This window comes from Rana temporaria, chromosome 12 (assembly GCF_905171775.1).
Source record: "Rana temporaria chromosome 12, aRanTem1.1, whole genome shotgun sequence".
NCBI lineage: Eukaryota > Metazoa > Chordata > Amphibia > Anura > Ranidae > Rana > Rana temporaria.
Window position 1 is genome coordinate 128,528,075 of NC_053500.1, and position 144,179 is coordinate 128,672,253.

Here is a 144,179-nt window from a genome sequence, read left to right on the forward strand (position 1 = left end):
CGACTTTACGTCAATGACGCACACGTCGGCGTCATTGACGTTTTCCGCCGAGAACTGGAGCATGCGCACTGGGCTTTTTGCAGCCCGGCGCATGCCCAGTTCTTTCGCATCCGGGGCGCGCTTCATTTGAATAGAAGACGCCCCCTTGGAGATCCGCCAGGCTACGCCGGGACACTTACACTCCGCTGTCCCAACTTATGGAGCAAGTGTTTGGGGAATACAACACCTGCTCCAGTAAGTTGGGACAGCGGAGTGTAAGTGCCCTAAGCGCAGCAGGCGGATATTTTTAGAGAATATGGCCCATTCTTCCCACTGATCACCAATGTAAAGGGCATTCTTCCCACTGATCACCAATGTAAGGAACTATGGGCCAGATTCACAGAAGAGATACGACGGCGTTTCTCTGAAGCGCCGTCGTATCTCTCAAAATATCTATGCGACTGATTCATAGAATCAGTTACGCATAGATAGCCCTTAGATCCGACAGGTGTAATTGTCTTACACTGTCGGATCTTAGGATGCAGTACCTCGGCCGCCGCTGGGTGGAGTTTGCGTCGTATTCCAGCGTCGGGTATGCAAATGAGGTTTTACGGCGATCCACGACGGTTTTTCGCGTTCGTTACGTCGTTGCTAGTCTAGTTTCCAGTCGCAAAGTTAGTCGTCGTTTTACCTGCCCTAACTTTACACAGCCCATGTTAAAGTATGGCCGTCGTTCCCGCGTCGAATTTCAAATTTTTTTATTTCTTGCGTAAGACGTCCGGTTATACGAAAGGGCGTAATCTACGATACGTTACGCCGCCGCGATTGTACGTGAATCTGGCCCTATCTTCCCAAAATAACCCCAGGAATGTGTTTGTTTTGGAGGGGGGATCTGTGCTTGTATTGATGATTGAAGGGTATTTGTGCTTGGAGGGGAAATTTGGGGGAGGGAATATTGGTGCTAGGTGCAGAGGGGGGATGAGAAGAGGAGTGGGGGGGGGAGAGGATGTGTACTCGGAGGGGAAATTGGAGGAGTAGCAGATTTGTGCTAGAAGGAGTTTTCTTATTTTTCTTGGGTGGGGGGGTGTTGTCTTGGGGTTGTTTGGGGATATAGAGGATTCAAGCTTGGAAAGGGAAAGGGGGATTGCAAAGATTTATGCTGGGAAGGGAGACGTCAGCAGGGGGGTGGATCCTGGGAGGAGGGGGAATAAATTCTTCGAGGGTAAGCATGCAGATTAGTGCTCAGGTTTTTTTGGGGGGGGGGGGGGGGGTTTTAACACATAATTCTCATACTTCTTGGCATGTGCGCCCTGGGCTCCAGATGACCTTGTCCCAACACTGCACCTGGGCATATTGGAATGGAAAGGAGCTGTCCTTGCCTAAATGCAGGCTTTGCTTGCATAGTGTGTTTACTACACAGGCAGAGAGCAGGGGGACCATCCATTAGGCTGGATTCACACCTTTGGCATTTTTAGTGCTTTTTGCATTTTGCAGATTTACACTACAGAACGTGTTCCATGTGAAACCACGTTCAATGGACTGTAGTGCAAATCTGAAAAATGCAAAAAACACAAAAAATGCATAGGTGTGAATCAGGCCTTAGGGGCGCATGGACACCGCCCCCCCATGCAGGATGCCGGATGCATGGATTCCAATGGGGGGGGGGGTGTGTTTTTTTGAAGCACATGATTAGAGCCGGAGGCTCTAATACGCTTCCAAATAGGGTGGGCTTGGGGCGCAGAGCACTGCAAACCGAGCCCATTCATGGTAATAGCGAATGAATTAATAAGTAGGGCAGAATTTTAAAATCAATATGGAAAAAACAGAGATATTAAACGTTGGTATCCCCCTTAAAGGAGAAGAGAGAACTCGGAACCCTCTTTCCCTTTGTTTGAAAAGAGAGGGGACTGAAGTACTTAGGAGTATTCCTCTCATCGATAACTGCAGATTTATACCAGGATAACTATATACCTCTTTTGAATAAAATCAAACAGGACCTGAAAGGATACCAAGTACATAGATTGTCATGGTTAGGAAAGATAAATGGAATTAAAATGATGACTCTTCCGAAAGCCCTGTATATTTTCCAGAGCCTCCCGATTTGTATTCCAGGGGCGTACTTTAGAACTATGAGAACTTTAATACAGAAGTTTATATGGAATGGGAGAGGAAGCCGTGTCTCCTATAATTAGTAATTAGTAGACCTAGAGACAATGGGGGGGTGTTTCTCCCAGATTTTCAGAAATACCATGAAGCAGCAGTTATAAAGAGAGTTATAGACTGGGTCCATAATGTAAGGGCCCCGGATGGCTACCCCCCTTTTTTATATATATATATATATATATATATATTTATATTTTTTTATTTATTCTTTTCTTTTTCTTGTAAAGGCCCCCCCCCCCGCGCTTCTCAATAACGCAGCCATTGGCTCGCGCTGCTGTCAATCACATCCAATGACGCGGCCGAGTGATACAATCGGTGGCTATAGCCGCTCCAAGGGTACCCACCCCCCCATGTTGAAGGCATCTGGCCTGGTAAAGTTCAGGAGGGGGGCACTCGCTCATCCCCACCCCCTTTCCTGACCTGCCGGGCTGCGTGCTCGGGTCTGGTATGGATTTTGGGGGGACCCCCACAGCATTTTATCAGCGTAGGGGTTCCCCTTAAAATTCATACCGGACCGAAGGGCTTTGCATGCTATTGGATGGGGAACCCACGCCTTTTTTTTTAAATGTAGCGTGGGGCTCCCCTGTAAGATCATCAGAGCACAAGTCGGATCAGGTAAAACGGCGATCCGACTTAGATCCGACTTCAGTGATATTCAATGGGCTAAAGTAGGATCAAAGTCGGACCAAAGTAGTGCAGGGAGCATTTTCAAGGTTGGACCAACTTGTGTCGGACCAGTTAAGACGGCTGCTCCCATAGGGAAACATTGACTTTCACCAGGGCCGGCCCTATGATGGGACCGGGTGGTACCATGGGTACCAGGCAGCACTTTTAGGGGGGCAGCATATTTTTGGTGCTATAAATATATATATTTTTTAACTTTTTGCTATAATAAATATCCCCAAAATTTAGAAAAATAAACTATTTTCTTCAGTTTAGGCCAATATGTATTCTTCTACATATTTTTGGTACAAAAAAAAAAAACACAATTAGCGTACATTGATTAGTTTGCGCAAAAGACATTGTGGCCACCGGCAATTCACAGGTCCCTTTTTACTCCTGGATACATGTATAGAGCCATGGCAGGTCCTTTTATACGCCTATATGCATGTATAGAGCCATGACAGGCCCTCTTTATACATCTATAGAGCCATGACAGGTCCTCTTTATACTCCTATATACATTTATAGAGCCATGACAGGTCCTCTTTATACTCCTATATACATTTATAGAGCCATGGCAGGTCCTCTTTATATTCCTTTACATGTAAAGAGTCTCGACAGGTCCTCTATATACATGTATAGAGCCATGACAGGTCCTCTTTATACATCTATAGAGCCATGACAGGCCCTTGTTATACTCCTTTATACATGTATAGAGCCATGTCAAGTACTCTTTATAGTCCTATATACATTTATAGAGCCATGACAGGTCCTCTTGATATTTCTTTACATGTAAAGAGTAATGACAGGTCCTCTTTATACTCCTTTATACATGTATAGAGCCATGACGGGTCCCCTTTAGTTATCATGATATAAAATAATGAATGTGGGGGCCTTTTGGTTGGCGTGATTTTTTTTCTGTGGGGGGGGGGGGGGGGGGGGCAGCATTTCATTCTTGGTCCCAGGCAGCACAATGTCTTGGGCCGGCATTGACTTTCACACATCATGCGACATGAGCTCCCAATGTCGGAGCGTTTGTCGCACCAGTGTGAACCCGGCCTTAGACATGCAGCTTGATGAAGGACGTGTGTTTGTCCGAAACTGTGCATATAAACTTTTATATGCATGAAGATTTGACAATAAAAGAAATTCAGCTGCAGCTGAGATTGCGTCTCCAATTTTTTTGAAATATATATATACATACTGTATATATATCCCTGGAGTGTAAATAGCTCATCTGTATACAGTAAACACTTTCTTTTCTTTACATCTGCTCTATATTCCATATACTGTGTCACATGATCGCAATGCAGACGATTGGGCCAAAGGTCTGGGTGTGATCAGGGTATGACAGGTAAAGGTGCACGGTGTACAGTGGGTGTGTCTATCTCTCATACAGCCTCAGACAGTCATCCTGGCTGCACTACACCTGCACCCAGCACAGGGACCATGAGGACCATCCGCTGCTCCTACGCTCCTCTGGTAGGTGACAGAAGGCTGCCGGTACATTGTGTGCTAACCTTCTGCTATGTGTGTATTGTCGCTTGTTATTGTCATGGGTGACTGTGGCGAGGAGCTGATTGTCAGAGACTCTTCTCACCTTTCAGTTGCATAGTTAGGAATGACAGTCTACTTATTGGCATATTTCTCTTTTTTGATATTACATTATGTGAATTTAGTGCAAAAGGTGACCCATCCGATTGTCCACTGCAACCACTAGAAGAGCTTCGACATTTCTGCCAGCCCCTTGCTATATAGACATAATTTGCAACATTGCTGGGCCAGATCCACATACATTTAGATAGGCGCAGCGTATGTGAGATACGCTACGCCGCTGTAACTTACTTTTGAATTCTTCGAATCCACAAAGAATTCGCGCTGTAAGTTACAGCGGCGTAGTGTATCTCTCGGCGCGTAATTCAAACCGGCGAGTAGGGGGCGTAATTCATTTAAATGAAGCGCGTCTCCGCGCCGAATGAACTGCGCATGCGCCGTCCCTAAATTTCCCGCTGTGCATTGCGCTAAATGACGTCATTTTTTTTACTTAGATGTGAATTACGTCCATCCCTATTCACGGACGACTTACGCAAAAAAAAAAAAAAATTCAAATTTCGGCGCGGGAACGACGGCCATGCTTAACATGGCAAGTCTAACTATACGCCGCAAAATAGCAGCTTTAACTATACGCCGGAAAAAGCCGACTAGAGACGACGTAAGAGAATGCGACGGCCGCTCGTACGTTCGTGGATCGTCGGAAAAAGCTAATTTGCATACCCGACGCTGAAAACGACGCAAACTCCACCCAGCGGACGCCGAAGTATTGCATCTACGATCCGAAGGCGTACGAAACCGTACGCCTGTCGGATCGAACCCAGATGCCGTCTTATCTTGGTTTGAGGATTCAAACTAAAGATACGACGCGGGTAATTTGAAAGTACGCCGGCGTATCAGTAGATACGCCGGCGTACTCTCTCTCTCTGGATCTGGCCCGCTGTCTTTTACATACTGTGGCCCGGATTCACAGACATTGGCGTATATTTATGCCGCCGTAGCGTATCTTTTTTACGCTACGCCGACGCAGCGCAGAGAGGCAAGCACTGAATTCACAAAGCACTCCCTCCCAAATCTGCGCTGGGTTTCTCAGGCGTAAGTCGGCGTAAGTGGAAGTGGGCGTGAGCCATGCTAATGAGGCGTGACCCCATGCAAATGATGGGCCGAGCGCCAGACAGATACGTATTGACAACTGCGCATGCGCCGTCCCGTGGGTGCATCTCAGTGCGCATACTCACAATCACGTCGGAACAACTGCCTAAGATACGTTGGATCACTGCCTACGGCATGAACGTAACCTACGCCCAGCCCTATTCACGTACAGCGTAAACTACGTAAAATATGCCGGCTTGTGTTCCCTGGTGCAGCCCTTTGCATGGATGCTGCTGAGTTACACCTCCTTTATGGGGCATAACTTTAACGCCGTACGTACAACTTACGCGCACCAGTCGTAGCCTGCGCCGGGCGCAAGTATGATCGTGAATCGCTGTATCTCCCTCATTTGCATATTTGAATAGAAAATCAATGGGAGCGCCACATGCGTCCAGCGTAAATATGCGCCCACGATACGCTGGCGTAGGCAAGTTACGTCGGTCGGATGAAGCCTATTTTTAGGCGTATCTTAGTTTGTGGGTCGGCGCACAGATACGACGGCGCACATTTGTACTTACGACGGCGTATCTTGAGATACGTCGGCGCAAGTGCTTTGTGAATCCGGGCCTGTATGTTTAATAGTGGCCATGCACATTTTGATTTTTTTTATCCAATTGGTATGCAATTCGATCAAAACTGCAACCAATTGACTAGTCACATCCAATCGGTATGCAATTTGATCAAAGCCACAATCAACTGACTAGTCATATATTCCCTTCCGATCAATTTCGATCAGATTCAATCAGTCAAGTGGAAATATATTGATCAGTGTGTATCAATCAGCAGCAGAGTACTTGAATCATGTTCAGGAATACGATCATATGTTGATAATATGATTGATTATTTCACAATATAATAAATTATGATTGTATCTTAACTTGCAATGAAACCGTACTTCCCTGTGTGTGGCATATCGAACAAATGGGTCTATAGATCGAATAATCCTATCAGAAGAGATTGATCAGAAAAATAATTGTAATTTATGGAAGCGTGTATGACCACCTTAGTCTGACAATCTGATTGTACAATCTCCTTTAGATCTACTATTCACTTTGTAGTGCCGATCCTGACCTCCCTGGGGCCCTAAGCAAAATGACATGTCCCATCAAAGTTGAGAAGCGGGGGGGGGGGGAGGCTTTGGGGGGGCTGTCGAGAAGTTGAGAAGCAGGTGGGGGATGTTCTGCTGTCCGAAATGACATCTTAGGGCCCTTTCACACTGGTGCGTTTTTGTCGCGTTTTTGCCGCGTTTTCACAGTAAAAATAGCGCTATTAAAACGCTCCCCATTGAAATGAATTAAAAACGCGGTAAAAACGCTGTGTTTTATCGCAATTTAAAACACTCCGTTTTTACCGCGTTTGGAGGGGGCATGGGGAGCGTTTTATGAGCGTTTTAATAGCGCTATTTTTACCACGAAAACGCGGCAAAAACGCATCAGTGTGAAAGGGCCCTTAAAGTGAGAAGCGGGGGGTGCTGACTTCTTACCTCTTCTCCCATGCAGCCAGCGAGTTGAGGAGCAGGGTGAGGGGCCAAAAATGACTTCTCACCAGACGGGGCCTCTAGTCATTTGGGGGGCCCTCCGCAGCTTTGCGGGGCCCTAAGTGGCTTGCATAGTGAGCCTATAGGGCGGATCGGCCCTGCTGCCAGATTTGATTGACTAATTGATTGGATTGTTAAGGTTTGTTGTTATATTACATAGATTTGGTAACTCTTATGCCGCGTACACACGACCGAACACTGAACGCTGAAACTGGTCCGCGGACATGTCCGACCGTGTGTAGGGCCGACCGGACAATTTTCCGGCCTAGCGGACAGGTTTCCAGCGGACAAAAGTTTCTTAGCATGCTAAGAAACATGTCGGCTGGAAGCCGGTCCGTCGGACATGTCCGATGGTTAGTACGACTCATTGGACATGTCCGCTGGGCCGAAATCCCCCGCATGCGTCAAAGTGATTCGATGCATGCGTGGAAGCATTGAACTTCCTGGGTCGCGCACGTCACCGCGTTTGCTGTCCGCGGGGATTTTGGTCTGATGGTGTGTACACGTTTGCTGTCCGCGGACCGTTTTCATCGGACATGTCCGGTCGTGCGTACGAGGCCTCAGAGTCTGCCAATTAATCTTGCAACTACCTAAGGGTGTCCTCTTTTGCATTCAAGAAGTGTCTGGCGCCCAATAACTTGAACTATCTTTCACCCACCGTGCCTCACGACCCACCATATACAGAAGGATGTCAGCTGTCTCTGGCCCTGGAGGTTCTCATTAGACCTGGGACCTTGCTACATTATCGACACCTCGAAATCGGTTTGCATAATCCACGCAATCCGATTCTGGTTGCGGATAAAAAAAGGGTGCGAATGTGGTGCGATTTAAGCCATGAAAATACATGGGTCAAATGGCACCCCAGGAATGTGCTGCGATTCCTGTGCGAATTACACGTGGGGTCTCATACCACAATAGTGTGAACCCGGGCTAAAGAGTGTGAAGGGATATGCATGAATGGAATGTGTGAAAAATAAATGAACAATGAATGTATAAGTGGAAAATGGATGTGTAAACCTTTGTTGTTACCATGCAATTGCAAACTCACTGGAATTTGAAAGGATCCCATTCAGGTGTCTTGGCATGGAACCGCAGGGCAACACCTCCAAGTATGTGAGTACGTGATCCATTGGAAGTCTTAGCTTTAGACATCACGTAGCATTTTGGCTTCATTGCAAGGTAACGTGGCCAGAATGTACAAGCCCTTACATAACCCTAAGACAATGCGTCTTCGAAAGCATCGCACGTGCAATTGAATCATAATGTACTGCTGGTCGGTTCTAAAAACCAGGGACTCTTTAACCCAGGGGTGTCCAACCTTTTGAAGAGCGAGGGCCACTTAAGCAACTTGGTAACCAGCCAAGGGCCACAATGAGCGGAGCGGGTGAATGACAGGTCACAGCTACTCTATAGGCCCTCCGATCCGCCCAGATGAAAGGGGACAAACTCCTTTCTGTTTTTTGGATTGGAGGTAGGCGGGCGTAAACAGACATCTGTCGCTCTATAGAGGCGAAATGAGGGTCCCATTTGGTCAGGTCGATCGTGTGAAAAGGGCCCAAGACTGCTTTCACACTGATGCGCTGTGGTTTACCCACACCGTGGGTGCACTTTGCCATAGACTCCACCTGTGGCAAAAGCCGGCGCTGTAGTGGAAGCATCGGCTTATGGGGCTCTGCTTCGCAGCCACTTTCTTCCTCTACCACCAGCTTCATTCACACCACTGATTCTGTGGTATGGCGGGGGTCAGAAACCTGCGATCTGGGCTTGCCAATCCACCATTCCAGAGCAGGAGGTCGCTGGCCACATCAGAGGGCTCTGCGGGCCACTGGTTGGCCACCCCTGCTTTAACCCCTTGCCAACCCGCCACAGTACATTTACTATGGCCGGTCGGCTGGTACAGGCACAATCACGTACATGTTTGTCCCTGTAGCACAAGCTGATCAACAGGTCCCGGCACCTGCTGATCGGATCAGGGAATGACAGAAGAGTGCCCTGTGTCTGTAAACAACACAGAGCTCTTTTCTGTCAGCGGAAAAGTGTAGTTTTGCATGTTGCGATTTATCATGCGATTTATCATGCGATTTAACCGTTACAAATCGCACCCCATTGTCGGCAATGGAACCATTTAAATTACTGTGACACATCGCAGCAACTTTAAAAAAGGCTCCTGCACTACTTCTTTACAATTTCATTGCAACTTGCATAGACCAAACCCAGCTCCCTCCTTTTTTTTTTAAAATGACGTGCCCCACCCCCTCCAAAATCCATACCAGACCCTTATGCGAGCATGCAGCCCGGCAGGTCAGAAAAAGAAGGGGGACGAGCGAGTGCCCCCCCCCCCTGCAGAACCATACCAGGCCGCATGCCCTCTACATGCATGTTGATGGGGACAAGGGCCTCTTCCCGGCAACCCTGGGCGGTGATTGTCGGGGTCTGCGGGCGGAAACCACGCAGCACGCAGACCCCGACAACCAACAGCCAGGGTTCTGGGGAAGAGGCTCTTGTCCTCATCAACATGGGGACAAGGTGCTTTGGGGTTGGGGGGCGCAGGGCTGCCACAAAGCACCCCCCCATGTTGAGGGCACGCTGTTTGACACAGTTCAGGAGGGGGGGTGCTCGCTTGTCCCCATCCCCTTTCCAGACCACGCTGCATGCTCGGATAAGGGTCTGGTATGGATTTTGGGGGGACCCCCACGCTGTTTTTTTGGCGTAGGCGGTTCCCCTTGAAATCTATACTAGACCGAAGGGCCTGATATGCTCTTAGGTGGGAAAACCCATGCCGTTTTTTTTTTTTATTTGGCGTGGAGTTCCCCTCAAAATTCATAACAGACACAGGGCCAGATTCACAGCAGAGATACGACGGAGTATCTCAGATACTCCGTCGTATCTCTCAGAGTATCTATGCGACTGATTCATAGAATCAGTTACACATAGATATCCCTAAGATCTGACAGGTGTAATTGTTTTACACTGTCGGATCTTAGGAAGCAATACCGCGCCCGCCGCTGGGGGGAGTTTGCGTCGTAAACCAGCGTCGGGTATGCAAATTAGTAGTTACGGCGATCCACGCCGTTTTTTTGCGTTCGCTACGTTGCCGCTAGTCTAGTTTCCCATCGCAAAGTTAGTCGTCGTTTTTGGTGCCCTAACTTTACACAGCACATGTATGTGCTGTATAAAGTATGGCCGTCGTTCCCGCGTCGAAATTTAAAAATGTTTCCTTCTTGCGTAAGACGTCCGGGAATACGGAAGTACGCTACGCACGTCGCCGTTCGAAAAAATGACGTCACTTCGCGCAAAGCACAGCGGGAAATTCAAAAGGGAGCATGCGCAGTAGGTCCGGCGCGGGAGCGCGCCTAATTTAAATGGCACACGCCCCTTTGAATTACGCGGGCTTACGCCGGAGGCCGCCAGCGTACGTTTTCATGCAAGTGCTTTGAGAATCAGGCACTTGCGATGAAAACTTGCGGCGGTGTAACGTATCTACGATACGTTACGCCGCCGCGATTCTACGTGAATCTGGGCCACAGTGCCTGGTATTGTCGGGGATCAAAGTCGTATCCCTGTTGTTTGTTGTTTGATTTCCTTTAGATTTGCCTTCAACTATGTAGTGCCTGCCTGATTGCATACAAATTGAAAGTGTTCAGGTTTGACCTCATATTATATGGTTTTGGTAAATCTAAAGGGAAAAAAAAAAAAAAAAATCGGAAGAAAATTGTACAGTGTGTATCCAGCTTTAGACTCAATCATAATACAGGTCCAGCATAAGCACAGCCGACACTTGTATGATTCTATACATGGATGCACAAAGTCCATTAGAACTCTTCTCAGAAGATATTCCTGACTACACGGAGTATGCTTTGATCCTAGAAGTCATTGACCTATTGTAAAACTTGCAGTATGTGACGTAAATCTTTATGTCCCTAGCTTACCTGGTGCAGGTGTTCTCTCTAATAATTATCTTTAATTATGTCGTCTCACAAAGCAGTTAGGGAAATGGACCACTGGGAAATGAGAACAGCCTCAGACATAAAGCACAGGTGTCAATATATAGTTTTATCTGCACACTGGCCATACTATATCAGCCTATTTCCGAAAGACAAAGGGGCAGATCCTCAAAGAAATTACGCCGGCGTATCACTTGATACGCCGCGTAATTTCAAATTTTGCGCGTCGTATCTTTGTTTTGGTATCCCAAAACAAGATACGACGGCATCTGTGTTAGATCCGACAGGTGTACGTCTTCGTACGCCGTCGGATCTTAGATGCAATTTTTCGGCGTCCGCTAGGTGGCGTTCCCGTCGTAATCCGCGTTGAGTATGCAAATTAGCTATTTCCGACAATCCACGAACGTACGAGCAGCCGTCGCATTTTTTTTACGTTGTTTCCGTTCGGCTTTTTCCGGCGTATAGTTAAAGCTGCTATATGGTGGCGTACTCAATGTTAAGTATGGCCGTCGTTCCTGCGGATAATTTTGAAAATTTTACGTCGTTTGCGTAAGTCGTCCGTGAATGGGGCTGGACGCCATTTACGTTCACGTCAAAACCAATGACGTCCTTGCGACGTCATTTAGCGCAATGCACGGCAGGAAATTTTAGGGACGGCGCATGGGCAGTTCGTTCGGCGCGGGGACGCGCTTCATTTAAATGAAACATGCCCCCTACCCGCCGCATTTGAATTCCGCGCCCTTACGCCGCGAGAGATACACTACGCCGCCGTAACTTACGGCGCAAATTCGTTGAGGATTCAAACTAAGCCAAAGTAAGTTACAGCGGCGTAGCGTATCTGACATACGCTGCGCCCGGCGCAGATCTATGTGGATCTGCCCCAAAATGTATGTAAATCACAAGACTTGCTGAACAGAGTTACATATATTGTTTGGCTAGTAAAACAGGTCACTTGTATCTATCTCTGCAGTTTTTCTAGAGTTCAATTTTAATAAAATACATTATAAATATATATTAGTATCATAAGATGACGTGGAAATGTATAAAATAAATGGAGTTTGATTTGTATCCTGTAATATTACAGTTCTACTTAATATTCTGTGTTCTGAGGATCCATTGGGATTTTACTGTGTTTTTTATTTTGTTTTTTTTATTTTTTGTGGTTGAACTGGATGGACTTGTGTCTTTTTTCAACCTGACTAACTATGTAACTATGTAACTATGTAACTATGTAATTGTTTAACAAAAAAAAAAAAAATACATTGCGTTGCTCAAAGAAAATTAACAAATAAATACATGTGAATTCAAACAAAAGTGATAAGCATATAAAAAATTATCTCAATTCATAAAAAGTGAATAAATAAATCATTGGAAATTTAAATATTATCAGCAACCAACTCTACAAAATAAATACATGTCCAAACGTTCATAAAGAAACATGCAGCTAAATGAAGCCCAAGAAAGTTCCATGGGAATAGGTTCTCTCAAGTGAATGAAACGCAACCAAAGTGTTCCTATGCTTAAAAACTCAGTTGCCTTAGGGCCGACGTCCGTTTAGACCAAACACGTAGGGCGGAGTTACAGACAGTTAGGTAGATTCAGGTACAATGGATTATGTTTAGGGCGGCGTAGCCTAGCCTGTTTAGGCTACACCGCCGTAAATTAGCTAGGCTAGCAGTGATTTTCAATCTCCTTACCTGCTAATCTACGGCGGCGTAGCCTCAAACGAGCGGGCGTAAGGGCGCCTAATTCAAATGACTTGGAGGGGGGCGTGTATCATGGTAATGAGGCTTGACCTCACGTTTGAAGTTTTTTGTCACTGCGCATGCGCCGGGCGACTACATTTCCCAGTGCGCATTGCGGCTAAGTACGCCGTACGGGCCTATTGATTTCGACGTGGACGTAAACGACGTAAATCCAGATTCGCGGACGACATACACAAATGACATAAAAATTTCGATTTTCACGGCGGCAACGACGGCCATACTTAACATTGTTATTCCACTAGAGCCTAGCACTAACTTTACGCCGCCTATCTCTTACGTAAACGGCGTAAAGGTACTGCGGCGGCCTTGCGTACGTTCGTGAACGTTCGTGAATCGGCGTACAAGCTAATTTACATAATCTACGCCGGCCGCAATGGAAGCGCCACCTAGCGGCCATCCGAAAAATTTCAATCTAAGATAGGACGGCGCAAGCCATCCTATCTTAGATATGTTTAAGCGTATTTCTGTTTGAGCATACGCTTAAACATACGGCGGCGTAGATTCTGAGTTAGGCCGGCTTATCTGTAGATAAGCCGGCCTAACTCTTTCTGAATCTACCTAAGTGACGTCATCAACTGTGGGTATAGAATTGGGTATATTGGATTGTACGATATTTTTTATTTATTTGTTTTATTTATGGTTGAACTGGATGGACTTGTGTCTTTTTTCAACCTGACTTACTATGTAACTATCACTCCTGCCAGGGGTGCTGGATTTTTAAGTTTCTTCCTATGGGAGTAGATTTCCCATTTTTAATAAATGTTTTTTTTAATTACTGCACTATGAGCGATTCCCTTCCTCTTGCATGCGATACCTTGATATGATTGTTCTATGGAGGGACACGTGCATGCTCCCCCCTGAGCCGTCTAGTCTGCATCTAGAGCGGGCAACTCGGCCCTGCCTCTGGCTCCCTCGTCACAGCATTTGATTGACAGCAGTGGAAGCCAATGGCTGCTGCTGCTGTTATCCTATCAATCTGCCCAATGAGGAGGGAGATAGTGGATCATATTGGGCTCAGGTAAGAATAAGGGGGTGGGGCTCCAGTAGAACCCACTTTAAGTATTACTTCTTATTCTGGCACCCATAGGCATAACAAGCAGTTATCCCTTGCAGAAGGGGGAGAAGCCCAATTGCAAGGCTATTTTGTTGCTGATTGTATCCTGCAGCCTGTTTGTGCCCACTTTCTGCTTACACACATTCCAGCGATGGCTGTATGGCATATCTTAGGGCGGGTTTCCTGACGGTGGCAACGGTGGACCATGCTTGCACGTTGTGTCTTTAGAATGGTCCCTTGTAGTCTCCATCCAAAGCCTACCGTGTTTCCCTGAAAATAAGACCTACCCCGAAAAAAAGACCTAGCGTTATTTTCCAGGAGGGCTGCAATATAAACCCTACTCTGAAAATAAGCCCTAGTTTAAAATGTTTGTAACATCCTATAATCCACTCTATTACAGTAGTATATAATGTACAATGTGTGCGTTTCTGTAATATAATTGCGGGGAAGAGAGCTCCGGCAGGTCACAGAAGCGCCGAATGGCGCTATAACTAAGGTATTTGGCACAATTATATTACAGAAACACACATTGTACATTATCTAATACTGTAATAGAGTGGATTATAGGATTTTACAAGCATTTTAACTCAGTTCACACTGCGGATTCCTGTCAGGCAGGGAGAGAGAGGGGGAGAGAAGACAGCACATTACATGGTAAGACCTACCCCAAAAATAAGCCCTACTGTGTCTTTTGTTGCCAAAATTAATATAAGACCCGGGCTTATTTTTGGGGAAACACGGTGGGGCAGATTCATCAAGGGGATACGACGGTGGATCTCCTGATCCGCCGTCGTATCTCTGAGATCCCACGGTCGGATCTATGCGACTGATTCATAAGAATCAGTTCCGCATATATCTCCCTTAGATCCGACTGGTGTAAGTGACTTACACCAGTCGGATCTTAGGCTGCAATCTACCGCCGGCCACTAGGTGTCGTCGCAGTTTTTTACGCGTCGGATATGCAAATGAGGAGAACCGCTGATTCAAGACCGAACGCCCGCCCGTTTTTTTTTTTTTTACGTCGTTTGCGTTCGGCTTTTTCCGGCGGATAGTTACCCCTGCTATATGAGGGGTAGCTAATGTTAAGTATGGCCGTTGTTCCCGCGCCGAGATTCAAATTTTTACGTCGTTTGCGTAAGTCGATCGGGAATACGGATGGCCGCAATTGACGTAGCCGCCGAAAACATTGACGTCCTAGCGACGTCATTTGGAGCATGCGCACTGGCAAATTTCGCCGGCGACGCATGCGCAGTTAAATCGGCGCGGGAACGCGCCTGATTTAAATTGTACACTCCCCCAAGCCGCAGAATTTGAATTCCGCCGGGGGGAGTTACGATCCGACGGTGCAATTTTCGAGGTAAGTGCTTGGTGAATCATGCACTAGCCTCACAAAATTGGACCGGCGGATCTAAAGATCCGCTAATCTATCTGAATCTGGCCCGGCATGTGACAAGCTGACAACGCAAGAGCACAATTGGAACAAAGGAACAGTGCGTTGTCACCCGAAAAGAGGAAGTACCTAAACAAGAATGTTGATGGCAGGATCACCAAGTACTATTTTATTAAAGCTGCAGATCTAAATATATTAAAATGTACTTATGAAACAACATTGGTAAAGCTTATATCATATTTTATCGATTTTTACATATGCTTTAAATAAACATCGACTTTATGCTACAAAAAAACGTTTTCAAACCATCTGACAGCAAAAAAGGTTTTCTGCCATTCAGCTCCAACCCCCCTTCCTTGTACCCATCCACATTGCCTGCCTGTAATTTTCCTGTTTAGTATTTATGACCCACTTGTCATTGAAGTGATGTCTGTTGTCCTGTAATTGGAAGCAAGGTTAATGTCCTATGTAACTATTATATACAATGTTGGGAAGGCGCAGTGTTTATACTACAAGCTTTTGCATGTTTAGCCAACACGGCATCATTTCCAACCGTGTTTACTCCAATACAGTGACTGGTCAGAGTGCCATGCTGGGAGGATTGGGAAACATGTTGTCTGTACCCTGCAGTGAGGAGGGGGAAGGAAGATCCCTGACCTGGGCAATCCCACGGATGGTTCATCCGGATTCATGGAGTGTGAAGACAACTATTGATAGACTCCCCTGAAGGGGATGTTATGGAGAAGATGTGAAATGAAGCATGTGAAATAACAAGTTCTCAGTTACAACACCTATTAGGACAGTGGTTCTCAACCTTCTAGTGCCGTGACCCCTTGATAACATTTCCCAAGTTGTGGGGACCCCTAACAGTAAAATTATTTTCGTAGCGTGGGTTGTCAGCACCCAAGGCAAGACAAGTAATTTGCGCCCCTAACCCACGGACATTTAGCGTCCTTTCCACTCGTACAGTATTAAAACCCCTTATGGTACATTTTAGGATGTACCACTCTTTCTCTTTGTTCTCCTTTCTTTCCCTTTTATCTCTCTCTATCCTAATTTCTTCCCCCCCCCCCCAATCCCTCTCTAGCCGTTTATCTTGTTCTTCCTCTCCCTTTTTCTTTGTTCCTTCCCCTCTTTTCCTGTCCCTTCCATGTATTCTCTATTTTTAGTCCTTCTTTTACTCCCTGGTGGGGGGAATGGGATGAGTGGCAGTGCTGGTGGGGAGTTGGGATGAGTGGCAGTGCTGGCAGGGAGTTGGGATGAGTGGCAGTGTTGGCAGGGAGTTGGGATGAGTGGCAGTGCTGGCAGGGAGTTGGAAGGAGTGGCAGTGTTGGCAGGGAGTTGGGATGAGTGGCAGTGCTGGCAGGGAGTTGGGATGAGTGGCAGTGCTGGCAGGGAGTTGGGATGAGTGGCAGTGCTGGTGGGGGAGTTGGAAGGAGTAGCAGTGCTGGCGGGGAGTTGGAAGGAGTAGCAGTGCTGGGGGGGAGTTGGAAGGAGTAGCAGTGCTGGCGGGGAGTTGGAAGGAGTAGCAGTGCTGGCGGGGAGTTGGAAGGAGTAGCAGTGCTGGCGGGGAGTTGGAAAGAGTAGCAGTGCTGGCAGGGAGTTGGAAGGAGTGGCAGTGCTGGCAGGGAGTTGGGATGAGTGGCAGTGCTGGCAGGGAGTTGGGATGAGTGGCAGTGCTGGCAGGGAGTTGGGATGAGTGGCAGTGCTGGCAGGGAGTTGGGATGAGTGGCAGTGCTGGCAGGGAGTTGGGATGAGTGGCAGTGCTGGCAGGGAGTTGGGATGAGTGGCAGTGCTGGCAGGGAGTTGGAAGGAGTGGCAGTGCTGGGGGGATTTGGGATGAGTGGTAATGTTCGGGGGAGTTCTGATCAGCCAACTTAGGTGCTCTGGATCAAGGTCATCTGCTGATCTGAGAACTGTAGTGGGGACTTTTAATGGCAACTATAATCACAGGTAGTGTTACTCACTGTGTCTCCGACTTTGTGGTGTCTCGTAGCAATGACACCTATGCCGAAATCAGGAGACAGGGTCTCCTCCAGCCCCTTCAACTTCACATTCCTCACCAATCAGCTGACTTCTAGTCTCTGCCCCCCAGCCATGCAGTGAACTGAATGGGCGGCTGCGGAGAGGCTGAGTGGGCAGTCGCGGGCTTAAGGAACTGCCCAGCTGGGCGACCACAGGCTTCAGGGACAGCCCTGCTGGGCGGTTGCAAAAAGGCTGGGAGAGTGGTGTTGGCTTTAGGAACAGCCCAGGATTGGGTGACCCCTGGCAAATAATCATTCGAACCCCCAGGTTGAGAACCACTGTATTAGGGGTGCCTAAAAATGTTTTCACAAGAAAAGGGGTGCCTAAATTTAACAGCCCTTTTACACCTATGCGTTGCTGGAAACTCAACTGCAACAAATGTTACATTCATTTTAAATGGAATCCCAATACATTAGAACAGAGCACCATTTTTCTTCATAGGGGAGTCAAGGTCCTTAATTCAGCTAATAAACCATGAAAAATGTACTGTTTTATGTAATAATCTGGATGTAATATGAGGTTCCTTCTTCTAGTGTAAAGTGTTGTGTCTCAATAAAGGGAACCAGTGATTTTAAATAAAGTGACCAATGCATACATAACAATAGTATAAAGGTGCTTATGAGAAAGATATCTAAAAATCTTTCAAAAATTAAATAAAAAATTTGTGTCTGTGTGACTATAAATACAAAAACAAAATTTGTGCTCATACATGTTATACAATGTATCAAATCTGTTCAGAATCTCCTATGTTGATATATATTGCTGAATGTTGCAATTTTCCAAGAAATCTTCTTGGTTTTGAGATATGAAGATCCATATAATAAAATTGGCCTCTTACCGAATGTGATGGATCCCTATGGCTGTGTGAATATAACCACTGACATAGATGTTACTCTCTCAGCATTCTCATATCCTTGTGCTTCAGAAAAGGCTCAGACTCAGGTAATTCAAAGACCACAGCTTTGGATTACTCCTGTGGGCTTTCAGCCTGTTTGTATTGGATTAATTATCGGCTTGGATGTTTCAGGTGTATCTATTCAAACAACTTTAAATCCGTTTTAAATGGAACTCCAATGGTTTGGAAATCATAAATAGATAAGGAAAGAAAGGCCTCATAGTGTAAAACCGCGAAAAAATTCATTACATTTTTTTTTAAAGTTACACTTACAACAAGGCTGACATTTCAAGTGTAAGAAGTATTTAATCTGACGACGATGTCACATGTCCAACCAGTTTGGTGGCGTTGCAAGGATACTCCGATCTGACGTTTCTAAAAAATGTCGTCTACTGGGAATGGAGGATCTCTGAACACATTTGAACACATTGCCTACAACAGCAAATCTTAACTTTTTAAATTCAGGTCAACTTTAAGGGCGGTCAATATACTGGACAGGGGGGAGCTGCTGGGTTTCATAGTGGTCAACTGGTGGTTCCCAGGGTAGTCATCTACTGGGTCTTAGAGTGGTCAGCTGGTTGGTCTCAGAATAATAAACTGGGTGATGTTAGAGTGATAAGTCGGTGAGTCTCAGAGTGGTCAGCTAGTGGGTCTCAAAGTGATAAACTGCTGGATCTCAGAGTGGCCCAGCTTCTGGATCTCAGAGTGGCCCAGCTTCTGGATCTCAGAGTGGCCCAGATTCTGGATCTCAGAGTGGCCCAGCTTTTGGGTCTCAGAGTGGCCCAGCTTCTGAGTCTCAGAGTGGCCAGCTTCTGGGTCTCAGAGCGGCCAGCTTCTGGGTTTTTAGAGCGACCAGCTTCTGGGTCTCAGAGTGGCCAGCTTCTGGGTCTCAGAGCGGCCAGCTTCTGGGTTTTTAGAGCGACCAGCTTCTGGGTCTCAGAGTGGCCAGCTTCTGGGTCTCAGAGCGGCCAGCTTCTGGGTTTTTAGAGCGACCAGCTTCTGGGTCTCAGAGTGGCCAGCTTCTGGGTCTCAGAGCGGCCAGCTTCTGGGTTTTTAGAGCGACCAGCTTCTGGGTCTCAGAGTGGCCAGCTTCTGGGTCTCAGATCGGCCAGCTTCTGGGTCTCAGAGCGGCCCAGCTTCTGGGTCTCAGAGCGGCCAGATTCTGGATCTCAGAGTGGCCCAGCTTCTGGATCTCAGAGTGGCCAGCTTCTGGGTCTCAGAGCGGCCAGCTTCTGGGTTTTTAGAGCGACCAGCTTCTGGGTCTCAGAGCGGCCAGCTTCTGGGTCTCAGAGCGGCCAGATTCTGGATCTCAGAGTGGCCCAGCTTCTGGATCTCAGAGCGGCCAGCTTCTGGATCTCAGAGCGGCCAGCTTCTGGATCTCAGAGCGGCCAGCTTCTGGGTTTTTAGAGCGACCAGCTTCTGGGTTTTTAGAGCGACCAGCTTCTGGGTCTCAGAGCGGCCAGCTTCTGGGTCTCAGATCGGCCAGCTTCTTGGTCTCAGAGCGGCCAGCTTCTGGATCTCAGAGTGGCCAGCTTCTGGGTCTCAGAGCGGCCATCTTCTGGGTCTCAGAGTGGCCCAGCTGCTGGGCTCTAAACTGCGCCTAATGCTGTAGGTCACAATATAAAAAAAAAATAACCTGATATCACGTATGGTTATAGATTATATTTTCATGACCTATGTGTAAGTCATACAAAGTAGAAGGTCCTGCTACCCGCAATACCTGGATATTATATTTGCTTAAATAAATGTGTGTATTCATGGCGGTTATTTTCTGGCATGAACATCAAATGAGCGGATACATCCTCTGCCAGCACCTGCCTCCATTGTTTGATGATCTCAATATACATCCTAGTACTTTCTTATGTTCTCTTTAGCCTTTGTTTACTGTTGATGTTGGTTTATGCATTAGCAAATAAAAAGATCTGTCTTCTCATAGAGAGCAATTAGTCGAGAGCTGTGTTGGTCAGCTGTGGACGCAACGTTTACATTCCCGATTCGCCCTCATATGGAGCAACTTTGCCTCTGTCCATCTTTCCCTCTCAATTATTCTTTTTTCTGGTCTGATGTATGGACCACCACAAAGAACCAAAACTGTTACACGGCACTAATCCAAACTATAAATTAGTGTATGGTGTATTTTGGAATTGGAAACCTAGGCCCAGGTTCACAAAGGAGTTACGACGGCGTATCTCCAGATACGCCCTCATAACTCTGAGTGTGAGGCGTTGCATCTCTGCGCCTGATTCATAGAATCAGATACGCCTCACTGTTGCCTAGATACGAGCAGCGTAAGTCTCCTACACCGTCGTATCTTGGAGTGCATATTTACGCTGGCCGCTAGGGGCGCTTCCGTAGATTTATGCGTATAATATGCAAATGAGCTAGATACGCCGATTCAGAAACGTACGTGCGCCTGGCGCATTGATTTACGTTGTTTACGTAAGGCTTTTTCCGGCGTTAAGTTACCCCTGCTATATGAGGCGTAGCCAATGTTAAGTATGGACGTCGGGACATCGACTAATTTTGCGTCGTTTACATCGTTTGCGTAAGTCGTACGCGAATAGGGCTGTGCATAAGTTACGTTCACGTCTAAAGCATTGACTATTTGCCGCGTAATTTGGAGCATGCGCACTGGGATACTTTCACGGACGGCGCATGCGCCGTTCATTAGGAGCGTCAATTACGTGGGGTCTCGATTAATTAGCATACAACACGCCCCCTACCAGCCTACTTTAAATTACACGCGCTTACGCCGGCCCATTAACGCTACGCCGCCGTAACTTAGGACACAAGTGGCCCAGATTCTCGAAGGCGTTACGACGGCGCAACACCATTAGCGCCGTCGTAACTCCTCATCTGGCCCCAGGTATCTATGCGACTGATTCTTAGAATCAGTTGCGCATAGGTACCCATTAGATCTGACAAGCGTAAGGCTGTTACGCTGTCAGATCTTAAAAGTAATTTTTTTTCCCGCCGCTAGGTGTCGCATCGTCGCTTTTCCCCGTCGTCTATGCAAATGAGGTAAGTACGGCGATTCCCGAACATACGCGAGGTCGACGCAGCGAATTAACGTCGTTTGCGTAGCATTCCCTGACGCGTAAGGTTGCCCCTGCTGATTAGCAGGGGCAACCAATGTTAACTATGGCCGTCGTTCCCGCGTCGAATTGAATCAAAATTACGTCGTTTGCGTAAGACGTCCGTGAATGGTGCTGGACGCCATTTACGTATACATCTAGGCAAATGACGTCGAGGCGACGTCATTTAGCGCAATGCACGTCGGGTAATTTACCCGACGGAGCATGCGCAGTACGCTCAGCGCGGGAGCGCGCCTAATTTAAATGGTGCCCGCCCCATCTGAATTGGGCGGGCTTGCGCCGAGCAATCTAACGATACACCGCCGCAAGTTTACAGGTAAGTGTTCTGAGAATCAGGATTTAAACCTGTAGACCTGCGGCGGTGAAACGTAGAACTCATACATTACGCTGCCCAGGAGCAGCGCTAATGTATGAGAATCTGGGCCAAGTGTGAATACTGCACTTGCCTATCTAAGTTGCGGCGGCGTAGCGTAAACAAGATACGCTACGCCCACACAAAGTTACGCCGCCCTACGTGAATCTGGGCCCTAATGTACAGGATTCATAGAGGTGGAAAAAAAAGTCTATACTTGGTCCCCACCATGGTCCTGATTTTGCAGTAGCGTCCAGGCTTACTAGCAGGAGGGGGGTGCAAGAAAGGGCAGGACCACCTGAAACCTATGCAGCTAAAGTAGCTCATAGGGTGGAGGATGCACTTTGGCCCTTTTACCTTGGGTGCTGAAGGACCTTCTCCCAGGACTGGTGGCGCCATGTTATTGATAAGAATTATTACTTTCAGTACCTGTCCCTCAAAGGAGCTCACCATCTAATAATTATACTACACTGCCAGCAATTCTGCTAATTCATTTACCAGAGGAAACTCACACAAAGACATACACTATATTACCAAAAGTATTGGGACGCCTGCCTTTACACACACATGAACTTCAGTGGCATCCCAGTCTTAGTCTGTAGGGTTCAATATTGAGTTGGCCCACCCTTTGCAGCTATAACACCTTCAACTCTTCTGGGAAGGCCGTCCACAAGGTTTAGGAGTGTGTCTATGGGAATGTTTGACCATTCTTCCAGAAGGGCATGTGTGAGGTCAGGCACTGATGATGGACGAGAAGGCCTGGCTCACAGTCTCCACTCCAATTCTTCCCAAAAACGTTGTATAGGGTTGAGGCATGGGCATCCGCAGAACTTTTTTTAGGGCGGGGGGGCATCCTTTTAAGGTCACCCATGTTCCGCCTCTTTTTGACAATGTCATGAAGGGGAGGGACTTAGTCATTATCACATAAAGCGCATGCAAAGGTTTGAGAAACCTGATGCAAACGCTTAATAGAAGGATCAGGCTGCCATTGTCTGATTAGCAATTTCTAATTTGTTTTTATGTTTACAGAGGTTTCCACTTCTGCAGCTCTTTAATTAGGCAAATTAGGCGGTCACCTGAGGCCTCACAGTCACAGGGGCCTCACGGCCACCTAACCTACCCAATGCATTACCCCAGTTTTGGGACCTTAAAGCTGCTTTGCTCAGGCAGAGTTAAGAGCCCCGACTCAGGAGCAGGGCCGCCAGCGTCCCTAACAACCAGTGAATATCGGTGACACCACCCCTTGTGATGTCAATGACCCAGCATGCCCTCAGTCAATGACGTCACAAGGGAGCAGGTTCACAGGTGACATTACCAGGTGGCCCCCGCCCCTTAGTTATTAAAGAGCAGGATCTGGGGGCTGCCTTGTTAAAGGGGACTTCCAGATTCCAATAAGCCCCCTACCCGCAGACCCCCACAACCACCAGCCAGGGCTGTTGGGAAGAGGCTCTTGTCCTTGAATTATTTTTCCCATCATGGGTGTGAGTGGGGGCCCATGTCAAGTTTTGCCTAAGGCCTCACAAAGCCTAGAGCCGCCTCTGCACTTCTGACTTTTCCTTCTGAAAATCTCAGCACCATGGCTCTGTTCCAATAATTAACAAACCCCACTTTTTTTGTCTAACAGAAAAACAATTTCCAAGACACACTTTCCAGCGATGATTCTGATTTCGAGATCATAGAAGAACCAGATGTGAAAACTCAGAAAAAAGTTGATGAGAAAAAGAAAGAGGAAGTAGAGGAACCCGTTTTGATTGGCTGCAGTCAGATTGTCGGGAAGGATGAAGTCAAGCAGGTGAGTGGTATTAGGGGCCCACTGTGGCTTTTGTATTTAGATACCCCAACAGCAGCCTCATCTGATTGGATGCAGCAACTTAATGGGCTAGATTCAGCAAGAATTTACGTTGGCGTATCTATTGATACGCCGCGTAAATTCAAAGCTGCGCCGGCGTATCTTCTTTCTGTATTCAGAAAGCAAGATACGCCGAAATTAAGCTAAGATCCGACTGGCATAAGTCTCAGTTGCATATTTACGCTGGCCGCTAGGTGGCGCTTCCGTCGATTTCAGTGTAGAATATGCAAATGAGCTGGATACGCCGATTCAGAAACGTACGTGCGCCCGGCAGAATTTTTTACGTTGTTTGCGTAAGGCTTTTTCCGGCGTAACGTTACTCCTGCTATATGAGGAGCAACCATATAAAAAGTCCCTGACCCCTTCCAAAAAACACACTGGCTCAAAACACCTCACAGATGTAAACAAGATCCATAGGAAACCATGTTAAATGGACTTTAGTGCGTTTCTGCAAAACGCACTAAAAAACGCATAGGCGTGAATCAGGTGTAAAGCAGAACTAAACTCACAAAATACTCACCTCCACCTTCCAGCGATGTGGTGGTTTGGTTCCTCTAGTGCTGGGTTTTCAGCCTCTTGATTGGCCGGTGGGTGACGTCATCCTGCGTATGCGCTGCTCAGTGTACATTTAATAGAAAACTGTGAGCAGGCAGGTAAGTGTAATATTGTGGAGGAGACTCTCTGTGCTGTGCTGATTGGCTCCCGCTGTGTCCAATCACAGCAGGAGCTGGACTCCGGTGGCACGTGCACATGCCCCAGACCCAGGAAGAGGAGATAATGTACAGGTACATTGTTTAGCGCAGCCGGGCCGCCCTGCCGCAGTATATGTGCGGTGGGCGGTACAGAAGCAGTTAAAATAATAAATATTCTTTTACATACCAGCTCTGTGCAATGGTATTGCACAGGGCAACCCCAAACCTCCTCTTTTGAGGTACCCCGCTGGCACTCTTGGCTCCTCCTCTTCTGTGTGTGCCTCCATAGCTTGCTAAGGGACACTCAGGGGGGCTCACTCTTGACATCAGGGGGAACTAATACAAAAATAAATGTATTTTTCCCCTTTTTCCGACAAACCGAGCGGGATCTGGGAAAGGTAGAGGTTTTAGGGTGGGGAGAATCACTAAGTGGAGATGCACTTATGCCGCGTACACACGATCAGTCCATCCGATGAGAACGGACCGATGGACCGTTTTCATCGGTTAACCGATGAAGCTGACTGATGGTCAGTCGCGCCTACACACCATCGGTTAAAAAAACGATCATGTCAGAACGCGGTGACGTAAAACACAACGACGTGCTGAAAAAAACAAAGTTCAATGCTTCCAAGCATGCGTCGACTTGATTCTGAGCATGCGCGGATTTTTAACCGATGGTCGTGCCTACTAACGATCGGTTTTGTCCTATCAGTTAGGAATCCAATCGGTTAAATTTAAAACAAGTTGTCTTTTTTTAAACCGATGGTTAAATAACCGATGGGGCCCACACACGATCGGTTTTGACCGATGAAAATGGTCCATCAGACCGCTGTCCTCTGTTTAACCTATCGTGTGTACGAGGCCTTAGGGTTAAAGTTCATAGGTCAAAGGTCAGTTAGGGTTAGGGTTGAGAGTAAAGCCCTGTACACACGATCGGTTTGTCGGATGAAAACGGACCGATGGACCGTCTTCATCGGACAAACTGATCGTATGTGGGCCCCATCGGTTTGTTTTCCATCGGTGAAAAAAAATAGAACCGGTTTTAAAATTTTTCTATGGGTAAAAAAAACGATAGAAAAAAAACGATCGTCTGTGTGGAACTCCATCGGTCAAAAATCCATGCATGCTCAGAATCAAGTCGACGCATGCTCAGAAGCATTGAACTTCATTTTTCTCAGCACGTCGTTGTGTTTTACGTCACCGCGTTTTGGCACGGTCAGATTTTTGACCGATGGTGTGTAGGCAAGACTGATGAAAGTCAGCTTCATCGGATATCCGACGAAAAAATCCATCGGATTAGACTCCATCAGATATCCGATCGTGTGTACAGGACCTTAGGGTTAGGGATAGGGTTAGGGTTCCCCATTGAAGAATAACGCTAGGACTCAGGAATTGGAACAGAGACCTGCAGAGATGCAGCCGAGCATTGGGACAATGTCTCCCTGGCTGTGATTAGCGCAGCGCCGTGCACACTTCCTGGCGGGCTCTGTCGGGGAAAGCGTCAATCAAGCTAGACACACACCCCGCTCTCTCCTTACAGGAGTTGATTGACAGCAGCAGGAGTCAATAGCTGCTGCCTCTGTGTCCTGTGAGGAGTGGTATGTAGACCAGCGCCGCTGCAAGCGGGCACAACGCTGGAGTGAGTGAGGATGTAGGTTAGTATTTAGGGAGGTGAGGGGGGAGCTACAACTAATGGGACATTTTCTTCTTTTGGAGGCGACAGGCATCCCGCCATTCTGCGTGCACGATTTTACAGCGATTCATCGGGCGACAATCATGGCATAATTGTGACGCGATTTGGGTGGCAGTTAAAGTAACGGGGATAACAAGCACAACTCGTGTTTTGCTGCGATCCGGTATTGTGGGCAGAATCGCAGCGATTCCACCCCTGCGATCTGGAACGCCATGGTGTGTACAAAGCCTAACGCACTAATTTTTATGCTTTTGATGTGGTTTTTGAGTTACATGACAAAACAAACCATATTAACCACTTCCTGTCGGCCGTACGACTTTATACGGCCGCAGGGTGGATGCCAATTTCCGGGAGGCCGTCTATATACGGCCTCCAGCCACTGGGGGGCGCGCACGTGCCCCGCCGCATCACTGAGATGCCGATGCGCGCGCCTGGCGGCCGCGATGTCCGCCAGGCACCCGCGATCGGCGGTTACAGAGACAAGGACGTAGATCTGTGTGTGTAAACACACAGATCCACGTCCTGTCAGGGAGAGAGGAGACCGATCTGTGTCCCTTGTACAATGGGGAAACAGATCGGTCACCTCCCCCAGTCACCCCCTCCCCACACAGTTAGAAACACTATGCAGGGTACACATTTAACCCCTTCCTCACCCCCTAGTGTTAACCCCTTCCCTGCCAGTCACATTTATACAGTAATTAGTGCATATTTATCGCACTGATCGCTGTAGAAATGTGAATGGTGCCAAAAATGTGTCAGAAGTGTCCGATTTGTCCGCCATAATGTCGCAGTCCCAATAAAAATCGCAGATCGCCGCCATTACTAGTAAAAAATAATAATAATAATAATAAATTCTGTCCACTATTTTGTAGGCGTTATAACTTTTGCGCAAACCAGTCGCTTATAGCGATTTTCTTTTTTTTTTTTTACCAAAAATATGTAGAAGAATACGTATCGGCCTAGAATGAGAAAAAAAAATGTTTTTGTTTTTTTTTTAATTGGGATATTTATTATAGCAACAATTAAAAAATATTGAATTTTTTTAAAAAATTTTCGCTCTTTTTTTGTTTATAGCGCAAAAAATAAAAACCACAGAGGTTATCAAATACCACTAAAAGAAAGCTCTACTTGTGGGGAAAAAAGGACGCCAATTTTGTTTGGGAGCCACGTCGCACGACCGCGCAATTGTCAGTTAAAGCGGCGCAGTGCCGGAAGCTGAAATTTCACCTGGGCAGGAGGGGGGTATATGTGCCCAGTAAGCAAGTGGTTAAGGTAACATCGGCATAAAATCGCTGTGCATTTGCTGCAAAATCGCGTACGTTTTCGGTGCCATTATCAGCACCCTTTTCTCTTATCGGCAGTAAATATAACGCTGACCTTTCTAGAAGGAAGTCCTGAAAAGTAACTTTTATGATCGTGATTTGATATCGTATAAATAATGTCATCGTTTTATTGATCCAGATTGCACAACAATTGCCACCAAAGGTCATCGGACAGAACTGGAGGCTGCTATACAGTACAGAGAAGAACGGCTTCAGCCTGAGGACAATGTACAGGACTATGAGTGCAATCAGCTCCCCAGCTTTACTGATTATCAAGGATGATGAAGGAAAGGTAATTACTAATGACCAGGCCACAGACATCAGATAAACATCTGCCAATCCTGCCGATAACAGAAGCAGTTGGCAAGTCTCCTAATGCGTATTTCCGCTTTTGCGGCCAAATTTTAATAACACCGACTTTATATTTGTTACATGTTCCCGTTCACATAGTAAAACTTAAAAAAAAAAAATGCTGCTTACCTTTATACTAGGCTAAAAATCTTACCTAACTTTCCCTATTTATTTATTATTTTTGTGGTTCTAAAGGCCGGAAGTTTTTTTTGATTTCTTAGTGAATTCTATGCATTAAGATAAAAAAAAACTAATACTTACCTGAGCCCCATCTCGATCCAGCGATGTGCACGAGAGCAACAGCTGTCCGGTACTCTCCCTCCTCATTGGCTGCGCCATTGGCTCCTGTCAATCAAAGTCAGTGAGCCAATGAGGAGAGCTGGGGCGGAGCCAAGCCGCGGCTCCATATCTAAATGGACACACAGAGCAATGGCTCGGCGCAGGTGTCCCCATGGCAAGCTGCTTGCTGTGTTGGCACTCGGTGGGAGGGAGGGGCCAAGAGAGCCAGCGGGGGGGACCTGAGAAGAGGAGGATCGGGGCTGCTCTGTGCAAAATCATTAGACAGAGCAGGTAAGTATAACACGTTTGTTATAAAAAAAACAGATACTTTAATATCACTTTAAGACCCCTTACACAACGAAGGCATTTTGTAAAGCGCCAGAAAAACGCCTTCAATGCCTCGCCAGTGTGTAACCCTAAGTGCTTTCATACTGGAGCGGTGCGCTTGCGGAACATTAGAAAAAGTCCTGCAAGCAGCACCTTTGGGGCGGTTTGGGTGCGCAACACGGGCGCTAATAACCCTTTATCCGGCCGCTAGCAGGGGTTTAAAGCGCCCTGCTAGCATCCAAAAAATGCAGCTAAAACAACGGTAAATCGCCGCTTAAAGAGTGTGAAAGGGGTCTAAAGCTGAAATTAGATAAAATCTACCCTTTCCGTGCCCCCCCCCCCCCCCCACAAGGCACGTGTTAAAGTATATGTGAAACCCTTACCTTGTAAAAAAAAAAAAACAATCAGTTTAAAATAGAAATGAAAGACAAATATAAACATATACATTATAAAATCCTTTTTTTCTTCTTTTCTTATAAGTGATCACATAATCTCTGGTCTTAGCTGCATATAGGGCTTGGAGAGCTGGGGTGAAGAAACACTAGCACACTGATCAGCCTAGTGAATGGCTATGCAGGGGGCATGTCAGCACAAGTCTGATCATTGGAGGACAAGCATGCTGTTCTCCCAGCACAGCCAGAAAGCTGACCACGCTGGGAAGGATATGCTTCTATGCCTAGCGTGGTTAGTTTGAAATAGGAGAGCAGGGGGACTGGCAGGATCACCACGTATTTCACACAAAGGAGCAAAATAAAGAGGACAGGATACTTGGTACATGTTGTAGATGGTACAACAGACACATTTCAGGATTATGAAAAGTTGAGGTAACATATTCTTTAGATACTTGTTTAGTTTAGGGGTGTCGGTGTCTTGTCGAGCTGGTTCCTCCATCGATATGGTTCCTGCCTTGACTGCGCAGGCGCAGTAGGAGGCCACGGAAATCTCCGAGCCTCAACAGCCGATTGTCAGCTTAGACGAGCTCGCTCCAGATGCCCGCTTATACACGGCGCTCTATAGTACACGCCGCTCTGCACAGCAAGGGGCGGATGCGATATTGAGCAGTGCTTTTTTGATCTGCTCCTTGCTGGTAGAGCGGCGTGTACTATAGAGTGTATAATCAGCCATCGGGAGCGAGCGCGTCTACAGCTGACGAACAGCTCTTTCCGCTCTGAGTTTTCCGTCGGCTCGGATTGCGCCTGCGCACTCTAGAGGGAAGGAACCATATGGATGGTAGGAACCAGCTTGTCAGAACACCGGGATAAGGTGCCATACCTACCTTATTCCTGCCCGCTGCAGACTTCCTCCATCCCTGTGATTAGTCCTTTGTTGTTTCCTCTCTATGGTGAACTGACCCTTTAATAAATCTCTTGCAGGTGTTTGGAGGCTTCTCTTCCAATGAGCTCAAGGTTAGCTCTAGTTTCTACGGAACCGGAGAGACTTTTCTGTTCAGCTTCACACCACAGCTAAAGGTATTAATAGAGACAACTAATAATCCGGCCATGCTAAGATCTTTATAAAAAAAATGGATGCATATTTAAATCATACGTACCCCAATGTGTCTGTGTATAGGGCCTCCTGTACTTCAGACTGTGAGAGGCCAGCAATCAGGCATTCCTGACTTGCTGATTGGAGGAGAAAATTTCAGTCAGCTGCTTAGCCAATCACAGATGTAATCAAGCTTTGACTGCAGTGGAGAGGAGTAAATGATCAGGGCTTGTAACCTTCCATTCACATTGTAACGCCGCGTACGCGGCGTATTTTGCCGAGATTAGGTTACTTTTTTTTTTCACAAAGAATTTACATTGATGTCTATGGCCGAACGCCAATGCCGCCTGAAAAAAAGGGTCCGGGACTTGTTTTCATGCGGCAGGCGTACAACGTTTATTTTTACGGACAGTCCATAAAAACAGGCACTTTTTTTCCCCGTTCGTAAATGTCCGTGGTTGCGGGAATGTGCCAGTAAAAATAGCCGGGATCGGTTTGGCTTGGAATTGCGCATGGAGATTGGAGGCAGGGGGTGATGGTGGCTGCGGTGGCACCGCAAAGGGGGATGGAGGCAAAGGGCAATGGAGGCAGGGGGTGATTGAAGGCAGGGGTTGTTGGTGGCACCGCAGAGGGGGATGGTGGCACGGCAGAGGGTGGGGGATGGAGACAGGGGTTGTTGGTGGCACCGCAGAGGGGGATGGAGGCAGGGGACGAGGGTGGCAGGGGGTGATTGGAGGAAGGGGGCCTGGGGGAGATTGGAGGCAGGGGAAGATTGTGGCACCGCAGAGGGGGTGAAGACAGGGGGTGCAGGTGGCAGAGGGGGATGGAGGCAGGGGGTGATGTGACTAAATAATTTGCCCTTATTATATCGAAAATAACAAAAATATGTTTTTTTACCTTAATATCTACCTTAAATCACATTGCTATTTGCCTAGCGTACTTGTTTGTAGCCTAAATACTGAAATTTGCACCAAAAAATGTAATTTAGTAGCTTTTGTGAAATGCCAGTAAAAACGTGGCTGCGCCAGTAAATTTCGGGTGTCGTGCCAGTGAATTTCAATCTGGTAGGTTGGCAACACTGGCCGTCGTATCTGTGCGCCGTGCCCACAGAACTAGATACGCCTGAAAATAGGCTTCCTCCGACCGACGTAACTTTCCTGCGCCGGCGTATCTTGGGCGCATATTTACGCTGGCCGCAAGGGGGCGCTCCCATTGATTTACGCGTCGAATAGGCAAATGGATGAGAAACGCCGATTCACGAACGTACTTGCGCCCGTCGCAGTAATATACGCCGTTTATGTAAGGCGTACGTTTGGCGTAAAGTTATTGCACATATAGGGAGGCGCAACCCATGCAAAGGTATGGACGACGGAACAGCCGCCGTATTTTACGTTGTTTACGTAGTACTACGTGAATAGGGCTGGGCGTAGGTTACGTTCAGTGATTCGACGTATCTTAGGCGTTCGGTCCGACGTGATTCTGAGCATGCGCAGTGGGAAGTGTCCACGGGACGGCGCATGCACCGTTCGTTCGGCCATTCATTTGCATGGGGTCACGGTTTATTTACATGTAGCACGCCCACCTTCCACCTACCGTATTTATCGGCGTATATCGCGCACTTTTTTGCCCTGAAAATCAGGGCAAAATCCTGGGTGCACGATATACGCCGATACCCGCTTTCCCGCGCCAAGTTTTGAATACTGCGCCGACATATACCGAGCGCAGTACACTCGGGTATAGTCGGCCAGTCTCGGCTTCTTCCGCGGTCACATCCTGGACGTACAGGACGTGAGCGCGACAGTTGCCGAGCCTGCCCGAGTGTACTGCGCTCGGTATATGCTGGCGCAGTATTCAAAACTCGGCGCGGGAAACGAGCAGGGAGGACGTGAGTACGCCGCGAGGACGCCGGACCCGCCGAAGAGGACACCGGACCCGCCGCAGGAGGACACCTGAACTCGCAGAAGGACACTCAAACCAGCAGAAGGATGCCGGACCCGCCGAAGAGGACACCCGAAGCCGCAGAAGGACGCCGGACCCGACGAGGCCGCCGATGGACCGATGGACGCCGCGCAAGACACCAAAACTATAAGTACAAAAATAACTTTTTTTCCACAGGATTGGGGGTCACTTTAGGGGTGCGCGGTATACGCGGGAGCGCGTTATACCGCGATAAATACGGTACTTTGAATTAGGTGAGCTTACGCCGACGGATTTACGTTACGCCGGCGCAACGTAGGGAGCGAGTGCTTTGTGAATACTGCTCTTGCCTCTCTGAGTTCGTCGGCGTAGCGCATATGAGATGCACTACGCCAGCCGAAATATGCGCCGCTCTACGAGAATCCGGGCCAGAGTGTGCCAGCTTGTGGATGCTCTGTATTTAGCTTCTGACAGGCTGCACAAGGAGCCCCGTATCTCCGGAACCATAGGTCACAGAAGCCCCAAGTGGTGGGGTAGGACTTAGGCTACTTACCCCCAAATTTGGGGTCTCTGTGACCCCAGGTCGCCGAGCTATAATCCTGGAAGCTCGATCTTTTTTATTTTTAATGTTCATTGCAGGTGAGGCCCTGCCTCTGACAGGAAAATAGCTCTTATACTGTATATGCATTTCACCTGTGTAATCAGACTTTTAACGGGAGTTCAGCTTTACTGTTTTAGAGTAAATAATAAATGTTACTTTTACTTTTATCCTATCTCTGTTTGGAAATGTGACTAATTAATCTGAACCCGGCTGTATCTGGTCTTTTTAAAGACGTTAACCAGATTGTAAATGTATACAGTACAAAGGTGTGTCTGGTATATTCAGGACTTTTTATGTGTCATTTATTGTAGCAGGGAATGAGGACTTTTCACCAGCAGTACCAGGGCTCAAGTCCTGCGGGAACGCGTGGGAACGGAGTTCCTGCACTTTTTTCACAGCAGGAACTCAGTTCCCTTTGCAGGACTAGAATTTGCTTCTTTCTAAATCCCGCGATAACTCGCGGCAGACCTCCGCAATGTCTCCTGGGAACAATGACAAAAGCTCCCAGGAGACATTGCGGCATCGAGGAAGTGACGGAATACCCGCACACTACCCGATGAATCCATATACAGGACGCGGCCAGTAACATAAAGGATTACTAAGGTACAGTGGATCGAAAAAAAAAAACATGCGGTTTAGTAATTATGCATATGAGCGTATAATTTTTATTTTTTTTGGTGGGGGAGTGGATCTTGGGTGGAAGTTTCCACACTTTTTTCCCCAGGACTTGACCCCTGAGCAGTATACAGCACAGGAAAGGCGGAAAGAGGGACATTGCTCCAAATCAGGCACAGTGCCTCAAAATCAGGGACAGTTGGGAGCCATGCAGTGGCACCTGGTGCTCAATATTTTGGGAGGAGGCGGAAAACCGACGTGGGAGACGGCCAGGAAGACGACGATCCCCCAACCCCCTCCCCTGCACAATCACCACCTGCAGGATATGGACGGACAGAGGCCTCCTTACCTTATGACAAGGACCAGGGCTAGGGCTGCTGCCCCTCGCTCTGCGGCCATTGCTTCTCCTCTGCCGAACAGAAAGTGGATCCTGGGACCCAATTGGCTGGGAGTCCTAAGAACCGCTTCCTGATTGACTGGGAGGAGAATCAGGAAGACAATAGCGCTATTGTCACACTACTAGGTAGGCTCAGGGCGCAGTGCTCTGTGTCCCAAGCCTACCCTTTTTTAAGCCAATTAGAACCTCAGGCTATAATCATGTGCTGCTGCAAAAAAAAAAAAACATTGAAATCCATGTGTCCGGCGCCCTCATGTAGATTAGGGTCTGGGTGCATGGATTAGGGGGGCGGCCTTATATAGATTGGCTGCCACTGTGCAATTATACCCCAGATACCCTCCAGTACTCTGACCCCTCTACACCCCAGATATCCTCCCAGTACTCTGACCCCTCTACACCCCAGATATTTCCCCAGCACTCTGACCCCTCTACACTCAAGCTATCCCCCCAGCACTGTTGCCCCCAGATATCCCCCCAGCACTCTGACCCCCTCTACACCCCAGATATCCCCCCAGCACTCTGACCCCTCTACACCCAAGATATCCCCCCAGTACTCTGACCCCTCTACACCCCAGATATGCCCCCCAGCACTCTGACTCCTCCACACCCCCAGATATCCCCCAGCACTCTGACCCCTCTACACCCCAGATATCCCCCCAGCACTGTAACCCCTCTACATCCCAGGTATCCCCCCCAGCACTCTGACCCCTCTACATCCCAGATATCCCCCCAGCACTCTGACACCTCTACACCCCAGATATCCCCCCAGCACTGTTACCCCCTCTACACCCCAGATATCCCCCCAGCACTGTAACCCCTCTACACCCCAGATATCCCCCAGCACTCTGACCCCTCTACACCCCAGATATCCCCCCAGCACTCTGACCCCTCTACACCCCAGATATCCCCCCAGCACTCTAACCCCTGTACAGCCCAGATATCCCCCAGCACTCTGACCCCTCTACACCCCAGATACCCCCCAGCACTCTGACCCCTCTACACACCAGATACCCCCAAGCACTAAGCACTTATCCCCCCAGCACATATCCAACGTTCCAAAAATTGAATAAAGTTAGATTTAACATCTATAATTAACCTGTATGTTCCATTAAAGGTCTTTCGGTGGACAGGAGACAACTACTTTTTTGTCAGAGGGGATGTCCAGTCCTTGACATTCGGAGGTGGCAAATAGTAAGTATGCCAAAGTGCTCATGGAAGACAAAAATGTTTATTTTTGACACATTTAACTTATTTTTTTACTTTACTTGCCTGTTATTTCCTTCGCAGTGGTCATTTTGGTCTGTGGCTGGATGAAGATTTGTATAACGGAAGAAGTCAGAGGTGTGAGACCTTCGACAACCTCATACTGTCCAGTAGGGAGCAATTCCGCATCCACAGCCTTGAAGCCTGGGCATTCACCTGAGTGCCCCTCGGGGTCCTCCATGTCCATCCTTTGGACAGACTCTTAAAAACGATTTGTTGGATGTAACAAATGTCCGGAGAATCGGGAAAAAGACAGATGGGGATTTGCTGGCAATTCGAATCGCTGACAAGCGGCTGCGTTTTTTTTTGGTGGCGATTCAGAACGCTGCTGACTGTTTCTGTGACATGGCCGGCTTCCAGGACTATTCAATTCGGGAAGTCCATGAACTAGATCTAAGCTTTTGGCCATTGGCTGATCCCCATATTGTTGTGTCACAGAAATTCAAGAAAAGAACATTTTTGACAGTGTTTTAAGTATATATGATTGTAAATTATCCTAAAAATTGTTTTTATTGTGAATATTTTGTGATTGAGGCCATAGCTGGCCATTGCCTGTTCAGGATCTGCTTTCTGTTTGTGTTTTCCATTATCACCATGTCCATGTTTTTTCCCTCTATGAGTGAAGTGTGATTAAAAACCGTAGAGTCTGTGTGCCGATGTATCCCTCCAAATCAGGGTCAGTCCCTCCAAATCAGGGTCAGTCCCTCCAAATCGGGGTCAACCCCTCCAAATCGGGGTCAGTCCTTCCAAATCGAGGTCAGTCCTTCCAAATCGGGGTCAGTCCCTCCAAATCGAGGTCAGTCCTTCCAAATCGGGGTCAGTCCCTCCAAATCGGGGTCAGTCCCTCCAAATCGGGGTCAGTCCCTCCAAATTAGGGTCAGTCCCTCCAAATCGGGGTCAGTCCCTCCAAATCAGGGTCAGTCCCTCCAAATCAGGGTCAGTCCCTCCAAATCAGGGTCAGTCCCTCCAAATCAGGATCAGTCCCTCCAAATCGGGATCAGTCCCTCCAAATCGGGGTCAGTCCCTCTAAATCGGGGTCAGTCCCTCTAAATCGGGGTCAGTCCCTCCAAATCGGGGTCAGTCCCTCCAAATCGGGGTCAGTCCCTCCAAATCAGGGTCAGTCCCTCCAAATAAATTACAGTCCCTCCAAATCAGGATCAGTCCCTCCAAATCGGGGTCAGTCTCTCCAAATCAGGGTCAGTCCCTCCAAATCGGGGTCAGTCCCTCCAAATCAGGATCAGTCCCTCCAAATCGGGGTCAGTCCCTCCAAATCAGGGCAGTCCCTCTAAATAAATGGCAGTCCCTCCAAAGCAGGGTAAGTCCCTCCAAATAAATGACAGTCCCTCCAAATCAATGACAGTCCCTCCAAATCAGGGGCAATCCCTCCAAATCAGGAACAGTCCCTCTAAATAAATGACAGTCCCTCCAAATCAGGGTCAGTCCCTCCAAATCAGGAACAGTCCCTCTAAATAAATGACAGTCCCTCCAAACCAGGGTCAGTCCCTCCAAATCGGGGTCAGTCCCTCCAAAGCAGGGTAAGTCCCTCCAAATCAGGGATAGTCCCTCCAAATCGGGGATAGTCCCTCCAAATTTGGGTCAGTTACTCCAAATGAGTGCCAGTTCCTCCAAATCAGGGTCAGTCCCTCCAAATCGGGGATAGTCCCTCCAAATTGGGGTCAGTTACTCCAAATCAGGGTCAGTCCCTCCAAATCAGGGATAGTCCCTCCAAATCGGGGTCAGTCCCTCCAAAGCAGGGATAGTCCCTCCAAATCAGGGATAGTCCCTCCAAATCGGGGATAGTCCCTCCAAATTTGGGTCAGTTACTCCAAATGAGTGCCAGTTCCTCCAAATCAGGGTCAGTCCCTCCAAATCGGGGATAGTCCCTCCAAATTGGGGTCAGTTACTCCAAATCAGGGTCAGTCCCTCCAAATCGGGGTCAACCCCTCCAAATCGGGGTCAGTCCTTCCAAATCGAGGTCAGTCCTTCCAAATCGGGGTCAGTCCCTCCAAATCGAGGTCAGTCCTTCCAAATCGGGGTCAGTCCCTCCAAATCGGGGTCAGTCCCTCCAAATTAGGGTCAGTCCCTCCAAATTAGGGTCAGTCCCTCCAAATCGGGGTCAGTCCCTCCAAATCAGGGTCAGTCCCTCCAAATCAGGGTCAGTCCCTCCAAATCAGGGTCAGTCCCTCCAAATCAGGATCAGTCCCTCCAAATCGGGGTCAGTCCCTCTAAATCGGGGTCAGTCCCTCTAAATCGGGGTCAGTCCCTCCAAATCGGGGTCAGTCCCTCCAAATCGGGGTCAGTCCCTCCAAATCAGGGTCAGTCCCTCCAAATAAATTACAGTCCCTCCAAATCAGGATCAGTCCCTCCAAATCGGGGTCAGTCTCTCCAAATCAGGGTCAGTCCCTCCAAATCGGGGTCAGTCCCTCCAAATCAGGATCAGTCCCTCCAAATCGGGGTCAGTCCCTCCAAATCAGGGCAGTCCCTCTAAATAAATGGCAGTCCCTCCAAAGCAGGGTAAGTCCCTCCAAATAAATGACAGTCCCTCCAAATCAATGACAGTCCCTCCAAATCAGGGGCAATCCCTCCAAATCAGGAACAGTCCCTCTAAATAAATGACAGTCCCTCCAAATCAGGGTCAGTCCCTCCAAATCAGGAACAGTCCCTCTAAATAAATGACAGTCCCTCCAAACCAGGGTCAGTCCCTCCAAATCGGGGTCAGTCCCTCCAAAGCAGGGTAAGTCCCTCCAAATCAGGGATAGTCCCTCCAAATCGGGGATAGTCCCTCCAAATTTGGGTCAGTTACTCCAAATGAGTGCCAGTTCCTCCAAATCAGGGTCAGTCCCTCCAAATCGGGGATAGTCCCTCCAAATTGGGGTCAGTTACTCCAAATCAGGGTCAGTCCCTCCAAATCGGGGATAGTCCCTCCAAATCGGGGATAGTCCCTCCAAATGGGGGTCAGTCTCTCCAAATCAGGAACAGTCCCTCCAAATAAACGACAGTCCCTCCAAATCGGGGTCAGTCCCTCCAAATCGGGGATAGTCCCTCCAAATCGGGGTCAGTCCTACCAAATCGGGGTCAGTCCCTCCAAATCGGGGTCAGTCCCTCCAAATCGGGGTCAGTCTCTCCAAATCAGGGTCAGTTCCTCCAAATCAGGACAGTCCCTCCTATTCAGGAACAGTCCATCCAAATAAAAGACAGTCCCTCCAAATCAGGGTCAGTCCCTCCAAATCAGGAACAGTCCCTCCAAATCAGGCATAGTCCCTCCAAATTGGGTTCAGTCCCTCCAAATCAGGGCAGTCCCTCCAAAACAGGGACAGTACCTCTAAATAAATGACAGTCCCTCCAAATCATGGTCAGTCCCTCCAAAGCAGCGTAAGTCCCTCTAAATCAGGGATAGTCCCTCCAAATTGGGGACAGTGGGGAGCTATGCTATTTCATCATTGGAGTGCAGTGAACAGTTTTACAGTTGTATTTAGACTTTCTTAGTCTCCTGCATCGACCCCATTTGACCACTAGAGGTCTCCGCAGCGAATCCCATAGGCTGCTTTTACTCCAGATGGAACTTTTACAGCTAAAATTAAATGGGCGGAGGTAGAAAGGCTGATCTCTCTTCTCTGATTGGCCCGCGATCTACACAGCGGCACCGTACTTGTAGTTTCTGAATGAAGTCCGGGAATGACTACGAGTCCCAGAATGCAGCGCGGCTCCAGATTCCTAATTGGCCTCTTCAATCGTCCTCTTACAAAGCGCATAAACAAAAGGCTTCCTGTGGATCAGGTAGGACGGGGACTGCAGGGGCGGACATTGGGGATGGGAGCCGCACTTCACTATCAGGAGGTCTGTGGGATCCTATGGGGGGGGGATACAGGAGGGATCACACTCTACAGATCAATCCCAATGTATAGGAGGAGGAGGAATACATTCTCTATCATCAGCAGGAGGACACATTATTATTATCATCATATATATATATCATTATTATATCATCATTATTATTATTATAGAGCTGTCACATTCTCTTCCAGACACAGTTTGGTGCTGAGCTCATCTTTCATCTTCAGAATTTTGAAATTTAAATATATTTTTATTTTTTTGAGGGGAGAATCTTGAAATGTTTCATTTTACTAGATTTACTAAAACTGGTGTGACTGTGCCCAGAGTAACCAATCAGCTTCTAGCTTTTATCGTCAAAACTTAAGCCCCCTTTTCCCACCGGCGCGACTCGTCATGTGATCTGACAATTCGCACCCTACAGGGCTTCGAAAAAAGTATTCACACCCCCCCTCCCTTTTACTCTGAAACCCCTAACTAAAATCTAGTGCCTTCGGAAGTCACCTAGTATATTACAGTGCCTTGAAAAAGTATTCATACCCCCGTACTTCTCCTTTTAACTACTTCAGATCTGCGCTATAGCCGAAAGGTGGCGACCCACTTTGCCGGGAGGGCGTCCATGGATGTCCTCCCGTGCTCGAGCGGCCTCTGCAGGGCGGCGCGCTCTGTGATCAGCGAGTCAATGAGACTCGGCTGATCACAGATCGGAGTAAGGGGTCGATCCTGACCGTTTACCACGTGATCATCTGTCAGCCAATGACAGCTGATCATGTGATGTAAACAAATACGGTAATCGGCTATTTTTTCAAGAAAAGCTACTATCTGTGCCAGTGCCCACCCGTTCTGCCTATCAGTGCCCACCCGTTCAGCCTATCAGTGCCCACCCGTTCAGCCTATCAGTGCCCACCTGTGCCACCCATCAGTGCCACCTATCAGTGCCATCTATCAGTGTCACCAATCAGTGCCTCATCAACAGTGCTGCCCATGAGTGTCACCTACCAGTGATCATCAGTGCCACCTACCAGTGATCATCAGTGTCACCTACCAGTGATCATCAGTGCCACCTACCAGTGATCATCAGTGCCACCTACCAGTGATCATCAGTGCCACCTACCAGTGATCATCAGTGCCACCTACCAGTGATCATCAGTGCCACCTACCAGTGATCATCAGTGCCACCTACCAGTGATCATCAGTGCCACCTACCAGTGATCATCAGTGCCACCTATCAGTGATCATCAGTGCCACCTATTCGTGATCATCAGTGCTACCTATCAGTGCCACCTATCAGTGCCATCAGTGCACAAAAATAAAAACCCCAGCTGTGATTAAATACTACCAAAACAAAGCTCTGTTTGTGTGAAAAAATGATAAAAGATTGGAAAACCCGATCGTGTGTACCAGGCTTAAGCCTGCCACCCAGCTGGCTCCAGTTCCAGCTACACCTGCTCCTTCTGCAGTCCTAGAGGGTCAGAGTGGAGAGCGGCGACTGACAGTCACCGCTCTCCACTCCGAGAAGGCATAGAACTGATTGATCAGCGGTCATATGATTGCTCAGTTCTTGGTTTTTAGAGCCGGAGGGGGACAGCTGCAGCATCGGGGTAAGTATGAAGTGTTTTTATACCCCAAACTTTAAGCTCAGGCTCAAAGTAACATATACAGCTGTGAGGAATCTCCCTTTTTCTAGTCTCCATTCATTGAAGATAATGGATTGAACCTGGTCATAGGTGGTCTTTAAAAAATCATAAGTGAAAAGATCAAATATTAACACACTGCCTAGCATTGTAGATCCTGGATGCAAGCAAGTTTCCCTTTTCTTGATCATACATCACGGGACACAGAGCCTTCATTACTTAATGGGTTATGTAGTCGCCACAGGTGATTGGACGCTGGTTAACCCAATTAAAATTGAGTTCCTCCCCTATATAGCCCCTCCCAAATGGAGAGTACCTCAGTTTTTTCGGCAGTGTTAAAGTGGTTGGTCACGTTCAACATGTGCTAAGAAGAAAAATGCTCTTTTAAAGGTCTTCCTGCGGAGACCTAGGAGCTATAACCGGATCCATTCCTCAGGCTGATATCAAAAGCCTAAGATGGTTGGTACCCGGGCCTCGTGTAAGAAGAAACAAGGTTTGCCTGTAATGTCTCTCTGCGGAGGTCTGGGATCCAGACTTTGCTGTACTAATACATCTGTAGCATGAAAAGTTTCTGGCAGAGTCTTCTACAGGTCCAGGTATGAGGTTTTTTTCTAATAAAACCCTTTGTAAACCTGAAGGTTGGCACAACTTGCCCGCCGTGATGGGTGAAAGCTGGAACTACTTTTGGTAGCTTTCCTGCAGCGTGGATCAGGTAAGAAGAAGATATTTTTTTATTTATTTCTGTATTATCTTCTTGGAGTAGAATGTCTTTCCTGGTTTTCACCACTGGAGGGAGTAAGTGCAACCTGGTGTTTTCTTACATAGCCTTCCAGGACATGCTCAGTGAAGTCGATCAAATGCAAACACCACTCACCACCTTCTGCTGCAGGCTCTGCTACGATACGCATACAGGGGTCCACAAAGATGCCCCCCAGCAATCTCTCTCCCCCCCCCCCCCCCCTTGTCTCCTGGGCGCCGCCATGACAGCGGCGCATGCGCGCGCCGGGAGCGCGTTTTTTTTCTGTCAAAACAGAGACATGGATGGGGGGAGGGCCAAAGTGGTTGCTAGTGCCCGTGCGCAATGCAGGACACCAAGAGGCTGGTTCAAAAGCCCAGCACAACAGAGCCTTCTGTAAGCGCGATGGCCACAGAGCAAATTTCCATTATCTTCTATTACAGTGTTGCAAAGAAAAAGTTTTCTTTTAGTGTCCTTTGCTGTGGTATGCAGTTTGGGCAGATCAGAGGTCTAACCTGGTAATTGCAGATTAGCTTCCTTACTGCTGTAATGTTGCAGTCACTGTCATTTTCAGGCACAATTAGCCTATGCAGTGCATTAAATGACACCGGTTTTATTAGGTAAATCTTGGATCAAAGAGACCCTGTCATCTTACTCATTCAGGGGAAGGTGACAGTGCGTGAAGTGCCCCCCTCCCCTCACCCCAGCAATACTCACACCTTACCAGCGCTCTCTCACAGTTTCTGCCTCTTCCGCAGCCGGCACATAAAAGAGCGGTGGAGTTATTCCCCCAGTAATCTAACACTACTTGGGCCTAGTGATTGGCTGCAAGACCTGAGACTTGTGGGAGGAGGTCACATGTCCCCCATACCCGGAAGTACTGTACTCCTGTAGTTAAGTAATACTAAGTCTAGTCCCTCCCCCCAGCCTGTTACTGGACAGAGAAGCAGAAGACTCACGCGCTCACCTCCCTGCCAAATCGCCCTCTCCTACTGTCAGCATGTTCCTCAAAAACATGAGGACTACAGCAGGGCTCGACAAAATCCGGGCGGCCGGTCGCAATTGTGACAAGAAATTGTGACCTGGCGTCCGGGGAAGCTTAGGCCTGCATAAGACCGCAAAGCCGTGGCCTCAATTACCGGCGATCGCGAGGTGGGGGCGCCGGTAATTGAGGCCGTGGCTTTGCGGCCTTCTGCAGGCCTAAGTTTCCTTTTGTGATATGGTGCCATCTTGTGGTGGCCGTTGGCATTACAAGTTTCACTGCCTTCTCCTTCCCTCTAATTAAAACCCCCAAACATTATATATATTTTTTATTCTAACACCCTAGAGAATAAAATGGCGGACGTTGCAATACTTTCTATCACACCGCATTTGCGCAGCGGTCTTACAAGCGCACTTTTTTTGGGGAAAAAATACACTTTTTTTTAATTAAAAAATAAGACAACAGTAAAGTCAGTCCAATTTCTTTATATTTTGTGAAAGATAATGTTACGCCGAGTAAATTGATACCCAACATGTCACGCTTCAAAATTGCGTCCGCTCGTGGAATGGCGACAAACTTTTACCCTTTAAAATCTCCATAGGCGACGTTTAAAAAAATTCTACAGGTTGCATGTTTTGAGTTACAGAGGAGGTCTAGGGCTAGAATTATTGCTCTCGCTCTACCAATCGCGGCGATACCTCACATGTGTGGTTTGAATACCGTTTACATATGCAGGCGCTACTCATATATGCGTTCGCGAGCGAGCTCGGCGGGACGGGCGCGTTTTCTGGCTCCTAACTTTTTTAGCTGGCTCCTAGATTCCAAGCAAATTTGTCAAACCCTGGACTACAAGACACCTGTTTGGCTCTTTGTGTTGCTCCTCTCTCTCTCTCACAGTCTGACTTCTGGGTCAGCCTGGGTAAGGGAGGTGCAGCACAAGTACACATAAGCATGCGCACACCCTAATCACCCCATGCAACAGAGAATCCCCTGCTGCTCAAAACCCCCTCCCTGCAGCGCAGCCGGTTACCCTTCTCTCCTTCCGGCTGCTGCAGGGAATGTTTCAGGATGGGGAGGGGGGAAGGAGCCAGTAAACGCACTATATTACCAAAAGTATTGGGACGCCTGCCTTTACACGCACATGAACGTTATTGGCATCCCAGGCTTAGTCTGTAGGGTTCAATATTGAGTTGCCCCAGCCTTTGCAGCTATAACAACTTCAACTCTTCTGGGAAGGCCGTCCACAAGGTTTAGGAGCTGTGCTGCTATCAATCCGTCCAGCCTAGCCAATCAACGGCCAGGCTGGGAACCGAAGAGGATCACGAGGACGCGCGCGGGACTTTCGAGGGTGAGGTAAGTAAAACGGGGGTTCGAGGGGGGGGCGGTACCATCGGATGCATTAAGGTGAAAAAACATTTACCTTTACAACCCCTTTAAGTGTGACCTAGGGAGTGTTTATAACTGTTAGGGGGCGTGGCTTGGCGTGACACATCATTGATCGCTGTTCCCAAAGACAGGGAAAAGACGATCACTGACAGTGTCACTGAGAAGAACGGGGAGATGTTTGTTTACACTTGCCTCTCCCCGTTCTTCAGCTCTGTGACCCGATGGCTATGGCAACGGCGGCATTCGGGTCCCGTGGGCACGCGCGATCGACCCGCGGCTTGCATCTTAAAGGGGACGTACCTGTACGTGCCTATGCCCAGCCGTGCTTCTCTGCTGACGTATATGTACAGGCGGCGGTCCTCAAGTGGTTAAGTTAAAATCTATGGGCCAGATCCTCAAAGAAGTTACGCTGGCATATCTATTGATACGCCGCGTAACTTCTAGTTTGCTCCGGCGTATCTTTGTTTTGTATCCACAAAACAAGATACGCCTGAAGCTGGGTTAGATCCGACTGGCGTACGTCTTAGTACGCCGTCGGATCTAAGGTGCATATTTACGCTGGCCGCTAGGTGGCGTTTCCGTAGATTTCCGCGTTGAGTATGCAAATTAGCTAGATACGGTGATCCACGAACGTACGTCCGGCTGGCGCATTTTTTTACGTCATTTCCGTAAGGCTTTTTTCGGCGTATAGTTACCCCTGCTATATGAGGCGTATCCTATGTTAAGTATGGACGTCGTTCCCGCGTCGAATTTTGAAAATTTTACGTCGTTTGCGTAAGTCGTTCGCGAATAGGGCTTTGCGTAGAATGACGTTCACGTCGTAAGCATTGGCTTGTTGCGGGTTAATTTTGAGCTTGCGCACTGGGATACCTCCATGGACTGCGCATGCACCGTTAAAAAAAAAACGTAATTTACGTCGGGTCAAGACGTATTAACATAAAACACGCCCCCATCTCATACATTTGAATTGCGTGCCCTTACGCAAAGTTACACTATGCCGCCGTAACTTACGGCGCAAATTCTTTCAGGATAAGGAAAATACGCTGTATGTTACGGCGGCGTAGTGTATCAGAGATACGCTACGCCGGACGCAACAATGCGCCACGCTACGTGGATATGGCCCTATATTTTTTGCTAGAAAATTACTTGGAACCCCCCAAACATTATGGGCCAGATTCACGTAGATCAGCGGATCTATAGATCCGCTCGATCTACGTGATTTAAGATCTGCTCCCGCAAGTTTGAGAGGCAAGTGGCTAATTCACAAACCACTTACCTCCAAACTTGCGGCGGCGGATCCTAAATCCCCCGGCGGAATTCAAATTCTGCGGCTAGGGGGAGTGTACTATTTAAATCAGGCGCGTTCCCGCGCCGATTTAAATGCGCATGCGCCGTCCGGGGAATTTCCCGGCGTGCATTGCTCCCACTGACGTCACTAGGACGTCAGTGGTTTCGACGTGAGCGTGACTTGCGACGCGCGTGTTTGTGAATCGGCGTACGCAAACGACGTTAGAAAATTCAAATTCAACGCGGGAACGCCGGCTATACTTAACATTGGCTGCGCCTGATAAAAGCAGGGGTAAGTATACGACGGGTACGCCGCTACGGAAACGTCGTAAGAAGACTGCGTCGGGTCCGCGTACGTTCGTGAATTTGCATATCTCGCTGATTTACATATTATTTATCGTAAATCAGCGGGAACGCCCCCGGCGCCATTTTTAAATTGAAAAAAAGATCCGACAGTGTAACACAGTGTAACACTGTCAGATCTTAGCCCTATCTATGCGTATCTGATTCTATGAATCAGGCGCATAGATAGGAGCAGTGTAAGTCAGAGATACGATGGTGTATCTGTAGATACACCATCGTATCTCTCTGTGAATCTGGCCCTATATATAATTTAGCAGAGACCCTAGGGAATAAAATGGCAATTTCTGCAATATTTTATGTCACACTATTTGGCCAACGGTCTTTCAAATGCAATTTTTTGCGAAAAATTACACTTCAATTAATAAAAAAATAAAAACGAAACGGTGAAGTTAGCCCAATTTTTTTTGGTTTGTTTGTTTTAATGTGAAAGATGATGTTGCGCCGCGAGAATCGTGATCTATCTTCTAAGCAAAAAAAACATTATTCTCATTTTAGCCAGAATCGTGCAGCTCTACGAAGACCGCAGGGTGTCCAAATACAATGCCGATCATATATACAATGTTAGGTCGTTTGCTGTTCTTACTGCAGTCTCTTACAATAATTTTCGCTTTGTTTTCAGCAGTTCATCACCTGGATGACCACAGATTTCGGATCAGATTGAGAAATGGAAGCATCACCTAAAATCTCACAAAAGAGGACTCAAGAGGACTTGAGTAAATTGAAAACCAAGAAGGACCAAGAGGCCAAACGCTCATCTAAAGGGACTAAATCCAACGAGGAGAAACGTCCAAAAGTGAAAAAGACAAAAGACCATAAGGCGGCACGAGATCCGTCATCTGGGGAAGAAAAAGCGAACGAAGATCGCCAGTGGTTACGAATCCAACTAAATATGCAAACTAAGTCATTACCGATGAAGGTCAAAGAAGAAAGGTCCAATGACCTTGAAGAGCATTCTCTTGCAAAGTCCAGGCCTTATGCCTGTGTGGTTTGCCAAAAGAGTTTTGCTCAAAAGTCGAACCTTGTCACCCACTTTCGAGTCCACACCGGCTCCCGGCCTTATATGTGCATGGAATGTGGAAAGACCTTCAGCACCAGCTCCAACGCCGTCACCCACCAGAGGGTTCATACCGGCGAGCGCCCCTACAGCTGTGGAGAGTGTGGAAAAAAGTTCAGCATCAGCTCCAACTTGGTGACCCACCAAAGGGTTCATACGGGGGAAAGACCTTACTCTTGCACAGATTGCGGCAAGAGTTTCACTCACCGCTCCAATCTAGTCATACACCAGAGAGCCCATTCTGGGGAGAAGCCCTACATGTGCCAAAACTGCGGCAAAAATTTTACACACAGCTCTCACCTTGTAGCCCATCAAAAAGTCCACACTTAAAGCCCTTCTTCACCAAGAGTGGTGGGTTTGGACGCATGGCCATATCGGCCTAATCCATTGCTTGACAAAACCGGACGGCACAAGGTCCTGTTTGTTGTCTTTCTGGGGGGAGAGAACTGTGGACCTGAAATGCATGTTCATATTAAATGGATTTCTCCCTACTGGGTGGAACGAGGCAAGACTTGACCTAGTGTTGGTTCTTTATTGCTGTCAGGATCTATGGCAGCAAGATCTACCCTGCCCTTGGCAGGTTGAAGATCAACCTTCTTAGTTACTGGCCTGTTTAGTTCTTTATATACTCCTAGAATACAGACCCAAAGATATACTGTAGGTATTATGCACTTTCTAGAACAGGGGTGCCCAACCTTTTGAAGCACGAAGGCCACTTAAGCGACTTGGTAACTGCTCGCAGGCCACAATGAGCGGAGCGGGCGGATGGCAGATCCGTGTCCGCTCTGTAGACACAGCTGGATCGGATTGGAGGTAGGACACAAGTCTGCCACTCCTTAGAGGTGAATGGAGGGTCCAGATGGGTCGGACTGACCGTGTAAAAGGGGCCCATGGCTGCTTTCACACTGATGCGCTGCGGTTTACCCGCACCGTAGGTGCAACGCAGTGTACGTTTTGGCTTTTCTGCACTTTCAGAGAGCTCACCAAACTTGCAGGTAATAACAGAAGTCTATGGCTCTGTGCAGGTAACCCGCAGGTGCACTGCTCTGCATCTGCGGATTCGTTTGAAAGCAGCCCAGTAACCACTGCATAGATATGCCCATATATACACTGGGATTTTAGTAATAAACTGACCTTTAACCACTTAAGGACCACCTCCTGCATATATATATACGTCAGCAGAATGGTACGGCTGGGCACATGTACGTACAGGTACGTCCTGTACATGTACCCAGTCGCGGGCGCGCGCCCACGGCGTGCTCCCGCGACCCGGTCCGAAGCTGCGGGACTCGCGGACCCGATCGCCGCTGGGGTCCCCGGAGCTGAAGAACGGGGAGAGCCGCGTGTAAACACGGCTTCCCCGTGCTTCACTGTGGCGGCTGCATCGATCGTGTCATCCCCTTTATAGGGAGACACAATCAATGACGTCACTCCTACAGCCACACCCCCCTACAGTTGTAAACACACACTAGGTGAAACATAACTCCTTCAGCGCCCCCTGTGGTTAACTCCCAAACTGCAACTGTCATTTCCACAATAAACAATGCAATTTAAATGCATTTTTTGCTGTGAAAATGACAATGGTCCCAAAAATGTGTCAAAATTGTCCGAAGTGTCCGCCATAATGTCGCAGTCACAAAAAAAATCGCTGATCGCCGCCATTAGTAGTAAAACATTTTTTTTTTATAAAAATGCAATAAAACTATCCCCAATTTTGTAAACTCTATACATTTTGCGCAAACCAACCGATAAAACGCTTATTGCAAATTTTTTTACCAAAAATATGTAGAAGAATACGTATCGGCCTAAACTGAGGAAAAAAACTTTTTTTATTTATTTTGGGGGGATATTTATTATAGCAAAAAGTAAAAAATATTGCATTTTTTTCAAAATTGTCGCTCTATTTTTGTTTATAGCGCAAAAAATAAAAAACGCAGAGGTGATCAAATACCACCAAAAGAAAGCTCAATTTGTGGGAAAAAAAAGGACGCCAATTTTGTTTGGGAGACACGTCGCACGACCGCGCAATTGTCAGTTAAAGCGACGCAGTGCCGAATCGCAAAAAGGGGCCTGGTCCTTTACCTACATTTTGGTCCAGGGATTAGGTGGTTAATAACAGTATTCTTTTCCACCCCAGAGCAGGAGGTCACGGGCCACATCAGAGGGCTGCGCGGGCCACATGTGGCCCCTGGGCCACTGGTTGGGCACCCCTGTTCTAGAATATACGGAGCACTGTTGGTGACAACAGTAGCATAGCCTTAAACGGATTTATGAAATGTTACTTCTAGGGACCCTGTTTTCCCCACCAGGGTTCCAGGCAGCAGTAAAGACCTACAATAGCTCAAGTCCTGACCCTTTCCATCCATTTTGAAACTCAATTATCTGCTGTTTATTATTTATATTACATGCTGGGTGATGTTTGACTACCGATTATGGTTGTCTTAAAAAAAAAATTCATGTTGGTCAATATGTGATGCTATAACCTTGTGACCAGCAATCCTTTTAATTTGTGAGATGTATGACAGACACTGCATGTAACAACAAAAGGAAACGAGATTAAAGTCTGGTACACACGATGAGAAAATCGCATGGGGTGAAAAAAAACAGAGTGATTGTTCGATAATCTGATCATTAGTACCCAGCTTTCAAGAGCCGATCATGACCGTTTTTATGAAATTATCCAAAGCAACAATCTCATAAGATAACAGAAGGAACGATTTTGGTGTAATTAGTATTATATTTGTACGTAAAAAGTCATGTGACCAAGACCATGCATGCTCGGAAAATAAAGAATACAATACATGACATCATCGCAGGAAGTTGTATTATGTCTTACATGAATTTTCGTCACCTATTAGTTTTCAATATGAGACTAGCATGCAAAAAAAAGAAAAACAGGCGATCATTCGTCCGATATTCTCATCATGTGTACTAGGAATTAGACCAGGTATCCACCCCCGAGATGAAAGAAAAACAGGTCATACTTCCACCGTCATTTATATAAGTATTTTTAGAAATGAAGGTGTAGCGCAAAAATTATAAATACAAAGGCCCGAAATTAACAGAGAACGGGCGCACATTACGCCGCCGTAGCGCATCTCAATGTAGGCTACGCCGACGCAGCGCAGAGAGGCAAGCATGGAATTCGCAAAGCCAATGCTGCCAAAAACTGCGCTGGGTTTTGAAGGCGTAAGTCGGCGTAGGTGGAAGTGGGCGTGAGCCATGCAAATGAGGCGTGACCCCATGCAAATGATGGTTTGAGAGCCAGACAAGTACGTTGAACGAACTGCGCATGCGTCGTGTCGTGGACGCATCCCCGTGTGCATGCTCATAACCACGTCTGAACAACTACCTAAGATACGCCGGATCACTGCCTACGCCATGAACGTAATCTACGCCCATCCAGACATATGTCCAACGTAAACTACGTAAAAACCGCCGGCTTCTGTTCCCTGATGCAGACCTTTTACATGTCTGCTGCTGAGTTACACCTCCTTTTATGGGGCTTAACTTTACGCCGGATGTACAACTTACGCGCACCTCTCGGGCACAGGTTCGTGAATCGCCGTATTTTCCTAATTTGCATATTTGAATGGCTAATCAATGGCAGCGCCACCATGTGGCCAGCGTAAATGTGCGCCCACCCTACGCCGGCGTAGGCTAGTTACGTTGGCTGGATGAAGCCTATTTTTAGGCGTATCTTAGTTTGTGGGCACGGCGCACAGATACGTCGGCGCATATTTGCACTTGTGAATCCGGGCCAAAAAGTTCATCAGTGTTGAACTATAAAAATCGTTGGATCAGACAGATCAAAGTCCATTAGAAAGATGTCCTTATGTACGAAAGGAAAGTATCACCATCACTCGAAATTACTGACTCTTACCGTCAGTGTTTAGGGTATAAACTTCAAAAATGAAGTAGACCATGGCAACACCAATCCTTCCTGCATGGAATGGATGTTTTTTCCGAAGGAATTCCGCTCAAACTTGGCTTGCATACACACTGTCAGGCCCCGTACACACGACGGGAGACGTATTCTGCCGAGAAAACCGGTCGTGTGTACACTTTTCGCCGAGGAAACCGACGACGATCTCGTCGGGCCAAAAAGAGAACATGTTCTCTATTTACTCGTTAGTCAATGGGAAAAGTTGGCTCGCCGAGATCCTCGGCGGCTTCACAAGGAACTCGACGAGCAAAACGATGTGTTTTGCCCGTCGAGTTTCTCGGACGTGTGTACGGGGCCTCACACAAAAGTTCTCTTAACTTTGGACCATCAAGAATGCGGTGACGTACAACACTACGACGAGCCATGAAAATGAAGTTCAATGCTTCCGAGCATGCGTTAAATTGTTTCCGAGCAAACTTCGGAATTGCTACAGACGAACGGAATTTCCAATAGGCATTTTTCCGTCTAAAAATTTGAGATCCAGCTCTCAATCTTTTGTTGGCGGAAATTCCGACAGTAAAAGTCCGATGGAGCCTACATCGGACTTTTCTTGACGGAATTTCCGATTGCGTGTACGCGGCATAGGTATTAAACAATGGTTAATGGAAACCTGTCAGAAACATAGAAGCTGCCATTGGTGAACTGTCCTTAAAGCCCGTCTCTATTTTTATAATTGGTCATATCTGGCAATCAAGAATCGGAACAGTATTATATTCCTACCACTAGCAAGTCCATCAACAAAAACAGATATAGAGCTATTTTTTCAGTACAGACCTTCTGGAATTTTGTACAAGCACACAAACCATTTCAAATTGGGTAGCGTGTAGGTAGGTCTTAGGACGTCCCATAACATTCGTTGTACTTGTTTTGTGTGCATCGTAGAGAATGAAATGAAAGTTAAGAATGCACAAAAATATGTATATATGTTCTATATGCTGCGTTTATCTCTGAGGCCACATTTGCATGCAGAGTACATTTGACAACATAAAGATGGGGCAGGCATAAATAATGGGGCTCTGATTTTTTTTTTAGGAAGATTTTGCCTGTTGTGGGAGGAGTCTACGATGTCATACTTTCACCCCCCATTTCAGCGTTTTTCAGATCTGGCTCCTTGACAATTTTGATGAGGCCAGCTCTATAAAGGATGACCTCCAGCCACCTACTGCTGGGGGCCAGCACTATACTCATAGCATGTGACATGCCGCCCTAAGAGCCGGTTGACACTACCGCGACCTGGGGGGCGACTTGTGTCGCCCCAAGTCGCGCGACATGAGTAATTCCATTGAAGTGAATGAGAGCCGTCTTAACGTACACTACTGAAGTCGCTCCGACTTCAGAAAAGGTTCCTGTACTGCTTCAAGGCGACTTGTACCCATTGATTTCAATGCAAGTCGCCTCCAAGTCGGATCCCCTGTCTTAACTGAAGAAACTTTCCAGGATGAGAAACTAGTTTTCTCAGGCAAACCCCTCCCTCCCACAGAGCCGATTACTGTTTGATTGGCCACTGGCAAAGTCGCCTGTCCTGGAGGTGACTTGAAGTCGCCTTGTAAGTCGTGCTGAAGTCGCCTCGCAAAGTCGCGCCCAGAGTCGTGTTGCCCTCTGTGTGAACCGGTGACTTGTTGGTAAGGTTCCCCTATCGAGATGGTTCCTGTAAGGACTGTGCAGGCGCAATCCTTGTCAACGGAAATCTCCGAACCTCCGCCGGCATCCAGGCTCATTCCTTAACATCCCCGTGGATTGGAGGATGTTAAAAAAGAGCCAGGAGGCCGAGCGAGCGTAGCGAGCCGTCCGATCGAAGTGAGGATGTACGGCCGACTGGCCACTTACCTCAAATTCCACGTCGCCCTGGAGGTTTGGTGATTTCCGTTGGCAAGGTTTGCGCCTGCGCAGTCCTTACAGGAACCATCTCGATAGCCGGAACCATATCGTCAGATCACCGGCTCTAAATCTCACTGGAAACAAACACAGAAGTCTGTAATTTTAATCGCTTTCCAGTTTATCTCATACAAATTTAGGCCCAGATTCTCAGTCCGAATGAGAGCCGTCGTATCTATGCGCCTGATTCTTAGAATCAGTTACGCATAGATTTGTATTACATCCGACCAGCGTAAGTCTCTTACGCTGTCGGATCGTAACTGCATATTTACGCTGGCCGCTAGGGGCGTGTACGCTGATTTACGCTTAGAAATATGTAAATCGGCTAGATACGCGAATTCACGAACGTACGCCCGGCCGACGCAGTACAGATACGCCGTTTACGTTAGGCTTTTCCCGGCGTAAAGTTGCCCCTGCTATATGAGGCGCAGCCAATGTTAAGTATGGCCGTCGTTCCCGCGACAAAATTTGAAAATTTTACGTTGTTTGCGTAAGTCGTCCATAAATGGGGCTGGACGTCATTTACGTTCACGTCGAAACCAATACGTCCTTACGGCGTATTTGGAGCAATGCACACTGGGATATGTCCACAGACGGCGCATGCGCCTTTCGTGAAAAATGTCAATCACGTTGTTTCACAAGTTATTTACATAAAAAACGCCCCCCTGTTCCACATTTGAATTAGGCGGGCTTACGCCGGCTGATTTACGCTACGCCGCCGCAACTTACGGAGCAAGTGCTTTGAGAATACTGCACTTGCCTGTCTAAGTTGCGGAGGCGTAACGTAAATCGGATACGTTACGCCCGACTATAGATACGCCGCTGTATGAGAATCTGGGCCTTAGATAACATCACCAACTATATATATATATATAATATATATATATATATATATATATATATATACACATATACATTTTTTATTTATTTATGTTTTATTTTATTTTTTGGGGAAAATTCTCTTTATTACTTTTCAATCACCAACGGTATTTTTATTCTGGAGATCCTTTTTCGAACTTTATTGAATACAAGGGTTTATTGAAAGGAGGCCCAGCCTGATCCATTTAACTGAAGGCTAATGTCCTGATTTTGGTCCAAAATGCGCCAGTGGTGGATTCTTTTCAATTGTGCCTTAAGTTCCAGCAAAACTGTAGCCAGATATAAAATGGCAAAATAAAAAACTTCCGTAAGTGTATTTTAAATAGTACTTCAATCTGTTCTGGGCAGGTTGATTGGAAGGGGTGATCCTTGACCTTGCTGTACCTCTCTATTTGCAATTGATAAACATTAGATCGGATCCTGGCCCGGGTGTCTGGATAAGAAAACTGCCAATTTTTTTCAGCAGGTAAGACTTTTCACGTTTTGAGCTGTTTACCTTAAAGGGGTTGTAAAGGTACAATTTTGTTCCCCTAAATAGCTTCCTTTACCTTAAAGGGGAGTTCCAGCCATTTTTATGTTTATTAAAAGTCAGCAGCAACAAAAAGTGTAGCTGCTGGCTTTTAATAAACAGGCACTTACCTGCTCCAGCGACGCGCCGGCCGGGGCTCCGCTCCTCTCCCCCCCTCCCCGGCCGGCGTCTTCATCTTCAGTGTGGGCACCCGGCCGTGACAGCTTTCGGCTTCACGGCCGGGCACCCACTGCGCATGCGCGAGCGGCGCGGCCCGGCGCCGCGCCGTGTAATTGGCCAGGAGATCGCCTAGGACCTGTGACGTGTCCTAGGCGATCGCCTACAGCAGCCACTTCCTGAAGGCGATTAAGCTTAGTCGCCTACAGGAAGGAGGAAGTGGGACAGGAAGTCCCACTCGTGCTGAAGCCCCCACTCCCCCCCCCAAAAAATTACATGCCAAATGTGGCATGTAAGGGGGAGAGGAGTGGGTTAAGAGGAAGTTCCAAATTTGGGTGGAACTCCTCTTTAAGTGAAGGAGGACTGCACTACCTCATCCTTCCATTTTGCTTTTAAATGTCCTTATTTCTTCTGAGAAATCCTCACTTCCTGTTCTTCTGTCTGTAACTCCACACAGTAATGCAAGGCTTTCTCCCTGGTGTGGAGTGTCGTGCTCCCCCCCTCCCTTGGACTACGGGAGAGTCAGGACGCCCACTAACACACATCTCCTTTCTCTATCTGCAATGTAGAGAGCGTCCTGACTCTCCTGTAGTCCAAGGGAGGGGGCGAGCACGACACTCCACACCAGGGAGAAAGCCTTGCATTACTGTGTGTAGTTACAGGCAGAAGAACAGGAAGTGAGGATTTCTCAGAAGAAATAAGGACATTTAAAAGCAAAATGGAAGGATGAGGTAAGTGAAGGAGGACTGCAGGTAGGTAGGGAGACCGCCGCTCCAGGTGAGCACAGGCAGGTAATCAATGTCCACTTAGGAATCACACGGGTGCTGGCAATGCATAGAATTAAGCAGGTGGGAGAATGGATGGACAGCCGCACTCCAAAAAGTCTTGTTGAAAAAAGACGTGCTCTTTATTGTAAAAAGGAAAAAATGCACAGCACACAACAGCATACAGTGGGATAGACAGCTGACGCGTTTCGCATTAACAACTAATGCTTATTCATAGCTGCTATGACTGAGCCTAGGTTCACACTGCTGCGAATTCAAAATCGCGGTAAAATGCACGATTTTACCGCGATTTCGCGGCCGCAATTTAATGTAAATCGCGGCCCGAAATCGCAAAAAGTAGTACAGGAACTACTTTTTTAAATCGCAGATGCGGCGTCGCACTGATTAGGACAGTGCCATTGCCGACAATTGCCGCCGATTTGAGATGCGATTTGACATGTCAAATCGCATCTCAAATTGTACCCAGTGTGAACCAGGGCTAAGCATTAGTTGTTAATGCGAAACGCATCAGCTGTCTATCCCACTGTATGCTGTTGTGTGCTGTGCATTTTTTCCTTTTTACAATAAAGAGCACGTCTTTTTTCAACAAGACTTTTTGGAGTGCGGCTGTCCATCCATTCTCCCACCTGCTTGAAGGAGGACTGCACTGAGGTAACGGAAGCTATTTAGGGGATTTTTTTTACCTTTACAACCCCTTTAATTTCCATTATCGGTACATTTTTTTTGAAGGGGATCTCCGGATGCTGGTCACTATTATCTGATCTGCTGCAGACCGTTCCACAATAAAAGGTTCTGTTCAAATGCCTTGCTCAACTCCTGGGAGTGCCATTGTTTGTCAGAATGTCAAGTACAGTTGTGTCCATCACTCGGAATGTTTTATATAGTTGTAGAACCAGTGTTATGTTAAAAGATCATGACTGTTTTCTGTACTGTTTATGTCCAATAAAATCCATTTACTACAATCCTTTATCTTAATGGGAATGTATAGTGTATTTGAGTGTTGTGTTACAGACATGCTTGTAAGGAGATCAACTTAAAGCAGAGGTCCACACAAAAATGGGACCTCCGCTTTTCGGAACCCTCCCCCCCTCCTTTTAGGGGGGAGCAGTCCAGAAACCTGACTAATACAGGTATTTGCACCCACTTCCGGGCATAGACCCCCGCCCTCACCCCTCCCCCCCCCCGCTGTCTTCTGGGAAACACACATGCCCCAGAAGACAGCGGGGACCAGTGAGGACGTACTGCGCGACTCGCGCATGCGCAGTAGGGAATCGGGAAGTGAAGCTGCAACGCTTCACTTCCTGATTCCCTCACCGAGGATGGCGGCGGTGGCAGCCGAGAGACGAGTGATTGATCGGCTGCCGGCATCACGGGCACACTGGCCAGGTAAGTGTCCATTTATTAAAAGCCAGCAGCTGCAGTAGTTGTAGTTGTAGCTGCTGGCTTTTAATAATTTTTATTTTTTTTAGGCGGACCTCCGCTTTAACCACTTAAGGACCGCCTCCTGCACATATACGTCGGCAGAATGGCACGGCTGGGCACAGGCACGTACAGGTGCTTCCTCTTTCAGTGCCCAGCTGTGGGTCGCGGGGGCGCGCGCCTGCGACACGGTCCGAAGCTCCGTGACTGCCGGACCCGCGTATCCGATCGCCGCTGGAGTCCCGCGATTGGTCCCCGGAGCTGAAGAACGGGGAGAGCTGTGTGTAAACATAACAGGGATATGAAACAGCCAGTCTGTAAAATCTGGAGATGGACTGAAATTGCTGACCTTTCCCTCTGAAAACACTAATTGCTCAGCAGCTGTGCTGATTGCTTTATCTCCAGCACTTTGAGTCACTGACCCATAACAAGTATGGAGATAATTGCATGCTTCTTCCAGGTCTGTGGCTCAGGACCTTAGATACCAGACACCAGGGCAGGACTTAGGGTGGTGGGGGCCCCTGGGCTTGAGTGTTGAAGGGGCCCCCTGGAGCCGAGAATTGGGGGGGATCGAAGTTGTTGAGCGGGGGGGGGGCGAATTGAAGTTGTTGAGCGGGGGGGAGCGCATTAAAGTTGTTGAGCGGGGGGGGATTTTGCAGTTGTTGAGGGGGGGAGTGCCTCTCACCAACAGCCGGGGCCACAGACTGTCATTAGCCCGGCTGTCGGCTTTCTTCCCTTCAGCAGCCACAGTCCTCCACACACCACTCCGGTTCCTCCTGCTTCCGTGCTGCCTCCTCTTGCAGTGCGGGAAAATTAACCCTTTTGCGGGACTGCGGGAAGAAGCTGTCTGTGCGGGAAAGTCCCACAGAATCCGTGCGTGTTGGGAGGTATGCGCAGGGCCGCCATCAGGAATTTTGGGGCCTCTTGCACAGCTTAAGGCATGGGCCCCCTGAAGCAGAGAACCTAGGGGGGGTGGGGGTGCTGCCGCCTGAAATTGAGAAGCGTGGGGGCTGCCGCAAATTGAGAAGCGGGGGGGCCTTTACAAAAAAAAGAAGAAATAAAGAAGAAAACAAATATATATAAATATATGTAGCCATCCGGGGCCCTGGGGACCTCTGGGCCTTTTAATAAAAAGAAAAAATAAACCTCTGGGCCCTTTAATAATAAAAAAAAAAACATTTATAAAAAATACATAAAAAAAGGGAGGCTGCCAAACCCGGGGGCCCTGGGGACCTCTGGGCCTTTTAATAAAAAAATAAAAAAATAAACAAAAATAAAAAAATAAACATTTATAAAAAAAATAAAAAAAGGGGGGGTTGCCACATGGGGCCCTGTGGACCCTTTAATAAAAATATATATATATATATATATAAAAAAAATGTAATTTTTTTTATAAAAAAATAAAAAAGGTGGGTTGCCATCTGGGGGCCCTGGAGACCCCTGGGCCCTTTAATAATAATATATATATATATATATATATATATATATATATATATATATATATATATATATATATATATATATATATAAAAAATATATATAAAAAAACATTTTTTTACAAAAAATAAATAAAAAAAAGGGGGGTTGCCGTCCGGGGGCCCTGGAGACCCCTGGGCCCTTTAATAATAATAATAATAATATATATATATATATATATATATATATATATATATATATATATATATATTATATATATAAAAATAAAAAATATATAAAAAAAAACATTTTTTTACAAAAAAATAAATAAAAAAAAGGGGGGTTGCCGTCCAGGGCCCTGGGGGCCTCCGGGCCCCTGGGGACCTCCGGACCCCTAAAAAAAAAAAAAAAAAAAAAAAACATTTTTTTTTTTTTTTTTTTTTTAAAGGGGGCCCCCTATTGGGTGGGGCCCCTGGGCTTGAGCCCAGTCAAGGCCAATGGTAAGTCCGGCCCTGCCAGACACAGCCAGACAACAGAGTATTTTCAGGAAGTCAGCAGTGACAGTTCCTCATTGAAGAAAATTGTTGTAAAAGAAATTTGTCATCGAATAGATAACACATATAGGTGAGCTGTCAGTGCCGCGCACCCCAATAAATTGTATTGAATGGAAGATCCCTCAGGGTTTTTTTTTTTTAACATCGAAATTATATTGAAAGAATTAGCAATCTACTTTCTATTTTTGCTAATCATCTTAACATGAACATTATTTTTATACTCATTTAAAAAAAAAAAAATTTTTGCTTTAACATGTATTTATAAACATATATGTTTATAAACATTTTTTTTTTTATTTATTTTATTTGTATAATTTATTTTTAGCAGTCATATATTTTTTTCTCGATATTTCATGATTATTACATGTATTTTCTGTGTTTATCACGTTTTTACAGCCCCCAGCCTCAACATCTGCATCACTTGATCTATATGCAGAAGCAGAGAGGATTCTGGGATTTGCAGTCTCCTTGAAAGAGATTTACATCTGCATGGAGGGTTCTTGAACTCCCAGAATCCTTTTCTGTGGACCCTTAGGGCCAGATCTACGAAGCGTGGCGCTTCTTTACGGCCGGCGTAGTGTATCTCAGATACACTACGCCGCCGTAACTTACATCGTATTTCCCGTATTCTCAAAGAATTTGCGCCGTAAGTTACGGCGGCGTAGTGTAACTGTGTCGGCGTAAGGGCGCGCAATTCAAATGGATGAGATGGGGGCGTGTTTTATGGTAATACGTCTTGACCCGACGTAAATTAAGTTTTTTCTGAACGGCGCAAGCGCCGTCCGTGGGGGTATCCCAGTGCGCATGCTCGAAATGAACCCGCAACAAGCCAATGCTTACGACGTGAACGTCATTCTACGCAAAGCCCTATTCGCGAACGACTTACGCAAACGACGTAAAATTTTCAAAATTCGACGCGGGAACGACGTCCATACTTAACATAGGATACGCCTCATATAGCAGGGGTAACTATACGCCGAAAAAAGCCTTACGGAAACGACGTAAAAAAAATGCGCCGGCCGGACGTACGTTCGTGGATCGCCGTATCTATCTAATTTGCATATTCGACGCGGAAATTGACGGATAAACGCCACCTAGCGGCCAGTGTAAATATGCACCTTAGATCGGACGGCGTACTAAGACGTACGCCAGACGGATCTAGCCCAGCTTCAGGCGTATCTTGTTTTGTGGATACAAAACAAAGATACGCCGGAGCAAACTGGAAGTTACGCGGCGTATCAATAGATACGCCAGCGTAACTTCTTTGTGGATCTGGTCCTTAGTCTACATTTTTTTTTTGTATTTTTGCTTTTCATTTAACATGTATTTTATACAATTTAAATTTTTTTGTAATATATTTTTTTAATCATTTTAACTTTTTTCTTTTCTAATCATTTAAATTTTTTTTTTTTTAGCCTTTATAAATTGTAACACATATTGTAAAACATTTTTTTTTATTATTATAATTTTTTTTCATTTTTGCTAATCATCTTAACATGAACATTATTTTTATACTCATTTAAATTTTATTTTCTATGTTTGCTAATCATTTTAACATGTATTTGTAAACATATATGTTTATAAACATTTTTTTTAAATTTAATTTATTTGTATAATTATTTTTAGCAGTCATAAAAAAAAAATTCTCGATATTTCATGATTATTACATGTATTTTCTGTGTCATCAAGTGATTACAGCCCCCAGCCTCAACATCTGCATCACTTGATTTATATGCAGAAGCAGAGGGGATTCTGGGATTTGCAGTCTCCTGGAAAGAGATTTACTACATCTGCATGGAGGGTTCCTGGACTCCCAGAATCCTTTTCTGTGGGATGCTAGGCATGTGCAGTGTGACACACAGGAGCAGCGTCTGCAGTCCTGAGCCCCCAGCCTGCGCCTGTGTGGGTGGTAGGTGACACCGCGCTCTCTCTCTCTCTCTCTCTCTCTCTCTCTCTCTCTCTAGGATGAGATGCAGAATAACATTGTATAGGATGTCACTGAGCCCCAGCTGGTGCTCCCAGCCCTGCAGAGATTGGATGCTGCGCTCGCTGCTGGAAGCTCATTAATTACGGGTCGCGGATTGTCCATAGAATTCCAGCACTGGGGCGCATTCTAATTTTGGGAAACATTAATTGGTGTCTTTGCTGCCAGCGTTCCGCATCAAGGAGCCCTCTCTGCTCAAGGTGGAGGCATTCCTATTGCTGGATGCACATTGGCTGAAGGAATTAGGAGCAGGTGAGTCGCAATTACATTGTAGCGTGATGTGTGGTTGTTTATTTGCTTCTGATACCTATATAGACCAGTGATGGGGAACTACATTTCCCATGATGCTCAGCTACGCTGCAGAGTGCATGAGCATCATGGGAAATGTAGTACCAAAACATCTGGGGTGCCAAGGTTCCCCATCACTGCTATAGAGGTTTTATTTATTAGAACATTATGGGGGAGATTTACTAAATCTCGGGCGCAGCTGTGCCTAGTAACCAATCATAAAAAACAAAAAGCCGCGCCAAGAATAGGTTAATCAAGTCCACTACTAGAAGTAGAAATAATACGATGGATAAAGTCTATGAGCTCTTAAACAGAGGCCAAAGATGCACTTGATAGTACAAGGACACAGGTTCCATATAGTATGACACAATGATGTATTAATGGATGTGAATTCCTCCAACACCCGGTGACATGCATGCAGTATGTGACTTCCTCCACCTGAAAATCAAAAGCCTCTTACCAGAAGGTAAGAAATCAAAGCGGATGGCTATAACCCAGCCTCGGCCTTTACTTTCTCCAGGGATCCCAGATCAGGAGTCCGCAGCGTCACAATCGTTAGATCACAGTCGCTCCTTTTGATCCTGCCAGATACTGTCACTCAGCGTTACAATACAGCGACGGCATTGTCATACCTGTGCGCGATCAGCCCATACGAACCTTAAGCTGGCCACACACATAGTTCATGAGGGACAATCCAAAATCCAATCAGTCTGTGGTCATTCCCATTAGACCGAAGTTGATCTGTCGTTTAGCCAGTGGGCATGTATGGCTCCTTTCTCTTGCAGTGTCCTATGAAGCAAACCATGCATGCAGGGACTAGAGTTGTGTCCCCTCCATACTGTGTGCAAAAACAAACACAGTATTCTAAACACAGCTTCTAAAGCCCCCCCCCCCCCCCGTACAACCGGTCCGACTTTCGAACGACGCACGATCGCCCGATAATCTTACTGTTAGTTTGGTCCTTTTCGACAGTCGATTCTGACTTTTTGGATGAAAAAAATATCCTGATGTGCAGACTTTATCGTTTTTGTCGTACGCAAACTCGACGTCCAAATTTTCGTTTTTAATTACCGTATTTATCTTCATATAATGCGCCCCGGCGTATAGCCCACACCCCCAACCTGGAAGGAACATTTCGGGAAAAAAATAAAATACTTTGAATGTATTAGTATAATGTATTAATAGTTTGAATGCCCCTCGTCAGTGTCTTGCCGGCGTCCATCGGCGGCCTTGTCTGGTCCGGATGCGGCCTCGGTGGTGTCCTCCTCGCTTCTCCCGGGCTCTTGTTGTTCCGATCCCGGCTTCCCGCGCTGTGTTTGAACGCCGCCGCCGACATATACCAAACGCAGTACACTCGGCACGCTCGGCTCCTCTCGCATAGGAGGTGGCACAGGGAGTGACCGCGAGGGGAGCCGAGCCTGGCCGAGTGTACCCGAGTGTACTGCGCTCGGTATATGTCGGCGGCAAGGTTCAAACACAGCGCGGGAAGCGGGTATCGGCATATATCGCGCACCCACGATGTTCCCCTTATTTTAAGGGGAAAAAAGTGTGCGGTATACGCCGATAAATACGGTAGTACGTTTTTTTTGTCCAAAAAAAAACAAAAAACGTAAGAGCAAGACTACGCATGCTCAGAAACGAAAGGCTACATACAAAACTATTCAACAGGCGACGTCACTTCTGGCATTGTATTTTGTCGTACGAGAATTTTTTGGTACGGTGAGTAACCTCTTCCCATTTTGGTATTAGACTAGCATGCCACAAATAAAGGGAGGAAACGGTCGTCCAAAAATCTGATCGTGTATACGAGGCTTGAGTTCAGCTTGTCCAATTGCGCTTTAACAGTAAGACCCCTTTCACACCGGGGCCGCCCATGCATTAGCGCTAAAGAGACGCTCGTTTTAGCAGAGCTTCAGCGCTGTTTAACCACTTTACCGACTGGCTCACGCCGATATACGTCAGCGCGTGCCACCCACATGCTGCACGGGTTGTGTGGGTAGCGTGATTACGGGAGGACGTCCATGGATGCCCTCCCAGCAATGTAAGCCCGCGCTGTAGCTGTCTTTCGGCCATACCACAGACGGGACTGGGTTAGGCTGTAATAGGCAGCAGACAGAAGTGTTTACATGCCTTGCTTTCCGACCGCAGCAAAGTTTATCTGACACGTACGGTAGGTACATGATGTACCTATACACTCAAGCATATGGCGAAGCACTGCAAACATCAAATCGGCAGATCAGTTAAAGCCCGCAGGCTAAATGAAATAAATATATGGGTGTAGGGCCATCTTCAGTTTTGTGCTCCACATTTATAATGCATCATAAGGATGAAGGCCACTTGTCTTTGCCGTACTTTTGGCATAAGAAAATCGTCAGCTCCAACTAGGAGATCATCCAGCTGGTGCCTCAAGGTTTTTCACACCAGGACAGCTTTGATAAAGCTACTTATCCTCGTATATAAATGAGCTAATCTGCTTAACTAAGAACTGATTTCTGTGTTCAGCCTGCTTTATTGCTGCCTACAAGCCATTGGGCTGGATTCAGGTAGAATTGCGCATTATTTACGGAGGCGCAGGGCAACGTTTTTGCCCTGCGCCCCCGCAAATTTGCTGCGCTGCCCTTGATTCACGGAGCAGTAGCTCCGTAAATTGCGTGGGCGCGCCGGCAAAATGCCCGGCGCAAGCGCGCGCAATTTAAATGATCCCGTAGGGGGCGGGAATCATTTAAATTATGCGCGTTCCCGCGCCGATCGTAGAGTGCATGCTCCGTCGGGAAACTTTCCCGACGTGCATTGCGGCAAATGACGTCGCAAGGACGTCATTTGCTTCAAAGTGAACGTGAATGGCGTCCAGCGCCATTCACGATTCACTTACGCAAGCTACGTAAAATTCAAATTTCACGACGCGGGAACGACGGGTATACGTAACATTGGCTGCCCCTGATAATAGCAGGGGCAGCCTTACGCAAAAACCGCCGTACGGAAACGACATAAATTGCGTACGCAGGGCTCGCGCAACGTTGTGAATCGGCGTTAGTATGCAATTTGCATACTATACGCTGAGCACAACGGAAACGCCACCTAGCGGCCATCGCAAGAATGCAGCCTAAGATATGCGGGCATAAGAGCCTTATGCCGCGCATTTCTTAGGCTGCAGTCGGCGTAACGAGGTTCCTGAATCAGGAGCATTCGTTACGCCGGGGCAAGTAAGCAATTGCGCTGTGTAACCTATGGTTACACAGGCGCAATTGCTTTGTTGAATCCAGCCCATTGTTTCCATGCACTGCACTGTTGAAAAAACCTGAAACAGCATGCAGTATACAATTTGGAATAAATTGCTCTATAGAAGAGGCTGTACTGTGCTGGAAACCCACGGTTTGGAATACATACATTTGGCCAAGGGGCCAAAGAGTAATGTGCCTGGCTCCATCCACTATCCTAAAATCAAGAATAATCTCTTTTTACTTTGGATGTGTGATGGAATAAGAAATGTAAATACCTTCAGTTTCTGACGCGCTTTAAAATTAACGTCCAGATTTTGATTGGCTCTTTTGTCCCTGTTGGGGAGATTTGCTCCGCACTTCCTGTAAGGCCACAAAGTGATTGAAAAGTTTGTTTAACGGGAAGACAAAAACAGAAACATGTAAAGTAAGGAAAGGTTCGAACACATGGTCACAGGAACAGGAAGTGAAGGTAGATCTCTCCCATGACCCCCACAGGCATAATTAGAAATTTAAAATCCTAAGTAAGTAAGGCACCGGGGGCCAGATTCAGGTAGAATCGCGGCGGCGTAACGTATCGTAGATACGCTACACCGCCGCAATTTTTCATCACAAGTGCCTGATTCACCAAGCACTTGCGTGAAAAATTACGCCGGCGTAAGCCCGCGTAATTTAAAGGGGCGTGTGCCATTTAAATTAGGCGCGCTCCCGCGCCGGACCTACTGCGCATGCTCCGTTTCGAGATTCCCGCCGTGCTTTGCGCGAACTGACGTCATTTTTTCGATCGGCGACGTGCGTAGCGTACTTACGTATTCCCGGTCTTACGCAAACGACATGAAATTTCAAAATTCGCAGCGGGAACGACGCCCATACTTTATACAGCAATACGATTGCTGTGTAAAGTTAAGGCACCAAAAACGACGACTAACTTTGCGACGGGAAACTAGACTAGCGGCGACATAATGTCAGTATGAGGAATGGTGCCCCAAGGACAGATAAAGGCAAGCAAAGGCCTACATCTGGCCCCCGGGCCTCAGTTTGGAGACCCCTGATCTAGACCAGGGGTCTCCAAACTTTCTAAACAAAGGGCCAGTTTACTCTCCTTAGACTTTAGAGTTGCTGGACTGTGGTCAGTGGGAGTAGTAAATATCCTGGCATTGGTGGAAGTTAACAATTATTGGTGTCAGAGAAATATTGGCCCATCATTGTTGTCAGTAAGAGAAATAGTACCCTATTAGTGGTATCAGTGGGAGGAATAGTGCCCAATCGTTGGTGTTATTGGAAGGAATAAGTGCTCCACTGTTGGTGTCAGTGGCAGCAATTATGCCCCCTTGTTAATGTCAGTGGGAGGAATAGTGCCCCAAGGACAGATAAAGGCAAGCAAAGGGCCACATCTGGCCGACAGGCCTCAGTTTGGAGACCACTGATCTAGACCAGGGGTCTCCAAACTTTCTAAACAAAGGGCCAGTTTACTCTCCTTCAGACTTTAGAGGGGCTGGACTGTGGTCAGTGGAAGTAGTAAATGTCCTGGCGTTGGCGGAAGTTAACAATCATTGGTGTTCGAGAAATATTGGCCCATCACTGCTGTCAGTAAGAGGAATAGTACCCTATTAGTGGTATCAGTGAGATTAATAGTGCCCCATCGTTGGTGTTATTGGGATGAATAAGTGCTCCACTGTTGGTGTCAGTGGCAGCAATTATGCCCCCTTGTTAACGTCAGTGGGAGGAATAAGGGCCAGATAAAGGCAAGCAAAGGGCCACATCTGGCCCCCAGTTTGAAGACCACTAATCTATACCAGGAGGGTGATCAGTAAGTGAAAGCCTGTGTCAGGGGCAGATTTTCCTAAAAACATTCTCACAAGTGCTAAAGCATTGATGAAGGGGGGTTTTGAACCCAAAATGGTTCAGGTGAAAATAGAAACCTGACAGAAATTTGAACTTTTGCCAACACTATGCAAAATATATATATATATATATATATATATATATATATATATATATATATATATATATATATATATATATATATATATATATATATATATTTTTTGCTGAAGTTGAATTGTAACATGGCTCTTTTAGCGACTTGACTATATAATTATAAATTGGTCAAATTTGTTTTTTATTTTTTCAGTAATTCCCGAAGGTTCTAATGGGCTGCCAGGAGGTGCACGCTATTACTCTGCTTGCCTTTGTCTGTGGTACGGCCTCCGTCTCGGGACTGTTTACTGCCATTCTTCTTCCCCAATGGAGACAGATGAAGCTGTACACTTTCAACAGGAACGAGAAGAATCTGACAGTGAGCATGGGATTATGGGTAAAGTGCACTCGCTTAGAGTGGAGCAGGGAGTGCATGATCTACGACCGGGACTGGTACGCCACCGTGGACCAGCTTGACATCCGCATTCTGCAGTTTGCACTTCCTTTCAGCATTTTGACTGCCGCCTCGGCCCTTGTCCTTGTCCTGACCGGGATCTGTAACACCACCTTCAGCACCAACATGCCGAGTCTTAAGCTGGCCAAGTGCCTGGTCAACAGTGCCGGATGCCACCTCGTGGCGGGCATGTTGTTCTGCTTGGCGGGAGTGATGAGCGCTACTCCATCTACCTGGGTAATACTCTATAACAGCATTTTGAACAGCAAGTACGGACCGTATTTCACCTATGATATCGCCGTCTTTGTCGCTTTAGGGAGCTCTGGCGGGATGTTTTTCACAGCTGCTCTCCTGTTCGGTTGGTACTGTAACTGCAAAACTCTGACATCATCATATTGGCAGCCATTGTACTCCCATATGCCCAATATGCAGAATTATATCCCCCCATCCTACTCTGCCCAGGCCCACCTGTCGCCCATTGAAATAGACTTTCCCGTCACGTACACGGTGTAGTGAAAATGTAATTTCAGACTTTTAGATAGATACTCGTAAAGAAAAGCAGAAACAAGGATAATTCATTGTCAGATGTTGTGATTGGAGAAAATGATGTATTTATTTTAAATTAAAGGGTAAATTGATATAAAACAGAACTCCAGAAAAACTTCTAAATACACAGCTGGAATACATATTCCTGGGTTTAACCCAGGGCCGTCTTTAATATTAATTGGACCCTGGGCAAACATTTTCTTGGGCCCTCCCAAATCCACTTATGAACTATGGGCCAGATTCTTAAAAAGGCTTACGACGGCGCAACGCCATTTGCGCCGTCGTAAGTCCTAATCTGGCCCGGCCTATCTATGCGACTGATTCTTAGAATCAGTTACGCATAGATATCCCTTAGATCTGACAGGCGTAAGGCTCTTACGCTGTCAGATCTTGAATGCAATTTTTTTTCCCGCCGCTAGGTGTCGCCTCGTCGTTTTCCCCGTCGTCTATGCAAATTAGCTTTTTACGCCGATTTCCCGAACGTACGCGCGGACGACGCAGTGAATTTACGACGTTTCCGTAAGCGTAAACTTGCCCCTGCTATATGAGGGGCAAGTTTACGTAGGTCCGTCGTATGCCATGTTAAGTATGGCGTCGGGTCAGCGTCGTCTTTTTCCGTCGTTTACGTCGTTTTCGTAAGTCGTTCGCGAATACGACTTTACGTCAATGACGCTCACGTCGGCGTCATTCGTTCGTCATTTTCCGTCGTGAGCTGGAGCATGCGCACTGGGCTATTTTTATGCCCGGCGCATGCGCAATTCGATCGTCGCGGGGGCGCGCTTAATTTAAATACAAGCCCGCCCCCTTTGAATTACGCTTGCCCCTGCTATATGAGGGGCAAGTTTACGTAGGTCCGTCGTATGCCATGTTAAGTATGGCGTCGGGTCAGCGTCGTCTTTTTCCGTCGTTTTCGTAAGTCGTTCGCGAATACGACTTTACGTCAATGACGCTCACGTCGGCGTCATTGACGTTTTCCGCCGTGAGCTAGAGCATGCGCACTGGGCTATTTTTATGCCCGGCGCATGCGCAGTTCGATCGTCGCGGGGGCGCGCTTAATTTAAATACAAGCCCGCCCCCTTTGAATTACGCTTGCCCCTGCTATATGAGGGGCAAGTTTACGTAGGTCCGTCGTATGCCATGTTAAGTATGGCGTCGGGTCAGCGTCGTCTTTTTCCGTCGTTTTCGTAAGTCGTTCGCGAATACGACTTTACGTCAATGACGCTCACGTCGGCGTCATTGACGTTTTCCGCCGTGAGCTAGAGCATGCGCACTGGGCTATTTTTATGCCCGGCGCATGCGCAGTTCGATCGTCGCGGGGGCGCGCTTAATTTAAATACAAGCCCGCCCCCTTTGAATTACGCGCACTGGGCTATTTTTATGCCCGGCGCATGCGCAGTTCGATCGTCGCGGAGGCGCGCTTAATTTAAATACAAGCCCGCCCCCTTTGAATTACGCGGCCCTACGCCGGGCCATTTACACAACGTCGCCGCAAATTACGGAGCAAGTGCTTGGAGAATACGGCACTTGCTCCAGTAATTTGCGGCGGCGTAGTGTAAATGGCTTACGCTACGCCGCCGCAGATTATACAAGAATCTGGCCCTAAGTTCTGGCAGTGCGGGCTCAAGGGGCAGCTCTTCTGGGCCCCTTCAACAATGACTGGGCGCTGGGCAGCTGCCCCTTTTGCCCTGCGTTCAAGACGCCCCTGATTTAACTTTACAAAGAACATGTACTTCTTTCAAGCTGGTCCTGAGGTTTATACAGCTCTCCCAGACAGCAAAGCTAAACCGATGACTTGACTTTTTTTTCTGCTGCAGTTAATCAATTCAGCCAGGTCACCGCCCCGCCCCTAACGCGTCATTGGACAGCTAAGCCAAAGCAGCAGACTAAAGAGCACATCCCAGTGTTCATGCCGCTTTCTCCTCCTATCAGTAAGCTACTTGTACAACTCTACTGCAGCACAATTGATTGGTAGTAGGAGGAGCAGCCAATCTAAGATCTGTTGTGCAGAAGATTTCAAGAAGATTAACAGCAAGACAAATTCAATTACTTACAATGTTTTGACAGCCGCACTCCAAAAATATTGCTTTTTATTGTTAAAACAAGATCACAGGATACATGCCACAGCAAACAGGATACAAGCTGACGCGTTTCACAGTATAACTTTGTGCTTGATCATTGCAGCTATAATCAAGCACTAAGTTATAGTGTGAAACGCGTCAGCTTGTATCCTGTTTGCTGTGGCATGTATCCTGTTTTTAACAATAAAAAGCAATATTTTTGGAGTGCGGCTGTCCAGACATCCTCTTTCGTTTGCATTGCTATATGCACTGCCAGCACCCGTGGCTACAGATCCGGTGAAGAGGTTGATTACTTGCATTTTCTACCTTGAGCAGTGACTCCCTTTCTCTATCTACTTACAATGTTTGCCATTAAAATACAGCAATACATTTTAATGAATATATAACCGCATTACATGGTGTTTTTATAATATCTACCTGGAGTTCAATTTTTTTTCAAACTGTGTTTGACTTGCTGTATGAAGTCTTGTACTTCCTGTTTCTCTATTTTGGGGACGGCCCTTTAAAGTGCAGGCAATGGACAGTAACGTTTTTGCCTATTCTTAATAAAAAGTGAAACTGAAGGCCATATAGCAGGCCTCGACAAAATCCGGACGCCAGGTCGCAATTCCGACAAGAAATTGTGACCTGGCGCCTGGGGAAGCTTAGGGCTGCAGAAGGCCGCAAAGTCAAGGCCTCAATTACCGGCCGGCCGGTAATTGAGGCCGCGGCTTTGCGGCCTTCACAGAAGAAAGCCGAGGCCTGCAGAAGGACTCTAGGAGTGGCCATCTTGTGGTGGCCGTTGGCATTACAGGTTACATTACATTACAAGTAGCAAAAAACAGCAGTTCTAATGTGTTTTTTCACTGCCATCTCCTTCCCTCAAATTAGAACCCCCAAACATTATATATATTTTTTTATTCTAACACCCTAGAGAAAAAAATGGCGGTGGTTGCAATACTTTCTGTCACACCGTATTTGCGCAGCGGTCTTACAAGTGCACTTTTTTGGGGGAAAAATACACTTTTTTTTAATTAAAAAATAAAACAACAGTAAAGTTAGCCCAATTTTTTTTTATATTGTGAAAGATAATGTTACGGCGAGTAAATTGATACCCAACATGTCACGCTTCAAAATTGCGTCCGCTCGTGGAATGGCGACAAACTTTTACCCTTTAAAATCCCCATTTGCGACTTAAAAAAATTCTACAGGTTGCATGTTTTGAGTTACAGAGGAGGTCTATGGCTAGAATTATTGCTCTCGCTCTACCAATCGCGGCGATACCTCACATGTGTGGTTTGAATACCGTTTACATATGCGGGCGCTGCTCACGTATGTGTTCTCTTCTGCGCGCGAGCTCGGCGGGACGGTGCGTTTTTTGGCTCCTAACTTTTTTAGCTGGCTCCTAGATTCCAAGCAAATTTGTCAAACCCTGCCATATAGCATTTCTGCACATACACACATATCACCAGGGCAGAAAAAGGATATTTCCACAATGGGAACTCAGATATTAATAATAGTTATTTATAAATTGGATACTTTGGGGGGGGGGGGGGGTTTAGAGTCTTTGCTGCGTCTCTATTACAGAGGTCTCCCCTCAATTTCTGTCATGGTCAAGGCGTCAGCTGGAGTGGAAGAGATAGGAAATCTTCCCAACAGGGGCCTTGGACAGCAAAAAAAAAAAAAAACAGTTAACAACTCTTCTTCACTCCACCCCACTCTAATGCCGCGTACACACGAGTGTTTTTTATGATGAGAAAAATGCAATTTTTTAAATTGGTCATTAAAAATGATCGTGTGTAGGCTCCAGAGCATTTTTCTCAACGAGAAAAATGGGCATTAAAAACTTAGAACCGGCTCTATTTTTTCTCGTCGTTTTTCACGTCGTCGTTTTTCTTGTTGTGTGTACGCTTTAACGACGGGGAAAAAACTTGCATGCTCAGAAGCAAGTTGTGAGAAGGAAAATTTGCATAATCAGCCCAAAGGGTGGCGCCATTTGAATGGAACTTCCCCTTTATAGTGCCGTCGTACATGTTGTATGTCACCGGCATTGCTTGAGCATTTTTTTTTCCCGATTGTGTGTATGCAAGGCAGGCTTGACAAGAATCACGTAGAGAAAAACGTCGTTTTTTTTTTTCCATGACATGAAAAACGGTCGTGTGTACGCGGCATTAGGAATAACATTTTGGCTGGAGTTCCAGGTTAAAAAAAGACACTAAGGCCGGAATCACACTAGTGTGGTGCGAATTTCAGCTCTCTTATCTCTGCAGAGAGATAAGAGAAGTGTTCAGCAGATTAGCAACATTTTAGATGCGAATTTGGAGACCTGGGAGAAGTTACGGGTGAGAGGAGAGTGGGGGAGAAGTGTATTGAGCTGAATGAGAGAAATTCCTGAAGAGAACTGAACACCTCTGCGAATCAGCTGTGTACCCATAGAAGATAATGGGCTTAAATTCGCACCTGAGCCACACCGCAATGCCTAAAAGACGCACACGGTTTTACTGCAATGCGCAGTGCGAATGCATCGCACATATGTGAACCAGCCTCATTGAAAACAATGTATATTAAAATGTTCTGTGAATTGGATGCGGTGTAAGCCGCACTCACTTTGCATAGGTGTGAACCTGGCCTAAAGGCTCGTACACACGGTCGGACATCCAACAAAATTTCCCTTGGATTTTTGTCCTAATTGATTTGTCCGGTTACACCCATAGCATACACACGCTCAGACTTTTCAGCAAACTTTTCTAAAAATTACCCAGCATCACGTGGTTTTTCTGCTCTTTACCGCCACCCTTTGGTTAACTTCTGCTATTGTTGGTTGATTTTAACATTGGTTCTGAGCATGCGCTCAAAAGTCCGATTGTTTGCTGTACACACGGTCGGACTAGGCACCATCAGACTTTTGTTGACGTAAAGTTGGTCCGTTTGCAGACCCAACTTTTTGTCCGATGAAACCCGAAAAAGTTGGTCCGATGGAACGTACACACGGTCGGACAAATTCGAAAAGTTGCAGATTTTGAAGTTGGTTGGCCAAAAGTCCGACCGTGTGTATGGGGCTTTACACCAAAAACTTTACAGAGTAGGAATTAGGCTGGATTCACACATATGCAGATTTAGTGCTTATTGCATTTTTCATATTTGCACTAGAGTCCATTTAACATGGTTTCCTATGCAACACATTCTGTAGTGCAAACCTGCAAAATAGAACTAAAATGCCATAGGTGGGAATCCAGCCTTAGAGGATCAGGCAGTATGTAAAATGGTATTGACTTTGGGGCAGATCCTCATACAATTGCATGGGCGCAGCGTATGTGAGATACGCTACGACGCTGTAACTTACTTTTTTAATCTTTGAATCCACAAAGAATTTTCGCCGTAAGTTACGGCGGCGTAGTGCATCTCTCCCGGCGTAACGGCGCGTAATTCAAATGCGGCGAGCAGGGGGCGTGTTTCATTTAAATGAAGCGCGTCCCCGCGCCGAACGAACTGCGCATGCCCCGTCCGTCAAAACTCCCAGGGTGCATTGCTCCAAATGACGTCGCAAGGACGTCACTGTTTTCGTCGTGAACGTAAATGGCGTCCAGCCCCATTCACGGACGACTTGCGCAAACGACGTAAAAATTTCAAAATTAGACGCGGGAACAACGGCCATACTTAACATTGAGTACGCCACCAGATAGCAGCTTTAACTATACGCCGGAAAAAGCCGAACGGAAACGACGTAAAAGAATGCGACGGCCGCGTATTAAAAGCAGTGGAAGTGACATCATTCCCGCCATGTAGATAAATCCTTGCTGTAGATGTGCACAAATGTACTATATGATGGAATGTTTTCACCAGTGTAACCTTCATTACTTATTAGGTTGTATATATTGAAAGTGTACAATGTTGTTCGGTTTACCATCGATGAATGCACCTTCTAGACCTGTTACAAACAACTCGTTGTTTTGTACTTGTATGTGGTAATTGTGCGATCTTTTTGTAAGTCTTATTCTTGTAATAAAGTTAATAATGGTGTATTAGGTGTGAGATGCTACTTTTTTCAGTGCACATTATATAATGGACTTATATGAAATGTAAGGGGATAAAACTGGCATTGACCAGTGGCGGCTAGTGCTCAATATTTTGGAGGGGCGGCAAACCAAGTCCTAAGACTCCCTGGCCACAATCGGGTCTCAGGAACTGCTTCCTGAATGGCCGGGAGGAAAATCAAGTCCTAAGACTCCCTGGCCACAATCGGGTCTCAGGAACCGCTTCCTGAATGGCCGGGAGGAGAATCAAAAAGACAGACAGTAGCAAATATTAATTTGCTATTGTCACACAAGTGGGTAGGCTTGGGGCGCAGTGCTCTGCGCCCCAAGCCCACCCTTTTTTGAAGCCAATTAGAGCATCAGGCTCTAATCATATGCTTAAAAAAAACAATGAAATCCATGTGTCCAGCGCCCCGCATGTAGATTAGGGGGCCAGATGCATGTATGGGGGGGGGGGCAGTTCCCGTGCGCCTCCTAAGAACGGGCTACAGCTGATGACCTCAAAACTATGCAGAGACATCAGATGGGAGGTCACTGAGCCAGACCTCACGGAACCCCTAACAATATGGTGTCCAGGTAATGAGTAGGGAAGACAGAGATTGCCTTCTAGAGCATTCTGAAAGTGATTAAAGTATTGCATTGACTGTGGAAGGGTTAGAACCGCTGTCAGGTACTTATCGCTGTTATGACCCTACTCTCTATTTAATCTAGTGCCCATTGTCGGCAGAACAAAAAAGTGATGGGAAATCAAAAAATCTTCAGACGTCATCAGGACAGGAATGGAGGAGAAGCCTTAAAGGAGAAGTTCAACATCGGGAATGTTACATATTCTACCCATTTTTAGGGTGGAACATGTAACAGGAAATGTAGAAATAGTATGGGGGTTCTCAGGAAGTGTAGAAATATGGAGGTACACAGGAAATGTAGAAATAGTATGGGGGCACTCAAGAGAAATATGGAGGTACACAGGAAATGTAGAAATAGTATGGGGGCACTCAAGAGAAATATGGAGGTACACAGGAAATGTAGAAATAGTATGGGGGCACTCAGGAGAAATATGGAGGTACACAGGAAATGTAGAAATAGTATGGGGGCACTCAAGAGAAATATGGAGGTACACAGGAAATGTAGAAATAGTATGGGGGCACTCAGGAGAAATATGGAGGTACACAGGAAATGTAAAAATAGTATGGGGGCACTCAGGAGAAATATGGAGGTACACAGGAAATGTAAAAATAGTATGGGGGCACTCAGGAGAAATATGGAGGTACACAGGAAATGTAGAAATAGTATGGGGGCACTCAGGAGAAATATGGAGGTACACAGGAAATGTAGAAATAGTATGGGGGCACTCAGGAGAAATATGGAGGTACACAGGAAATGTAGAAATAGGTCATGCAACGCTCTACCCAAATTACATTTTTTGTAAAATCATATTTTCCCCACAAATAGAGCTTTCTTTTGGTGGTATTTGATCACCTCTGCACTTTATTTTTTGCGCTATTAACAAAAAAAGCTGACAATTAAAAAAAAATTTATAACAGAAAGTGAAAAATTATCAAATTTCTTCATAGATTAAGGTCAATACGTATTCTTATACATATTTCTGGTCAAAAAATACCAAAAACTGATTGTGGTTTGCGAAAAGGTATAGCGCCTACAAACTATGGGATAGTTACATAGTTAGGTTGAAAAAAGACAAGTCCATCAAGTTCAACCATTAGAAATAAAATAATAATAATATCATACAATCCCATATACCCACAGTTGATCCAGAGGAAGGCAAAAAAAAAAAAAAAAAAAACCAGCAAAGCATGATCCAATTTGCTACAGCAGGGGAAAAAATTCCTTCCTGATCACCCGAAAAGGCAAATCGGATGTTCCCTGGATCAACTTTATAAATGTTAGTACCCAGTTATATTCTGTACATTTAGGAAAGTATCCAGGCCTTTCTTAAAGCACTTTACTGAGCTGGCCAGAACCACCTCTGGAGGGAGTCTATTCCACATTTTCACAGCTCTTACTGTGAAGAAACCTTTCCGTATTTGGAGGTGAGATTTCTTTTCCTCTAGATGTAAAGAGTGCCCCCTTGTCCTCAATGTTGACCGTAAAGTGAATAACTCAACACCAAGTTCACTATATGGACCCCTTATATATTTGTACATGTGGATCATATCTCCCCTTATTCTCCTCTTCTCAAGAGAGAATAAATTCAGTTCCTCTAATCTTTCCTCATAGCTGAGCTCCTCCATGCCTCTTATCAGTTTGGTTGCCCTTCTCCGCACTTTCTCCAGTTCCCCAATATCTTTCTTGAGAAGGATATTGGGGAACTGGGATATATCCTGGAATTTTTATTTACCGTATTTATCGCGGTATAACGCGCTCCCGCGTATACTGCGCACCCCTAAAGTTGCCCCCGAAATTCCTGTAAAAAAAATGTTATATGATTTTATTACTTACAGTTTTGGTGTCTTCCCAGCGTCCATCGTCCGGTCCGGCGTCCGTCTGCGGCCTCGATGGTGTCCTCCCAGCTTCTCCAGCGCGCGCCTCATGTCGAGTCCCCGCTTCCCGCGCTCAGTTCGAACACCTCCGCCGACATATACCGAGTGCAGTACACTCGGGTACATTCGGCAAGGCTCGGCTTAGCTCGTGCTCACGCTCTGTGACGTTTATGCGTGAGCACGAGCGAAGCCGAGCCTGGCCGAATGTACCCGAGTGTACTGCACTCGGTATATGTCGGCGCAGGATTTCAAACTGAGCGCGGGAAGCGGCTATCGGCGTATATCGCGCACCCATGATTTTCCCCTTATTTTAAGGGAAAATAGTGCGCGATATACGCCGATAAATACGGTAGTATAAACATGCAAACTTAGGGCCCTTTCACACATGCGGACAGTATGTCCGTATTTCATCCATTAGTTTTTGGATGAAATACATTAATCCCTATGGGATAGCGGGTGTCAGCGGATGAACATCCGCTGATACCCGATCTCCTGGGTCCCCGCTATGGTCCGTTTCTGCAGACGGAGGAAAATCCTATTTTTTCATCCATCTGCAGAGCGGATCAGGTGAACACGGACAGGCGGTCCGCTTTCATCCGATTCCCCCATAGGGGAGAGCGGAGATCTGACAGGGGCGGTCCCCGCTGAGCAATCGGGTGTTAACGGTACGGATCGTCACAGGATCCGTACGTGGGAAAGGGCCCTAACACTGAGAAAAACATTTTTAGGAAACAAGATGGAAATGCATGGAGCCACTTCTCATGGCATGAATTTTTAGGCACTGAAAATGTTTATTATGGTTACCATGACAACAACTTTAGGAGATACACCATATTGCCGTCCTGTCGCCATGGGAATGCCCAAGTGTCCAGGGTTACAGTTCAGAGAGGAGTAACTAGGGCAAAGATTTGATGGCAGTGGCCCAGATTCAGGTACATTTGCGCTTTATTTGCGGAAGGCACAGGTCAACGATTTTGCCCTGCGCCCCCGCAAATATTTTGCGCTGTCCTCGATTCACGGAGCAGTAGCTCCGTAAATTGCGAGGGCGGGAATCATTTAAATTAGGCGCGCTCCCGCGCATGCTCCGTCAGGAAACTTTCCCGACGTGCATTGCGGCAAATGACGTCACAAGGACGTCATTTGCTTCAAAGTGAACATGAATGGCGTCCAGCGCCATTCACGATTCACTTACGCAAACTACGTAGATTTTAAATATCGCAACGCGGGAACGTGGGTATCCTATAGCATTGGCTGCGCCTGCTATTAGAATGTGTAACCTTACGCGAAACCCGACGTACGCAAACTACGTAATTTGCGTACGCAGGGCTCACGCAACGTTGTGAATCAGTGTTAGTATGCAATTTGCATACTATACACAGATCACAATGGGAGCGCCCCCCTAGCGGCCAACGCAAGAATTCAGCCTAAAATCTGCGTGGCATAAGAGCCTTATGCCACGCAGATTTTAGGCTGCAGACGGCGTAGCGATGTTCCTGAATCAGGAGCATTCGCTACGCCGGAGCAAGTAAGCAATTGCGCTGTGTAACCTATGGTTACACAGGCGCAATTGCTTCTTGAATCTGGCCCACTGAGTCTAATGTAATAAAATCCGGTGACAGTAAAAGTTGTTACTATGACAACAAATACAACCTGTTACGTAAATGTTCTGTCTGTCACCATGGCGAATAATTAAATGGCGGTACCTGTCTGCAAACAAATTTACAAATTGCAGGGCGAAGCGCAGGGAGCATGTACCGAAATCATCTGAGCCCTCTTACTCCACCCAATATTAGAATCCCATTAGTAGAGTGAAAGTTGTGAAATATTCAGGATGGAAAATAAATATTAAGAATTCTAATTGCTTAGTTCAACGCCAGTTTAATCAGCAAAAAAAAAGGGCTCGATAAAGATTAAAATGAAACGCTGTCACTGCATAATAAATAATGAAAAATGTAAGTTTCACAGCACCGCGGTAAAAATTTGAAAGATCTCTTCACTGTAAAAACTGGTCCAGCTTTTTCTGGATGCTCTCAAAAGAGTGTCTTCCCATGTAATCCATGTGACCTTCCTCCCATTCTCTGCGCTCCTCCGCTCTTTGCAGTTTCTCTTCTGCCTCGCGGAGGGACAACTCCGATGCAGACTGCACAAGGTGATCCTGGGGAATATGAAACACAAACTTAACCCATCAGCATTGAATGAGGCCAATAGCAACCACAAATGATATTTCACTTTTAGATGGGCAATGGTGGTCTTGTAGAGCAATGGTTCTTAGCCACTGGCCTGTGATTCACTGCTCCGCTGTGGTCTCCCTTCTCCTGAGCCTCCAGCCAACTGCAGATCTCTTAACCTCCCACAATGCCCCCCCCCCCCCAGCTCCCGTAGTGCTTCTCAACCTCCCTTAGGGGCCCATAGTGCCCCCAGCCTTCACAGTGCTGCACAGCCTCCCACAGTGCCCCCTAGCCTTCTACAAAGCCTTCGGCCCTGCATATTGCCCCCCAATCACCAACCATTTCCTCCAGCCAACTGCAGATCCCTTAACCTCCCACAATGCCCCAGCTCCCATAGTGCCCTCAGCCTTCACAGTGCTGTACAGTCCTCCTAGTCTGCGGCAAAGCCTTTGGCCCTCCAAAGTGCACCCAATCTCAACAGTGTCCCACATTCTAGCCAACTGCAGATCCCTTAACCTCCCCACAATGCCCCAGCTCCCATAGTGCCTCTCGCCCTCCGTTAGGGGCCCATAGTGCCCTCTGCCTTCACAGTGCTGTACAGCCTCCCAGTCTGCGGCAAAGCCCTCCATAGTGCACTCAACCTCCAACAGTGTCTCACACCCCCCCCCCCCCCAAGCTTCCTCTATAAACCTCACCAAGGGCCACAAAGTCTACTGCAGTCTCCTAACCCCCTCCACGTCCTTCATCTCCCCCCACAGTGATACCCAATCCCAGTCAGAGCCTTCCAGTACATGTTATGCATTCTCATACGTCTATTGTTTGAGAATAGACTTTATTTTTTACTGTTGGTGCAAAGAATGTGGAATTGTTTGCTGGACCTGGTCTAAAAAAGGTTGAGAACCACCGTTCTAGAAGCTTATGTATGTGCCCCTCCAGGACAGCCATAACATGTGTCACTCCCTTATATATCTGTTTATTGCAGACTGTGGACATTACATCTGTAGAATGTGAAAATGTATTGACCATCAGAACAAAACCTACATGGTTTGTTGGCCAAAAGCTACAAATACCGACTGAACACAACATCATCATAAACTCATACAGCATATCTGCAGACCAGCCTTTCTCAACCTTTTTTTAACATTGAGAAACCCTTGAAACAACTTTTCAGTCTCAGGGAACCCCTGCTAATAATTACTCTATCAACAGCTCATGGTACATTAGTGCAGTGGTCACTAGGAAGGATCCTCTTTACATCTGTGGTCATTGGGAAGAATCCTCTGATAGCTTAAAAAAATCAAACGGTGTCTATGAAGCAGAAATTGATCATTACTCAAGGAACCCCTAGCAACCTTTGGAGGAACCTAAAGCCTCGTACACACGATAGGTTAACCAGAGGACAACGGTCTGAAGGACCGTTGTCCTAAGTTAACCGATGAAGCTGACTGATTGTCCGTCACGCCTACACACCATAGGTTAAATAACCGAACGTGTCAGAACGCGGTGACGTAAAACACAACGACGTGTTGTCGTCAAGCATGCGTCGACTTGATTCTGAGCATGCATGGATTTTTAACCAATGGTTGTGCCTACTAACGATCGGTTTTGACCTATCGGTTACCAATCCATAGGTTAATTTTAAAGCAAGTTGTCTTTTTTTTAACCTAAGGTTAAATAACCTATGGGGCCCACACACGATCGGTTTTGACCGATGAAAACAAGGCCTTAGGGTTCCACGAAGACCTGGTTGAAAAAGGCTGCTGTAAACAGTAATATGCTGCAAAACATACAATCATTTTTAAAACAACTTGGAACAGCAACTAAAATGGGTCAGCTGCATAGGGATTTGCTTAGCAGAAGATATTGCTGAAAGATAATTACAAATAATTATTCAGTTTAGGGGAAAGATAGAATGAAGATGCACCAAAAAATATAACAAATTCCAAACAATGTAACAAATACTGTATGCACGTTTTTTCAATTCTTTTAAAGACCCAGACCTGTCTATTTTATTTCAATTTTCAGTGAAATCTCTGAAGAGAGGTAGGCTAATATGTAGGCCCTCAACAGGCTTTTGTGCATCAGAAGACACACATAAACTTAACACAATGCAACACAAACACCTGAGCTGCAGAGTTGGGGGCTCATAGAAGATGGATGGGTGTGAGAAAAAAAACCTGATAAAAGGTGCATTTTAGAAGGTGAACCTAGGTATGAAGACACCGGAACTTTTTCCACCCTCACTGGCTACAATCCAGCCCCCTAAAGTCCAAAAGACAGTAAAGTGGCCCTTTGTTTGAAAATTTTGGAGGCCTCTGTTTTAGGATGTATGAGCAACCCAACTACAGATAAACGGAGGCAGGAGTTAAGTAGTCAGCTAAGTGGCTACACTCTCGCCTAGCAATGTTTGGGTCTTGTGCTCATACTCCTAAGGATATCATCTCCAATGGGTTTGTAAGGTCTTCCCATGTTTACAAGGGGTAGCACAAGGAGATCCACAAACCAAAACCAAACTGGTTGATTCACTGACTTCCACCAAAATTGGCCTTACAGTGTGCATGGCTGTGGTAGGAACTTTAAATCTTAAACTCTTCTGGGGCCTTATGGGATTGGACAAATGCTCTCAACCTTTATGTTCTTCAAATGTACTCTTTAAAAAATAGATATAAAATGTAAAATTAATACGCAAGACCCTGGAGGACTTCTTTTTAGGTGGGGAAGGCTTAAGAAATGTTGGAATGTTTAATTTTCCAGAAAGCTATGGGTTCTTGTATGATGTCCACCTCAAAGGCATACCCAAATGTCACTTTTTGATTACAACACTAGGTCTGGGTCTAGCCAGGGCCGTTTGAAGGAATTTGGGGGCCCCAAGCAAAATGGGGGCCCCCAAGCACTCCCCCCCCCCACACTCAAAGCCTACGTTAGCGCTACACAAATTTTTTACACCCATGTTCTTACTCCCCCCCCCCCCTTAGTCCCTATGTTTTTCTATTCTCACCTCCCCTTCTTCCCTGTAGGCCGCCGCTGTACTGTGGCTGAGCTCCTCTTCCTCCTCTTGTGTTCTGGTGTTCTATCACTATGGGTCCCCAGTCCCCTATCAGATAGTGCCCGGTACCGCACGGTACAGGAGATTCAGTTTCCTGTGTTCTCGGACGGACTGAAAGGAAGTGAGCACTCAGTTTGCACTTCCTGTCAGTCCGGCTGGGGACAGGAAACTGAATTTCCTGTACCACGTGGTACCCAGCCGGACTGATAGGACTCCAGGAGGAAGGAAAAGGAGCTCGGCCACGCTACAGCCTGGGAAGGGGAGGTTGGGGGCCCCAGGCCAGCTCGGGGCCCCAAGCAATTGTTTGTTTTGCCTGTCCTGTAGCGACGGGCCTGGGTCTAGCAAAACTGATTTGGTCATTTACAGCTGAAACAATACAAAAGTTATATTTTTTGGTGGCATCAGACAACTAATAAAGCATCTAGAAAATCTAAAAACAGAAATAAGCATGAACTGGTCAAAAATCAAAGTTGAAGCCGTTATCAAATGGGTTTGGCAAATTTTTTCATTGCAACGTAATTAAAGGCAGGATTAATGACAAAGCAGATGAGGTCTATCTGGAGTGGAGGAGAAGCGATGATGGTGGAGGATCCAGTAATAATACCATATAGGTGTTATCTTCCTTTACAGGCTCATGGTTGACCGGGGATGAGAGCAGGAGGTCTTGATCTTGTACATTGTCATCTGCTGGAGGCTGCACAGAGCTAGTATCCGGCAGCTAGAAAGACAGCAGTTAGATGTATTCATTATGCCTTTATTACCCCCTTCTGCTACAGTGGGGTATTTGATCCCCTGCAGATTTTGTACTTTTGCCCACTGACAAATAAATGATCAGTCTATAATTTTAATGGTAGGTTTATTTTAACAGTGAGAGACAGAATAACCAACAAAAATATCCAGAAAAATTAAATTCAAAAAAGTTATAAATTGATTGCAAGTTTTCATCGCAAGTGCCTGATTCACCAAGCACTTGCATGAAAACTTACGAGCATTGTATTACCGGAGGAGAGCTCAGCAAAACCTCGTGAATGGAGTCTTTCGGAGGTTTGCCGAGGTCAGCCGAACTGTCCTCGGGCCTTTCCGGACGTTTTCAAGGCTCTCCGGCGCCCCCTGCCTCTGGCCACATGCAGAACTGCATGCCATTGAAGTCAATGCAGAATAAATTATTTTAGTTTCCATTGACTTCAATGGGGAAACTCGCATTGATATGCGAGTACTTCGGATTACGAGTGTTCTCCTGGAATGGATTATGCTCGTAATCCAAGGTTCCTCTGTACAACTAAATTTCTAAGATTTGTATCATGTGTTTTTTCTGGATTTTTGGTTGATATCCTGGCTCTATCATTTAAAGTACATCTATGATAACAATTATAACTGAGGGCGCACCGACCTAGTGTGATACTGATAGGTGGATTTTATTAAAATAGTAATTTCTCTTTTAGTTCTATGAATTCCAACGATTCAGAGGAGGGCTGCAAGACTTTGGAAGATACTGTTTAATTGAGCTTGCAATTGAGTTACAATTGAGTTTCACCTTTTCTTCAAACACTATTTTTAGCGCTAAACCGCCTGAAAAACTCCTCAGTGTGAAAGGGGTCTTACTCAAGGTTAAAACTACGGCCCAGGTTCTTAAAGCACTTACGCCGACGTATCTTTATATACGCCGCGTAAGTGCACAGATGCGCCGTCGTATCTATGCGCCTGATTCTTAAAGCTAGATACGCCTGAATTGTGGCTTCTTTCGACCGACGTAAGTTTCCTACGCCGTCGGAGCCTGGACGCATATTTACGCTGGCCGCAAGGGGCACTTCCATTGATTTACGCGTCGAATATGCAAATGACCGAGATATGCCGATTCACGAACGTACTTGCGCCCGTCGCTGTAATCTACGCTGTTTCTGTAAGGCGTACATCCGGCGTAAAGTTATTCCATCACATAGGAGGCGCAAGCCATGCAAAGGTATGGACGACGAAACAGCCGTCGTATTTTACATCGTTTACGTAAGTCGTACGTGAATGGGGCTGGGCGTAGGTTGCGTTCACGTCATAGGCATTGAGCCGTCGTATCTTAGGGAGTAAATTCGACGTGATACTGAGCATGCGCGCGCATGCTCAGGATGGGGTCACGCTTCATTTTAATAGATCACGCCCACTACCTTCCTACTTTGAATTACGCGGGCTTACGCCGGCCAATTTACGGTACGCTGGCGCAACGTTGGGAGCAAGTGCTTTGTGAATACTCTGATTGCCTCTCTGTGTTACGTCGGCGTAGCGCATATGAGATGCGCTACGCCGGCAGAAATATGCGCCGTTGTATGTGAATCCGGGCCTACATGTCCATCTACATCTATCCTATCTACAAGGTGACAACACCTGTGTGATTACACTGCAAAGGTCAAATGATTTCAAGGTCTACATAGGTCACATGATTTCACAAAACTTTATCGGTCACATGATCTCGGGGACAGATCCTCCATACATGTAAACTTACCGTGCTGTCAGGATTGCCTGCAGGAACTTCTTCTACGGAGTCTATAGAAGGGTCGTTCTTTATCTGAAACTCTATCCTTCCAACCTGAGGCACACAGAGAAAAGAAGATATTTACCATTACAAATGACAATGCACACAGTATTTATAGTGAACTCATTAGGTCATACAAATTACAATGCTATTTGTTGCAACAATGCCCTGCAGAGCATACACACAATGCAAACTAGGGACTGTTGAGCACACCATAGTGCATGCCCGCTGATCTGAATAGACCCGTTTTTTAATGAATAGCTGCGATCAGCGGCTTGTCAACTGCTAATGAAAAGTTAATTTTCTCAGCAGAGTCTAGGGAACCCTTCTGTTATAGATTCATAGTCAGCAAGTGACCAAAAGCCTATAGCAGGAGGGTATGCCGCTGATGTAAGGGATACTGAGCTTGTCAATTGAAAGCAGTTGTGTTCTGAAGTATCCCTTACATTGGTGGTAGTGAAAGGGTTAGGTGAATCTGTAGCTTTGCATGGAGAAAATAAGAACAAAAAGAAAAGTTGTTGTTGTCCAGTTACACATGGTAATTGGTGACCAAATTCCCGGTTTCATTACCCAGGGATTAAAAGAAAAAAAAAAAAAACAGATGGCGATTATAGGTGATACTATACCTTTGATTTTGTTTTATTTTTTTAATTTTTACTCAAACTCCATACAATATTATTAAAAACTGTATGGAGTTTATGTGAATATTGAAGAGAAAATCACAAGAAACTCAATTCGAGTGGAGCTATGCATGATTGTGGAAGAGAGCAAGGTAAAAAAATCAGAAAGTGTTACGACACGTCCAGAAACCTTGCCAGTACTTCCAATGCAATGCACAGAATCCTGCCAGCACTTCTAATGACACATGCAGAATCCCTGCCAGGACTTCCAATGGCACTCGCAGAATCCCTGCCAGGACTTCCAATGGCACTCGCAGAATCCCTGCCAGGACTTCCAATGGCACTCGCAGAATCCCTGCCAGGACTTCCAATGGCACTTGCAGAATCCCTGCCAGGACTTCCAATGGCACTTGCAGAATCCCTGCCAGGACTTCCAATGGCACTCGCAAAATCCCTGCCAGGTCTTCCAATGGCACTCGCAGAATCCCTGCCAGGACTTCCAATGGCACACGCAGAATCCCTGCCAGGACTTCCAATGGCACACGCAGAATCCCTGCCAGGACTTCCAATAGCACTCGCAGAATCCCTGCCAGGACTTCCAATGGCACTCGCAGAATCCCTGCCAGGACTTCCAATGGCACTCGCAGAATCCCTGCCAGGACTTCCAATGGCACTCGCAGAATCCCTGCCAGGACTTCCAATGGCACTCGCAGAATCCCTGCCAGGACTTCCAATGGCACTCGCAGAATCCCTGCCAGGACTTCCAATGGTACTCGCAGAATCCCTGCCAGGACTTCCAATGGCACCCGCAGAATCTCTGCCAGGACTTCCAATGGCACTCGCAGAATCCCTGCCAGGACTTCCAATGGCACTCGCAGAATCCCTGCCAGGACTTCCAATGGTACTCGCAGAATCCCTGCCAGGACTTCCAATGGCACCCGCAGAATCCCTGCCAGGACTTCCAATGGCACCCGCTGAATCTGTGCCAGGACTTCCAATGGCACTCGCAGAATCCTTGCCAGGACTTCCAATGGCACTCGCAGAATCCTTGCCAGGACTTCTATTGAAACTCACAGAATCCCTACCAGGACTTCCAATGGCACACACAAAATCCCTGCAAGTACTTCCAACAAAAGTAGCAGAATCCCAGCCAGTACTTTCAATGGCACTTGCAGAAACCCTGCCAGCACTTCCAATGGCAGTCGCAGAATCTGTGCCAGGACTTCCAATGGCAGTCGCAGAATCTGTGCCAGGACTTCCAATGGCACTCGCATAATCCCTGCCAGGACTTCTATTGGAACTCACAGAATCCTTACCAGGTCTTCCAATGGCACGCGCAAAAAACCCTGCCCGTACTTCCAACAAAACGAACAGAATCCCTGCCAGTACTTCCTATGGCAGTCGCAGAATCTGTGCCAGGACTTCCAATGGCACTCGCAGAATTCCCTTTCAAGACTTCCAATGGAACTCAGAGAATCCATGCCAATACCTTCAATGGCACTCTATGAATCCGTGCCATGACTTCCAGAGTTTCCTAAAATGACACCAAGCGTGTCTTCTGCCTAAATATTATTTAAGCTCCAGCCTTTGAAACTTCCCCTAAAAAAGAGCTATAATACCGAAACCCACCCAGATTACCTGACCATGTTCTAGTCTCCTGCTTTCTTGGTTGAAAACCTAGACTGTCGAAATCCTTTCTGCTTGCTGCTTACCAAGACTCCTGCCTGAACCTGACTACTTTCTCATCTCCAGCCCAGTTTATCACCTGCTCATTGCCAAACCAAACTGTCTGTCTTCTCTCTGCTTGCCAAGATCTCTGTTTTATCATGCCCACTGTACCCTGGTCTCTTGTCTCCACACCATAGCTCCCTGGTGCTTGCTAATCTTCAGTGACACAATCCCAGGGGCCCATGACCTGGTATCAACTGCAGCTAAGAGCCTCAGTGGCCACAAGGTTTTCTGGCCCATCTCCAACATCAGGAGGTTGGGTGAGGACCAGCTGGTACTTAGATTCTGTGTACTGGGAGAGGCTGTGACACCAGTCAGACAGTATCCTAAAGCCTCGTACACACGATCAGTCCATCCGATGAGAGCGGTCTGAAGGACAGTTGTCATTGGTTAACCGATGAAGCTGACTGATGGTCTGTCGCGCCTACATCGGTGATGTAAAACACAACAACGTGCTGAAAGAAACAAAGTTCAATGCTTCCAAGCATGCGTCGACTTGATTCTGAGCATGCGTGGATTTTTAACCGATGGTTGTGCCTACTAACGATCGGTTTTGACCTATCGGTTAGGAATCCATCGGTAAAATTTAAAGCAAGTTGGCTTTTTTTTAACCGATGGTTAAATAACCTATGGGGCCCACACACGATCAGTTTTGACCGATGAAAACGGTCCATCAGACCGTTTGTCCTCTGGTTAACCTATCGTGTGTACGAGGCCTTACAGAAAGGCAGGAGAAGAACATAGTGGATGGATGACATCTGGTGAAATGACGAGGAGTGGTGATGTAAAGCAGAACAATAACCTGGCAACAAACAAGGCCAGACAGAAAGCGATGTGGGAGGAAGATTTCAGGTTCGAAGTTCACCATAGACCTCAAACGGACATTGTGGTGGTAATGGTAACTCCATACACCTTTCCTTCCTGGAGATTATGTACATCTCAGGCACAGGGTATGGCTCCCTTCTGCAGAGATTGAAGTAAAATTACTAATCACATTTACCTTATTTTCAGAGCCGTTTGGCACTTGCTGTTCTGTTAATAGCGGTAGAACATCCGATATGTACGTCTGCCACCACAGCACCAGGAGTGGCAGAGTCTGGTTCCCACTCAGAGGTTCCTCTTCTACAATCCCTTTGGTTTGTGGATTATATTTACAGTTCCATGGCTTAGGGGTGCCGATGAAGTGAACAACCTTCGCCTCGGAGCCAAATCTATAAAGACAAAGTATAAACTCTGCTCATTCACTCCTGTATGGATTCTCTGGATCAACTGTGGGTATAGATTGGGTATATGGGATTGTATTATATTATATATATTTTTTATTTTATTTTTTAACCACTTCCGGACCGCCGCATGTACATATACGTCGGCAGAATGGCACGGACAGGCTCATTGGTGTACCTGTACGTCCCTGCCTAGACGTGGGTCGGGGGTCCGATCGGGACCCCCCCCCCCCCCCCGGTACATGCGGCGGTTCACGTGGCTTCAGGAGCGATCCGGGACGAGGGCGCGGCTATTCGTTTCTAGCCACCCCTCGCGATCGCTCCCCGGAACTGAAGAACGGGGAGAGCCGTATGTAAACACGGCTTCCCCGTGCTTCACTGTCGCGGCTGCATCGATCGAGTGATCCCTTTTATAGGGAGACTCGATCGATGACGTCAGACCTACAGCCACACCCCCCTACAGTTGTAAACACACACTAGGTGAACCCTAACTCCTACAGCGCCCCCCGTGGTTAACTCCCAAACTGCAACTGTCATTTTCACAATAAAGAATGCAATTTAAATGCATTTTTTGCTGTGAAAATGACAATGGTCTTAAAAATGTGTCAAAATTGTCCGCCATAATGCCGCAGTCACGAAAAAAATCGCTGATCGCCGCCATTAGTAGTAAAAAAAAAATATATAAAACTATCCCCTATTATGTAAACACTATAAATTTTGCGCTAACCAATCGATAAACGCTTATTGCGATTTTTTTAACCAAAAATAGGTAGAAGAATACGTATCGGCCTAAACTGAGGAAAAAAAATTTTTTATATATGTTTTTGGGGGATATTTATTATAGCAAAAAGTAAAAAATATTGAATTTTTTTCAAAATTGTCGCTCTATTTTTGTTTATAGCGCAAACAATAAAAACCGCAGAGGTGATCAAATACCACCAAAAGAAAGCTCTATTTGTGGGGAAAAAAGGACGCCAATTTTGTTTGGGAGCCACGTCGCACAACCGCGCAATTGTCTGTTAAAGCGACGCAGTGCCGAATTGTAAAAACCCCTTGGGTCATTTAGCAGCATATTGGTCCGGTCCTTAAGTGGTTAATGGTTGAACTGGATGGTCTTTTTTTAACCTGACTAACTATGTAAATGTATATCAACTGGAAATTATTATAGAAAATATATCTAAAGCCATTTTTTTAGATGGGGATGGGAAAGGTGATGTGTGCTGACAGAGGTTCCATCCCTTGCATACAGACAAAAAGTTTGGCTTTAGATACACTTTGTATTGAAAAGATTTTGATTCATTTAAAAGTCGCTGCTCTCATTGATGTGCTTGAGCTATTGAGCTCTGTGCTCCTCACAGTGCAAGAACCACATGACTTCATAGCGCAACTGCAAAAGATTATATAAAAATCATTTATACCATCTTATCATTTTCCTGTGCTTTTCAGTGCTCTCACAGAGGTTCTAGAACCACTGGCCTACAAAACTCAATTTTACATAAGGGCTAGATGTCAAGTGGGACCATATCAGCACCCCTAAATTTGTTCCAAGCAGAAAGCAATAATTGTTAGAAAATATTCAGTCACTATTAGGGTATGAATAGGAATACTCACTGTTTAAAGGCTGGCGAGTATGTGTATATAGAACTGATACTTAGATTATAGATGAAGGGTAGATGTTTGCTGATGTCAGCCGTTGCCCAGTTGCCAAAGAAACTATTTAATAGCCCTTGGTCACCGCCTGTAATGAATAACAAATCAGGCGACAATTAATAAAACATTTTTTTATAATAATAAAATATATATATATATATATATATATATATATAAATTCTAACTATAATACACAAATATATATATATATATATATATATATATATATATAAATAAAATAAACATAAAATAAAATAAATGACAATATATATATATATATATATATAAAAACATAAAATATATATATATATATATATATATATATATAAAAACATAAAATAAAAGAAATTCGAATACATATATATATATATAATTTCTTTTATTTGATGTTTATTTATATATTTATTATATTATTTGTGGATTATAGTTAAAATGTGTATAAACTATAACTATAATACACAAATAATATAATAAACATTTTAAATATATGTAATAATTTTAAAAATAATACTTTTCTCAGACAGGTCAATATACAGAACTCTGTTATAGTCCCTGATTCCAAACATGGCTTTTATTAAGACCTGGAGCTTAAAGCGGAGTTCCACCTAAAAATGGAACTTCCGCTTAACCCACTCCTCGCCCCCTTACATGCCACATTTGGCACGTCATTTTTTTTGGGGGGGGGGGGGGAGTGGGGGCTTCAGGAGAAGGGGACTTCCTGTCCCACTTCCTCCTTCCGCCGAGGGGCTGGAAAGGCGATTATCTTAATCGCCTTTTCACAGTCCCTCCCTGTAGGCGAGTGCCTGTCCAATCGAACGGCGCTGCGCCGCTCGCGCATGCCCAGTGGGTGCCCGGCCGTGAAGCCGAAAGCTGTCACTGCCGGGTGCCCACGCTAGGAATGAAGACGCCGGCCGGCGAGGGGGGGCGAGGAGCGTCGCTGGAGCAGTGGAGCAGGTAAGTGTCTGTTTATTAAAAGCCAGCAGCTACACTTTTTGTAGCTGCTGACTTTTAATAAACTTAAAAAAAGGCTGGAAAACCCCTTTAGGATACATATTTCCCCCTTCTGGTGACATCTGGTATGAGAGACCTCCAGCAATAAGCAGCAGTGTTGCCGAGTGTTTAGATCAGGGATCTCCAGACTTTCCAGGCAAAGTGCCAGTTTAATGTCCTTTAGTTTTTAGTGGCTGGACTGTGACCAGTAGGAGTAGAAAAGGCCCCAGCATCAGTGGGAGTAATCAATGCCTAGGACTTCATGGTCAGTGGGAGTAATCAATGCCTAGGACTTCATGGTCAGTGGGAGTAATCAATGCCTAGGACTTCATGGTCAGTGGGAGTAATCAATGCCTAGGACTTCATGGTCAGTGGGAGTAAAAAAATTACAGAGTACGTGTAGTGAGTAGGAGGAGAAATGGTGCCCCATGATTGGTATTATTGGGAGGAATAGTGCCTCTTCATTGATATTATTGAGAGAATAGTGCCTTGTTGGTGTCAGTGGAAGAAATAGTGCCATCTCTGGTGTCGGTAAGAGGAATATTACCTAATGATGATATCGGTGGGATGAATAGAGCCCCAATATTGGTATTAATGGAAAGAATAGTGCCCCCCCCATTGGCGTCTATGGAAGGAATAGTGCTGCCACCTTAGTATTACTTGGAGGAATAGTGCCCCATTGTTGGTGTGAGTGGAAGGAATAGTGCCCAATCCTTGGTGTCAGTGGAAGGAATAGTGCCCCATCATTGGTGTCAGTGGAAGGAATAGTGCCCCATCATTGGTGTCAGTAGAAGGAATAGTGCCCCATCATTGGTGTCAGTGGAAGGAATAGTGCCCCATCATTGGTTTTAGTGAGTGGAATATTACCAAATGTTGAGATTAATGGAAGGAATAGAGCCCAATTATTTGTATTAATGGCAATACTTGTGTCCCATCATTGATGTCTATGGAAGGAATAGTGCTGTCATCTTAGTATTAGTGGGAGAAATAGTGCCCCATTGTTGGTGTCAGCGGAAGAAACACTGCACTATTGTTGGTGTCAGCGGAAGAAACACTGCACTATTGTTGGTGTCAGTGAGAGGAAGTTTACCCTATTTTTTGTGTCTGTTGAACACTGCCCTATTGTTGGTGTCAAAGGGCTGCACCCGCCCCATGAAGTGCAGTTTGGAGACCTTGGATATAAACCACAGGTGTTCAGGAACTATAAACAGAATGAGGGTCCAGCTGTCTAGAAGGGGCTGTTACTATATGGTACAGTCTCAGGGTGAAGGGGATTTACATTTAACCTTGCAATCCAGAAGAGGAATATAAAAGTGAACACTTGTTTTTTAAAGGTGTCATCTTTATACTTTTACCTTGAGTGTTTTTCTTGAGTGTTTAGGCTGAAATCACACTTTACATGCAGTTTTGTGTGTTTTTTTATTTGTTTGTATGATTTTGACCACGGAAGAAAGTTTGGTAATTGACACCAACATGCACATTGTATTTCCCCACAAAGAAATTCTTACCTAAAAAAATAAAAAAAACAGTTTTCGTCTACTGTCTACTAGCTAGTGCATTGTGGGTTCACTTACCTTTTCCTTTGATTTCCCTTCTAAATGTTTTTTTTCTTTGTCTGAATTTTTCACTTCCTGTAAGCTTGTCCCCATCATCCGAGCCGTTCTGGCTGGGGGTTAGTCAGCCAGACAAAGAAAAAAACATTTACGGCCAGATTCTCGTAGATCGGCGTATTTTTGTGCGGGCGTAACGTATCCTATTTACGTTACGCCTCTGCAACTTAGAAGGGCAAGTGCTGTATTCTCAAAGCACTTGCTCCGTAAGTTGCGGCGGCGTATCGTAAATAGGCCGGCGTAAGCCCGCCTAATTTAAATGTGGAACAGGGGGGGGCGTGTTTTATGTAAATAACTTGTGACCCGACGTGATTGACGTTTTTCACGAACGGCGCATGCGCCGTCCGTGGAATTTCCCAGTGTGCATTGTTCCAAAGTACGCCGCAAGGACGTATTGGTTTCGACGTGAACGTAAATGACGTCCAGCCCCATTCACGGACGACTTACGCAAACAACGTAAACTATTCAAAATTCGACGCGGGAACGACGTCCATACTTAACATTGGTGCACCGCATGTAGGCCACCATATAGCAGGGGTAACTATACGCCGGGAAAAGCCTAACGTAAACGGCGTATCTGTACTGCGACGGCCGGGCGTACGTTCGTGAATTCGCGTATCTAGCTGATTTACATATTTCTAGGCGTAAATCAGCGTACACGCCCCTAGCGGCCAGCGTAAATATGCAGTTAAGATCCGACGGCGTAACAGACTTACGCCGGTCGGATCTAATAGAAATCTATGCGTAACTGATTCTAAGAATCAGGCGCATAGATACGACCGCCCAGACTCAGAGATACGACGGCGTATCTGGGGATACGCCGGCGTATCTCCTTTGAGAATCTGGGCCTTAGAAGGGAAATGGAAGGAAAAGGTAAGTGAACCAACAATGCACTAGCTTAACGGAACCAATTTAGAAAATAAAGAACAAACCTTTACAACCTCTTTAATGCATAGAATGCATTCAGATAAAAAACCTTCTGACTTTACAACCCTTTTAACATCAAGGGCAATCAAATGGTTAAATGTGTGCCTAACCTGTGTTCTACTAGCCTAGGCTTATGACATCATGCACAGCTCTCTCTCACTCTTGTCATAAGAGGGCCAGTGAGAGCTGCAGAGCTGAAGGTGTGCCTCTGTGTGTCTGTGTAGATCCAGGAAGTGAACAGGAAGCAGATTCAGCTGCCCACAGTTAAAATGGCTGCAGCCAGACTCAGCGGAGGGAGATTTCTGCAGCATATTTGGCAAGTACAGAATGACAGTATATATAAAATAATAGGCAAAGTGGTTGGAGGGAAGCTTCAGAATGGCAAAAAAATGTTTTATTACAAATGATGTGAGAAGACTGCAGTTGCTCTTTAAGTTGATGGAATCAGAACTAAATTGAATCTTAAAATCGATTAGAAAGGGAAGTTATGGCTATTTAAAGCGGGGGTTCCGGGGATAATTTTTTTTTTTTTTTGCAAGGTAAAATTAATCACATTAAATAGTCCCTAAAACATATTAATAGCTCCCCAATCGTTCCAGAAATCATTGCAAACACTTGCCTTATATCCTCCAGCTCATGTTGTGGCCGTATCCATCATAGGTGTGGGCATGTGAAGCCCAGTTCCTTTTACTTCCTGGTTTTCAGGGAGAGGTGCATGCTGGGCGATTTTTAGGCACAGTAATGCCCAGAGACTCCTGGGAAATGAGTGTCATCATTTCCCAGGAGGCAATGGGGTCTTAGCATAGGAATTTGAACCACTTAGGACCAGGAACTAGGCAGATTAAGAAATGTGAGTTAAAAAAAAAATATTTTTACATATTTTCTTTTTTTTTACATTTAAGGCAAGCTGTTAATTGAAAGTTCATTTTTAGGGTGGAACTCCGCTTGAATTCAAGCAAGTGAGGCATGTACGGCCACCTTTAGAGCTAAATCATCACACTGAAGGAAGTTGGATCTCACAATTTGTAATCTTTAAGGAAGGCCAAGATAAAAAAAAATAAAAGAAGCCGTCACTTGTTTACCACAGTAGGAACAATCCCTCCCAATGGCTGTCAGTTGGCAGCCCCGTGAAGAAGCACAATGACATGGCTTGGCTTACCATCAAAACTGCCGTGATCTTCTGCATACTTAAGAAGCCTTCCGAAGGTCTCCAGGGACGGTCTGAACACAAACACTCCGCTGTTAAAGCAATCCGGCCAACCAGAGTCAGGAGCAGCTGAGAACTCCTCCCGGTCAAAGAGCTCGTCTATGTTACAGAGAGCCTAGAAAAGAAAGCACAGGCAAGTCTTCCAAGAAATACACCCTCGTGTAGACTAAAATGGGTCCAAGTAGTAGCAGGCGAGCTTCTGCAAAACTTTATTCTTATCCACATCCACGACAGTTGGGTGAGGGCACAGCTGGTGAATGACAGTGAGGTGAGGGCACAGCTGGTAAACGACAGTGGGGTAAGGGCACAGCTGGTGAACGACAGTGGGGTGAGGGCACGGCTGGTGAACAACAGTGAGGTGAGGGCACAGCTGGTGAACAACAGTGAGGTGAGGGCACAGCTGGTGAACGACAGTGAGGTGTGGGCACAGCTGGTGAACGACAGTGAGGTGAGGGCACAGCTGGTGAACAACAGTGAGGTGAGGGCACAGCTGGTGAATGACAGTAAGGTGAGGGCACAGCTGGTGAACGACAGTGGGGTGAGGGCACGGCTGGTGAACAACAGTGAGGTGAGGGCACAGCTGGTGAACGACAGTGAGGTGTGGGCACAGCTGGTGAACGACAGTGAGGTGTGGGCACAGCTGGTGAACGACAGTGAGGTGAGGGCACAGCTGGTGAACGACAGTGAGGTGAGGGCACAGCTGGTGAATGACAGTAAGGTGAGGGCACAGCTGGTGAACGACAGTGGAGTGAGAGCACAGCTCGTGGACGACAGTGGGGCGAGGGCACAGCTGGTGAATGACAGTGGGGTGAGGGAACAGCTGGTGAACGACAGTGGGGTGAGGGCACAGCTGGTGAACGACAGTGGGGTGAGGGCACAGCTGGTGAATGACAGTGGGGTGAGGGCACAGCTGGTGAATGACAGTGGGGTGAGGGCACAGCTGGTGAATGACAGTGGGGTGAGGGCACAGCTGGTGAATGACAGTGGGGTGAGGGCACAGCTGGTGAACGACAGCAGGGTGAGGGCACAGCTGGTGAGTGACAGTGGGATGAGGGCACAGCTGGTGAATGACAGTGGGGTGAGGGCACAGCTGGTGAACGACAGTGGGGTGAGGGCACAGCTGGTGAACGACAGTGGGGTGAGGGCACAGCTGGTGAACGACAGTGGGGTGAGGGCACAGCTGGTGAGTGACAGTGGGATGAGGGCACAGCTGGTGAATGACAGTGGGGTGAGGGCACAGCTGGTGAACGACAGTGAGGTGAGGGCACAGCTGGTGAACGACAGTGAGGTGAGGACACAGCTGGTGAACAACAGTGAGGTGAGGGCACAGCTGGTGAATGACAGTAAGGTGTGGGCACAGCTGGTGAACGACAGTGGGGTGAGGACACAGCTGGTGTGGGCTAGAAGGCTTTGGGAGGTACAATGATTGCAATTCCCTGCATAAGTCTAAAAAACTGGTATTTTAGCTAGTTTAGTAACCCATTGAGTAATGGTGGGCGCCCTCCCGTAATACAGCCGGCGGCTATAGCCAAGGACGTCAATTTTGTTTGGGTACAACATCGCACGACCGCGCAATTTTCAGTTAAAGCGTCGCAGTGCCGTATTGCAAAAAAAATGGCCCGGTCATTGGGCAGCCAAATCTTCCGGGGGTGAAGTGGTTAAAACGGACCTTCACTCTAAAAATCACGTCATGCTGACCTGGCTCCCTCTGCCTCCCTCTCTTACGACTGGATGTTATTTGTATTATTTTTTTTCTAATGAAGATGCTTATTTGTGTTGTACAGGGTTTCCCCCCACCCACTATGTGTGTACAGACGTGCTGCAAAGCTTTGAATTCCGAGAGAGCCGTGCGGCACAGTAATGAATGAGATAGTTTTCTTGACTATCCGAGCACACAGATGGCCTGGTAGGGCCCGTTGGCACATCTGCGCATGCGCTATAATGGAGTGGAGGCAAACCACCTGAAAGGCAGACTGAAGTTCCACTTTAAGGGGTTTATTCTTCATGGATTGGCGAATGCCGGCATATTCACACAGCAAATTTTTATACCAAGAACCCTGGAATGAATAGCTGACAAAAGGAAGGACCACTATAGGCCCACATGGGGTTTTGCCGTACTCACGATGGTGTCGGCATCCATGAACACGCACTTTGTATACTGTGTGAGGGTCCAGCACCGGATCTTGGTGAAGGTCACCCCAAGTTCTGGTCTCTTCAGCAAAGACAGGCGTACCGAGTCTGCGCTGTCCAAGACGTCCACCTCAACTACTTCATCAAAAACTTCCCGCAGGATTCCCCTGCACACAGAAAAGCAACAACGGGTATAATCCAACTTTATACAGGAGCCCTTTGATCTCAATGGAAACAACACAGGAGACAGGACCAGCCACTGGATTTTCTCCAGTGTTTTTCTATGGAAACCATGGCAGAATAAGGAAACAACAATAGGGTGTATTTATAAAAAAAATTGCAGTATTTGTCCTGTGAGACTGCAGTCTGCACGGACATTCGTTCTGTGCCAATTGGTGCAACATCAAATCCTTTTCAGCTAGATTCTCTCCGGGACAAATGTTTTCATTCATTCAGAATAGAAGAAATCAGGAAAATACTGTATTACAGGGGTCTCCAAACTGTGGCCCGGGGGGCCAGATGCAGCCCTTTGCCTGCCTATATCCATCCCTTGGAGCACTACTTTCAGTGACACCAAGAAGGGGGTACTATTTCTCCCACTGACACCAATGATGGGACGCTATTCCTTCCCGACACCAACAATGGGGAACTACTCCTCCGAGTGCCATCAACGACGGGACACTATTCCTTCCACTGATACCAATGATGGGGCACTATTCTTGCCACGATACCAACGATGGGCACTATTCCTTCCGCTGATACCAACGATGGGCACTATTCCTTCCACTGATACCAATGATGGGGCACTATTCCTTCCACTGATACCAATAATGGGACACTATTACTTTTACTGATACCAATGAAGGGACACTATTCCTCCCTCTGATACCAATGATGGGCACTATTCCTCCCACTGATACCAATGATGGGGCACTTTTCCTTCCACTGATACCAATAATGGGACACTATTCCTTTCACTGATACCAATGATGGGCACTATTCCTCCCACTGATACCAATGATGGGACACTATTTCTTCCACTGATACTGTCATGGATATGCAATAAAGTCTGGCAGCTTACCTGTCTCCATGTGTTCATTAGAGGCCTGACTCTCTTTCTGGCTGCCTTTTATCACCTCTCCTCCCTGTATGGCCACACCCCAGGCTATCCCAGGAAGTCTATATTAACTGTTGCACTGCAGGTCTGCTTTGCTGTTCAACTTTGTTTGTTAGCTTGTTCCTGTCTGCCTTGTGCTACGTTGACCTTTCTGTGTACCGATTTTGGCTCGTCTCCGACTACTCCTTTTTGCCTGTGACCCTGACCTTTTGGCCTGTCCCTTGGTTACCCTTGTCAGCCTGTTCCCCCGACCTCGGCTTACCCATCACTATCCCTTGTGTCCTCAGTGACTGCTTCCCCTCTCTCCCTACAGAGCGTAGGGGCCGCGACCTTGATCCAGCTGCAGCGAAGGCCATCCTTACCACTAGAGGCTCTGGTGAACACCAAGCTGGGTCTTAGACTCTGCGACCCTGGGGAATCTTGGGCTCATGCTTCCTATCCATCCGCAGCAGTCGGCTATAGGGTTCACTACCCTGTGGTGCACCCTTGACCCCAACGGGGTGCACTTGTCACCTGGCCACAGGTGACCTGACAGATACCAATGATGGGACACTATTCCTTCCACTGATACCAATGATGGGGCACTGTTCCTTCCACTGATACCAATGATGGGGCACTATTCCTTCCACTGATGGGCACTATTCCTCCCACTGATATGGCACTTTTGTCATTGGTTACTAGGCGGTAGGGCCACTGTATCATTGGTTGCTGTGCCAGCATCCCAGCAACCAAAGGGGGAGGGGTAGAAAAAATGAGGTGGCATCCCAGGAAGTAGGGGTGGTGACAAACCTGGAGAGAGTTGTGGCAAAAAAAGCCACCTCAAGTGGCGATTAACCTAGGCACGCTCCTGAGCACAGCTTACCTCATTCGACCTGTAACCTCCGACGTCACTATGACCACCAGCTGATGGGATGTTTTATGATTTCTTAGCGATTTCCCGAGAACTAAGGCTCCTTGACAATAGAGATCATTGGTGCCGAGGGTGACAAAGGCTTGGGCTGTGACTGAGAGACAAATAGAGAAATTAAGTAAATCTTTGATTTGGTGCCACTTAGACACACATACTTTTTTCCATGCATCCTTTTAAAATGGCGCCACACAAGCAATGATCAGTCTATAATTTTAATGGTAGGTTTATTTTAACAGTGAGAGGCAGAAAAACAAAAATATCCAGAAAAACGCATTTCAAAAAAGTTATAAATTGATTTGCATTTTAATGAGTGAAATAAATACTTGACCCCTTTCGCAAAACATGACTTGGTACTTAGTGACAAAACCCTTGTTGGCAATCAGAGAGGACAGACATTTCTTGTAGTTGGCCCCCAGGTTTGCACACATCTCAGGAGGGATTTTCTCCCACTCCTCTTTGCAGATCCTCTCCAATAGGTAGATTCACACACAATAGCCTAAACTTGCGGCGGCGTAGCTTAGCGTGTTTAGGCTACGCCGCCGTAAGTTAGCTAGGCAAGTACATGATTCTCAATGTACTTGCCTGCTATGTTACGGCGGCGTAGCCTAAAGCGGGCGGGCGTAAGGGCGCCGAATTCAAATGTGTGTTAGGGGGGCGTGTTGTATGCCAATTGTGCTTGACCTTACGTTTTTCACGTTTTTTGCGAACTGTGCATGCGCCGGGCGCCTACATTTCCCAGTGTGCATTGCGGCTAAGTACGCTGAACGGGCCTATTGATTTTGACGTGGACGTAAACGACGTAAATCCTGATTCACGGACGACTTACGCAAACAACGTAAAAAATTCGAATTTCGACGTGGGAACGGCGGCCATACTTGACATTACTATTCCAATAGGGCCTAGCTCTAACTTTACGCAGCCTATCTCTTACGTAAACGGCGTAAAAGTACTGCGTCGGTCGGGCGTACATTCGTGAATCGACGTATCTCCTCATTTACATATTCTACGCCGACCGCAATGGAAGCGCCACCTAGCGGCCATCCAAAATATTGCAATCTAAGATAGGACGGCGCAAGCCATCGTATCTTAGATATGTTTAAGCGTATCTCTGTTTGAGCATACGCTTAAACATAAGTCAGCGTAGATTCTGAGTTAGGTCGGCTTATCTACTGATAAGCCGGCCTAACTCTTACTGAATCTACCTACAAGTCTTTAAGGTTTGGAGGCCGTTTGGCAAATCAAACCTTCAGCTCCCTCCACATATTTTTTTGGGGATTAAGGTCTTGAGACTGGCTAGGCCACTCCAAGACCTTAATGTGCTTCTTCTTGAGCCACTCCTTTGTTGGCGATGGTCAACAAGCAACAAGTGTCAAAAAAACTTTAGTCTTTAAGTGGTTAAACTGACCTCATTTACAGACAGAGGTTCATCCCTTTGATCTAAAAGAACGAAATGTTACAATGTTTTTCTTTAGGGATGTTGTGAGAAACTTGTCAGGCTGTGTTTTTTTTTTTTTTTGACAGCTGTCGGCTTGAGCAGAGAACTCTCTGCACTGAATCGAGGAAATGCTTTTTTAAGATCGTGAGGGGGTAGAATCGCAATCTCGATTCATTAAGGATTAATCGTGCAGCTCTAGCATGTGCCTATATGAGATGGGAGGGAGGTACAGCTCACCCTTGCAGACAAATCACACGACGGAGCCACAGCTGATGCCATGGCAGACACAGGGGTCTGAGTGGAGGAGCGGGATCACGGCATCACAGCCACCGCAGGGCTGTGGGCACTGACCTGTGGGATGCAATGACCGGGCAGTTGTTTTGCAATATCACTGCTGTTTGAACGGGGCCCTTAGAGTATGGTGGGCCCCGAGTAATTGTCCAGTTTGCGCCCCCCCAATGCCACCCTGCTTAGGAAGGTGAAGCTCCTGCAGTGTAGTACAGATGAAATTCGAGGGTACGGCCTGTAAGCGGATGGAAAGTCTACCTTTACTTACCAGGCATTCTGCATGGATGTTGGGTCAGCCTCGGTTTTGAATCGATCGTAAGATTCTTCAGCGTATTTCTACAAATAATAACAGTAACCGATCATTACATTCTCCAAAACCAGCACAGTCCACAGTTCTTATATAATGGTCACACATGTCATTTAGTGCACATAGCAGGAATTCCATTCTGTAAATCAATAGCTCGCCTGTATACACCGACACAGGAACACACATAATGATAGTTATGGCAGGGAGGGATTCCTAGAATGATTAATATAAAGAGGGGGGCACGGGGGGCCTTTTCAATACACCTAATGAGTGCAACATATCAGAACCCACAATTTGTGTTATTAAAGTCAGGCTATTATTAGCTGTTATTAGAGTCAAGGGTTATGATGGCTTGCTATGGGTTCTGCACTCTGCAGTTGGCTCCTTGCATTTATAGTAGACGTGCAGTTAGTTTAGTTCAGAATTGAAATTCAGACGAATTTTCGTTTTTCGGAATTACAACAGTACCGAATTTAAACGAATCCGAAATAACTGCAAAAAATAAATAAAAAAACTTAGGATGAAATTAAAAATTAATTTGAATAGTTTTACAATTACTAAAGAGAATAAAATAGAATAGAGTAAAGGAATAGAATAGAAAAAAATATATAAAAGAAAAGAATATAACAGAAAATAAAATATAATATAATAGAGTAAAACAGAACAAAATAGAATAGAAAATAAATGAGGGGGGAAAAAAAGTTGATTACCGGCTCTGTTTACATCACGTGATCAGCTGTCATTGACTGACAACTGATCACATGCTAAGGGGCCGGGATCGGCCCTTACTCCAATCTATGATCAGCCGAGTCTCATTTACTCGCCGATCACAGAGCGAAAGGGGCGTGCAGGCAGCTTATGCATGGGAGGATTTACATGGACGCCCTCCCGGCAATTTAGGCCCTAGCTGTAGCCAACTTTCAGCTATAGCGGGAACGCGCCTAATTTAAATGCTCTACGCCCCCTACCCGACTCAGTTGAATTACGCGGGCTTGCGCCGGGAGATTTACGCTACGCCGCAACAACTTTACAGGCAAGTTCTTTGAGAATAAAGCACTTGCCTGTAAAACTTGCGGCGGCGTAACGTAAATGTCATACGTTACGCCGCCGCAGTTTTGCGCGATTCTACGAGAATCTGGGCCATTGTATACATACAGGATCCATTATATAATAATATAAAGTGATCTGGTCAGGTAAGTAGCAGAGGGGGAGGGGTGTATACAGAGGGGGTTGTTAATCAGCTTCAGCTGCTTCGGTGTTAATGAGATTAATAGGTGCACTAGATGGGCAACAATGAGAAGACCTCCAAAACAGGAATGGTTTTACAGGTGGAGGCCACTGACATTTTTTTCCCCTACTCATCTATTCTGTTTTTTCACTAGTTTAGCCCTTGGCTAGGGTCAGTGTCACTGCTGGTAGCATGAAGCCATACTTAGGCCATACTTGGACCCTACACAGGTTGCATAGGCAGTCCAACTCCTTCAGAATGGTAAATCAATATGTGCCATTGCCAGAAGGTTTGCTGGGTCTCCCACCACAGTCTCAAGAGCATGGAGGAGATTCCAGGAGACAGGCAGTTACTCTAGGAGAGCTCGACAGAGCCGTAGAAGGTCCTTAACCCATCAGCAGGACCGGTATCTGCTCCTTTGTGCAAGGAGGAACAGGATGAGCACTGCCAGAGCCCTACAAAATGACCTCCAGCAGGCCACTGGTGTGAATGTCTCTGACCAAACAATCAGAAACAGCCTTCATGGGGATGGCCTGAGGGTCCGACGTCCTCTAGTGGGCTCTGTGCTCACTGCCAGGCACTGTGGATCTCGATTGGCATTTTCCATTGAACACCAGAATTGGCAGGTCCGCCACTGGTGCCCCATGCTTTTCACAGGTGGGAGCAGGTTCATGAAAGGGTCTGAAGAAGCTGCGGAGAACTTTATGCTGCCTGAAACATCGTTCAGCATGACCGGTTTGGTGGTGGGTCAGTGATGGTCTGGGGAGGCATATCCATGGAGGGACACACAGACCTCTACAGGCTACACAATGGCACCCTGATTGCCATTGGACCCATTGTCAGACCCTACGCTGGTGCAGTGGGTCCTGGGTTCCTTCTGGTGCACGACAATGCCCGGTCTCATGTAGCGAGAGCATGCAGCCAGTTCCTGGAGGATGAAGAAATTGATACCATTGAATGGCCCCCACGCTCACCTGACCGAATACCAAAAGAACACCTCTGGGACATTATGTTTCGGTCCATCTGGTGCCACCAGGTTGCACCTCAGTCTGTTCAGGAGCTCAGTGATGCACTGATCCAGATCTGGGAGGAAATACCCCAGGACACCACCCGTCATTTCATTAGGAGAATGCCCTAATGTTGTCAGGCATGCATACAAGCACTTGGGGGGTCATACAAACTACTGAGGACCATTTTGAGTCGCTGCAATGAAATTTCAGCAAAATGGATTGGCTTGCCGCATAATTTCTTCACTTTGATTTTCGGGGCGTCTTTGAATTCAGCCCTCTGTAGGTGGATAATTTTCATTTCCATCAAACGATGTGCCATCCTTTCGTTCCTAACACATTACCCCGTCCATACCAGTATAGAGATCCAGCATGAGATTTTCCCCATTGAGATCTGATCTGTTTTCAAAGTGTCCCTTTCCCTTTGAGCAGTGTACATCGTATACATGCAGGATCCATTATACAATATATTACATCTTTTTCTCTATACTAGAGGAGAAAAACTTAAAAATAAATAAAAAAATTATAATAAAAAATAAACAAAAAATGAGATTCGGTTTGATCCAGGCCAAGGTTAAGGTCAAAGGGGCAGATCCACGTAGCGGATCGTAATTTCCGGCAGGCGTAGCGTATCGTATTAACGCTACGACGCTGCAACTTTGAGAGGCAAGTGCTGTATTCACAAAGCACTTGCCTCTAAAGTTACGGCGGCGTAGCGTAAATCTGCCGACGTATGGGCGCGGAATTCAAATGTTAAAGATGTGGGCGTGTTTTATGCTAATTTTACTTGACCCGACGTAAATTACGTTTTTTGTGAACGGCGCATGCGCCGTCCGTGGGGGTATCCCAGTGCGCATGCTAAAAATTAACCCGCAACAAGCCAATGCTTACGACGTCAACGTCATTCTACGCAAAGCCCTATTCGCGAACGACTTACGCAAACAACGTAACATTTTCAAAATTCGACGCGGGAACGACGGCCATACTTAACATTGGATACGCCTCATATAGCAGGGGTAACTATACGCCGAAAAAAGCCTTACGGAAACGACGTAAAAAAATGCGCCGGCCGGACGTACGTTCGCGGATCGCCGTATCTAGCCAATTTGCATACTCGACGCGGAAATCGACGGAAACGCCCCCTAGCGGCCAGCGTAAATATGCACCTTAGATCCGACGGCGTACTAAGACGTACGTCAGTCGGATCTAGCCCAGCTTCAGGCGTATCTTGTTTTGTGGATACAAAACAAAGATACGCCGGAGCAAACTAAAAGTTGGCCATAGAGGTTCCCAGAGACCAGATCATCTCTGATTGCCTTTATGGTTTTGGAAGACCAGAGCGAAGTCATGACATCACTTCTGGTCTGGGATGGCAGTAATCTATTTTTTCTATTTCTTTTTTTAAGTAAAAGGAGAGATTTGGGGGTTTTATTGACCCCAGATCTCTTCATAAATAGTTACAAAAGATGTTTACATTTCTTGTAATAGGAATAAAAAATAATAATAATAAAAAAAAAAATAGATAGAAATGAAAGTAATACAAAAGAATAAAGAAATAAAGGGACAGTGTAAAAAAAAAAAAGGATTTTTTTTTAAAGCGCCCCCATCCATCCCGTGTGATAGAAAAAGTGATACAAAAGTATAAAGAAATAATAGGGACAGAGTAATAATAAAATAAATAAGATTTTCTTTTTTAAATTTAAAGCGCCCCATGCCTCCCGTGTGATAGAAATTAAAGTAATACAAAAGAATAAAGAAATAAAAGGGACAGTGTAAAAAAAAAAAGGGATTTTTTTTAAAGCGCCCCATCCCTCCTATGTGATAGAAACAAAAGTGATACAAAAGAATACATTTAAAAAAAAGGCACAGAGTAAAAATAAAATAAATAAGAAAAAAAAAATGTAATTCAAAGCGCCCCATGCCTCCCTTGTGATAGAAATGAAAGTGATACAAAAGAATAAAGAAATAAAAGGGACAGTGTAAAAATGAAATAAGATTTTTTTTTTAAAGTTCCATAAATAAAAATTATAAAAAAAAGGACAGTGTAAAATATTTAAAAAAATGATAATAATAATAAAAACTTTTTTTAAAGCACCCCCCTCCTCGCATGCAAAAGTGAACGCATATATAAGTCACGCAAGCATATTGAAACGGTATTCACACCACACATGTGAGGGATTCGCCGCAAATGTCATAGCGAGAGCAATAATTCTAGCGCTAGATCTCCTCTGTAACTCTAAGCAGGTAACCTGTAAAAAAATTAATTAAAAAAAAAAAAAAAAATTTTAAGCGTTGCCTATGGAAGTTTTTAAGAATCGTAACTTGTCGCCATTCCACAAGCGAAATTTTAGGTATCCATTTACTTTGCATAACATATTTTTTTAAATTTTACCAAAAATGTGGGTTATATATTGTGTGTTTTTTTTTTTACAATTTATTAAAGTGTATTTTTACCCCAAATAATCTGCGTTCGAAAAACCGCTGCGCAAATACCGTGTGACATAAAATATTGCACTGATTGTCATTTTATTTTCTAGGATCTGTGCCAAAAAATAAATAAAAATGTTTGGGTGGTTCTAAGTAATTTTTTTATGGAATATCCGGATGAAATCTCTGGGGGGGTCACAGCCAGTCCGTGTCCTCCCCGCACACCCCCCTGATCCTCCATGTAGGGGGCACACAGTGATTTCTCCATGCACCCCCCTCCGGTCTGCACACACCCCATGCACACTGATTAGTAGAGGGGGAGGGGGGAGATCGCAGGGCAGTGCCCGGTTACAGCGGCGGTACACAGACAATCATGCAATCCGGAGACCTGGGTGCGGGAAGTCCTCTGTCTGCCCTTGTGTGCGGTGCCGCTCTGCGGGATCTCCGGGCTCCCGTGACGTCTAGGCTGGTGGTGGGAGGAGCTGCGATGATGGGCGACTGGGGAGGCGGGGTGTGGCCGCTTTTGACAAGGGGGCGGGGCTCAGTGCATGGCCCCATCTGTAGTCGGCGGAGCTTTTGGGCATGAGGGGCGGAGCTTTGGCGCATGGCACCATCTGCAGTGTGCTGAGCCAGTCCTCAGTGCCAGGGAGGCACGTACGGGACAGACATAGACTGACCCCTTTTATTAAAGGGAACCTGTCACCTAGAAAATGCAAATTCACACTTATAGAGGAGGAAGTAAACCCTGATGAGTTTTACTTCTTTTACCCTGCAAAGGAAAAGCACAATGTGCTCCTATGCATCAATACAGGGCTGGTGAAAGGAGGTGCGACACCCGAGGCGAAACTTCATTTTGTTGCCCCCCCCCCCCCTTGGCCTTACCCCTGACTTCACCCATTTGCCCTGTCCATGTGACCTTTCTGACCATTACACAGACCTTTATACTGAATTACCTGACACCTACACTAGCCTACCTACCTACCTACCTGACTCCTACACTGACATCTACACTAACCTTTATACTGACTTAACTGACCCCCTTCACTGACCCGTCTCCTACACTGACCTACCCGACACTAACCTACCTGACCTTTATACTGACCTACCTGGCACCAACACTGACCTAACTCCTACACTAACCTACCTACATTGACCTACCTGACCCCTACACGGACCTGACTCCTACACTAACCTACCTGGCACCTACACTGACATCTACACTAACCTACCTGACCTTTATACTGACTTAACTGACCCCTACACTGACCTAACTCCTACACTGACCTACCTGACCCCTATACTGAATTACCTGACACCAACATCGACCTACCTGACTCCTACACTAACCTACCTACATTGACCTACCAGACTCCTATACTAACCTACCTGACTCCTATACTAACCTACCTGACCCCTACACTAGCCTACCTATACTAACCTACCTGACCCCTACACTAGCCTACCTGACCTTTATACTGACCTACCTGGCTCCTACACTGACCTGACTCCTACACTAACCTACCTGACCTTTATACTGGCCCCCTACACAGACCTTTATACTGAATTACCTGACACCTACACTGACCTACCCGACACCTACACTAGCCTACCTACACTGACCTACCCGACACTAGCCTACCTACACTGACCTACCCGACACTAGCCTACCTACACTGACCTACCCGACACCTACACTAGCCTACCTACACTGACCTACCTACACTGACCTACCCGACACCTACACTAGCCTACCTGACCCCTACACTAACGTACCTCAACTTTATACTGACCTGCCCAACCCCTACACTGACCTACCTGATTCCTAATACAATGTCAGTGTTCTTCACCTACCGGGGCCCCATGGGCGTCCACTGGGGGGGAATAATTTTAAAGCGGTGGTTCACCCTTAAAAAACACGTTTCTACCATTAAATCCAGCATACTAACGTGAGCTACAGTATGCCTTTATTTTATTTTTTTACGCCGTACTCACAGTTTAATCGCGTAGTTAAGTTTCAGACTCCCCGCGGGGAGTAGACGTTCCTATGCAGAGGGGGAACATGATTGATGGCCGGCTATGGCGCGTCACGCTTCCCGAAAATAGCCGGAGTAGGACTCGGCTCTTCACGGCGCCTGCGCACAGACTAGGAGCTGACTGCGCAGGCGCCGTGAAGAGCCAAGTCCTATTTCGGCAATTTTCGGGAAGCGTGACGCGCCATAGCCGGCCGTCAATCATGTTCCCCTCTGCATAGGAACGCCTACTAGACTGAAACTTAACTACGCGATTAAACGGAGTACGGCGCAAAAAAATAAAATAAAGGCATACTGTAGCTCACGCTAGTATGCTGGATGGCATAGTAGAATTTTTTTTTTTTAGGGTAAACCCCCGTTTTAAGGTCATCCATGCTCAGTCCCTTTTTGACAATGTCACGAAGGGGAGGGGCTTAGTCATTATCGCATAAAGCACAAGCATGCAAAGGTTTGAGAAAGCTGATCCAACTATCAACTTTGAATAACAATATCATAAAAAAATTGAGTCCCCAGCCCCCCCCCCCCCTAGGAAATAACCCCCAGGATCAGTGTCAGTTTCTGCAATAATCTCCAGCATTGGTGTCAGTAGCAACAATAACCCCCCCCCCCCACCCCCCACATCGGTGCAGATTTCTAGAATAAAAACTTCAGCATCTCTACCAGTGTACATAATAATGACCCTCAGCACTTGTGTCAGTTTCCACACTAAAAACTCCCAGCATTTGGTGTCATTTTCTGCAATAATTGCCCCCAGCATAGATGGGAGGATATCAGGTTAGACACTTCCTAATGGCTCATGCCGCGTACACACGATCATTTTTCGGCATGAAAAAAAAACGTCATTTAAAATGATCGTGTTTGGGATTCACATCGGTTTTCTGGGTTCTGAAAAACGACAAAAAAAAAAAAAAAAATTCAAACATGCTGCATTTTTTTTACGTAGTTTTAAAAAATGTCGTTTTTCGGGTTGTAAAAAATGATCGTGTGTGGGCTAAAACGACGTTTTAAATCCACGCATGCTCAGAAGCAAGTTATGAGACGGGAACGCTCGTTCGGGTAAAACTACCGTTCATAATGGAGTAAGCACATTCATCACGCTGTAACAGACAGAAAAGCGCGAATCGTCTTTTACTAACACGGAATCAGCTAAAGCAGCCCAAAGGCGAATGGAACTTCCCCTTTAGAGTGCCGTCGTATGTGTTGTACGTCACCGCGCTTCGTCTGTGGGCAACGTCGTTTTTAATGATGAAGTTGGAAAAACGTAGTTTTTTTTGGACATGCTGAAAAACGACTGTTTTTCATGCCGAAAAATGATCGTATGTACGCGGCATCATTCCCTAGGATAAGTAATGGCTAATGGCCAACAGGCCCTCTTACCAGACCTGGAGAAACCGCAACAGTGATCCCTCTGGCTGGACGTTCGCTCACTCTGGGTTGCCTGGAGTGACTCTAGTCAGTAGTGTAGCATGCCTGTACCCTGGCAGCGGCTCGGTATTTCTCCCTCTCTGGTGGTGCGGGTACAGCGGGGCTCCCTCTCTGGTGGTGTGGGTACAGCGGGGCTCTCCCTCTCTGGGGGTGCGGGTACAGCGGGGCTCTCCCTCTCTGGGGGTGCAGGTACAGCGGGGCTCTCCCTCTCTGGGGGTGCGGGTACAGCGGGGCTCTCTGGTTGGTGCAGGTACAGCGTGGCTCCCTCTCTGACTTCCCCCAGGCCCCAGCATGAGCACAGTATTCTCTTTTTTCCTCTTGTAACAACCCCCCCCCCCAGCAGAGTGCTTGCCTGCTGGGGGCTTTAGCATTGTGTCTGTGGACATGCTGGGGTCACCAGTCTTAAAGGGACTACATTTCCCATGATGCCCCCAGAGTCTTCCGTGGAGAGAAGACAGCACATTACATAAGACCTGCCCTGAAAATAAGCCCTACTGTGTCTTTTGTCACCAAAATGAATATAAGACCCGGGCATATTTTTTGGGAAACACAGTAGCACAGTGAGGAAGGTTTGTGGTCCAGGATGATAGGACAGTTAAAATTAGAAGCACACTAACAGTGTGGCGCAAGCCAGTGGGGACACTTTCCGTACTGCTGCCCTAGGACCGGGCCTTGTTGGCCTAGGCCAGGATACAGCGTTGAACCCAGTACTAGCAAGGTGTACCTAATAAAGAGGCCCGGTGAGTGTAAATGGCCTGGTCAGCAAGCAGTTATACTGGGACCATGGCTCAGCCATAATCCTGGTATTGCCTGAACTCGGCTTTCCAGTTACATTTTTACATCGCTCAGGAAGCCGCCCCCTACACTTCCTTGCCATCCCTGAGCTTTCCTGTTCTTCCGGGCAGCCCAAAACTGCTAAAAGCGGTCAGGTCAGCCACCCACAGAGGAATGAAGCCAGAGGCAACAAGGTCTTCATCACTTGCCTTTTCAGTGCTATCATTCCTTGCCTGGTACAGCCAGGGAAGCATCTGATCAAACATTGATCATGTGAAAAAGGGAGAAGGGATAGATTACTTATGCACTATCCCAATTGTCTCCAAACTGCGACCCAGGGGGCACTATTTCAAACTATTGTTTGTTTTTATCAGGCCCTTGGGGCACTATTTCAACCACTGATACCAACAATGGGGCATAATTTCCCCTTTGAGACCAGTAAAGGGGCACAATTCCTCCCAATGACACCAACAGTTGGGCTCAATGACACCAACAGTTGGGCTCAATGACACCAATGATGGGGGCACAACTCCTCCCAATGAAACCAATGATGGGGGCACAACTCCTCCCAATGACGGGCACAATTATTCCCAATGACACCAACAATTGGGTCCTATGACACCAACGATGGGGCACTGTTGTTGGGACTTTTCTACTCAAAAGGCCACAGTCCAGCCCCCCTAAAGTCAGAGGGACAGTAAACTGGCCCTGTTTAGAACGTTTGGAGACCCCTGCACTAACCAATGTAATTGATGAAAAACTACAAGATAAAAAAGCTGCCAAAACTAGAATGTGTCCCCACAAGAGTGAAATGTCAAAAAAGAGAGAGAGAGAAAGTGTGGTGGCAACTTAAAATTAAATGTAGAAGCATAATAAAGAACTAGATAATCCTAGGCAATGAAGCTCAATAACAATGATGAAATAAGTGAATATGACACAACATCTAATAAAAAGCTGTGTACAAGGAACATAATACCCCCTGCTGGGTAGTGGACCAGATTCCAGTGCTGTAAATACCATATGACTAATTCTGTAAGTATGTGATAAATATCCTCAAAGTATATCTAAAGGCAAATATATATACATATTTAGTTTTGGAGTGGAGCAGGATTAGAACACCTGTCAGATTTTATTGCCGTCTGTGCCAGCTTTGGGGAGATTCCCCTTCTCTATTTTGCATGTTTACTATTATCATTCAAAGTAAAAAAAATCACAATTTTGGGCTGTCCCCATAAAAGTAAAAAAAGAGGAGAAAAATCTTCCAATGGGGACACGAGTTCTGGTGACCTGGGGGGGGACCACCAAGGAATTTCCTTAATTTGGAGGGATTTCCTTTCACTTCCTGTTTGGCTATGGGAATAATAAATCTCCACAATGGGACACCGATGAAAAAAATCTGGCATGGGGTTTAACCCTCCCTTGTTCTGTCCAAAATAAAGTTTTGCTTATAGTTCTACAAAATATGAATATTATACCCTTCTTGGTAGTGAAACCATCTTGGAGTGCTGTAAATCATACATAAAAGTTCCACCCGTGATTAAATATATAGTCCAAATATGGGTGCAAACACTTTCTGTTGGTCTTACCACTGGAAGTTGGTAAGACCAACTTCCAGTGCTGTAAACCTTTATTTGGATTATGATAAAGTGGTGAAAATTCCGCACCAAATACAAATAAAATAACTTAAAAAATAAAAAAGCTGCTCGCCCCCCTGAAGACGGTCAATCGAAACGTACGTCGGAGGCGACCCTGGTCACGTGACGCCCCCCCGCTCTGGTGAGCTGACAGGAAGGAGAAGAAGGTGGAACTACGGCGGTGGAATCCGATCCTTCCAACCCACAATTTGAACCGCGGATTGGCGGTAACAGGCCTGCAGTCCCAGTGCCGGGTAGGCACTTTTAAAGTAAGAGGCCATTTGGCTGTCCATGTTTTTATTGTTTTTAAGATTAAAACGGTATCACGCTATTTGCGCCTACTGGCTTTTTTTCTTTGCATATTCTCCCTATCTGGAACGTCTGGAACTAGGATTCAATTTATCCATATCCATGTGTGTGTAGGCACAATCCTACACTGGCCTATGAGACTATCTTTTTAATTAAAGTGGTCAATAGGCTCTGGTAAGAGCATTTTATATTTAAAGCACCTCGGGTGGAATAATTATAAACTGAAGAGTATGGTGGTGGCATTCTCTACTTTTCTACACTAGGAAGATCACAGCAATCTCGAGATTTGTTCTGGCTTTCAGCGCATGCTATTGGGACTCAAATGATTTCTTTTTGTTTTTCTGCACAGTGAATTTTGCTTGATTGTCACTGCAGAGGAATCTGCTCATCTATGCATGTTTGCAGGGGACAATTCTGATATATTATTGAATCATATCTCTTGTATCTATATGAAATCATTGTTCACATTTAATTTGTTAATTATTTAATTAGTTCTGCACATACGTTGTGTGGTAATCTACTTATCACAATCACCTTGGGTGGTTTAGCGCCCTCTACCTTTCATTTTTCAATTTTTATTTGGATTATAATCGGAAAAAACGGTCTCGTGTACGAGGCATTAGACCCCAGATCTCTTTTGCCTTTGAAAGCATCTGATCAAACCAAGATGGTAGAAGTCTATGGGGCAAGTAATGTGCAGAGCAGCCGGGACAATAAAGACTTGCAGCACTGGTTGTATACAAACAGCGGCCATCAGATCAAGGTATGCAGACGTGGAGGGGACAAATCGATTAGGATACAACGTTTCCCCATCCCTTTTGTTCTGGTGACAATGGTAAAATGTTGGCTTTTCCATCACTTTCTGTCCTGATAAAAATTGTCACCAAGACAAAGATAGGGTTTAACCCATCCCTACTTTTGGCTATACATGTACCTTTTGAGTCTAGTACCAAGTTAGCTACTGGCTCAATTAATGCCGAAAATTTCCAGTTTAAAGCGGAGTTCCACCCAAAAATGGAGCTTCTGCTTTTCGTAACCCTCCCCCTCTCCAGTGTCACATTTGGCACCTTTCAGGGGGAAGGGGGGTGCAGATACTTGTATAATACAGGTATTTGCACCCACGGGAGTCACTCCACTTCCCGTCTCCCCCCCCCGCTGCCTTCTGGAAAACACACTGGTCCCAGGAGAGAGCGGGGACCGTGCATGTGCAGTAGGGAATCGGGCAGTGAAGCCGCAAGGCTTTACTTCCCGATTCCCTCACTGAGGATGGCGGCGGGGGCAGCTGAGAGACGAGCAATAGCTTGTCTTCTGCTGCCGACATCGCAGGCGCGCTGGACAGGTAAGTGTCCATTTATTAAAAGTCAGCAGCTGCATTATTTGTAGCTGCTGAATTTTAATATATTTTTTTTTCGCGGGACCTCCGCTTTAAAGCGGAGGTTCACCCTAAAAACATGTATATAAAAAAAACATGTATATAACATTACATTCTGCATACTTCCAACATTTAAAAATGCTTGCATTGTTAATTGCGCACGTTGGCCAATAAAGGTTTTATCACTTAAAGCGGAGGTTCATCCTAAAACATGTATATAACATTACATTCTGCATACTTCCAACAGTTACAGTATGCGGTTTTTTTTTCTGTACATACCGTATTATTGCTATTTTCCACCGTACACACTCCCGCGGGAGTAGGCGTTCCTATGCAGAGGCGCAGTGTGATGTGGGACTTCACCCAGATGATTGACGTCTTGAGAAAAACTTCCCCTCGGCGGATAAGGCGTGTCACGAGTTTCCGAAAGTAGCCGAACTGCGAGTCGGCTCTATACGGCGCCTGCGCACAGACTAGAAGCCGTGTAGAGCTGACTGCGCAGGGGGCCGTATAGAATCGACTCGCAGTTCGGCTACTTTCTGAAACTCGTGACGTGCCTTATCCACCGAGGGGAAGTTTTTCTCAAGATGTCAATCATCTGGGCGAGGTCCCACATGACATTGCGCCTCTGCATAGGAACGCCTAGGAGTGTGTACGAGGAAGCCGGGTGGAAAATAGCAATAATACGGTATGTACAGCAAAAAAAAACAAAAAAAAAAACAGCATACTGTAAATGTTGAAAGTATGCAGAATGTAATATTATAGACATGTTTTTAGGGTGAACCTCCGCTTTAAGTGATAAAACCTTTATTGGCCAACGTGCGCAATTAACAATGCAAGCATTTGGGATGCCTTAGAACCCTTCTTCAGGCTCTATACAACCTATACATCCCAAAAGCTTGCATCCTTAATAACTTAAAGTGTTACTAAACCCAGGAGCCCGCATTCACTATATCTGGTCTCCCACAGTACATAGAAATGCAATTATAGTAAATATAAACTGCTAAATACCTTTTCTTATATGTAAAATACCACATAAAAATAATGAGATTTTAGTACAGCCATAATATATGCTGGGAGAAGCCTTGCAGGATGTAGGTCTTATTCTTTATACATCGTCACCAACTCGATAAGCACCTTTTTAAAAGAGATATTTATAAGAATGTATATCAGAGATTCTGCATTTGTTCAAAACAGCACATTGCCACAGGAATTCTGCAGTAATTACCACAATAACTCAAAATACACACTTTATTTAATTTTTTTTCATATTCTTTAATTTAAGGCTATAGGAGATCACTTAAGGCATTTATTCATAAAAAATAATAAAACAAAAATATATAATTTACAGAACAATATGGAATTTCCAAACAGTACATGTGCCAAAACTGGAATTCTAAAAACTCCTAACTTGTCTGCATTCCATGCTTAACAAATATAAATGAATTTGTTATGATTTTGTACTTTTCTGATTTCCACCAAGAGAAAACTTTTTCTATGGAATAGTAGAGGGTACACCTATCTCATATACAGTTTTCATTGTGCCAAAATGAAAATTCAGAACTAGGGTGGGCTTTCATGTTTTTTTTTTTTAGGCCAACAAAAAGTGCACGTCCACCAAAATTGTTCTTTTTATTTTTGGATTGAGAGGGGAAGGATTGGACACCCCTTTTGAATTTTTGAGTGTGCACCTAATTGATGTCCCCAGAACTGTGACTGAGCAGTCACCAAGCTTACAGTTAACCAACTACCAATGATCAGGAGGGCTCCTGATGACATCACTGTGCAGCCAATTGCCGCATGATTGGGTGGCCCTTCTACCAGCCTCAGGTGTCAAGGCCTACTTAAAGGGCTGGATCCCACCCCCTCATCACAAAGGGGCTATCAGAACCCTGGATAGCAATAAAAAACTGACAGATTCCTATTCTTCCCCAATCTATCCAAAACAAAAATACGTTTTGAATGGATTTACACTTTAAAACATAAGTGTAGTTTTACTCTACCAACAAACTTGACAAAGATGGCTGTACAGGGTTAAATAAAAAAAGAAAGCAGTCCGAGCAGCCCCTAGGGCAGTGATGGCGAACCTTGGCCCCCCAGATGTTTTGGAACTACATTTCCCATGATGCTCAACTACACGACAGAGTGCATGAGCATCATGGGGAATGTAGTTCCAAAATATCTGGGGTGCCAAGGTTCCCCATCACTGACTTAGGATGAATTAGAGAGCTTATTACTTATGCACTGGTTTTCTGCACAAGCTCTTCCGGCTCAGCGATCCGGGGAAATTACCAATTTGCTGCATTGGATAATCTCTGCATAAAACGTATGGTTCCCCTGAGATTGTTTGGTAAGGGAGGTTACAAAAATGCATGCTCAAGGTAAACCAAGTGTGCATGTTTAAGTAACAGCACCAATGGCTGCAGGGTGTCATGTGATCAGATTTTGCCTACACATGTGACCTACCTGTACGGCAAACTTTAGCCAGGACAGTTAACTTAAGTTTATAACAGGATCTAAACAGCGGGCTAGATTCACATAGATCAGCGGATCTTTAGATCCGCGTAACCTATGTGATTTAAGATCCGCCGCCGCAAGTTTGAGAGGCAAGTGGGACAAAACACTTACCTCCAAACTTGCGGCGGCGGATCGTAAATCCCCCGGCGGAATTCAAATTCCGTGGCTAGGGGGGAGTGTACTATTTAAATCAGGCGCGTCCCCGAGCCGATTTAAATGCGCATGCGCCGTCTGCAAATTTTCCCGGCGTGCATTGCTCCCATTGACGTCGCTAGGACGTCAGTGGTTTCGCCGTACGCAAACGACGTAAAAAATAAATAAATAAAAAATTGACGCGGGAACGACGGCCATACTTAACATTGGCTGCGCCTCATAGAAGCAGGGGTAAGTATACGCCGGGAAAACGCTTACGTAAACGACGTAAAGTGACTGCGTCGGGCCCACGTACGTTCGTGAATTGGCGTATTTTGCTGATTTACATATTCTCTGCGTAAATCAGCGAGAACGCCGCCAGCGGCCATTTTTTAATTGCAGTTAAGATCCGACGGTGTAACACAGTTACACCTGTCGGATCTTAGGCATATCTATGCGTAACTGATTCTATGAATCAGTCGCATAGATACGACCGGCCTATCTCAGAGATACACCGTCGTATCTCTTTGTGAATCTAGCCCAGCATCTTGCATTCGGCTCCCATAAAGGATTCAGTTATACAATATGCCTTGTTGTGTCTCCAGTTAGCAACAAACGTTTTTCACAGAGCCTGTAGATCAGGGGTAGGCAACCTCGGCCCTCCAACCGTTTTGAAACTACAAGTCCCATTAGACTTTGCAAGACCCCAAAAATCTGTTTTGTAGTTTCACCACAGCTGGGAGGGCCGAGGTTGGCTACCCTTACATGTAGAGACATAACAGAACGAGGAGTGGGAATAAGTACTATGGATAAACGGATTCATTCAGCACCCTGCCACAAAACACGTAAAAAGTAAATCAAAATCTAGATGTCCCCAGTCATTGGATATGCAACTAAAATGGTTATATTATCACTGCAACATCAAAGCGGTCACAGCAATTTGAGCTGGGTGTCGGCTGGGGTGGGCTTACCGCGGCAATGGAACTGAGCTGCTCTCTCATGACACTCCTATATACTTCCTGGCTTTAAGTTGTAGACAGAAGCAATCTAAGGTGTCTACGAGACAAGTCCGTCATGTCAATTCAATATTTTTAGAGCAATTTTGTAGCAACTTTCATGGTTATAGAATATGAACAGTTGCATTACTGGAGCTGGAGGCTGGAAATGGTGCCATAAAAATGGAGAACCGAAATGTTAAGCTAATAAAGTGATTAACTCAGCGCTCTACATTGGTGTGAGTAGATAGATCCTGGATATATGCAGGTGGTGGGTGGACTGAATTGGGCCAGAAGGGATTCTTTGTATGGACAACATTACAAAAACAACTTGGTTAGAATGGGGAAGAAGAATAAAGTTTTGACTTTTCTATTGCGATGAGCTATAGGCGTATTTTCGAATAATAAACAGGCAGTAAAGTTTTAATAAGATACTGGGAGAGATTTATATTTGTCCATTCTCATTTTAATTTCTCTATTATGTATGATGACCTGTTATATAGTTTTTGGCGCCAAATTAAAAGGGGAGAATATATCCCAGAACATGGGTTATCCTTATACTAATGCAGAGGGCTAGTAAATATAAAGAGGAAAGGGTCGCCGCTACTCCTGAACAGCCCAGGTGAACAAACGATGAGGAGCAGCCTCCAGCCTACATCTCTCCACTATACCACACACCCTGATGCATTTTTGCCATGGTCACTGGGCTTAGTCATAGAGGCCGCTCCTTATGGTTTGGTCACCTGGGCTAGTCTGGAGTAGCGGCGATCCGTTCATCTTTATTTTATGCATGACTCCTCAAGTGCTGCCGAAACCCTAAACTGGGCACCATTCCCTAGATTGTCCACTCATCTGTCTCAAAATATAAGACACTGCTACCCGTTGATTGGTCAATTTACATGTTTTATTGGTCAATTTAAGAAAATGCTTATTGGTTAACTTCAGTTTAATACTATTCTATGTAATGACCTCCCCTCTTACCCAATATATGAAGGGTGGGTTACACTTATTTCTGTGTATTGCCTATAACCCCCTGCTATAGCAAGTAACAAAATAACATAATTAGGAAGAACTCCCTCAACATTGAGTCATCCTCCATATATATCCCTGCTAAGGACACGGTCTTTAAAAAGCCCAAAGCCACTCTTAGTATTAACAATAGAAGGACAGGATGCTGAAAGAATCATCTCACGGCATTTGAAAACTTTAACAAAAATTGTCAATCTCTAAAAGAAAATCTAATACTACGGGAATAATACTTTATTGTCAATGTTGTTGGGTAAGGTTATATATCTATTTTTTGTTGGATAAAATATTTGAGCTTGTTTTAAAGTGAACCCGTGCTTTAGCCATGCAGGCCAAACCAACAGGTTGACTTTAATGTTGCCAACCTGCAACAGCTTGTATTATCCTTTTGCTTCCCCATTGGTCTGTAAATGAAGCCAGGAAGACCTGTGTATGGTAAAAGTCATGACTTTGAGTCTACACAGAACTAGGGAACAACCCCCCCTCCCTATGTGATAGTAAGGCTATCCAATTGTCAAGCACCAACGCCGTCACATGGTATTATGAATGGGGAATGAGTTTCATGCTTCAACACACCAGAGTGCCAGTTATGTCTCTTTCTTCCTGGTGGCAAAATGGAGTAGCAGGAAAGCAAAAAAAGAACCGTCCACATACAATAAGCTGCACCAGAAGGCGGCATTAAACAGTGCTTTGATAAAGCAAAGGTTAATTTTAAAGGGTCAAGACACCAAAACTAATTCAGTTACAGGAGGGTTCTGGTTGCCTGTATGCCCTTCCAGCTTCTTAACACTCTTGAAGGTGCTGAAGGCAAGATTTATACACCACAGATCCAAGCTCTGCCATGCCAACACCACCAAGTCTTGTTCTTCCTGGGGCACCCTCCGAAGAAAAATTAGGAAAAATGCAAGAAAGGGAACAAGACTTATCCATAATGGCCGAGTTGGGAACATAGGTATAGAGCGGGGATATGCAATTAGCGGACCTCCAGCTGTTGCAGAACTACAAATCCCATGAGGCATAGCAAGGCTCTGACAGCCACGAGCATGACACCCAGAGGCAGAGGCATGATGGGATTTGTAGTTTTGCAACATCTGGAGGTCCGCTAATTGCATATCCCTGGTATAGAGAGATCTCCCCACCACAGGCACACTCCCAAAACACACATCAAAAAGAAATTCCTTGGTCAACTTGCCAATAAGGATGGGCTCAGGCGTGTTCAGGATCCTAGTCCCAACTCACCTGCCCGATCCCACCAGGAAGCTTGCACTGCACACAGCTAGTCACAGGCATCGATGCATTTCCTGGTCTCACACACGTTAGCACATATTAGATTTGAGCAGCATTTTGGTTTTACACTAGTCATTCATCATTTTTCACTGTTGGCTAGCGCTTTAGTTCATTCATTTACTTTATCATTTCCTGGTCTCAGCTGTTCCAGGTCGGAAAATGCCTCACTGCCTGTGGTTGGTTAGCGGTGTGCAGTGTCGACTTCCTGGTGGGAGCGGGCAGGTGGGTTGGGACTAGGATGCCGAACATGCCTGAGCCCATCTCTACTTGCCAACAATGAAAATTCAAGATTGGAACATCACATCAAAATTTTTATTTTATTTATCCATATCTAGATTTTCTCATGGTAAGATAAAAAAAAAACTTTTGAAAGATTAATTTTGACGTGACACTTCAATCTCAGATTTTTTTTTTTTAGTTATAAACATCAAGGAGACGGTTGAAATTCTTTGGTGTGGAAAATCTGCCAGCCTCAAGAAGTTAAGCTTAAAGTCCCTCAAAATTGCTCCAAAATGTATTTCCTAAAATTTGTCAGCAAAGGCCGCAAGCCGAAATACCAGTTTAGGTAAAAAATGACCTTTTGTGCAAAAGCAGCTCCACCCTCAACCTCAAGATGACCAATTTTAGCCTCATGGAATTGAGTAAGGTAAAGATGTGACCTCACATTTCAACTTCAAACTGTAAAAACGGCACTCAAAATATTGAATATTTTAGATGGATACCCAGACCTGCTGAGCCAATCCTATAATAATAAAGAAAAAAAAAAACATATTTTACAAATATTATCCAAGCTCTTTTTTTTTAGCACATTCTAATCTTTTTTTTTTCCAAAGCATTATCAAGGTCAGTTTTGTCTGAACTGTCATATATATTTTTTTTCCAATCGAAAACAAAGAAAAACAATTTTAAAACATTAATTAGCAAACTTTGTAATAAAGTGTTTCAGATGATCTCTGCGCTAGACTAAGAAATATTTTTTACATCAATACCTAATAAGATTTATCCCCCGACCCCCCCCCCAAAAAATAAAAAAAATTAACTACAGTAGATGTGTAACTTTTTTTTTTTAATAATTAAAATTAAAGCAGAACTTGAGGCAAATATAAATATAAAACTTTTCTTTTCTGTTTATGTAGTAATTCAAAAATTAAAATAAATTTTTTTTATTAAATACTGCTAATCTAACTACCTGCATTCTGTCTTTATATTAGCTTCCCATCTTCCACTGTGCATCAAAAAATAACAACGGAGGGTTTAAGCAGGGAAGAGCACAGGGTTGCACCACCGGGGCAGGGTGGTGATGCCAATTCACAGGCCAATGTACAGGCCTGGAGACTCGACACAGGAAGCTGCAAAGTTAAAATTACTGAAAAAAGGTGTCACCCACTTTAAATGGTGTCGTGGGTGTAAACTACAAGACTAACTGAACAGATTTACAATTATTTTGGCAGGTACCACAGTTCACATATATGCCGGTAAACTGTGTATATTGGTGCTTGGCCAGAGTTCTGCTTTACATATTAACAAGCTTAATAAAAATAATATACAACAATAATCTGAGCAAAATGCCTTTAACCAAAAAAAAAAAAATAGTACAGGGAATACTCCCCAACATCTGTAATAAAGAAATCTTAAAATATATTTACATTGATGTAAAAGACAAAGTGAGAGATTGAACAGAATACAATACATTTTAAAAGAAAATATATCTCAAAATCATTTAACAATACAAAAAAACACAAATATTTATAAGGAACAGAATCAGCGAGAGCATGTGTGCTCCTTTTTTTGTTTCAGGTCAGAATAGGAATAAAGCTTTTCATGGCCGGGAAATAAACAATAGTAAAGCGTAAAAACCAATATTTGCACCTAAACTGGCCATATAACATCACCCTAAAGCAATAGCAGCTAATTTGTAATGTGGAAATAAGAATCTTTATAGGGTCCCAATGCCTCAACAGTCAGGCACATATGAAAGTAATAAAAAAAAAAAAAAAAAAAAAGAAAAAAAGAAGGATCAGGTAGGGTAAGGTCTGCATATATATTTATCTGCATTCTATTGTAAAATAAAGGAACATTTTAAATTGTGACTTATTTTAAATCAATATCTTTAAATGCATCTATTCTCTAGAAATGATACTTCTAGCTAGGAGGGATGAATAAGGAATGGAGAATAAGGGCTGAGATGCATATCTTTTCTGGAGAAAATGGTGCTCCAAGTTCTCGTCAATGCTGACCACATTTGAAGGCTTAAGTTCCCCATAGACGGCTAAAATTTTCAATTAATTCCTGCTGAATCGGTTGTATTTCAAGCTGTGGCCATTGACACCGCCTGGTTCGCCAAAAGTCAAATTTGTTTAGCCAGGTGGAAAATTTTCGACTAAAGAGCGACTACATCCCATCACATATAGTGTCACTTTACGGCAACGGCAGTAGCCACGGCTGCCTGAATACAATGGCGATTTCTTCATCGATGGCGTTAATGTGTATGGAGGAATCAACTGATTTTTCTTTCTCTCTTTTGTTGGCTAACAAGTCAAGATTCAAGTGGTTTATGGCTACCCTTGGGCCGTTTTGTTAGGTGGTCTCTGCTGAAGAGAAAGATCAACCAAGTGGACCTCCCGATCAACCCAAGTGGACCTCCCGATCAACCCAAGTGGACCTCCCGATCAACCCAAGTGGACCTCCCGATCAACCCAAGTGGACCTCCCGATCAACCCAAGTGGACCTCCCGATCAACCCAAAGACCTTTAAACCTTCTCTTTCAGTAGTTCCTCTAACGGGGCCTCTAGATGTGATTAGCCCTGGAGGAGCCTCCAAGAACATTTTCTCCAAGAGAGGCAAGCATTTCAATCCTCAGAATTACTTCTTTATCCATCCCATCAAGACTGATACTGTCCTTTTATGTAAACATTCTAGCATGGGTTTACTTTGAGTCCTCAAAATCACATGGGGGGATTAATACAAACTGATAAAAACACAGTGAAGGCAGTCTGACTAGCAGTTTTTGCCTTCTAATATTTTCACAATCTGGATAAATTGATGTATTTCAAAAACTGCACGAATTCAGTGTGTGCACTGGGAAAGAATTCCGAATGCTAGATGCCCATTGTTAATTTTGGAGCACTCATTACTTTACACTTTTCTTAAACTTCTCCCAAAGCTGTAACATGTATTTTATATATATTTGTTGTGTGTATATATATATATTTAAGATGACACAAATGACAGCAGTGATCTAGATCTCTTAGACTCCAATGAGATTTCACAGCCAGAGTTTATGGTGCAGATCCCAACCAAAGATGTGACCTCACCTCAAGTGACCACAGTAAATGGATGGAATTAGAAATTCTTGTGGGGTTATCGAGCATGCTGGAGTTGAGTTGGCTTTTTGGGAAGCCAAAATGTGACTCAACATCCCAGTACACATGCAAAACTGAATATCACATTTCAGTGGACCTGGCCCCAATGGGTTATCCCTATACTGGGGGTACATGGTTACCATTAGATGGTATTGCAGCAAAGTCCTTTTACTATCTCACCCATCTACTAACATCATAAAATCCATTCTTGGAGTTGCTCGCTCCAAACCTATTCTATGACACATTCAGCAACTATAGGAAAACATTGATCGGCACTGCTTTCAGAACTAGCTCTTGGCAGGTGGAAGCAGGCCAGAACTCGCCAACACCTACTTTTCCAGGTATGGTTCCAACTCCAACAAAGTATAATTTAGCAAAGTCTTTGCTAAATACACCCAAAGGGTCTTGTGTTCTGACACTAGAGGGACAAAAAATGCACTCTTAATTTCAACTGTCCTGCTGTCTTTCTTCTACAGCAATCTAAACATTAATGGTAACCTCTGTTGGGTTTCAATAGCAAATTCAGTCCCTTGATCTTCCCACCAATTTTACACATGGGTTAAACCATCACCAATGTTCTATAGAAAAAAGCCTATAGTAAAGGCTGACCTTTCGGTTATAACTAAAACATCCTGTAAACCATTTATTAAACAAATGAATATGCTGCTAATATAAGTACCTTAAACTTGGCTTTATATTAGCTTTACATAATCCCCCAGGGTTCACACAGAAAGGGAAGGCCAGCACCGAAAGCCAACCATGCTCTACTGAAATGATCAATGTTTTAATCTTAAGACTATGAACTGTTTAAGGAGGGAGACAGTTCCTCAAAGTGCTGATTCTTTTTCGTCCAATAGCAAATGTATCAGTGACTAAAGGAAGTAATCTTTGGCATCCATAAATTTAAATAGTCACCCATTGGCTGGGTGAGAACCACTACTATAATTTGAGGTAAGGTGCCACATTCAGGTGGAGGAAACAAGATTCTAAGATCATAGTTTTTGTAATTTTTACATTATTCCACCGTCTTTGCTTTACAACATATACGAAAACTGCTCAGCTTTTCCCTTATTACGGTGGTAAATTTCAAAATGCCAAACCCCAAAATGGCATGACCTTGCCAAATGTAGACAATTTTCAGGAGACTTCCCAATCTGAATATTGCTCTATATTACCTTATTTAGTGAAGGAAGCCCACCTGTTATCAAAAATAACCCCAATTTTACAAGAAACTTATACTTTTTCAAAACCAAAATTAAAGAGCACCTGTACTGTGCCTTTATCTGCAAAGCTAAGCTGCCCCCGAATACCAGATCTCATAAGGTGCCAAATGGTAACCTTAGGTTAGGTCCTTTTCTGTAGGGCATCAATGGACTCCACAAAGTTCTAATGCAAATAACAACTTTATAAAGTCTGTATTTGCAGACGTTTAGGTCTGCAACCAATGTGCCATGTCCTGGTGACGGTTTATTCAGGTACAAATGGTTGGTATTGCCTAATAACTGGAAATTAGAGATTTTTCCAAAAGGGCCAGTGGCACCATATATTGCTTGGTATCTAGGGGACAGCCCTGTTTAGTGGATTCAGGTGGAGTATAGGTTTTCTTTCAGCACTGTTCTAGTCATTAATTTTGGCAACACATTTTCCAAATGCGTTGATAAAACTTAAAATTACCATAATGCACTGCAACAAACCAGTGAGTTTAGTTGGGGCTACTGAGAGCCATGTTTGAATGCCAACAACTGTCAGGAAGAACTATATTACAATTTACTGTAAAGACAAAGTCCAAGCAAAAAGAGCTCAATGTAGTTTTAAACCGTGCTACACGTGTGATCCTTTATATCTTTAACGATTTCCCACCTTCATACCATAGGGTCTGTTTTATGGTTGGAAGCCCCAATAGCTTCTGCCGCAGTGGAAGGAATACCACTGACAGAGTTTAAGCATTGGTCATCGGGTAGAGCGAAGAGAACCAAAACCGTTGCAGGCTTTGACAATGTATCAGTGTCCAGCAGACATATAACCAGGGTTTAAGCATTGAGGACTGACTGTATAAAAATTGACCATTATAACATTACTTGTGAAGCTCCAGTTGGTGGTATAACCAAAACCTTTTGGCATCATTACATGACCAGCACTTGAACAGAAGCCATGTTTGTGGAGATGAATCATGTATAGACTGCTTTATAGGTCAAGGCACTTTGCTTCAGCCTGAAAAATAAAAGCAACCCAATGCAAAATAAGAACTGTAAAATGCATAGCACTAAAATAGAAGTTTAAAAGAACCCAACAACAAAAAAACCAAAGGTTAAATGAAGTTACAGAGTGAACGCTAACAAGACTTTGAATTAGGGCATCTAGCTGAGCCGATGACATTAAACAATGGGAACTCAGGTCTTTAGGGGTGAAAAAAAGAACATTGTCTCTTTAGAAAAAAAGAGAACGAAGGCGAGTGTTATGCGTAGGGCCCATCCATGTCTCATTTCATTAAAGGTGCCGACCGATCATTGCTAATTGTTTTTCTAAGCCTCACTCCCCGTTTGATCATTGACAGCATATCGTCCTGAGGTGAAGCCAGCTCGGAATTTGAATGAATCGAATTTTCTATGCTGCTTACTTCCTGTGGGGCACTTAGGTTTATTGATTCATTGGCTGGTGTGTTATCTACCCTGACAGTATTGCTTTCAGACACCTTCTGTGCATTTTGTGGCAGCAGATTAATACTTTGAGAATAGGTGTACGTTTGCTTGGGGATGAAGGCACAATACGCGTTCTGTATAGCATTGAGGCTTTGAGCCGAGCCACACAGACCTTGTCTGACGTGAGAAAGATCTGATCTTGGATCCTGAAGATAAGAAAATCTTTCACTGTGTGTCCTCTCTCCAAAGGGGCTAACTGGAGCATCCGGTAATGTTGGGGTCTTAACAGGCACCATAGGAGTCCGGATAGGAATGGGAACACCACTGACGGTTCCTCTTCTAAGTGTTGGCTTGTTGGAGGGTTTTCTCTTTATGGTGGCGATATACGGCGATCGAACCAGGGGGTCGGGCTCGGCTAGAAGACTGACAGTAGAAGCAGGCCTCTTAGCTTGGAACATTCTTCTGTAATTCTGGCTTATGTCGCTGTTTCTTGGAATAGTAGATGACTTGTCGAAGTCCAATTGATCTGTCTCTTCTTGTTCACCATGTAACGAGATGTAATCGTAATCTGCAACTAAGGAGAGAAAGAGAAGTTATAAGCATGCATGCCACCAAACTAGCTATTCTACAAATTAAAACCATAGGAGCTAAAGGGAACAATAAAATCAGCACCAAACTCCGCTAAAAGCATTTTCCTGAAGCTGAAATGCAGTTTAAGAAAAATGTTGACTGCTTCTGTTATACCAGGGTTTTTGAAGATTTGAGGATATGGTATTTAAGGCTCAATGGACATTTCTTTTTTCAACCTATGTACCCCATATATCACAATTGTCCTGCTAGCATCTAAATTTTCCAGTAAGCTTAACCTTACAACTATGATCTCCACTAAATGATGTAGAGGGCTGGTGTTCTTTCAGCGAGATTCATAAGTAACAGGAGGTTCAGCACTATTAAGCCTTTCAACCGTCTCCTTTTGTCAAGACCAGCAATTTGGAATTTTACCGTCTTACGACCTGACCAAATAGAATGAACAGAAGGCTTTGGCTGGACGTGCAGCTTGATCTGAGAGATGTACAAGGTCCTGATGATGTGAAGCGATGTAGGTTGTGAAGTCTCATTAAAGCAGTTGGGCTACTCGGAAACCAGGGTTATTCTCTATACTAGGGGGTCTTCAAACTTTAACAAAAGGCCAGATTACTGTCCTTCAGATTTTAGGTGTCAGTGGGAAAGAATGGTGCTCATCAGTGGTGTCAGTAGAAATAATAGGCCCAGATAAAAGTAAAGGGCCCCAGTTTGGAGATTCTGCTCTATATGATGAGGGGCCTTGGATCCATGAAGGGCAGACAAAAATGAGCTCCAGAAAGGAAGAACTAAAGTGCAAATGATTGTCTATTAAAAGCGGACAGTCAACCCGTCTCGGATAACAACATCTCTTCTTCAGGGCTTCAATGAAATTGAGAGTGATTTGGCAGTTTAAAAAGTACAACGACGGTCTGTATCAAAGACGCCTTTTCATCAAATAGAGAGTTTGGCAAAGGAAATGTATCCATGCACTAAGACTGCTCCTTTGGCGGCTGCATCTAAAAGAGCAAAGTGAATCACACTTCATTTCTTTGACGCCATGAAGGGGGTGGGGGGTTTTAACCCCTGAAATGTGTTGGCTCCCCACTTATACTCCTTTTTCTCTACACTTGAGGATGAACGCCATTCAATGAGTGCTGATAAATCTGAACTGTTCTATCTTGTGACCTGAAGGTTCACTACATAAAAGGTCCACACTAATGAAGACATGTGGGCACCCTGCCATATCCCACGCTACCTTATAAATAATGATATGTGGCTTGTCTTGTGATGAGTGGCTGCATAAAACCTAATTGTGTTCCCACAATGTGGATACAATAATGAGAGTGAATGTTGTTGCGTCTAGTGTGGACAACCCTGGTTGCAGCCTTTGCGTTCCATAAATTGCCTACAATCTTTTGCACATCTTAACTGTTTAGAGTAATGCAAAGCGATAACGCAAAGCCAAGATGTTGACTGCAGAAGACTCCCCAGCTTAATATACAAGAGCAGGTGAAGAATTTAGCATCCCTACAGCAGAAGGTACAAAACCAGTTCATACATTAGCTTTCATCCCAGTAGGGAAAACAAAGGTCTCGGTGTTGCTTAAGAGGCCAGAGTAATAAGGGGCTCCCATCTTAAAACACAGAGCAGTAAGATCTTGGGACTTTGTTTAATTTAAGGGCAATTTTAGAGCAAAATTATAGAGGACATTCCCTTCAACCGGCACTTGAAAAGGAATGTCCCCTATAATGGCAATACTTATTAAAAATAACAAATCTAATCTAAATCTAATTTCATGTTACTACTATCTTTTAGAACCCTCCTGAAGAAGCGGCATCACCGCGAAACCGGTCGAGGTTTTTTGGCTCCACTCATTTGATATAGTTGGTTGTATACCCAATTTTGATCTGTGGGGTCTGTCCCTAATTGTTTTTATTCTGTAAACTGTTTTATGTAAATACATTTTGTTTTTTATACCTACTTGGTTTCCTATCAATGCCGTGAAAGTCCCAACCCTTCTCCTTTTGACCTATGCTTATAGATGCCCCTGGGCCTCAAGCAGCCTATGGCTCTTTAACCATTGGGTCTCACCATTTACATTAACAAATCTAAACCATTTGTGTAACCATTTATTTTACAACAGAAGAAAACTAGGCACGGAAAGGATCAAATGCAATGTTTTCAACATTTTTATTCTTGATTTCAAATTGTCCACTTTAACCAGAAAGAAAAGCACCCAGAGAGAAAAGCATGACATTAGCGAAAGTGCACAGTAAATCTGTGACCGCAAAGGTTCAATTAACAGGCATTGATAGGCGTAAGAAAGGGGGATTGATTTGTTGCAGTCTTCTTGAAATCACAAGGACAAGGCATTATTAAACTAAGTACATTCTAGTGATGATAGCCCAATCAACCACAATGAAAGCTTGGGGGGGGGGGGGGGGGGGGGGAGTGGTGAAAAGCAAGGTCAGTTAAGCAAGGAACATCTACTACATAAGCAAACATGGGCACAGGGCTTCAAAGCCTGACTGTCCCCCCAAAAAAAGCAATTTTTTTTTTTAATGGTCATTTCCTATTGGTTAGTATCCTGCAGGTATCATCAGCTTTGACTCAGTCGGAAGCCAATTCACCAATTAGTGACTGTCTCTGCCTGCTAGGATCACTGGAATTAGGCTAATGCCGTCATTTCTTCAGCTTGGTACACTCCCCCCCCCCCCCAAGAACACTCCGAACAGCGCCATCAGCCATTGGCCGGCTTCTGTCAGACTGGCTGGCATACACGTTGGCCAAATGCCGGCTGGTTTTTATTGAACTGGTTGATGTTGCCCAGCATTCAGCCCGTGTGTACAGGGCTGTGGAGTCCTGCATCAGGTATAGGCTTCTGTAGGACATCTAATGAGCTTCTGGCGTTACCCGATACCTGAATTTCCAATTATAGACTTTAGACACTATTTTCTGGAATCTGCATATTCTGATTGTACATGTTCTCTGTGGTCAGCATATTGACCAGCTTACATGGATTGTTCTTACAGCATAGCCACATTTTCCCCCAAAAAATATTGTACAAAGGAAACCTGTACTGACATACATTGAGGCTGCCATTGGTAAACCCCTTAAAAATGCTGGTTGACACCACTTTATATCATGATGGCAATATGGAACTCTAGTTATGGAAGAGACTAGTATGGTTTTTCAGTAATGTTCTGCCATGCTAAAAGAAATTTGAGCTCATTAAGCCCAATTCTTCCTCGGGTTAATGTGCTTACAAAAGAACAGAATGGAGACTAGAGATGAAGATGAACACGTCAGTTCCAAACAGTGCCGATCCTGACCTTCCGGGGGCCCGAAGCATAATGACATGTCACATTAAAGTTGAGAAGCGGGGGGAGGGGGTGCTCTGCTGTCCGAAATGACAAAGTGAGAAGCGGAGGGTGCCGACTTCTTGCCTCTTCTCCCATGCAGCCAGCGAGGGTGGGGGGCCAAAAATTACTTCTCACCAGGTGGGGCCTCTAGGGATTTGGGGGGCCCTAAGCGGCTTGCATAGTGAGCCTATAGGGCGGATCGGCCCAGGTTCCAAATATACAGCATACACAGCAGAAGATCCAAAAAAAATCTACCTTTCCCACCCTTCTACTTCGTAACACTTAAAGTGGACCTGAATTTAGAAAGTGAAGATCAAAATGGTAATTGTGCTCCAAATAGTACCCTATTGTCCAGGATCGCTCCTGAAAAATAGCAGTACAGTTCTTGTTATGAGAGTGTACTTATGCACTCTTGTGCCTACATACCCATAGTTGTACGTCTACAGTGTGAGATCCAAGGAACTGCACCCCTCTGCCTGCTAGTCACAGGACATTTGGAGTAAGGCCCCTTTCACATTGAGGCGTTTTTCATGCGGTACAGCGATAAAAATAGCGCTGCTATACCGCATGAAAAAAACTGCCCTGTAGTGTTCAATGTGAAAGCCCGAAGGCTTTCACACTGAAGCGGTGCGCTAGCAGGAGCGCTCCAAAAGTCCTGCTAGCCGCATCTTTACCGCGGTATAGGAGCGGTGTGTTCACCGCTCCTATACTGCGCCTTCCCATTGAAAGCAACGCGGGCGGTATTAACCCTTTTTCGGCCGCTAGCGGGGGTTAAAACCTCACCTAGCGCCCGAATATCGCCGTAAATACAACGGTATAGCCGCGCTACAAATAGCGCGGCTATACCGTCACCGCGGCTCCACGCCTCAATGTAAAAGAGGTCTTAGGCAAGCCAAAAAAAAAAAAAGGGAAGGAAAATCGGGTCCATTCCCAAATCAATACATTCAGTGTTAATGGGGGGAATCCCTCCCCCAGCGCTAGTGTGTTCTCCCGGCGCAGAGCTTTCCAGGTCAGCAGAATGCAATGATTAATGATGGAGGCTATAGCCGTTGGCACTAATCATATTTAAAAAAAAATCAGACAGGCTGCTTGTATCCAAGTCGATTGATGGATTGACTTGGGTACAACCAGCATTCCCATAGATGGCTCCAAATCTTTACTGGCCCCTGCTGAACCCGCTGAGATTAAATCCATCTGTGGTCCCCTTAAGATTTGTTTTTGACTGTGCAGTTCAGTGCTCTCCTTGCTGGAGGCCTTAACCAAGATGGCCTCCTCCACACAGGCACAGTGCAGAACAAAAAACGCATCATGAGCCAGTAATTGGGGAAATATTGGCTGCAGGCAGACCACAGGCAGTGACTATTCCTTTGACCTCTCCCTGTCTTTTTTTTGGGCACTGCTTCCAAAGTTCAATCCCTCTCTAAGTTACTACTATTGAAGGTATGCCGATAGTAACAAAGGCCTAACTAGAAGACAGAAGCGATTCTTTTTGCTGGGAGATGCAGCTCATCCAATCGCTTCTTTCAGTGTTATTTACCATAATGTTCTTAACACTTATATCCAGCAATTTATATTATGGGGCTTTGCACACATAATAATGCAATTTAATAGATATCCTAGCTGGGGACAGTTTCTTTAGAGTTTTTTTTTTTTTTTGCCACACATCGCTGCCACACGGAAACAGGCACAACACCCAAGTCATACATGATTGGAGAGGCTCAGTCCAATCTAATTAAAAAGCAGATTCTTACCAAAAAGAGAGGGATCCTTCTTTATTGCTGTGGAAAGAATGCACATATGTTGGTTGAGAGAGAATGAAGGAACTTATCAACTAGATGATTACAATATGCCCTCTGTTTCAGCACAACCCCTTTCAAGAAAGAGCAATGTGCTCCATTGTGAGATGGACTATTGCACCAAACATGGCAGTCTACTGGATAGACTCTTGTCCAATTACATGTAGTTATATGAGCACAGAACTTTTCCTTTTGAAACCATGTATTCATCAGTTTATTGCTACTTATGGACGTCTCTCTTTTTTATACAGTCATCTCCCTCCTACAAAAACAGCCAAAAGTTTGGGAACACCTGACCATCAAACCTATATGAGCTTGTTGGGCACCCAATTCCAAAACCATTGGCATTAATATAGAGTTGGCCTTCCTTCACGGCTAGTATGGCCTTCAATCTGCTGTGAAGACTCTCCTCCAGACTGTGGCCCGTGCTTGTGGATATTTGAGTCAATTCAGCCAAAAAGCAATTTGTAAGGTCAGGAACGGATGAGAAGACCTGACTCATAATCAGCGTTCCAATTCATTCCAAAGGTGTTCGGTGGTGTTGAGGTCAGAGCTCTGTGGGGGTCACTTCCCCATTGTCCATGTCGGTTTGAGGAATCATGCCCAATTGTTGGTGTTAGTAGAAGGAATAGGCAGAGGTGCTCCTGGAAACAATACTGCTCATACATGCTGGAAGATCCCATACAGCAGTGGTTCTCAACCCTCTAGTGCCGTGACCCCTTGATAACATTTTCCAAGTTGTGGGGACCCCTAACAGTAAAATTATTTTTGTAGCGTGGGTTGTCAGCACCCAAGGCAAGACAAGTAATTTGCACCCCTAACCCACAGACATTTTGCACTCCCTGAATCCCTTCCACTCATACAGTATTAAAACCTTTATGGTACATTTTAGGATGTACAACTCTTTCTCTTTGTTCTCCTTTCTTTCTCTTTTATCTCTCTTTATTCAAATGTATTTTTTTCCCCCGATCCCTCTCCAGCGGTCTTTTCTTTTTCTCCCTTTTTCTTTCATCCCGCTCTTTTCCTCTATATTCCATATATTCCCTATTTTTATTACTTCTCTTGCTCCTTGGTGTGGGGGGGATGGGATGAGTGGCAGTGCTGGTGGGAAATTGGGATGAGTGGCAATGCTGGGGAGAGTTCTGATCAGTCAAAAAGGCTGGGAGAGCGGTGTGGGCTTCATTAACAGCCCAGGATGTGGGGACCCCTGGCAAATCATCATTTGACCCCCGAGGGGGTCCCGATCCCCAGGTTGAGAACCACTGCCATACAGGCTGGTTAAACTACACTGATTCAGTGCAAGAAAATGCACTTGTGTGTGTGTGTGTATATATATATATATATATATATATATATATATATATATATATATATATATTATATTATATTATATATGCGCATTACTGGATCTCACCCACCCCAGACGCATTATGCTTTCATGTGTGGGCACGGCAGAATTTTTGATTCAACGATCCCATGTTTTTGCCTTCCTCTGGATTAACCGTGGGTAAAGGATTGTGTATATGGGATTGCATTATTATTATTGATTTTTATTTGTTGAACTATGGACTTGTGTCTTTTTTCAACCTAACTATATAACAACTACATCCAGGACCCTTATGACCCGTATCTGAATCACATCTAAAAGGTGCTCATGTTAATAAGTATTTATCAATTGCATCTGGAATAAAGTTATGGGCGCTCCAAATACACCCCTCCCCCCTCCACCTTATAAAAGAAAAGCCCTTTATCAGTAAAAACAATGATCAACATATACTTGTGTACAAAGGTAAAGTGGCTCCAGTGTATCATTTAAGTAATGGTTTCAACTATATATGATCTATATTGCTCACCATGAGAGGGGATGGTGTCATCGGAACATGACGGGGTGGTAGTCTGTGTGCTGTATCCGCTCGAGCAATGCAGAGAGTCCCGGCTAAGTTGTATATCTGCGCTGAGTCCTTGGCTTAAAGCCAAAGCTAGATGGTCCCGTGGAATCTTGGGCTGAAAGGAAAACAAGAGGTGTCAGACCGTGCCGGACCTTCATGGCTCTGGGCTGCAGCTGATGGCTCCCATACAGCCGGAGCCTGCGAGACCGGAAGAAAGACTGGGTGAAGATGGGAACCATCTCAGTGGTGACAGCACGCTGCTGGAAGGCTTAATTTTAAAAGAAAAAGTATTTCATATTGTGCTAGTATGCGATGCATACTAGCACATTGTACCATTGCCTTTGCAGGGGATTTTTAAAAGCAGCATTCCCATGAAAGACCAATCAAAGCAGAGATTTTAGAAACTTACTTTAGCCATGACCTGGGGAGGTGGAAGCCGAAATCCATCGTTGGTCTGGATTGGTTTTGCGATCTCCTCACTTGGACTATTAGAGGAAGACATCTGCAGATTGCTATTCATCTTCGGATCCTAAAGAGAAAGATTTATGGTGTGAATTTTTATAACATAAGTGCATTTTGTTTGCGTGTGAAAAAGAAAAATCATCTATACTGACTGCAAGACGGCAAAGATCAAAGTAATTACAAACAACGGACCTAAAGCAAGATGGTCCAACTGTAAAATCGAATATGTGATGTAGGCTGCCCATACTAATAGGACTATGCTCTAAGCACCCCTTGCAACATTAGGACCCCTTTCACACTGAGGGCAGTTTTCAGGCGTTTTAGCGCTAGAAATAGCGCCTGAAAACTGCCTCCCATTCAATGCAATGGGTGCTTTCACACTGGGGAGGTGTGCTTGCGGGACGTTAGAAAAAGTTCTGCAAGCAACATCTTTGGGGCGGTTTGGAAGCACTGTATTTAGCGCTCCCAAAATGCCCCTACCCAATGAATAGTCTGAAAAGCGCTTCGGAAGGGCCGCAAGCACGGGAGTTACGAAACTCTTCTTTGGGGTTAAAAGCGCCCCGCTAGCGGCCGAAAAGCACTGCTTTAACAGCGCTAAAGCGGCGCTTTACCACGAATGCACAGTGTGAAAGGAGTCTTTGTAAATGTGTGGATTTTTCCAGTAGAACCATTGGATAGGCACTTCCGTTGAACAGCAGTGATTGGAAGTGTGTGCAAGCGAGTGCAAAACACAATGCAGGTGGCAGCATGTACACAGAGTTCTTCTCACCTTTTGGGTCTATTTGTAAAGGAATCTATAAAAAAATGTGATCAATACCCTAGTTAAATAACTTTAAAGCTTAATCTTTATTAAAAGCCAGGAGTTACAAAAATTGTAGCTGCTGACTTTTAATAAACAAACACGCCTGTCCCACGGTCCAGAGATGTGCTCACCTGAGCCGTCCCCTCCCTCTGTCTTCTGTCCTTCCCGCCGGCATCTCAACTGTGGGCACTTCGCTGTGACAGCTTGCAGCTTTACAGCCAGGTGCCCACTGTGCATTGCAAAATGGTTCCCGCAGTCTTCTGGGACCTGCGACGTGTCCCAGATGACTGTGGGGGCCAGCGGGGAGAATAGCGCCCCATCGCTGGGGGCCAGCGGGGAGAAAAGCGGCCCATCCTTGGGGGCCAGCGGGGAGAAAAGCGCCCCCCCCCCCATCCTTGGGGGTCAGCGGGGAGAAAAGCGCCCCCCCCCCCCCCCATCCTTGGGGGTCAGCGGGGAGAATAGGGGGCCAGCGAGGAGAATAGCGACCCATCCTTGGGGGCCAGCAGGGAAAATAGCGCCCCATCGCTGGGGGGTCAGCAGGGAGAATAGCGCCCCATCGCTGGGGGGTCAGCAGGGAGAATAGCGCCCCATCGCTGGGGGGTCAGCAGGGAGAATAGCGCCCCATCGCTGGGGGGTCAGCAGGGAGAATAGCGCCCCATCGCTGGGGGTCAGCAGGGAGAATAGCGCCCCATCGCTGGGGGTCAGCAGGGAGAATAGCGCCCCATCGCTGGGGGTCAGCAGGGAGAATAGCGCCCCATCGCTGGGGGCCAGCGGGGAGAATAGCGCCCCATCTCGCTGGGGGCCAGCGGGGAGAATAGCGCCCCATCTCGCTGGGGGCCAGCGGGGAGAATAGCGCCCCATCTCGCTGGGGGCCAGCGGGGAGAATAGCGCCCCATCGCTGGGGGCCAGCGGGGAGAATAGCGCCCCATCTCGCTGGGGGCCAGCGGGGAGAATAGCGCCCCATCTCGCTGGGGGCCAGCAGGGAGAATAGCGCCCCATCTCGCTGGAGGCCAGCAGGGAGAATAGCGCCCCATCTCGCTGGAGGCCAGCAGGGAGAATAGCGCCCCATCTCGCTGGGGGCCAGCGGGGAGAATAGCGCCCCATCTCGCTGGAGGCCAGCGGGGAGAATAGCGCCCCATCTCGCTGGGGGCCAGCGGGGAGAATAGCGCCCCATCTCGCTGGGGGCCAGCGGGGAGAATAGCGCCCCATCTCGCTGGGGGCCAGCGGGGAGAATAGCGCCCCATCTCGCTGGGGGCCAGCGGGGAGAATAGCGCCCCATTCTTGGGGGCCAGCGGGGAGAATAGTGTCCCATTGATCTAAATTCAGCAGGTCCACATTTCCACTGGGCAAATTTCCATCAGTGTATTATAGCTTTAGAATGCAAGGTAACCCCCCCTCCCTCCCAGTATATGACCAGGCTTGCCTGTGATGGTGAACCCCCAATGAAAATAGCTTCCTGTACATGAAAGCAGAGTGTGCCATTATGTACTTAAAGTGAGATATAAAAAGGAAAGAAAAGAAGTGAGCCATGGAATCCTTTGTTGAAGGGGCAAGTGTCAAGTGCGTCTCCATGTGAAGCACTTCCCTTACTTCTGTACACTAATACTACACCTGACCGAGTGTTTGCTGGCAGTGTGTGCAGCGGAGGAAGCTTCTGTCAGGTCAAGGGCTCTCAAGACCTTTTCACAAGCTGAATGGAGAGATTCATATGTATAGAGAGCTCTGTGTGTTTAATCACCAGTGCATGTGAGATCGGTATGAATTGGGCACAGAAAGGAGGGCTGCCCTATTACTGCAGCACGAACGATGAAAGATCAAACACGTGTTTTACCTTCTTTAGGCCAAATGTCTAATCAAACCTGGAATATTTAAAGATGAAGTTAAATCTACTTAGATTTTATTTTGCCCTTCCTGGTTCGCCTTAAAATAAAAATAAAACCGGCTTCTTTATGCAATGCAGGCAGATCATGGCTGGTGGGAGAGGCCAGCAGGGTGCTGCACATAGATTCTTGAAAATATCATACCCCCTTTGGTACCTCTCTAATAGGTAGGTGTCTGTCCATCTGGAGTTATGACCGTTTCTAGGTGGGTTACATTTGCAGGCCTACTTACCTAGGTATTGCCCACATGTGATGCAGATCCTCTATGTTTGAAAGAGCTGAAATCCAAGGAATAAAAGGGGCAGGCCAGAGGCAGGCTTGGGAGGAAAGGACTAGACCGGCATGCATACTCAACCTGTGGCCCTCCAGCTGTTGTGGAACTACAAGTCCCATGAGGCATTGCAAGGCTGACCATTACAAGCATGACTCCCAAAGGCAGAGGCGTGATGGGACTTGTAGCTCCACAACAGCTTGCGTGCCATAGGTTGGGCACCCATGATTTATTGCTGAATGTCCTCCAGCCAGCAACTGAGGACTCTATCCAACTTGCTGCCGCTTCCAATGCGGACTGCGAGAAGCTCACAGTGTGCAGTGAAATCAGATTAAGCAATTTCAGTACAGGAGAGAAGCCTGTACAACTGTGCAAGACAGAAGGGAAGGTTGGAGTTCAGCTTTAAAGTGGTTATAAACCCCCAGACATGAAATATGACCAAAGCATACCCCTCTATAGGGTGTACTTGTCTTAATCCAGAGAACGAAGGCCTCATTTCCACTGAGCGGAACGGTTCGGTACAGTTTGGAAGGGTAAGAATGGTCCGGCCTATTCTGGTGAGCGTTTCCACTGCAACTCGGACCGTCAGGGGCCATACAGGGTTTAAAAAAAAGCCTAGTCATGTAAACCCTGAGTGACATTTATCATTCTAAAGTACTTTGTATTCTAAAAAAAAAATCCTTTTTTTTTCCTAATAAAAATGCATATCTAGCATTTTTTTTTAGCATCCTCTGATGCCGTTTTCCTGCAGTCTCTGTCTACATCAGTGGCGTAGCGTGGGTGGTGCGAGGGGGCCTACCGCCCCGGGCGCAAAATTTAGAGGGGCGCTGTCACGAGTGTGAAGAGGAGGGAGCGCCAACAACAGATGGGACATAGGAACATATGCATGATGTCACCACTCCAGGCTTATCCAGTCATTATCAAGCACACACTCCCTTTCCCTACAGCCACCGCTGTCTCACATAGTGGATCATGTGACCAGACTGGAGATAGCTGAAAATAGGTAAGTCCATGGATCAGGGGGGGGGGGGGGCGCAAATTACTTGCCTCGCCCCAGGTGCTGACAACCCACGCTACGCCACTGGTCTACATGCACTCCAGCGAGCGCTGCATGGCATTTCTTAGGACGGGTTCCCTGATGGTGACAACAGTGGACTCTGACAACTATAAAGTTCTGTGACTCTTACCTGGAACATGGTCTCCAGCATTATGGAAGAGGGGGGACGAATATGAAGAGCTTCTATTGAGCTTGAGATTGAGTCCATAGATGGAACGTGTCTCATTGATCCATGTAGATAGCTGACGGGAGAGAGGAAGCACAAATGAAATGAAGTCACGTGACCTTACACTGAATATTCTAAAAGTGTAACCGACATTACCCACTCAGCTTTTATAAAGCAATTATTCAAACAATCATTTGTGTAGAAAAAAAAAGGGTAAGTTTACCTTTGCACGAAAATTGAAAAGGTCAACCAACTCCAAGCTATAGCTCAGGGGTCTCCAAACTATGGCCCAGTTGTTAACGACCACAACTCCCAGTATGCCTAGTCATGTCTGTGAATGTCAGAGTTTTACAATGCCTCATGGGACGTGTATTTCCGCAACAGCTGAAGGGCCGTAGTTTGGTGATCCCTGCTATAGCCGATCGATGCAAGCACCCGAAAGTGTTAAACTTTACTTTGCATGCCAGTATGAAAAATATAATTGATGATAGGTCTACTCTAACCACTTAAGGACCGGACCAATATGCTGCTAAATGACCCAAGGGGTTTTTACAATTCGGCACTGCGTCGCTTTAACAGACAATTGCGCGGTGGTGCGACGTGGCTCCCAAACAAAATTGGCATCCTTTTTCCCCCACAAATAGAGCTTTCTTTTGGTGGTATTTGATCACCTCTGCGGGTTTTTTTTTTTTGCGCTATAAACAAAAATAGAGCGACAATTTTGAAAAAAATTCAATATTTTTTACTTTTTGTTATAATAAATATCCCCCAAAAACATATATAAAAAGTTTTTTTTCCCTCAGTTTAGGCCGATACGTATTCTTCTACCTATTTTTGGTACAAAAAAATCGCATAAAGCGTTTATCGATTGGTTTGCGCAAAATTTATAGCGTTTACAAAAATAGGGGATAGTTTTATAATTTTTTTTTTTTTTTTACTACTTATGGCGGCGATCAGCGATTTTTTTCGTGACTGTGACAATGTGGCGGACACTTCGGACAATTTTGACACATTTTTGGGACCATTGTCATTTTCACAAAAAATGCATTTAAATTGCATTGTTTATTGTGAAAATGACAGTTGCAGTTTGGGAGTTAACCACAAGGGGCGCTGTAGGAGTTAGGGTACACCTAGTGTGTGTTTACAACTGTAGGGGGGGGGTGTGGCTGTAAGTCTGACGTCATCGATCGAGTCTCCCTATAAAAGGGATCACTCGATCGATGCAGTGAAGCACGGGGAAGCCGTGTTTACATACGGCTCTCCTCGTTCTTCAGCTCTCCATCGATCGCGATGGAGCGGCTATAAACCAATAGCCGCGCCGTCGTCCCGGATGGCTCCCCGCGGGTATCAGACCGCCGCATGTAGCAGGGGGGGGGGGTCCCGATCGGACCCCCGACCCACGTCTAGGCAGGCACGTACAGGTACGTTAATGTGCCTGTCCGTGCCATTCTGCCGACGTAAATCTACATGCGGCGGTCGGGAAGTGGCTAAAGGGTAATCTGCCCCTTTGCTCATAATTCTGCATTGTACTCTTCTCTGTCAAAAGTACCACCCTCGGTTATCCTGCTGCAGTCTCTTGTATATAATATCCTATAGAGATTGTGAACACTCTTCGTAGCAGCAGCCATAACAAGTGGGCGGAGCTGGGAACTTTGCTGCAGCCCATGGCACATATAAGAAGCAATGATGAGGACGACGATGTAATCCGCCACCACCCACCAAAATATCAGTTACTTTGGCCATTTTAAGAACTGGCAGCCTCTCACCAAAGGCACATACATCTGACATGGGTGACAATGCCCTCTGTGTAATACATCCCACTGATCCCTAACAAGGGACCTTTGATGGAACAAATCCTGGGAATCCCCCCAACAATGGATTATTATTCCATACAGTGAAACACCTTTTCTATCGGAATGTAAAAGTAGCCGGCACCAGGGAACGAGCGAAACTGGATAGCAAAGCAAAGCTACACATCGAGCTGACCTATAGTAACCTCCATTAATTGGGTAATGCAAGCTACCTGTTCTGCAGATAGGCCGAGGGTTGCTGGGTAATGAAGAGATATTGATAGCGGTGTAAAGTTACAGAGTAGTCAATGCTGAAAAGCTCTGCTGATGTAACTCTATCCAGTGTGCAATAGCTGCTGACGAGACAGAAACCAGCGATCATGCCAGAAGAACTTTGGTTTACAAGTGCAAGCACAATACCTGAACTGTCCACTAGATGGCACTCCAATTCTGCAGCTGTGGGTATAGGAATCTACCTGCTGATCTGGTCAGAGATCTGCAAATCCAAACAACTCTACATACCAGATCCTGCAATTCCATTGCACTGCCAAACTACAGCTAGGACTATAGAATAGGCTGAACCTCGAGATCAGCAAACGTCATCCAAATGTTCCTCCTTGAATCTTGATGTGCTTGTATATTTCTTCCAGATCTGTGCAGTGATCTGCTGGGAAATGTTACCTCTGTGCAGAAACTTCTTATAATAAAGACCGGTCACTGCTGCGCTCTCTCCTTGTGCAGGGTGACTGGTCTGGTCTCCGCCCCCCTTCTGAAAGTTTGCTAAAGAGAAGTGTTTAATGCCTGCATTCCGACCCACGTAAGTGTGAACCTGGCTTTATAACCCCAAACCAGTTATATTTGGTTTGCCAAATCACGGTGCATCCAAAAACAAAATACTTTCTATCTTTTGTTGCATCTCTGTAGTGCTGATGCCCTGCAGCCTCTTTCAGCCAATTCCTCTCTACATACACTCTAGCCATGGTTACATGGACCCCCTGGAAGAAGTACGTTTTTTACGAAACGGACGTAGGGCGGAGTGGCGCGCTGTCGTCACCCAAACAAGCTCCAAATGTTCCCCAGTGGACGGGTGTCTGAATTTGTGTTCCGGCCGGCACATCAGATTCAAGGCGATCTATTAACTGCATTTCTGTAAGTGCATTACTTTTTTTACTCATTTAATACACTATGTGGAGCTTTTATCATTGTTTTTACATGGTGGATATTGCTGTCGGTGAAAATCACTTGTGAATGAGACCCAATTGGATCATATACGTCTGAACTACATGACTGGGAGTGATTGCCCCTTTATATGCTGTTCATGATCCCCTGTAACAAGGGATCATGGAGATCTGGTAAGGATCCAATCAATAGTCTGGTGGAGGATTTATCACTGTTCCCTTTGGACACGTTTTCTACTACCTGACATTTGGCACAACTCACAGGTGTTCTGATAAGACTTTCGTCAATAATTTATGGACTTTGTCACTGTTTATAATTTTAATATAATCTATATTAACTTATATTTTACCTGTTTTTGCTTATTTTGATTTCCAGCTTTTGTTTATATATGTTTTTTGATTGAAATGTATATATTGTTTTTGTTGGTATCACTATAGCAATGTTTATTAACACTGATGAGTGTTGAGATGGCCACTTCGCGCCCTCTAGTGGCTACCAATCCCCATCACACCATTTTTTTTTTTTAAAACAGCAGTGTGCTATATATAACACTATATATAACTTGCATTTAGAAATCACTGTTTGGTGCTTTCAATAACTTCTTATGTTTAGAGTTAGCGTGATTTATATCTTTCTCACATTAAAGTTCATGTGTGTGTGTAAAGGCAGGTGTCCCAATACTTTTGACAATAAAGTGTACTTTACTATCTATTTACTAACGATAGCAACATGGGGATTAAAAATAATCAATTTTGATTGGGAGAGTTCCACTTTAACCACTTCCCGATGGCCGCACGACTATATACGGCCGCAGGGTGGTTCTACTTCTCTGGGACGCCGTCTTTTTACGGCCGCCCCTTTCCTCGTTCCCCGCGCGCGCAGCGGGGAACTTCTGTGCTGGCCGTGTCCCTTGGACACAACCAATCACAGATCGCCGTGAACAGCCAATCGGAGTGGCCGTTTGGTAGGCGATCTGTGCGGCCAATGAGAAATGATCTCATATGTAAACATATGAGATCATTTCTCATTGCTGGCTCTCACAATGACAGCGTCCTATCAGGGAGAGAGGAGACCGATCTGTGTCTCTTGTACATAGGGACACAGATCGGTCACCTCCCCCAGTCACCCCCCTTCCCCCACAGTTAGAACACTTTATAGGGTACACATGTAACCCTTTCCTCACCCCCTAGTGTTAACCCCTTCCCTGCCAGTCACATTTATACAGTAATTAGTGCATATTTATAGCACCGATTGCAGTATAAATGTGAATGGTGTCAAAAGTGTCCGATGTGTCCGCCATAATGTCGCAGTCGCAATAAAAATCGCAGATCGCCGCCATTACTATAAAAAAAATAAAAAAAAATTCTGTCCCTTATTTTGTAGGTGCTATAACTTGAGCAAACCAGTCGCTTATTGCGATTTTTACTTATTGCGATGATCAAATACCACCAAAAGAAAGCTCTATTTGTGGGGGAAAAAAAGGACGTCAATTTTGTTTGGGAGCCACGTCGCACGACCGCGCAATCGTCAGTTAAAGCAACGCAGTGCTGAATCGCAAAAAGTCCTCTGGGCAGGAAGAGGGTTTAAGTACCCAGTAAGGAAGTGGTTAATGAAAGCTGCAGATTTAAAAATATAAAAAAATGACATTACTAGGTGAAAGTTATACGAGATCTAAGCGATTGGGTTCTCATCTAAGGCGTAATTTAAAGACGCGATTCTCTTTCTCCCTACAAGAAGGTGGAATTTTCTGTATAATGTACAATGTTGAAGCAGAGAAGCACATCTACACTGGATAAGGCCCTATGTACTCTGGTACAGGTCTGTTCAATATGACCTTGTCCCTGCACACAGACGCACATTATCATCTCCAGCAGAATCGCAGTCTCCCGTCGCAGGCCCTGGGGGAGTTTGGAAATAGTCCTCTTTTATAAACAGTCTGTAGGTTTCCTCACTAATCCTAACCGCAAGGAGGAGGAAAAAAAAACCTGACAAATCCTGCAGAGCTGGGGAATCCTTAAATGGCCATATTAAAACAAGACACTTCTGTCTAACGACTGAATCATCCGCAGCAAAGAACATCCACCTTGTTAGGACATGGCTGGAGCACAGATTCCTCAATGCGGTGCTGATCAGGACCTTAAAGGAGAAGGACACCTAGGGCTAGATTCAGATAGCCCGGCGTAATTTTCTGCGGGCGTAACATATCTCAGATACGCTACCGTAACTTAGGGCGCAAGTTCGGTATTCATAAAGCACCTGCACCCTAAGTTACGGCGGCGTAGCGCATGTGGTCCGGCGTAAGCCCGCCTAATTCAAATGTGGATGATGTGGGCGTGTTTTACTTAAATTACTTATGACCCCACGTATGACGTTTTTACGAACGGCGCATGCGCCATCCGTGCAAGAATCCCAGTGTGCATGCTCGAAATGACGCCGCAAATCGTCAATGCTTTAGACGTGAACGTAACTTACGTACAGACCTATTCGCGAACGACTTACACAAACAACGTAATCGACGGAAAATTTGACGCTGGCCCGACGTCCATACTTAACATTGGCTACGCCTTATATAGCAGGGGTAACTTTACGCCAGGAAAAAGCCTTACGTAAAAAAAATGCGCCGGGCGGACGTACGTTTCTGAATCGGCGTATCTACCTAATTTGCATATTCTACGCGTAAATCTCCGGAAGCGCCACCTAGCGGCCAGCGTAAATATGCAACTAAGATACGATGGAGTAAGAGACTTACGGCAGTCGTATCTTAGCCAAATTTCAGCGTATCTTGCTTTCTGAATACAGAAAGAAGATACGCCGCGTAAATTCTAGCATGTGCCGGCGTATCAATAGCTACGCCTACGTAAATTGTTGCTGAATCCGGGCCGTTCTGTTTTTTTACACTGATGGAAAAAAGTCCGATGCGGCCCACACACGATCGGTTTCTCCGATGAAAAAAGTTAATCGGACTTTTTCATGGGGAAAAAAAACGATCGTGTGTACACAGCATTAGGCCCCGTACACACGACCGAGTTTCTCGGCATAATTCAGCCAGAAACTCGACGGGAGACGTATTGTGCCGAGAAAACCGGTCGTGTGTACACTTTTCGCCGAGGAAACCGACGAGGATCTCGTCGGGCCAAAAAGAGAACATGTTCTCTATTTCCTCGTTCGTCAATGGGAAAAGTTGGCTCGCCAACATCCTCGGCGGCTTCACAAGGAACTCGACGAGCAAAACGACGTGTTTTGCCCGTCGAGTTTCTCGGACGTGTGTACGGGGCCTAAGAGATTTTCTTATGTATGGGTTCAGATCAGACAAACAACTCTTCCTGCTTAATCCCTGTATTCTACAAATGCTGCCATTTGGCTCACAGATTCTAAACTGCAGGGATTTTCTTTCTGCATGCTAAGGAGAGAGCATCTTGACCCCTGTTTCTCACTCTCTCCCCCATGAGTCGTTAGCCTCCGACAAAAGGGTCAGAGCTATTTTTAACAGCTGCAAACAACAGAAAAAAAGTCGCCCCCCCCTTCCATTTGCTCCGTGACTTTCCAAACATCTGTTAAAACTCTTCCCGAGGAAGAGGTCTGCGGGGAATTGGCAGCCAGTCAGACAGCGATGCCATGCGCCTAGATGTGCAGGCTTGTTTCCGGAAAAAACAAAACAAAAAAAAAAAAAAACTCACTTCACAACAAAAACAATAGATCAGAATGGAGAATTCGGGAGAGGGGCAGAGAGTGAAAGGTGGAATGACAAAGGGAGGGGAGCAGACAGAGCCCAATACAAAGCGGAATATACTTCTCATGACTGACGCACAAAGTCTCACTCTATTCTCCCACCAATAGCATTTACTGGTAGCAATGTTTCAATCTCAAGCTGTAAATGTAACCAGTTTTAAAAGATATTTAACCACTTGCTTCCTGGGCAATTGGAACCCCTTCCTGCCCAGGCCAATTTTTAGCTTTCAGCGCTTTCACACTAGACGGGAGAGACAATTGCGCGGCCATCCAACACTGTGCCCAAACTAAATATTTATAATTTTTTCCCCCACACAAATAGAGCTTTTTTTTTGGTGGCATTTAATCACCACTGGGGTTTTCATTTGTTGCTAAACAAAAAGATTTTATTACGTTTCATTGATGTGTGCCGATGAGGCTGCACTGGTGGGCACCGATGAGGCTGCACTGGTGGGTGCCAATAGGTGGCACCATGGGCACCGATAAGGCTACACTGGTGGGCACCGATGAGGCTGCACCAATGAGGCTGCACTGGTGGGCACCGATGAGGCTGCACCAATGAGGCTGCACTGGTGGGCATCGATGAGGCTGCACTGGTGGGCATCGATGAGGCTGCACCGATGAGGCTGCCCTGGTGGGTACTGATGAGGCTGCCCTGGTGGGTACTGATGAGGCTGCCCTGGTGGGTACTGATGAGGCTGCCCTGGTGGGTACTGATGAGGCTGCCCTGGTGGGCGCCAATAGGTGGCACCATGGGCACCGATGAGGCTGCACTGGTGGGCACCGATGAGGCTGCACTGGTGGGCATCGATGAGGCTGCACTGGTGGGCATCGATGAGGCTGCACTGGTGGGCATCGATGAGGCTGCACCGATGAGGCTGCACTGGTGGGCATCGATGAGGCTGCACTGGTGGGCATCGATGAGGCTGCCCTGGTTGGCGCCAATAGGTGGCACCATGGGCACCGATAAGAAAGAAAGTTCACCGCTCAGAGGTCCCAGAGAACTGCAAAGTGGAGTCCAAACTCTTGGGTGCAGGCACTGCAATAGTATGCAAAAATGTATAAGAATGTATAAGAAAGAACCGGGACGGCCGCACCCCAAAAATAAAAATGTGTTCCTTTTAATAAAAACTGGTCACAACATGGATGTCACAGCAAAAAATCAGGAAAAAGGGCCAACGCGTTTCACACTCTCATACAGTGCTTATTCATAGCTATGTTTTGCAAACAGGTAATTTTTCTCCTTCATTGATGTGTGCCGATGAGGCTGCACTGGTGGGCGCCAATAGGTGGCACCAATAAGGCTACACCGGTGGGCACCGACGAAGCTGCACTAATGAAGCGGCACTGGTGGGCACCAATAGGTTGCACTGATGAAGCGGCACCGATAAGGATGCACTTATGGGCACTGATAGATGCCACTGACAGGTTGCACCGATTTGCAGCACGATCAGCACTGATGTCCCTCCAACAGCAGCCGCAGCTTCTTGTTCCTTCACGCTGACAGTGTGAAAGACAAAAAAAAAAACAAAAAACGATAACTGCATTTGTTTATTTACGGGTTCATTGGCTGACAGCCGATTACGTGGTAAGGGGTCTGCTGTGATTGGCCCTTTACCCGATGATCGGCCGAGTCTCACAGACTCGGCTTTCATAAAGCACGCTGTCGGGAAGCGGGAGATCGTCTATGGACGCCCTCCTGGCAATTTAAACCCACGCTGTAGTCCTCTTTCGGCTATCGCGGGCGGCAACTGGTTAAAGTCATGACTACATCCTTTTTATTTTAAATTCTTTGAGACAAGCCAAGCTAATCTCTATATTTAATAGCTCAATATATAAATATTTTATACAAAGCATCCTTGCCTTTAAATGTCCACCTGCAGTCACTTCTTCCCTCTACTCTTCATAAGTGGGCAGCCTAGCCCCTACCTTACCCCTTTTCTGCAGTGTTGCTTGGGGCATTAAGTCTCAGACACATGGGTGTAGTGCCAGCCATAGACCATAGATTCAGTAGGAATCGGCCATAATTCGAACCGTGTATGGGCAGGCTGAAGGAACCAAGTTGATCGATCAAGCTGGGTTCAACCAGCCTGCCAGATTTGACTTGCAATCATCGCTAGTGGCTGATATAGCGGCTAGCAATAATCGCAGTCACCGCCGGGAGAAGACAGTGGCTCAGTAAGAGGGATTCCTGCAGCAACACTGACTGTTGGTGGGGGAAAGCTAGCAAATTTCTTTCCTGCAACCCATGGTTGCCCAGACACCTGCAGCAGGGCCGCCATCAGGGGGGTACAGGCAGTACACCTGTATGTGGCCCGGATGGCAACCCCCTTTAAAAAAAAAAAAAGGGGTCCGGAGGCCCACAGGGTCCCAGATGGCAACCCCCTTTTTTAATTTATTTTTTATAAAAAAAAATATATATATTTTTTTTAAATATATTTCTATTAAAATTTTTATTAAAGGGCCAATTTTTTTTTATTTATTTATTTATTAAAGGGCCCAGAGGTTTCTTTTTTTTAATTTAAGGGCCCAGGGGTTTCTTTTTTTTTATTTAAGGGCCCAGAGGTCCCAGATGGCAACCCCCCTTTTTTTGTAAATTATATATATATATATATATATATATATATATATATATATATATATATATATATAAATCCAATTAAAGGGCCCAGAGGTCCCCAGGGCCCCTGATGGCAACCCCCCTTTTTAAAATCTATATAATTTATTTTTATTATATTTTTTTGTAAAGGCCCCCCCCCCCCGTTTCTCAATTCCAGGCGGCAGCACCCCCCCCCCCTCCCCCGGTTCTCTGCTCCAGGGGGCCCGTGCCTAAAACTGTGTAAAGGGGCCCCATAATTCCTGATGGCGGCCCTGACCTGCAGTAATGGGAACTTTAGTTTTAGCGAGATACTCCTAAAGGGATGCAGACATTGCAACTTTTCCCATCAGAACACACAGAGTGTACCAGGTGATTATAGTGAACACAGACCTTCCTATACAG

At 45.8% G+C, this 144,179-nt stretch overlaps 5 protein-coding genes across 8 annotated transcripts in view; 3 read left to right on the plus strand and 2 right to left on the minus strand.

The window, feature by feature from the left end:
- Nucleotides 1-4,180: 4,180 nt before the first annotated feature.
- TLDC2 (TBC/LysM-associated domain containing 2) lies at nt 4,181-34,798 on the plus strand. The gene is made up of 6 exons (XM_040330663.1): nt 4,181-4,286; nt 23,190-23,357; nt 27,261-27,413; nt 29,452-29,547; nt 34,208-34,284; nt 34,381-34,798. Exons 1-6 carry the CDS (start codon nt 4,254-4,256, stop codon nt 34,514-34,516), a joined length of 663 nt encoding a protein of 220 aa, XP_040186597.1. The 5' UTR covers nt 4,181-4,253; the 3' UTR covers nt 34,517-34,798.
- A 2,960-nt stretch (nt 34,799-37,758) lies between these two features.
- On the plus strand, nt 37,759-45,972 carry LOC120918829 (gastrula zinc finger protein XlCGF49.1-like). Of its 2 annotated transcripts, none has more exons than XM_040330664.1 (2): nt 37,759-38,133; nt 45,195-45,972. In XM_040330664.1, the coding sequence occupies exon 2, from the start codon at nt 45,240-45,242 to the stop codon at nt 45,957-45,959; it is 720 nt and encodes a 239-aa protein (XP_040186598.1). In that variant the 5' UTR covers nt 37,759-38,133; nt 45,195-45,239; the 3' UTR covers nt 45,960-45,972. The 2 variants fall into 2 exon arrangements, with proteins under 2 accessions (XP_040186598.1, XP_040186599.1); XM_040330665.1 differs by having other exon boundaries at nt 45,198-45,972.
- Nucleotides 45,973-58,929: 12,957 nt separating this feature from the next.
- On the plus strand, nt 58,930-65,827 carry LOC120918830 (claudin-12-like). The gene is made up of 2 exons (XM_040330666.1): nt 58,930-59,424; nt 64,813-65,827. Exon 2 carries the CDS (start codon nt 64,831-64,833, stop codon nt 65,563-65,565), a length of 735 nt encoding a protein of 244 aa, XP_040186600.1. The 5' UTR covers nt 58,930-59,424; nt 64,813-64,830; the 3' UTR covers nt 65,566-65,827.
- Nucleotides 65,828-76,052: 10,225 nt separating this feature from the next.
- LOC120918831 (glycogenin-1-like) lies at nt 76,053-103,302 on the minus strand. Of its 2 annotated transcripts, XM_040330667.1 has the most exons (10): nt 103,118-103,302; nt 98,029-98,096; nt 95,990-96,131; nt 94,003-94,177; nt 91,833-91,995; nt 87,108-87,234; nt 85,274-85,484; nt 81,896-81,979; nt 80,009-80,122; nt 76,053-76,345 (listed from the first exon to the last, which is right to left on the minus strand). In XM_040330667.1, the coding sequence occupies exons 1-10, from the start codon at nt 103,285-103,287 to the stop codon at nt 76,184-76,186; spliced, it is 1,416 nt and encodes a 471-aa protein (XP_040186601.1). In that variant the 5' UTR covers nt 103,288-103,302; the 3' UTR covers nt 76,053-76,183. The 2 variants fall into 2 exon arrangements, with proteins under 2 accessions (XP_040186601.1, XP_040186602.1); XM_040330668.1 differs by lacking the exon at nt 80,009-80,122.
- Nucleotides 103,303-117,387: 14,085 nt separating this feature from the next.
- LOC120918834 (protein MTSS 2-like) overlaps nt 117,388-144,179 on the minus strand; it is a 172,878-nt gene continuing 146,086 nt past the window's right edge. Inside the window, exons 10-14 of one of the 2 annotated variants that reach the window (XM_040330670.1) lie at nt 134,445-134,556; nt 130,252-130,371; nt 129,807-129,957; nt 127,909-127,935; nt 117,388-122,805 (exon numbers count right to left, since the gene is read on the minus strand). In XM_040330670.1, coding sequence (XP_040186604.1) covers nt 122,072-122,805; nt 127,909-127,935; nt 129,807-129,957; nt 130,252-130,371; nt 134,445-134,556 — 1,144 coding nt within the window. In that variant the 3' untranslated portion in view covers nt 117,388-122,071. The remainder of the gene's footprint in view (nt 122,806-127,908; nt 127,936-129,806; nt 129,958-130,251; nt 130,372-134,444; nt 134,557-144,179) is intronic. The other variant, XM_040330671.1, reaches the window with a different exon arrangement.

Excerpts from the sequence above, each read along its gene's own strand:
- TLDC2 (XM_040330663.1), top strand. The coding sequence starts at position 4,254 with ATGAGGACCATCCGCTGCTCCTACGCTCCTCTG. Across the intron at positions 4,287-23,189 it reads GCTGCTCCTACGCTCCTCTG|AAAAACAATTTCCAAGACAC; the intron begins GTAGGTGACAGA and ends TTTGTCTAACAG. Across the intron at positions 34,285-34,380 it reads ACATTCGGAGGTGGCAAATA|TGGTCATTTTGGTCTGTGGC; the intron begins GTAAGTATGCCA and ends TTTCCTTCGCAG.
- LOC120918830 (XM_040330666.1), top strand. The coding sequence starts at position 64,831 with ATGGGCTGCCAGGAGGTGCACGCTATTACTCTGCTTGCCTTTGTCTGT.
- LOC120918829 (XM_040330664.1), top strand. The coding sequence starts at position 45,240 with ATGGAAGCATCACCTAAAATCTCACAAAAGAGGACTCAAGAGGACTTG.
- LOC120918831 (XM_040330667.1), bottom strand. The coding sequence starts at position 103,287 with ATGGGGCCATGCACTGAGCCCCGCCCCCTTGTCAAAAGCGGCCACACC. Across the intron at positions 96,132-98,028 it reads ACATCCATGCAGAATGCCTG|TCACAGCCCAAGCCTTTGTC; the intron begins GTAAGTAAAGGT and ends TTTGTCTCTCAG. Across the intron at positions 94,178-95,989 it reads GAGGTTACAGGTCGAATGAG|GGGAATCCTGCGGGAAGTTT; the intron begins GTAAGCTGTGCT and ends TTCTGTGTGCAG.